Raw genomic sequence first — 122,735 nt, forward strand, 5'->3', positions numbered from 1 at the left:
TCTTTTGATACTAATAAATTTGGGTAAGAAACTATTGCGTAACTTGTGAGCTTAAGAACTATAAGCGTGCGGGCTTATTTAAAACAAAATTTTAGCAAATATGCACTTTATCGAATAGAACTTTTACAATTTTTGTGTTTCCACAAAATGTGATAAAATACCGGACATGTTCGGAGATACCACAAGGAGGAGGAACTTCACTGTCCTTAAGTTTGAATTAAATTTGGGATTTTAAAGGATACTTGGGTAAACGGAGTTTTTTTCCCCCCCAAAGAACCGAACTCTGTTTTACATTCTTTTCACATCGACAGGAAATTGATGATAAATGTGTTGTTACTTAGTTTCGCAGTCAAGGGGCCTACAATAATCCTCCTTGGTTTAACGCCCTAAGCGAGTGGCTAATAATTAACTTTTTCGCCTGCCTCTGACATGAGTTTTTCAAGCTCCATTCCTATCAGCTGAGCATCCTCAGACAAAGTTTGTATCAAACTTTGTATAATTACCCGGATTGTTAAGTTCAACCTCATTCCAAGCAATTCTTCCAGAAAGAACTTTAGGCTTCACCAACTCCTTGTAATGATTACCTCTCTAGTTATACTTTCTTTAAAAGCATAAATAAAACAATTTATTTTAATGATAACCATTAAATATATATATATAAAAAAAACAAAACATAATTTTATCAAATATATTTCGAACAGATTTTTATTACAATTTTTGTGTGTTTCCACAAAATAAAATAATTATAATAATAATAAAGGAAACCACTAAAGAGAGACAAAATTTGTAATAAAAATAAAAATATATAAGATTTTTTTTAACAATAATTAAAAAATTTGGACTTTTTTTTAGGAGGGGAGAGGTGATTTATTTTTTTTAAGGTAAAACTAAAAAAAAGTAAAAAATTTGAATAATGATTCAAGAGACAAAAAGAATACAATATTTTCAAAAGAATTTTTTCGTTTTAATTTTAAAAATAAAAATTAATTTAATTATCACTTTGAAAAAATTAATCATTAAAAATTAAATTTTTTATCAATTCTTTTATCCAAAATTTTTTTTTTTTTTTTGCTTTTCGAACAATACACTGTATAATTTACTTTTTATTTATTACGATTTTTTCTCTCCTTTTTTGCATTTTTCATTTAAATATTTTAATAATTTTATTTTACATAGACACATTTGAATAGAATAAATGTGTACATTAAATAACAAAAATTAAAACAAAAAAAAATCACAACTTTCACAAGGACTTTTTTGCTGCACACGAACATATCACCAACAATTTTCACTCAAGCGACCACAAACACTCACGCATACCGTATGCCAAACAAACACTCAAACAAGAAAATCTTAATTTTTAACATTCATTCTATTAGGTTATTTATTTATTTTGAAACGAAATATAAACAAAATTACAATTATTATGTATTGCTTCCTCGCAAGAAAATGAGGAAAATGAAGGAAAAAAAAACACTTAAAAATAGAAACCATATCATGGGTAGAGAGAAAACGAAAACTTATTAAAAATAAAAAATATATGTGACCTATTGATTTTATCCCTCAAAGCCTTGGCATCTAAGTCTTCAATATTTTTTTCTACCTTATCCTTTTTCTTCCATTTTTCGGTGATTTGGTAAAAAGTAAATGGCCCAAAAAAAGTTGGAGGAGTGGAAAAGGTCAAAGGAGCGAAGGATGAAAACATACCCGGGTACCAGTACTTAATAGTTAAATGGTGGATTTGCTCTGGTGATTTGGAGGAAAAAGGAAGGGGAATGAGAATGCTACAAGACGATGTAACAGAAACATGAAATAAGAAACAATTTGTTACGCACATATGTATGCAATTGGGATTGGGCTTCGTGTTTTTTAGAATGTCACTTCTCATGGAAGGTTTTTTTTTTTTTTTTTGACCTGGAACTACTCTTTAACTTTAGACAAAAACTAAGAGTCCATTTGATTTGACTGTCTGCCGGTTTAACGTAAGAAGTGGAATACTAGTTGCTTCTGGGATCTTAGTAGCTCCGAGAAGATATTTCAGTCTAACATCATAGACCATTCAATATTGGAATCTCCAACACTAACAGTACTTAAAGGCCTCGTCAATGGTAATTAATTAGTGCAACTATTTCAGTTTCGGGTAAACATAGGCAAACTCCAGCTAATCTTTGCACACACCACAGACAAAAAAGAGAGATAAAATAGATCTTTTATGTCGCAGTAGATTTTAGGGTTTTGTCTACTCACTTTGCAGTTTACAATCTACAGATTACAGTGTTCGCCATGATCGTCTGCCTCACACTCCACTATTTTCATTTTTCTTTACTTACCTAACCTTTTCAGCAACCCATTTAAGCCGCGCATATATATGAACAGAAGCTTTTATAGGGGTGAGGCAAGACAAATTCTACATACAAACTTAACAAAACCGAGGGGGTCAATTGAAATTAAATACACCAGGCTTTCAGACAGATAAAAATCAACCAATATAATCCACATTAAAAGAGATCTATTCATGTTTAACACAAATCTTGTAAAAAAAAAAAAATGTAGTGCCCGAAATTCTTCACATTTTTTTCTTGCAAAAAATATTAATATCCATTCAAATTAAAATAATTACAAACATTCTTTATCCCACTTTTTTTTTTAGTTACTTTATAATTTTTTTTAATATTTGTTTTTAATATTAATTAAATTATTTTATTAAATATTGTTAACAATTTTATAGTGTTACAATTAAAGAGCACTATAAATTTGTTTTTTGAATAAACATATATTTATTTTCATTATGTATATTATTGTTATTTCTTTTTAGTATTATTATTATTTTATTAATTATTTATTATTACAATTGTCCAGTCTAATCCATCCATATTTAATGGGTTGGCTTTATTTTATTAATTTTTTATATATATTTCTTCTGAACAAATATATATATATATATATATATATATGTACACACAAAAACAAAAAATTGGAAAAAGCGTATAATCCATATTTACAAAATGAATTTTGGAGGGCGAAATTTTTTTTTAGAAATTAAACAAAAAGAAAAATACGTATGTACAGCACTTATCAAAATTGTATTTTCTTTTTTTTATTTTTTTAGCCGTACACAATATTTTTTAAATATAATATATATATAATATTTTACTTATATGTAATATTTCGTAACTGTTTTTAATTCTATTTTTTTTTTTTTTTTTTGCTTTTTATGTATTTTTTATTTTTGTATTTGAATATATTAACAAGGGAAAAAAGTAATGAGACCTAGCTACAAAAAGGACTAAAGCTAATTTATATTCGCATTATTTACAAAATCAGAGAGAAAAAAAAAAATTATTACAATTTACACTCACTATACGATTTCCGAGGGGCCGGGCGAGGAGGGACGTTCAAGGGGAAAACGAAAAAATAAAAAAATATTTACAAACTAGTAGATAATAATCTGCATATTTACAAAGAAACGAAAAAAGAAACTGTTTCGTTGTTTCTTTTTCTTTTTTTTTAATTCTATAAAAACATTTTTTGCTTAAGTTAAAAAAAACAATTTAGAGGGAGTGCTATTAATTTAAAAAACAAAATATTGAAAAATTTAAGTACCTAAGAGGCAAAACAATTAAATTTAAATAATTTGATAGCATAAGAGGGTGCATAAAATGAAACGAAGAAAGTAACAATAACTTCTTAAATAAATATTGTCACATATGATCTTTGCTTAATGTTTAAAACAAAATCCTTTAGAATCGCAAGTAAATTTCGTTTATTATAAGAAACATTCATAAAAGATGAAAAATAAGCCTCATCATTATTTGAGATTCACAGCATTATCTCTAATGAATGGAAGCACACTCTTGCAAATTATTAATTCAAAAGTAAACAATCATAACCGGTGTAAGTCTGTAAATCTCGATCTACATTACACTTATAGAATTTTACTTGCGCAAGACACCAAAGGGTCACAATACGTAGTTTTTAACTTGATTACTCTTTGGGTAACCTAAAGAGTAACCCAAATTTTCTTGGAGGATTTAAGGCTTCCAAAAGAAACTTTGCTAGTTTAAGGTCGTTAATTTCAGACATTCGAGTCGGAACAGATAATAGTGTAACTTTTGTTTTTCAGAACTGTTTGAAATTGAGAGATTTGACAAGAAAGCTTTCACTTGATTATGGCTATGAAAGATGAGGACAAGCACAGAAGCTTGTGAATAACTTCTCGAAGCACAGGAAGAAATAAAAACCAGTCTAAGGAAATGGGCACTGTAGAATTGAGAAGGGAGAACTTATTAAGTAGTTTCAGCTTTTTAACCAACAGGATGTATGTTTTGAAAAAGAAAATGCTTCTGAAGCGAGCCGTAACAAACCTTTAACCCGACAAATCTTCTAACTCATGGAGGTGTAGAGAAGTTTTGAATCAAAATTCAAGAATGAAGAAGTAGAATAGCAAAAGAGGCTGGAGGGGTCCAGGTCCCTGGGTAAAGCTCGACGATGTAATCGTTGGGTACATTTTTTGAGAACACGTTGTTTACAAGAAAAATAATTACATCTAGTTTGTCAATCAGCAATTACTACAAATGTTAATTCACTTTTTATCATTAACAAACCCAAGGCACTTCAAAAAACCAGCCACACAAGGCAACCGGTTTTCTATCAAGGAGGTACTGGTTAGTTACTAACCCCGCTAAAGCAGATTGCAAAAAAAAAAGATTGGATTCCTAGCTGCAACCTGAGGTCTTAAGAAGGTTTAAGGAAGTAAAGGAACCTTTGAATTAGCTAAGGCGCACTTGCTTTCAAACTAAAAAAAAAAATAACCTTTCAGAACAATAGGCCAATTTCATGTTCTTTAGAACAAGCATGAATTTAATGCAGATAAAGCAGAAAACAGATCACAAAAGGCACAGACATGGTGTGGATTGAGGACATTTAGTCTTGGAACTTGGAATGTAACGAGGCTTCAGTTTTATTGTTGTGTTGTTCTCAGTTTGTACATGCATTCGCAGAGTGAAAAAATATATAAAAAATACAGAAACTATTTAAATAATATCCTAAATCGACCAACAGTAGGAGAAACAATTACATTGTGGATTGAAAAGTCTAGTTTAATAAACCAAAACTAACTAATATTAAGAGTTTGCTACACAAAAATCCATTTATCCACTTGTTGCAAAAAAAGTATTCGCATCTTAGACCCAGAAGCTGGGAAGTTGTTTCTCTTATTTAAAAAAAAAAACACAAAAACAAAATAAGGAAACGTTGTCCTTTTCATTGTTTTCCCGTTCATATGTGATTTGAAGAGAAATGGTACGCAGGATGTGTGGAGGAACGGGCTTTTGACTTCGCACATCATTCTATTTCAGATACGAGAAGTTCATTTGCAACAATTAGGTACATGCTTATCAAATAGCTTTAGGTTTTTTTTGACAATTAAAAATTGAAAATTTTCATTTAGTTTTAAACATTGAAAAAAGATTGCATTTTAAAAAGATAATTTATTGATGTCAGCCTTCTAGGTACTTTATCTTTCAACTAAGAAAGGGGGATTACATTAAATGAAACGGAAATCACGGATTTTTCTTTGTTTTTTTTTTTTTTTTTTTTTTGGCACAACTCCTCTTATATTTTAGGGGCTATTTACAAACAAAATAAAAAAAATAATAATAATTTTCATATTATTTTATAATCTTATTAATTTTATTAATAACACATTGAATTAAAGTAAAAGTAAAGTAGGATTACAAAGCAAGGCCTCTTTATATTTAATTATTTATTATTATTAAATACTATTAGTGTTTTCATAGTATTTTTTTTAATATATTTATTTTTCAATTTAGTTCTGTACACTGTACATTTAAATTTTTCATTTAAGTGCACTTGGATTATAACGTATAACTCCCACTTCAATCACTATCTTATATTTGTAACCTCTCTCATCATCTTTTGAATTTCCTCGGCAATTTTATTTTTTACTTACAAAAATTTCTTTTCTTTGCCAAAATTTAATGCATTTGATTATTTAAATTTTCGCTTAGATCTTTGACTACACCTAAATGAGGAAGCTTCTTCAGAAAGAGGACTGTGCAAAAACACTCTAAAAAATAAAACATTGCAAGTGGATAAAGGGTTAGAATAATACGGGAAAAAAACCTTTGTATGAATAGTTTGGGGTTTGGGGGAAAACATTTAGGATTCCTTGTTTTCATAACCGGTGCACTCTATGCTGGATTTTTTTTCTTTTCCTTTATAAAATTCTATAAATTTCTTTTCTTTTATCTTTCACTATTACATTTATTTTTTGAAATTTACTTTTTAAGTACAAACCGCCCAGCAGTATAACCGTTAAAAAAAATTTAAAAAAATAAAAGTATCCATTTTTCTTAGAGAAAAAAATTTTGTTTAGGAGCCCTTGGCTGCGCTGAAGAGTTACCTCGAATGATGTTGATTATTGGCAGAAGTTAATTGAGCTGCCATTGACTGTTGGGAATTCGGATGGTGTTGCTGCTGTTGCTGTTGAACACCTTGTTGTCCTATTGTATCCTGACGACGATAATATAATAGATATGGTACACGGGGAAATGGTGGATTCAATACTTGTGACTCGGGTACACTTCGCACTACAGCATCGTCGTATCTAATCCAGCCGCTAGTTCCTACGTGGAATACGTCGGATAGATAGTGACCTTTTGTGGCTTCTTTTCCATCATGGTAAACCACTGGAAAAAGGAAACAACACGAAAGCAATTTATAAAATTGAATTTAAAAAAATCATTTATTTTTAAATCAGCATCATACATCACTTGAAAAACTCTGGTCTGAACACTCACACGATTCGAACAAGCATTTATTCAAGACTGGCACAAAGTTCACTAAGGAATAAATGTTCCATTTACTTTGCCCACCACTTGACAGAACCACTGCCTAATTAATTCATCACTGTATCGGAAGGCCTTGGCCAAGTTAGTGCTACTCAAATTACTAGGTAACCTGGTTAAGTATTCCGATTTACTGTACCCCTAAAAGGCACTGGCGCTCATTTCCTTAGTCTGAGAGCAGTTGGCTATATTAGGGGATTAGTTGATACATGTATATGTGCAGAACGAGGCGCTATATTAAAGTTTGTTATACCTAAATGTTACTCTTAATTATTATACAGATCTTCCCTTGCCTCAGTGAAATTTTAAAAAACATGTACTTGCTAATGTGTTATCACTAAAAAAGGCTGAAGGCAATAATGGGATAATCTGTAGGTATTCCGGATGAACTAATATGATTGGTTGTAGCAATCTTGAAGTAATGTAACAACACATAAAAATTGTAGAGATAAAAATTATAGAAATTTCATCTTATAAAATCAAAAAAATTAATGAACACATTGTATCAACTGTGGTAGTTGTTGGCTGCATTATTATAAAAAAAAAAAAGGCACGTTTGCTACCTAAAGTGGTTTGGGTAAAAATATGTACGCATGTGCAAACCTCAATCATTAAGGGTACTGAAATAATTGAGGTTTACCCTATTTAAAATACTACGGTTAAACCTACCGGTTAACATTTCAAGTAGGTAAAAATAAGTGTCTAATAATTTTTTCTTAATTTGATATTTTTAATTATTGCTTGCTTCAATTTAAAAACCAAAGATACAGATTTTTTTAAAAAAAAAAATCGTTATACAATTGCAATTTTTAATAAAGGTGATTAGTTGCTAATTTTTATTAGAAGTAAAGGAGTAATTTTTTAGGTGGTCTTTACGTCTACTACCGATCAGATGAGGCGGATGGCGAACTTTCTTTGAAACTTTTTTTTTTCTTAACAATAAATAAATCTAAGCTCAGATTGGTTAATAATCCAGCACCACAATATATCGTAGCTTTATAGTCTATGGGTAATTTTCATTAATTGCTTTATATCATCACATTACATTATCTCTACTATATCCTGTTTCTTTCTTTAAAATGTCCCAACAAGGGCGGTACGCACTTTCCTTCTAATTACACTTCATATAAAATGTGTACGCGTACACAACATGTAACGGAAGGTAGTTTTCTAGGCTGTTATAAATACCCTCAGATCCCTTTACGGTTTTTTGTTTATTTAAAGGCGACTAGATCTTAAGACTAAATCATTTACGAACGTAATTTAAAGTAAATTAATTAAAAATAAAAAAAACCAACCTGCAAACAACTTGTATTGTCGTGATTTAAGTCCAGACTTATTTTTGTTCGATAGTAACTCTGAAATTACAGTTATTCGTAATTAAATAAATAAATAAAACACACAAAAGACGACTAATTTTACATTTATTTGTTTAAAGAATTTATTAACTTTAAGCTATACTATACTTTTTACACTTACTTGGATCGAGCCTGAGATCGATAGGATACTGAAGTGCCTTGACAATTTTGGAACACGTTTGTTGTTTATAATGGAAACACTTTAAATGTAATATGAGAACACACGGAAGCAGATCCAAGGTGTGAGTCTGCCAGGTGTTCACCTCGCTACGACTTGTACCCTCTACCACATCTTTACCAACCAATTTCTCCAAAGCTTCGGGCACTGAGTCCGAGGACTAAATATATACATATATAAAAACAAAACAAAAAATAATTAGAATCAATAATATATGAAATTGGCAATAATCTTCCTTCCTTTTAAAATTAATAAGTTTGCATTAAAAAATACAATAGAATTTTTTTTTGGGGGGGGGTCTAGGATTACTTCATCAGGAATGAAATTAAGTTTTCAAAATCAAGTTGACTCCCAGAAAGGTTTTTTACAATTAAAGAAGGTAAAGACAACTCTGATTACAGCCTAAAGAAATAAGGATGACCACTTTTACAGACGGTCTTATTGTTTTATCTGACTAGAAAGTCTTCACTTATAATTCTAATATTAAGACATTGAATAAAATTTAGATAAAAACCGGAAATTCAAGATTTTCGGTCCTTGTTACTAACCGCTCGGCTATCTAGGCGCCTTCAAAGAACTATTTATTTAGATGAATACATTAAAAAATGCATTTATATAGATTAATCGTGAGGGAGAATGAAGATCAACTTATCTCCTAAGTTCACTTGAGTGCATATACAGATGTATCAACATTATACTCAACAATCAATTGCGATGAAAAATTCGGAGTTTTAAAAATTGCTTTCCCGAAGAGAATTTCTGTTTGTGAGAGAAAACTTGTTGATAAAATTCGGAGATGGAAGACAAATATGGTCAGGAACAGGAGAATATTTGCAAGAGATTATGAGAGTTTTAAATTTTGTTAAATTTTTCAGAGCTAATAATATTGTATCTATATTATTAGCTATTATCTTAAAAATAGAATTTAAAAAAAGTTGTTTAAAAATTTTAATTACCTCAATATCGAGTTGAAGGGTGAAGAAAGGTTGTATATTGTCAGAAACTTCTTCATTCTCTCTACAAAGACTGGATCGAAGTTGACCCCTAAAAATATCCGAAAGCGGGGTGCGTTCCAATTCAGCTCTGCGGGTAATTCTCATACCTCTATTTGTCACCTCCTGCGTTGGTGTTTTGAAAAATAAAATATTTTTGATGACTAAAAATAAGTACTAACAATAAAGTAATAAACATTGTAATCACTAAAATTATTTCTAAACTAAATTGCAGTTTTGTTCTAAGAGATCTTATCATTAACACTATTTGGCAATAAATAAAGGAGTGTAAACAAAAAATGACTGTTTTTCATAACAATCAATTCTTTTTTTTATATTTAATGGATTTGAATATTATTAATGTTCAAAGTATAGCCCTTGTGAAAGAATAATGTAAGGCATCTTTCTGCGGTCTGTTGGATTCTTCATTGCCACTACATGTTCCTTATCCTTTACTGCCTCCCAAACGTTAAAAAACAAAAAACACTGACTTGCTTAAGCGTGGCTTCTCATTCCACGGGAATGTGCATATATCGATACAGATATTTCAGAGGATCATCTAGTTTCCCTTAAATAGTAGCCTTTCCCAACAATTATAAAAAGGCACTAGTAAAATTGTTCCCTACATGGAGATGTTAAGCCAATGAATATTGAACCATCTGATTAAGTGGAAAAAAACTTTGCCTTTTTCAGCGAAAAGTTCCGAGACTTATAAGAGCACAGGTAAATTGTAATGGGCTAATTAGAAGGACTAGTAGAAATAACGATATTGTGAATAGTATTAAAACTGTCACGTAGGTCAGTAGTCAATGTTGATCAACAAAAACTGCACGAAAAGAGAATTTTAAAAAACATCTAACTTAGACAATTTTGTTCTTTAAAATATACAACCCCCAATTTAAAAAATAATTATAAATAAATAAAAAATAGAAAAAGCAGATCATATAGATTCAATAAAACTAAAAAAAAAGGCATTTTCTGAAATTGCACTTGTTCTTCCTTCAACTTGTTGTTACCTTCTTGTTGTTGTGTTTGCCTTCTTTATCATGCCTCAACGCGTGAACTGATTTTCATGAATGAAATGTCATTTGATTTGAAATTTTATTAGATGTGCCTATCAGGTTCCGACATTGTACTTATTTTCGGAACAGTACCTGCCCCAATTAAGAAAGGCCCAATTATAAAACGATTGCTAACTCCGTAAATTTTAAATTTATAGCAACTGATATTGTTATAAAATTTCCTAAAGCACAAGTAATTTTAGTTTTTAATATTTTCTGGAGAAAGTCCCAGTATTATTAAGATAAAACACTTCAGATAAATGGGGAAACACTCAGAAACAAATTTAAATAAAATATCGTACATTAGCTTTCAACCTACGAACGTTTCAACCTAGCCGAAATTAGGAGCTGAAGTATGAATTGAATGTTGGATATTTGCTGGTTTAATGTTGCATTAACATAACATAAAAAGAATGTAATCCCCATTAATATAACTAAACTAGGGAACTAATCAATACAATTTAAGCTTTACAGAATATAGCAAAACGTATAACATAGAGGATTAAACTCACAAAAGATCTGTTATAATAGAATGTTCGTTGCCATTCCCACCTTTTAAAGGCATAGGGAGACAACGCTACTGCTATTATTGATCCTTTTCTAAACCTTGCCTACACCAATTTATAAATTCTACGAATTAATTTTGTTTTTCCCTACACATGCTATTACGAATGAAATAATAGATATTGGTCCAGCATTGTTTTATATTGCAGAATTAAATATTACACTCACCTTCCAGTCAGAATTATCTTCTGGATGGGTATCCCCATTAGAGGTAACATCGCCATTAACCACAGGTGTTGGCTCTTCAATTAATTTGAGCAACTGTAAATAAAATCAGAAAATAAAAAAAATTAAATACAGAAATTTCTTGGCTAAATCCATGATACCCAAATTAATAACTATTACACGAGTATATAAGTCTAGCTAGTAAACGTTTATAAAAAAAAAAAGAGTATAGATTACAATTTAATACAAATTAATTATTGTTGCTGAAACTTGTAATTAATCGACACATTTGATCCTGTTAAACATTATAGATGCCAAAACTGTTCAACTGTACGAGCAAAAAATAATTTTTTAACATAAATTAATGAACAATTATTCACGGTACTTCTTCGGAAAGAGATTTTGTTAAGAACTGTAAAGTAATTAACATCAACAAGCAGCCGACTTGTTTCATAAACTGAATGATTGACTGTAAATGGTATGTGTCTATTTAAGATGTAACATCTGAGATCACTGGCACACAGAGCCTTTTTCAATGCACTGCCAGTCCCCGAACAGGCGACAGTATTACTCTCACTAAAGACAAACACTGTTCGGAGAAAGCGCAATAATTCAGTAAAAAAAAGAACGAGTTAAGGGTATAATTTTTTCACCCAATGCATAAATTGCCATTTGTACGTCTCCTTACTATGATAAACGATAATGGAAATATCGAATCAACTCTCTGAGACATATCTTCCTTCATATGGAAGAATAATTTACCACCTGTTCGTAAAAATATGAAACTGAAACCATTAAAACCTGATGGTAAACAGCTTTTCAAAGTGGACTAGAACTTTTATATAATCAATTCTTATATCTTTCTCTGTAGATTATAGAAGCTATAAAAACGATTAAATGAAAAATATGGTTAGAGTAACAAAAATGTATAGAATTTAGAACTTAAGTGATATTAAATTAATTAAGAAAACAGCAGAGTTACAGAATTATGTCATTTCAATCAATAAGATAAGTTAGGAAAAAGAGAAGTTAATTACTTGAACCTTTTTGGACAATAGGGATTTTTAATTCTTTTTGATGTAAAAAAAGTTTATTTTGCGGTAGAATTCATTGTATGTCTCGTTACTATGATGTACGATAATGAAAGAATCGCATCAACTCTCTGAGACAGTACCTTTCTATGAAGATTAATTTATCACCTGGAGTAAAAAAATAAAACTGATACCATTAAATCTTATGATAACAGGCTGTACTAGGTGAACTTTCATTTAATTCTGTTTGATACAGAAAAAGTTTATTTTGCGGTAGAATTCATTGTATGTCTCGTTACTATGATGTACGATAATGAAAGAATCGCATCAACTCTCTGAGACAGTACCTTTCTATGAAGATTAATTTATCACCTGGAGTAAAAAAATAAAACTGATACCATTAAATCTTATGATAACAGCTGTACTAGGTGAACTTTCATTTAATTCTGTTTGATACAGAAAAAGTTTATTTTGCTTTTACAATTAAAAGTTCATTGTATGTCTCGTTACTATGATGTACGATAATGAAAGAATCGCATCAACTCTCTGAGACAGTACCTTTCTATGAAGATTAATTTATCACCTGGAGTAAAAAAATAAAACTGATACCATTAAATCTTATGATAACAGCTGTACTAGGTGAACTTTCATTTAATTCTGTTTGATACAGAAAAAGTTTATTTTGCTTTTACAATTAAAAGTTCATTGTATGTCTCGTTACTATGATGTACGATAATGAAAGAATCGCATCAACTCTCTGAGACAGTACCTTTCTATGAAGATTAATTTATCACCTGGAGTAAAAAAATAAAACTGATACCATTAAATCTTATGATAACAGCTGTACTAGGTGAACTTTCATTTAATTCTGTTTGATACAGAAAAAGTTTATTTTGCTTTTACAATTAAAAGTTCATTGTATGTCTCGTTACTATGATGTACGATAATGAAAGAATCGCATCAACTCTCTGAGACAGTACCTTTCTATGAAGATTAATTTATCACCTGGAGTAAAAAAATAAAACTGATACCATTAAATCTTATGATAACAGCTGTACTAGGTGAACTTTCTTGTAATTATTATCTATTTTTACTTAATACTTAGTGATCGACTAATTAAAAGTTTTTTTTTTCTTTCTATAATCAATAACCACAATCACTATAAAATAGTTACAATTCATTTTTATCAGGATTCTTCAATATCGCTCTATTTATTTAACACTTTATTTTACACTTTTCTTTTGCATAATCCACCAATGACTATTTCTTATTTCCGTAGAGGCAAAACTGGGTCACGCCAAATTTATCAAAATGGGTGTTTACATCGGAGGTACATGATTCTTTTTCGGAAAAGACAAGTTCCCGAGAGGATAAGCCAACAGAGGCCCGTGGAGCGATGAGAGTAGACCACAAAGCGAGGATTATTGTTAGTGCTGGGTTCGAAAACCCGGTCTTAGGCTTTAATTTTATATAATGTGTAAATTTCAGAAATTCAGTCATTTTGAAAGACTTTTCAAATTTAAAAGAACTCATGTGACTCTTTGAATAATATTTTGAAGAATAGCTAAAAATAAAGAAATAACAAACCTCTAACATCTCATCATTGAGCCCATTCAACAACAACGATAGGAATTCTTCTGCATCTTCTTGTCTACCTTCTTCAGTAAATGAAGAATCTTCAGAACGTAGTGCGTGCAACATTTTGTATACATAATTTGGTTCAAATGGAACCCCAGTATGCATATCTAACGAATTTTCATCCTTATCACGGCGAGCTTGCGCTTTTTCACGTCTCATCATACGGGACGGTTGCGCTGGGCTAAATTCTTTTATAAACTGCACCCTTTTCCAAAAAAACAAAATATATAAATATTCATTTTTATAATGTACATAATTTAATACACAAATAACTAAAATATTAATTTTTTAATCTGGATTTTGCTTACTTAACATTAAACCCTTGATAAATAGATAGCACTTTTATGGAGATTTTTGACAGAAAATTCTTTTAATTTTTCCAAGGTTAGATCGAAATTCTAGTAAACTTTTTGAAGAAATAGAGAAGTTTCAGTCAGAAATCTACATAAGGCTATTAATATGTATGTACTAAACACTAATATATGTGATATAAACACTTACATGCTGTCAATAACAGGAGTCTTGAGCTTTGTATTCTGGTTATTGGAAGGTGTGTGTTGCTTAACATTGGAGATAGTACTTATCAAATTGTAGAAGGCTGGACAGGCCAATAGTGCTTGAAGCGTGGCATTTATGTAACAATAATTACTAGGATTCGTTAGTCCTCTAGGTGTAAGCACTATCGCTCGATGCTCCAACTGGTATGTAGAAAGAACATCTAAAAAAAAAAAATTAATAAAATAAAGCATCATTAACTTCTTATAAAAAAAGTAAATAACTTTTTTTCCCCATTTCTCTTTACGCATTCTGCAGTTGACATTGTTGAAAACTTTTTTTAAATCTTATTTTGAATACTAAATAGTTCAAACTAAATGATTTGTAGAAAAGAAGAAGAAAAAAAAATCAACTCTTTTACATTTTATTGAATAAGAAAAAGTATTGCGATCTTACTAAATTTTCGATATGTATTTTTTACCAATAATTGTTTACATTTGTAACCGTAATAGTGGTTTTTAGAAAATGTTTGGTTGTTGTGAACACTCGACGCAGAAAGCTCAAACTTTATATTTCATTTGCATATCTCAGTTGGACTCGAAAAGGTTTTATCCAAAACTTTTTTGGACAAATTTAGTTGGAACCTTCAGTGAAAAAGGCTGCCTTTTCTTAAGGTCTTTCAGTGAATTCATCAAATTTATTATCTACAAGTGTTAATTATGATTAAATGCTCTGTGAAGATTTTGGGGTTGTGAGAGAAATAGCTTGCAGGATTTTCCATAAGGGTTTTTCCAGTTTCCCGTGATTTTTTCGTACGCTAATTTCTTTAAAATTGATAAACCAATGACTTTTTTTTTCTTTCTTTTTTATAGTGTGCACTTATACAACTTTATTAGATTATTTGTTATATTAATTATTTTAGTATTAATAATATTATGAGAATGCAGAAAATTAGTGGGAACTATAATTTATCGATTAAAATTATAATACGAAAAGTAAGATAAAATCATGCCTATTTTGTTTTGTTTTTAAATAAATTAAGGTCTTATTGGAATAAAATCGAAGCAGTTAAAATTTTATTTTAAATACTTTCGTTAGAGGTTACTTCACTATTGACCAATAACTGAAGGAAAGAAAACTTTTTAAGCTAACTATATTTAATATAGTATTCAACTATATAAGAATTAAATTTTAGCACTATTTAATAGTTGAATCAACCATCCACAAATCGTTCTCTTCAGTTTAAATTTATTTCACATAATTTTTTTCTATTCGTTAGTTTTAAAAATAGAAAACGATGTCTCTCTCACCCTCTGCTTTGTATCCCACACGAAGACTTTAAATAGTACGAAATGTTGGCGTAGTTTGCTTTCTTTCTTTGTTCCATTAACCTCTACTAAAAGTATGAATTAAAATATTTTAATAACTTTTCTACCACTTAAATTTCCTTCGATAGAAGTAATCCCACAATATTCATTAAATTACCAACTGAAGAAGCTAAAAGATGTACTTTGGATAAGTATTAGAATTTCTTGCAAATATTTCTTAATTATATTTATTCAGTTGGACAGTTATTATTACTACAATTATTGGATGACATACCTTTAAAAGTTCTATTTCCGTAGGGAAGGAACGAAATTTCTTTTCAACAAATGAAAAATTATTTAAAAAATAAGTTACTTTTAAAATTAAATTTATTATTAAAGTACATTATTAATCGATGGGCATTTTGAATTTAATCAAATGAAAGGTATGTCATATAATAAAAATGCAGTAATAAAATTGAAATTTGTATTTATAGTAAATACGTAATCAAGAATTTGTTAGAAACTTTTTATTACTCATATTTTAGAATAATACAACAATCTGGAAACATATGGTCCTCGAAATTTTTAATCATATGTTTCCTTTAAAACTAAATACGACAATATATTTTTATATTTCAATCCCTACATTTCTCCCCGCTTTACTTAGCTATCTACCTCTCCATCTTCAGCTCATCTCTTCCTTCTCTTCCTTTTCTGGTGCAGTAGCACCTATCCTTGCCCTTAATTGGTCCGCATGCTTTCTCTTAAGTTCACCTTCTGACATGACTAGATATGATAACTCTCCAGTCCTGCAGTTAATCATACCCGGTTTCCATCCTTTCCCTAATTCATTCTTTATCCAAACCTCTTGCCCCTCTATAAATTCCCTTTTTTGGATACTTAGATCGTGGTATCTTTTTTGTTTCCAGATCTCCTTTTCCATTTCTTCCTTAGGATCTGGCTTCAACCTATCCAACACAGTAGGGAGTCTTCTTTTCAAAAATAACTCAGCCGGTGATTTATGAGTAGTTCTGTGAGGTGTGTTCCGATAGCTCAGCAACAACCTTGCTACCTTTTCTTGAGGGCTGCCTCCTTCGTCCTTCCCCGCCAGATATCGTTGTTTAAAGGTTCTAATGAATCGCTCCACTAATCCATTAGATTTTGGGTGATATGGAGTGGTTCTGATGTGTTTTATCGCGTTTCTATCACAAAAATTCTTGAACTCTCCGGACCTAAATTGAGGTCCATTATCAGTCACTAATTTTTTTGGTACCCCGTACCTGGAGAACCATTCTCGGAGTCTATTTATTGTCGCTTCCGTGGTTATCTTTCCCATTATGGCTATTTCTGGCCACTTGGAGTAAGCATCCACTCCCACCATCCAGTAGTTACCTTGGAACGGCCCAGCGAAATCCAGGTGAATCCTCTCCCATGGATAGTCTGGTATGTTCCATGAGTAAAGTGGTACTTCAGGCACGTTTGACCTGTTCTCTTGGCAACCTTGACATTTGGCCACATACTGCTCTATATCTTTTTCCATCGCAGGCCACCAAACATAATAACGCGCTATCGACTTCATCGCTATCACACCTGGGTGCCCTTCATGGAGAGTCGCTAGCGTTTTCCCTCTGAGTGTCTGGGGAACTATTATTCTCCCGTTCCACATAAGTATGCCCCCTTCTAAAATTATTTCATTCTTTTTGTCGAAATAGTATTTTATTCCTACCTCTTTGAGTTTCGGCGGCCAGCTGGTGATGACGAAAGTACTCACCTTGCTTAAGATTTGATCCCTCTTAGTCTGAATTTGTAATTCTTCTTTTGTTAATTCCAAATCTTCCAACTTTTTTATTGAAATAAAGCTATCTGCGACATCGATATTATTATCATTATCTTCTGTTTTCAGTGGAAGTCTTGATAATGCATCCGCTACAGAATTATCTGACCCTTTTCGGTATTCTACATCGAAGTTGTAATTATTGAGAACAACCGCCCAGCGGGTTAGTCTGTTGTTAGTCACTTTGGGAAGATCTCTTTTGGGACCAAACAATCTCTCTAAGGGTTTATGATCCGTAACTAGAGTGAATTTGTTCCCATAGAGATATTGGTGGAATTTTCTCACTCCAAATACACATGCTAGTGCTTCTCTGTCAATGGACGCATAATGTTTTTCGGCCGCCGCTAATGTCCTTGAGGCGTATGTCACCGGCCGTTCGGTTCCGTCAGGGAAGTTATGCAACAAAACCGCCCCCAACCCTGATTCAGACGCGTCACACATAAGGGTCATAGGCATTCTTGGGTCATATGGTACAATGCACTCCTTACCCATAAGTAACTGTTTTGTCGCTTGAAACACCTTTTCTTCTTCTTCAGTCCAATTCCATCTCACCTTCGAACTTGTCAAGCGATGTAAACAGGCGCAGAGGCTGTGCAGATGGGGAATAAATTTTTCATAGTAGTTAATTGCCCCTAGAAATGCTCTTAGCTCCCTTTTTGTAGAGGGAGACTTGGCACCACGAATAGCTTCCACCTTTTCCATTGTTGGATGGATACCGTACTGATCAATGCGATGCCCCAGATATGTTACCTCTGGTTGAAGAAACCTACATTTTTCTTTTTTTGCTCTTAATCCTACGGCTCTCATTCTCGCCAGAACTTTTTTCACTGTTGCCAAATGTTGTTCGCGAGTTGGTCCTGTTATTATGATGTCGTCCAGATTAACACCCACATTCGGAATGTCCGCTATTAAATTTTCCATCCAGCGTTGGAATATCGCGGGAGCGGATGATAATCCAAACGGTAATCTGCAATAGCGAAAAAATCCTACGTGAGTGGCAATGACCAACAAATCTCTGAACTGTTCTGCCACCTCCATCTGTAGATAGGCATCCCGGAGATCTATGATTGAAAATTCCACTCCCCCAACTAACTTTGCTGTGAGATCTGCAAAGGTTGGCATTGGATGGATATCTGGGATAATGTACTGGTTTAGAGTGACCCGGAAATCGCCACAAATCCTTACCTTCCCATTGCCTTTGTCTACGTTTACGGTAGGCGTGGCCCAGAGTATTGGCGTCTTTGTAGGGTCCACTTTTTCAATCACTCCAGCTTGGAGCAACCTCTCTAATTCTCGTTCTACTGGTCGTCTCAATGGGAATGGAACCCTTCGAGCCCTGAATGCTATTGGGTTTGCATAAGGTTTTAAATGGACGGCCGCTTGCGTGCCCTTGATGGTGCCTAGGGAATCCTGAAACAATTCTTTGAATTCGTTTATTATGTTTCCTACCTTTACGTTTACATCACTGTGTTTTCCCTGATTTTTCACTTTTTTTATGGACACTTCTTTTGGTAAGTGCAGCCTGAAAGCCTGTATCCAAGGCAGGCCAAACAAGGGAATATCTTCTTCCTTCATTACCGCTACTTTCAGCTTTTTCCGCTCTCCATTCAATTCAACTTCCACTAGAGCCTGCCCCAAAACCTCTAATAAATGTTTCCCATAACCTTGGAGGTTACCAAGAGGCTGTAATGGAGGTTGACCTAATCTTGTCCACCAGGACCGGCTAATTGTAGACACTCGGGCGCCTGAATCGAACTCCATTTCGCAGGAAACTCCATTTAGTACAACCTTGATTTCCGCTCTCCCTACTTTATGCACCCTTGATTTGATGGCTTTTAAGGAGTCGTCCTCACTAAAATCAGTATCGTCGTATTCCTGTTGGTCTTCTTCAATTCTTTTTATCGAACTTTTGCACATACGAGCGAAGTGTCCTTCTTTATCACACCTAAAACATTTTGCTTTCCTCGCAGGGCATTCTTCCCGCTCATGGTTCCTTCTTCCACAATTTTCACATTTCGCTCTATTACCCTTATTTTCTTCACGCATCTCCCTTTCTTTCCTTCGTGCCCTCAAATCTTGCTGTTTAGATTTAAACTTATTCGATTGTCCAACCTTATATATTTCTTCCTGTTTTAATTCCTCAGTTACTCTTTCCATAGCTCTAGCCAACTGGTATACCTGCTCTAATTTTACTGGTTCTCCTGAAGAGTCTTGTCCATCTGGCCACCTCATGCGAGCTTCTTTCTCTAGCTTACTTAGCCTGACACCCCCTAATAATCTGTCTCGTAACCTCTCGTCTAAGCTAGATCCATATTTACAATCTGCACTCAGTGATTTTAACCTGCTTAAGAATGCAGTAAGTGACTCTTCCTCACTTCTAACTGCCTGTTCAAAATCAATCCTAGCTGTAAAAATAGTTTTTTCTGGCTTATACAAAGCTTGCAGTGCACCTAGGATATCTGAATAGTCACAACTATCCAGCTGCCTGGGTATAAGTAAATTTTTTACTGCTCCTAGGCTCTCTGCACCCACATAGGCCAGTAATAATTGTTTTCTTATTTCTCTGCGGGTCATACACGTACCTCCAAGGCCCTTCACCTCGCATCTCCTTTCAAACTGGTCTAAATATTGTTCTAGACTCACCTTCGTCCGGTCAAATGGGTCAAAAGAAAATCTCTCCATTTTCTTCTGCAACTCCCCCATCCCGTCCAATTCCTCCTGCTCCATCAGGTCTCGGCTTTTTCTTGATTTAGGCATTTTGATCCTCGTCGCCAATATAGTAAATACGTAATCAAGAATTTGTTAGAAACTTTTTATTACTCATATTTTAGAATAATACAACAATCTGGAAACATATGGTCCTCGAAATTTTTAATCATATGTTTCCTTTAAAACTAAATACGACAATATATTTTTATATTTCAATCCCTACAGTATTTTTCAAAAATAAAAAGAAATGTTTACAAAAAAAAAATAATAAAATAAATAAATACAAAAAGAACAGAGAAAACAATTTTTATAAAACCACTAAAAAGAAAGAAATAATCAGAATGATTAATAAAAATTTCAAAACCTCAACAATAAAATTAGGCCAGGACAGTTTTCTACAACTTTTAAAAAGTTTCCTAGATCTAAATATGGTTTAATAATATATATATGTTATATATATAAAAAGATGTTATATATTCTATTATTTAGTTTCTTTCACACATAACATCCAGTTAATAATGAACATAGTAGATTATTTTCTTAAAAGATTAATAAGTATGCTGAACGGGATTAGATTTAAAAAAAAAGAAATCTTTCTAGACAGTATGGAGAGTTTAAGTGAACTTTATTAGACCAAAATCCACTAGGGAACTGGTCAGGAACGAGCTTAGTACTTGTTTAAAATATGCTAGACATTATTTTAATACACTTTTATCGATGTCAAAAAATGTCTACTAAATATTTGATTGGTTCCTTATTGCATTTTTCACATATGTAAACTTGGAAAACGGCTGTGAGGTTCCATATTATCAGAATCTCCTACAAAAGGTGCAAGAAGGCTCAACCATAAATAAACACGTCATCAAATTTATTTCAGGGGACCACCAATAGCAAACTGTATCTGGAACATGATGGCAAACTATTGAACAATCCCGAAATAAATAATTTCCTCAAAACTTCAGTTGCCTACTTTCGTCTCGTCACTGGAAACGATTATTTATAGGAAGATGTCTATAAGACTGGAGGTGAAATAGATATGTGTCCTTTGTTCTCTACCTGTAACATGGACGCTGGGCACCTTGAGACCTGCAGGGCACTGAGTGTAGTCACCCAGGTAAATAACAAATATACAGAAAGGGCTCGTCTCTATTGGCCTCGCGGCCCAAAATGGTATTAATTATCTGTACATGGATGAAGAATAAAGTTCAATTTCATAAATATTCATTAACGAAAATTTACCTAGAACATAACTTTCCCAGGTGTTTATAAGCTAATTTAACATGACTCTAGATTATTACTTCTCAGTTATTTAAAAAATAAAAATAAGGCCGGGAAAATCAAATTTATAAAAAAATAGAGATTTGAGCATTATATTGTATAACACGGTTGGGTTTGGTTAGTTTTATTGGTAAACCCAATACATGAGGGCACGGAAAGAGGTGGGAGCGCTGCCCCTGGAATAGCTAGAAATGTGGTGACTAGAGAGGACGTGGGAAAAATCTCTCTCAATATGTACAATTTGGAAAAGAGTTGAAAATCTAGTGTTAAATAAGCTGATAAAAAACCGAATTTTCAAAACGAAATAGTGAAAAAGAACATCAAATTACAGTACATTAAAATATAAGATGGACACCAATAAAAGTGGCTTACAACAATGACTATTATATTTAGGGAGATTCTGTTTATCTAAGCATTCGAAAAATAATAAATAAATAATAATTAGCTCAGTGGCCAGCATGTACTGGATTCCAACGAGGAGATCTCTGGTTTGAATCCAGCTGCTGGCCCTTAGATTTTCTCTTCCTAGGAGATTCCTACAGTTCACTGACCGGTGATGGACAGTGTTATCTGTAACGAGAGAACACTGTCCGCAGGCTGGTAGTGCAATGAAAAAAGCTCCGGGCGCCAATAATCTGATGTTGGCTTTAAATTAGAAAAAAAATCATGAATTAGCCATTTCTTCAAAGAATTAGTCTCTGTCCTAATTACTCAGAGCATTCTGTTCACTTGGATGGGGAAAAAAAGATTAGAAATCTAGAACGTGACCAACAAGATAACCAAAAGTCCTGGGTTCAAATCCATTTTTTTTTTTCTGTAATCTTTATAACCCATTTCAGAAATGAGGAAACGATAATGTACGGAAGAAGATAATATACTAAAAATGCTTCCGGAATCAATGACTTCAGATATTGGCGGCCGTAATTTAACAATATAATGGAGGTATCTCAGCGCGAAAACCGCGCACCATGGTAACTTGAGATAAGGAAAAACCAACACAGTTGATACCTCATTACCATCCGGTGAACAGATAACAAAAACCAACTGAAAATTTGTCGATATAATGAATGATACTACTCGTTTTGAAAGATAGGATACTTTTTTTAAAAAAAGAAATTGTTGAATAAAAATTAGAACAAAAATACTTTGCTTTAAATGTTATGTTCAGAAAAATAACTACTTTGAGAAATCTATGCTCTTTTTTAAACCAAAAATACTGTGTTATGAAAAGTAAATTTAACTTAATATTCTACGAGTATAAAATAATTACTTTGATTCACGCAATATTTGTAATTCAACACTCAAACAGAATTTTACAAAATTGTTGCAACAACCTATACAAAATTTTAAATACTTTTTTAGAGTTAACTCTGATTTCTTAATACATACTTTTTTCTTTCTATAAAACCGGATTGGATAAATCTAAAACCTATGAGATATATATATAATTCACTTCCCAGGCCAGCTGGATCTCGAATAAATTTTTTCTATTATTACTAATTTGGAGGAGAGACGATTACCAAAAATCACAAGATAGTTTTTGTAAAAAATGTATACGTAATCTAATTAAAAGATTCCTTTTATTTTATAACATTAGGTACTATATGAATATAATAAGGAACAAAACAGGTACAAGTGAATAGTTAACAATAATTCGGCTTGGTTTCTTTCTTTTAATTAAAATAATAATTCTTAATCCTTGCCGTCTCCCCAAGAAAATTTTTATACTAATGCTTCATTAATAACTTAAATGATTTAGAAAAGAAAAAAAATTTTTTTTATAAATTTAAAAAAATACGTATATACTTTAAAAAAATTATACTTTTAAATTTTAAATAATTTTTCTAGATCAAGTTAATAATAAATACGCAAAAAATTAAACAAATATATACCGCAATAAATGTTATCCTCAAAATAAAATTATTTAAAAATTATCTTTTTAATAATCACAGCCATCAAAAAGCGAGAGCGCATTATTTTTATACGCACTTTGATTTTTTTTTAACAAAAGAATGATGTTGAAAATGCTAATGTTATCAATTAAAAGTTAATAATTAAATCAAAAGAGCCTCCAAAAATAGTTGCAATAATTTTGTTGTCCTCCTCTGTGTGGTTAAATAAAACAGGATGGAAAATAAAAAATATTGTGATACAATATTAAGAAATCAGAAAATTATTCATATTTAAAGAATATTGGTTAACATTTTAATATTAATTTCTACAATAAACTTTCTTCCCTTAAACAATAAATTAATTTACTTTCCCATTTAACAAAGTTTATTGAATTATCCGATCAGAAAATCAACCACAACGGAGGGGGGGGATCCTGTCATTAACGGTGACTATTAATCAAGAAAACATTCATACACCATCAGTAAAAGTTAATGAATGCCGTTGGACTGACCTCCTAGTTTCTTGAGTTGGGGGTCATGTTGGGCTGGTTTAGTTGTGACTGAAGGCTGAGGCAATGTAGTCTTCATGTGTGGTGGTGCTGTGACCACCACAGCATTGATAGGTGGCGCCCTCTGAGCAGGGCCGGTAGAAGTAACTGTGGATGCTGGAGAAGATGATAATGGAGGCTGCTGGTTAGGTGAAGGAGTTGCTGCTACGACGACGGGCGTTGCTGGTGTGGTCGCCATACCCGCCACATTCTGTGCTTGTAATGGAGATGCTGTAGAAGGTGTGCTAGGTTCTTCACCTTTGAACAAAGCCGCCCAAGATTTACCTGGCTGTGGTTGTGGTGCCATAGGTGGTGGTGGTTCCTCGCCAAGTTGTGGACGACGTTTAGCTGCCAACGAAGGCGGTGCGGTAGTTTTTATAGCGTTAATTGGTAGCGACTTTACCGGTGGTTTTTCTAAAGGTATTTGGGCGATCTGAGGCGGAGACGTGGGCGGTAATGGTTGAATTGGTTGAGGTACGATGTTGGGCGGCGGTGGAAGAGGTGGCGATGGCATTGCCGCTGGTTGAGGTTGCATAGGAGGTGGAGGTTGTGGTTGTGGCTGCGGTTGCTGAAGTTGTGGCGGAGGTGCCTGGAGAAGAGGTTGTTGTGGAGGAGTATGAGAGGGAGGTTGTTGAGGAGGTTCCTCTGGCATTTCTTCCTCTAAATATTCCTGTTTCTCAACAGGGTATACTTGTGGAGGAGGTTGATGTTGAGGTGGAGGTTCTTTCATTTCATCATGAGGTTGAGGTTGCTGCATATGTGGTGAAAAAACCGGAGTGTAACTACCGTACAAGGTTGGATACATAGGAATAGATGGAGGAGGCGGCGCTAAATATAGTGGAGGACCTGTCGCGTGCTGGGCAGAAGAGATATATTGATAAGGTTGAAGATGTAATGGAGGATACTGAGGTGGGTATTGGTGAGGTGGCGGAGGATACGCCTCACGAGGGCCTCGCTTAGGACTGGGCTTCGATGAGCGCGGCCTCCGTCCCCTATCATCATAAGGAAGCCCTTGTTGAGGCGGAGGTGGGGGTGGTGCGTGAAATGCCGCCGGCGGTGGTATACCGAAACCCATGTTCTGCTGATGGACGTACGCTAAATTAGGCATTTGGGGCACCACAGCAGCTGGATGATACATTTGATGAATGGTGGTGGTGGCTGAGGGCACCTGCTGCATTGTGACGGCTACTTGTTGTGGTACCTGCTGAGGAATCTGTTGTGCTTGCTGCGTCGGGTCCTCATATACTTCCGTAACAACTACCGTGCCTCCCCCTCCACCACTTCCTCCATTATCTTCTCCACCGCCTACTACATTTAGTTCACTGCCATTTCCATCTGAAAAATAAAAAGATAAATTAGGATCAATGACCTAGATAATTCACAATTAAACTGCATTCATTTTATTTGAGAGCGAAAAGAAAATTACTCAATTTGTAACTCTAACAAAACAGAGATCTAAAACAAACGCACCGAAATTACACTTATTAAATTATACTATAAAACATTTCCATTTCCATAAGGTTCTTATTCCAACAATCTCCGAATCTAAACCTACCTTTTTGAAGGTATTCCACTAGCAAGCACTAAAAACGGCTATAACTTGTGCTTGTTTATTCTCCGTATAAAACTAAGTACATGTCTGGGTAGTTTTTACAATCACTTAATCCTATAAATAAAAGTTCGTCTGTTTGTGCAGTCCTGTCTTTGATACTTGGGTACATCTGTCTTTTTTCAACTGTTATGGGCAACGAATTTAATGCAGTTGATGCTCTAAATTATTTGTTAACATTTTTTGGGAGGTCTATTGTGTAAGATATAGATAGGGTTACACTGCCACTTGTTAATACCAGTTGCCACAGTGTGATGATGGTTACGAGATTTTTACATAAGAATAATGAATTTTTATCAGAATTCGTTGTGTATGTTTTACTGCTGTATCAGTGAAAAGTTCGTGAAAAACCGCTTTATGACAAATTTTATGAGGTTTTGTGCTGTGTTGTATTTAAAAACAACGGGTAATGTGAACTGTATTTATAGGTTGCTGTTAATAGTTTAGTGTCATGTCGTTTTTGCTGTTGTTACATTTCCTTTAATGATAAGAAAATTTAGAAATTGTAGCCGATTATTGTCCACCGTTGTACTTAAACGGTATAAGTTCGTTATAGTTATAGTAAATTTATATATTATTTCCAGAACAATTATTTTCAACAAAAAAGTTTGACATTCAACAAACTAGAGTTTAAAAAAACAAGAATAAAAATTAAAGAACACAGTACACATCATTCAGTATTTAATTTTAATCTGATTTATATTAATTTATATAAATTAAGGTGCAAGAATTATGTAATCATAATTAATTCCAGCTAATACTTGCTACATTAAATTTAAATTTTTAAACTGTGCTTACAATATCACAAGAAAATGATAAGAAAACTGCGGATATATCTGTACAGCAGGACGATAAGAATATTATTATCAACGTGATTCGATATTTTAATGTTTATAGTCGTCATTCTTGATTTTTTTTTTTTTTTTTTTTTTTTTTTATGATTTAAGGCGCGTCAACATCTTTGGTTATTGGCGCCCGGAGCTTTTTCCAGTGCACTGCCGGCCTCCGGACAGTGTTCTCTCTTTACAGACAACACTGTCCATCACCGGACAGTGAGCTGTAAGAAGCTCCTAGGAAGAAAAAATCTAAGGGTCAGCTGCTGGATTCGAACCCGGGACCTCCGCGTGGGAGTCCAGTATGCTAACCTCATAGCTAATCCCTTCCCTATTTTTTATTACTATTACAATTATTATTATTATTGAAAAATAAAAGTTTCTATACAATTTGAACTATGTGCAAAAACTAACTCGAAATTCTATTACTATAATTTTCAAGGTTTTGTTCAAATGTGATTTACTAAATGTTAGTTTACTTCAATATGGTGCACTGTTATGAAACCTGATGTCCCAGAAACCCGACTCGAAATCCATAATCACGAAAAAGAATTTTAAACTAAAAAGACACGTCTTCATCCTTGTAGGAGATTGAAGAAACCTCAGAAGAAATCGTTCAAGTGGATCATTTCTTTAAATTAGAAATTTTATCAACACAAACCTTTAATTAATTTTAAGTGAAATATACTTAGTATAAAGTATATACGTCATTTCAAAGAAAAGCTTACCTGATGTGTCCTTATTCAAATTTTCAAAGAAGAATATTTAAAACATTAGTTATCTAAATGTATACAAATAATATTCAATATTCAAATCGGAGCCGTTTTCGAGAGAACCGTAAGATTAAAATAAACTGATCAAAAGGCAATAGATTTTTATTTTAATCTACACACAACTAAACACTTCTCTTGGTACATAATCGTGTTGAAAAAAATTTAACTTTAAGTCTGATTCACAAACAGTAAATTTGTAAAAATCATTTTTTCGTTTTCAAGGAGCCTTCAGTAGTGAATTTTCGGTGAAATAGAAAACTCCATAATCTGTCCAATTGTCAAACGTCCTCTTTACACAAGGGAGTAAACAAAAAAATAAATAAATAAAAATATCTGTTAATTGGTATTCTACTAAATCTGAAAAATACTGTTATTTATTTAATACAAAATGAAGTAATTTGCAAGTGTAAGAAATATTGTATTACATATACCCAACTAACTCAGATATAAAAAGTTATTGCCTTTGTAAATAGCTCAGTTTAAAATGAAAAGAACTCCATTTTAAAATTAGAAAAATCTTACTGAAGCTATAATAAATTGATTTAGCAAAGTTCTCTAAATGTAAAGCTATTTTGAAGCATTACATTCTATCAGCTTTGCGTAATTATAGCAAATAAGGAAAACTATGTCTGGGATTTGGCATTCCAGCCAACGATTCTCTTAGCTTAACACATCAATTCACTGGTGACTCGAAGAAAAAGAAAAGGTCTGCTTAGGTAGATGATATATGCACCTTAGGGTTAACATTTTCACGCAAATTCCAGCTCAACGTTAGACATTCTCTCACAACCACATTACATCCTCGATTACTGTGTACAAATACCCATGTAAGGAATAAGTAATTCCTACATTATATCGATTATTACACCTACAAGAACTATAGATAACGAAGATTCTTGATAGGCACTTCTCTCTTGCAAATCTAATTACCCATTTACAAAGAAGTGGACGCCTCGTACTTGTACCCAAATTATGCTTTTCCAACTCAGATACACAAAGAAAAGTGTAATGAGGTTTTTTGTAGCCCTAATCCAGTGGTCCTCAAATCTCGGCTCGCGAGCCTCAAGCGGCTCCTTGAGTGTGGCTCTTCCAAAAAAAAAAACCAAGTGTGGGCGCACACATACAGTGCGATTGATACTTCGTAGTCCATGCGCTGAAATTGGTTTTCGGTCTGGGCGATTATATTTTGAAGAAGTGACATTAGATGGGGTGCAGATGAAATCGCCCACTCTCTCTCGCCTAATTAAGTTAATAACAATGTGCCTACCAATAAAGTTTGGGTTTAAAAAATTTTGCTCTCAAAAAAATTTTCAATCGTTACACCGTTGATATTTGGCTCTGCTGACTAAATAAGTTGGCTGACCTGCACAAATGTCACTGGCAAAATGAGAGTCCACTCATGGAGTATTTTACGAAGGTTTAGAGAAAGTAAAAAGCTAAAATATGCTGTATAAAGAATTTTAGTGTGGACCGTTGTTAATTTTATATTTCAGAAACAAAGCACGTTACTTTAGATTTAATAGTAACACGAGTATTACTTTCATTGTTTGATATATAGGTTTAACAAGGTTTCCTTTGTTTTTAATTTTCTTTAATAACCACTCTAATTAGAATTAGTAACATTATTTCGTAAACCTGTTATTCAGTTTTAGTTTTACTGATAGGATTTGAGAACAAATGTACAACAATAAACTCATAAAAAGTTGAATTCATTCCCAGTAAGTGTACTGTGAAGACATGAAATACACGTGACATAAACATTATTTGTAATGTTCTTTGGAATATTATGAAGTTGCAATCAAGAATAATCTGTAAGAACTGTAAAGATATAAACAAGCGAGGGAAACAAATAACTAAGAGATTATAATAATCAAATTAAAAAATTTTTCATAGTAGTTCTTTCCTTAAGACAAGCTTTCAAAACGACAAAAAAAAAAATCAATTTCTTAGCGAGATTCAGTATTCAATATTTCATTCAGATAAGTAAATAGACCATCAAAGAAGGTTGAGCGACGCTTTTTTAAGCTATCCAGTTAGTTGGTCTGGTGACGCAAGTCTGGCTAGACCAGACAGAGAGCACCCTCATTTTCATTTAGCACCTTCAAGAGCACTAAATGAGTTTACTCGATGACATCTCATTTGGGTGGACTCATTTCAATGAAGATGTATCCTATTCTCTCATGAGTTTCCATTCAGTTACTCAGAGGTAAAACGACAGAATTTGGAGTGGGCTGAGATTTTGTAAGGTGCTGGGAGTAGAAAGGACTACTATACCGAGCTATTGCGGTTTATTGATATCACTAAACCACACTTGTACTAAATAAAATTGACAAACAGTACCAAGTATATAAAATGTCAATTTTTTACTTTAGTAAGTTCATAATTGAACCGTCTTAATGTACGAATTACTTTATTGGTTGCTTGGAATGGGTTGTTATTTTGCAATGATAAATTCCAAAAAGAAAATGGCAGTAACAATAGGAAAAACACGCAACACTTGAAAAAATATTAATATATATCACCGAGAACATTTCATTTCCACAGTTATTTTAAATTAAAATTTCCCAACATTAGAAATAAATAATATTAAATCCAGTGTAATGGTAATATATTAAATCTTTCCACAGATTTTTAGACAACTTTTTTCCACCTATTAACACAAAAATATCTAATGCGATAAAATTTGCGATGCAATTAACGGTTATGTATAATGTTCTTTAAACACTAGTTAAAACACAGCAGGACCTCTTTCTTTATATAGACTTCTCACGCACCGAAGGGATCCGACAATAACTTGCGAGATACAAAAACTAACTGCAAGTAACATTTTAATGAGTAACTGATTTAGAGCTTACCTCTGAAGCAAGCTTTATTATTTGGGAAAGGACGTTTTCGCTCTGAGGGCTACTGAGAGTGAAGGCAATGCATAGAAGCTAACAATAGAGTTCATTATAATGAGTGTTTTATCAGCTCCCACTAAAATACATATTCACATATAAAGATGTTATAAGTCAAACAAAAATAATTTTTTTAAAAAAGTTTGAACATAAGTGATTTTTACTTTTAGACATTTCTGTTTACGAATAATTTTACCGCATTAATTTGCAAGGAGACAGCTGTGGGCGTGTTTCTGGATATTGAGGGTGCCTTCAGTAACACTACCTACAGTTCAATTGCCTTGGCGATGGATAGACATGGCGTAGAGTCCACTGTTTCAAGATGGATCTGTAACATGCTATCGTCAAGGAGAATCACAGCGACCCTTTTTGGGGAATCGCTGGAGTTAACGACAGTTAGGGGGTGCCCTCAGGGGGGGGTTCTATCCCCGCTCCTTTGGTGTATGGTCGTAGATGAGTTACTTGAGGTGCTAGACCTTCGTGGGTTCTCGGTCCTTGGCTATGCAGATGATATTTCTGTAGTGGTCAGGGGTAGACATGAGACAATCGTGGCTGAACTCATGCAGGAAGCTCTCAAGGTTATAGAAAATTGGTGTAGAAGGGTAGAGCTTTCAGTGAACCCTTCTAAAACTACTCTGGTTCCCTTTACAAGGAGAAGGGACAAGGAGAGTTACAAAAACCTTCGATTTTTTGGTAAAACTCTGGATGTGTCGGGTGAGGTCAAGTATTTGGGCATTGTCCTGGATACCAGACTCACTTGGAAGGCGCAGATTGAGAGAGTTACATTAAGGGCTAAACAGGCCCTTTGTGGAATAACTAGAACCTGTGGGAAGACATGGGGTCTTAGCCCAAAGATGACCCACTGGCTCTATACACGTACAGTCATACCTATCATCACCTACGGTTCAGTGGTGTGGTGGAGGAAGACTGAACAACAGACGGCAATTAAGGCTCTAGCAAGGGTGCAGAGACTGGCCTGTCTGATGATCACGGGGGCCTTTAGTAGCACCCCTACTGCGGCGCTGGAGGTACTTCTGGGGTTGGCTCCGCTTCAATATGTTATTCAGGCGGAGGCAAGGGCCAGTGCGTACAGAATGGCGAGCAATGGGCAATGGAGGCGTATAAGTTCCTGCATTGGCCATATGATTATTTCAGATAAGGTCGACCCTGGGCCGGTTATTGACATGGCAGGGGACAGTATCTGTCCTAAATACAGTTTCGAGACTCCTTTTCAGGTGTGTATTAAACCGAGGACTGAATGGAGGGTAAACTGGACAGATCAGTACCGGAAGGGAGGCATTTGGTTTACCGATGGCTCCAAGATGGACTGTGGGACTGGGTCTGGAGTGTGTGGGGTTAAACCCGAGGTACTCATTGAGAGATCTCTTGGGAGATACGCCACAGTCTTCCAGGCCGAGGCTTTTGCTATTAAAATATGCGCTGAGGAAAACCTGCGGATGGAACCTAGAAATAGGGAGATTCGCATCTTTTCGGACAGCCAGGCTGCACTGAAGGCTCTCGTATCCTTCAGAATCACCTCTTCCCTGGTCTGGGAATGCAGGAAGGCCCTAGAACTACTGGCGCGGCACAACAAAGTTCGGTTGGAATGGGTGCCGGGTCATGTGGGTATTGAAGGGAATGAAAAAGCTGATTATCTGGCCAGGAATGGGGCTAACACTCCTTTCATCGGTCCAGAGCCTGTCCTGGGGATCACCAGGGGTTCGGTTCGCGCGGCTCTCAGAGATTGGATCTGGAGGGAGCACGAAAAGAACTGGGTGATGTGTCCTGGGGTTAAACACAGCAAGACTTTGATGCCTTGGCTGTGTAAGCAAAGATCCAAAGAGACCCTGTGTTTGGGCAGAAATCAGATTACTCTGATTACAGGCCTATTCACGGGGCACGGTAGGTTCAAGAAGCATCTGCGCAAGGTGGGGCTTATCAGCTCGGAGCCGTTGTGCAGATTATGTCAGGAAGAGGAGGAAACGGCCTCTCACCTGTTGTTCGATTGCGTTGCAATCGAAAGTTTGCGCTATGAAACCTTTGGAACGTTGAGGCCGAAGGAGATAGTAGCGCAAAAACAACTAGTAGGGAAAGTCCTTGACCTCTTTAGGAGGGGAGGGTTCGCCTACTAGAACTAAGAAGGGACTGGCACAATAAGTCTTCTGTGGCTGCGGTGCCTTGGGGTATAGGTCCCGTCCCATCTACCATCTATCTATCTACCGCATTAAACTTACTAAATCATTAGTGACCACTCAGTGCAACAAAATATGATACAATCGCATTACTTCCTTACTAGCACTAGTAAAACTTCACAATAAATCATGCGGAAAACATAAGCCTTGAGCAAGCACATTTTTTTCTTTTTAAGGCGCGTCAACATCTGAAATCGTTGGCATCCAGAGCTTTTTTCAGTTTACTTATGGCTTCCGGTCAGAGTTCTCTAGTTACTGACAGTACTGTCCATCATCGAACAGTAAGAAGTAAGAAGCTTCTAAGTAGAGAAAAACTAAGAGCTAGCAGGTGAATTCGAACCCGAGATCTCCCATGGGAATCCAGTATACGCTAACCACAGAGCTAATCTCAGTAAACATATTATTTTTTTTCTTTTTAAAAAATCTTAATTGATTGGTCAGAAGTTTTTTGTTTTCATCCTATTTTCAAATGATGTAATAGTTTACGTTTTTTGGACCTAAATAACAAACCGAAACATAATCTAATACATTTCTTTAAGGGCAAACAGTTAAAATATTAACAGGAACAAATATTAAATATCTATTTAGTTGATATATTATATTTCTAAAAAAGAAGTCAAACAGTCAAATTAAACTGTTAATTTTTAAGTTTCCTTAAAGAATTTTTCACTACGACTTTAGCAAATATAATTTAGTATCATAAAAGAATGTTTAATAATTTTAATCTACAATAAATACTTAAAAATGATGGCTAAACAAGCTCATGAATTATGATAATTTATTTCAAAACATTTACATCCGCAATGACAAACACAAGTAGACATTATGGCAAAGAGCCAGAAAGGTTCAAAACCTTGAATAGTTCAATTAAATAGAGGGATTCTTACAACTTAACCAATTTTCCTAAACAATTAACTCAAATAAAACTTCTCTTTTATTTTTATTAGCCGACTACTTCTACTTTTCATGCTCTACAGCCCTTGGTGAACTTTGGGCTCCATAACAATTAATTTCCTGACATCTCTTGTCTAAAGCCTTTTTTCTCCAGTTTTCTACTCCCATTTTTTACCAGGTCCTCTTCCAGCTTTTACGAGGACGTCTTCTTTTTTCTCTTCTTTCCAGGAAAGGTCTCCTGGAAAGCTTTTTTGGTCATTCTTATGTCTAGCACATTATTAGATCCAAAGGGGTCACAGTGGCGCAGGCCTTGAGGCCGCCCCTAGTCTAATCTATCTATCTATGTCTAGCATCCTTTCTAGACGTCCTACCAGCTGATTCTTCTGGACCTAATAAACCTAACAATATCTTCATGCGTATAAGTCATATAATTCTTGGTTGGTCCTGATGCGCCAAGCTCCTTGAGCGTACACGGGGCCGAAGATACGTAAGGTAAAGTAAAGTAATTGCCTATTTTTTCAGGCGGTGCTTAACGTCCAACTAACAATTAGGAGGGCCGAAGATACGTCTCAATATCTTTCTTTCAATGATCCTTAGGGCTTGCTACTCTAAGTGACCACGTCTCTGCGCCATAGCACACGACGGGTCTGATAAGAGATCTGTACAGCTTGAGTTTGGTTCCTTTGGATAGCAGGGTTGACTTTATCATCTTCGTGAGGCCATAGTAAGCTCTGTTGCCACTCATTCTTCTTCTAACTACGTCACTCATTATAATTTTCTGAGTTTATTTCCGTGCCGAGTTACACGAAACGGTGAACAGTTTGAAAAGTGAGATTGTCAAGAGACAAGTTATGCGGCTTTCTTCTTTTATTATTAGCCTAATCATTTAAATTGTTATTTATTTTTGTTCTTGTGCTCAAACAATTGGTTAAAACTGGAGTGTGAACAAGCACGGAAAATCGGCAGAAGTTCAAATTTCCTATTACTTTTTATGAGCAAGAGGGAATAAATAGGCTCAACTAGATTTTGGTTTTATTGATCAATTTGAAAGTGTTTCTATAATGAGTAGAATTTGCAGTTTTATGCAATTTCACTTTAACCTTAGTACTAGCACTGTGTACATGTAATGGCAGAAAGTCGTTCCATATCTAGATACTTCCCTTCACTTCAGTAAATGTGGTAGTTCGTGAAAAGTTATCTACAAGTTATTACACTTAGATTTCTTGTCCAGAGTGCCTTCTACCTAAATTTGGGCCATTCGGGGGGGGGGGGGGCAGAACATTTCATTCAGGGCAACCTCTTTATCTCTGCCTTGGGCAGAGGAGGTAGTCCCTAGAGGCAGCTTGCGACATACAAGTCCATAGTACTAGCATCTGCTGATCTAGGCAATTGGCATAAATCCTACCAGCTGGTAACTGACCCAGGATTCTTCCCTATTCTGTTTAATTTTTTTAAGTCACAAACGATCGAAAAACATCTCTACAATAGGTGGGAGAATATGTTAATTCGTCAAGTCACTTCATAGGTTATCAGAAGGAAAGGGCACGACCTCTTAATAATTGTTAGTATGCTAATGTTAGTTTGCAATATAAATCCTCTGGCGTTAAAAAAAAACCAGAAGAGAGCAACCTCGTCACAGGGAAGGAAACCTTGCTACCTTCTGAAAAAAAAGAAGATGTTTCTCCTATTAGTCGTACAAAAAGGTTAGCAAATGTGCTTCTTTCGATTGCATTTTCTAAAAGATAAGATCAGCACCAACTTCTAATCTAATCTTCATGTAATACCTGAACTTTTATTTGGTACCAACAGAAGGGATTTTGATCAGAAAAAGCTTTTTCAAAACCTTCTCTTTTCATTCCAGGTTGCGCAGTTATAACACCCACTGATTCCCAATTATTATCTGGATTAATGATACCAATGGCACCCAAAAAGTAGAGCTTTAATTAAACAGTTTTTTAAAATGGCTCTGTCTAGTAACTGTCAGAAAAAACGTCAATCAAAGACAGTAAAGTAATGACTTCTTTTTATTGCAGCCTTTACGGCCAACTACCGATAAGGTAAGACGGAATTATATACACCGCTATGAATTCAAAACAAGTTTTGCCAAAAATCCTTATTTTGAACCATCAGTTGACCGAAAGGTGACATTTAGTACTTATTAATCTAGTTGTTTTATAATATAAAAAAATCCTCGGGTTCCTTCGAAATTGATAACGGTAACTTCACTTCAAGCAAATCAATTCATGTCTGAAACTTCGTCTTAAGAACGTTGACTTTAGAGAGAACTGGGAAGTTAAACATTAGTCAAGGTTTTATTTTAGAGACTTTAGTGTAATATTGAAGCTTAGTTTTGGTAAACAAGTTAAACCAAGTTGGCAAGAGGGAAGTTTTGTATTTGTGAGAAACATAAGTTTTCATCTAACAAATCGCTTTTAAGAACATCAGATTTGCAACCTACAACAATTACATGTTTCCTTTAATTATATTTTTCTAATTCAAAAACTTATTTAAACAGCTATTTAATGAGAATAGAAGATTATTCGCTTAAACTGTATATCATAAAATGTTTTATCATCACAAAGTCTACTAAGAAATGAGGCAGATGTAATTTTAGGCATCAGTAAGAGCAGAATCTGTCTACTAAATTTAGAATTTAAATAAGACAAACAAGCTTAGTCAGCTCTACCTCTCCAGGATACAATACTATTCCAAAATATCCATTAGCCTGGAATATTTACAGCCGATTTATTTCTTTACAGTTATAGATTAAAACATCATTGGCAACCACCATAAATGCATTGTTTAGATAATAGCCAACGATATCGTTTCACGAAGCGAGAAGCAATTTATTTAAAAAATAATTGTAAATAAAACAATAGATTAAAATTAACATTTGCAATTATTAGTATCTTTAGCAATAATTTGTTTTAGAAACCGAACAATTAAAAAGTAAAATGTTGTTGAAAACTTAAAATTTTGATTTATTATAATTTAAAGATTCTTAATTAATTTACATCATCCGGAATTTATGAAAACGAAGAGCGAACAAAAAGAAATATTTATAGCGGAAAAAGTCTATATATTATACATAAAAGATAAAATAATGCACGAAAAACAATTTACATTCAAGTAAGAATTCCGAAAACTTGAGAAACCATCATCAATATGTTTCAACAATATCGGAATATAATTTTTAATGTCTTTAAATATATTTTAAGTAATTACATAACTGCAGAGGCAATAAAGTATTTAGAAGTTCATCTAGCATAATAAAAACGGTTGGATTATAATTAAAAATATAACTACAGACGCTGAAAAGATAATTGCAAAAGGTTAGGGAAACAGCTGATCAACCTATCTTTAACAAATCTTATTAATTAGCAAATAACGGGCTAATAAAAATAATTCTATGCAGAATCAAAGAAATATGAGGGGCATGATATTAAAAATGTGTAATCCGGTCAAGTAGAAATATTCTGAAGTACTTTTTTTTTTTTAAATACTTTCAGAAAAATAAACTACAATTAACAACAATCTACCTAAAAGTACTGAACATCATTCAATATAATTCAATTTCACTCAATTAAGATCATATTTATAGCTCATTTGATGAAAACACATAGTACTGAACGTCACGAAACTTTCAGTTTCTACCGAAATTAGAAGTCTAATCTAAAACCTTTAAACAATGAAGCTTTATTTTATTTAAAATCATCACGAGAGAACAGTTTAGGAAAAAATATTATTGCTAGTTTAGGTTAGGCAAATAAGAGCAAATTAATTTTAAGTTTATTCCGCACAATTTCAATAACTACGCGTCAATCTTCAGAAAATAATCAAACGCAAATTTAGTTAACTTGTACTCACCATAATGATGCTGGTCCCATTGTATTTCTTCAACATCATCTACCCAAGGTAGCTCAAGATGTGTTGACCTTAGAGAGTAGAGTACTGATTGTAAATACTCTATTTCTTGAGAATCTACGTCATCTAAGTCCAGGAACTGTATTTGCTGAAATAAATTCATTGAAAACAGTTTTAGCAAACAGAATAATAAAATGACGAATACTTTAAAAAAGAAAGAAAATGTATCGTTCTAACACTAACACCACCCCAGATAGTAGAAAAAAAAAAACTTAAAAAATGACCACGAACGCTGGTTGTTATGCTTTACCTCTGTTCCCCACATTTAAAATAACAAAAACTGTCTTAACTTTACACAATATTTCTACAACTTTGTGAGAAACCCCACGTGTACCGCTTAAGCAAAGTTTACCTCACCGACATTTTAACCCGATATGACTGGTCACTGGCCTATTTGCACTTCCATTTCTCCTTTCAACTTAGTAAAAAAAAGCTTTAACAAGGACAACTATACGTTTTAGTTCAATTTTTTAACACTTTTGACGCAATTTTGAAAAACGAGAATACTTTATTAGAATACCTGAATAGAGTGTTCCATGGCCACACTTTTGATTAAGCCATAACTAGAGTTTAAGAAGACATGTTGCCTTTATGGAGACCCCTCGGTGAAACACTTCCTTCCTCCCTCAATCAGCCTCACCCATTATACTTTCTTGAATTTTAGAATTAAATTTATGTTAATAACCATTCACAATTTACAATTAAAATTCAAAATATATTTTTTGGTAATTAAATATTTTTAAATGCATTAGTAAATGAGAAAAAAATGATAAAACGATTTAATAACCACAAAAGAAACCTTCAGGTTTTTGAAAACAACCTTTTCCAAATGTTTATTTTTACTGGCGTCATTTAAGTAGAAAATGAAAATAGCTGTTGAAGGGTGCGCGCATGGAGAACTTGAAAAGATATATGAATCAATTGAATTTTTAGAAAAAAAAGGAGGTTTTAAAGTTGATTTGTTAATTTGTTGTGGTGATTTTCAGGCAACTAGAAATGTAGAAGATTTGAAATCTTTGGCTGCACCGCCAAAGTATAGAGAGTTATGCACATTTTACAAGTAAGAAATTCTTTTTGGGAGGTAAATCTTATTGCGTAAATATTTAAGAATACGAATTATGAAACTGTAATCACCTACTTAGTTGATATTTGCGCAGTATTGTTACTCCCTGGGTAAAGTAAAATTATGTATTCCAAAATAAATGTGTGCACTTAGGAATCAGCTTGGTTTGTAATTATGATTAATTTTACCCCTTCAATTAACTTTTAGGTATTATTCTGGAGAGAAAACAGCTCCAGTCTTGACCATATTCATTGGTGGCAATCATGAAGCGTCCAACTACCTACAAGAATTACCTTACGGTGGTTGGGTAGCACCTAACATTTATTACCTTGGTAATGCTGGAATTATCAATGTAGCCGGCATAAGAATTGGAGGAATTTCAGGTATTTTTAAAGAGAGAGATTATCATAAAGGAAGATTTGAAAAACCACCATACACCGAGCAATCTAAAAGAAGTGTTTACCATATTAGAAATCTAGATGTTTTTCGGTTCAAACAGGTAATCATAAAGTATTTCATTTATGATTAATGTCTAAAAAACTGACAATTGACAAATCTTTAATTATCTTTTAATTCCAGGTGAATAGTTCAATTGATATATTTATTTCTCACGATTGGCCTCGAGGAATACATAAATACGGCAATTACCACCAGTTACTAAAGTTAAAGCCATTTTTCTCGTAAGTTTTGTTTTTCTTTAAGAATCTTTTATTGAAAATATTTATGCTAATAATAAATTTCTTCGAAAAGTAGTCTATCTAGTTTTGTTTTGTGTTTTCTTCACGGATCTTTTACAGAGAAGATATAAACGAGAACAAATTAGGTAGTCCCCCTTGTGAAGATCTTCTCTACTTACTCAAACCAACATATTGGTTTGCTGCTCATATGCATTGCAAGTTTGTAGGCATTGTACCCCATAAAGATGTGAGTGATTTTTTGTTTTCTTTTTCTTTTTTTTACCGCATTTAATTATATGAATTAAGCATTGTTTGCACGGTGCCTTTCTTCTTGCATCTTTTGGCAATTTCTATTTCAATGTGCTCATTGGAGGTTTACACGAACCTAATCGCGAGTGGTCGCATATTTCTTGGTGTCTTCTGCTTTCCCAAATATCTCAAAAGGCAAACAACAGTACCAATCGGTCATTAAGCATGTCAACAAACAAAAGTTTAAATTTCGGCAGCGGTAGTGTAACTGCGCTAAAAAAGTGTATAATGCATACTTCATGAAATTAAGGTATACAATGACAATCTTTTAAAAACTCAGAAGAATTTCGGCATTGGATTTCGAGATACTACTTTAAATAACTGGACCAGTCATAAAAAAAAAAAATTCAGAAATGTATATGAAAAATAATAAATCAAGCTATTCCAGAAGCATGCGCATAGCTATGTCAATAGGTACCTTACGGATTTCTCACTGATATACACTTTTAAAATATTAGTTCCATCGAGTTCGTTTATTGTTCCTGAAGTATGGAAAGCAATCGTGTAAGCTTTAGCAGGGCATAGTTTGGAATATATCTCAAAGTTAGCTTATTCAAATCTCAATAATGTGTTTTATTAGTTCATTTGATAACCACCACAAAATGATTATACTCTATGAAATTTGAAGATTTTTCTACTGTCAACTCCGTAATTTGTTAAGTAAAAGAGAGAATGTCTATTTAATTTTTGAGACAAAAATAAATGCTTTTGTTTTCATCAATAGTGAAATAAAGAGAAGATTTCTTTTATTTATATAATTTATTACTCCTTGTGATAATGCAAGCAAGTAAAGGAAACAAAATAAACTTAATTAGAGGGAATGTCTGTTAGCTTCATTCGACGCTGCAATAGAAAACATCTATTGTGAATATCTGCCAGCGTCATATTTTGTGCATAAAAGTACGAATTTGTAAAGTTTTAAATGTGTGTTTGTTTATGACCATGAAGAAAAAATTGCTGTGATGTCGCTAGACCCAAATAGTTGCTCCTGTACATACTATTTTTTGAAGGACCTATGTACGTTTGGTTGGGGGTATGGACCGTCAGTTAACATATTTTGGTCCTGATTCTGGTACTCCAAGATCCATTTGTTTAATCCTCTTCCCTTCTCGGGGAAGGATGAAAATGAGTGGAAACAGACATACTAACACAAAGGGGGTGCTGTTTCTGTTTCTTCCACTTAGTAAATGCAATGCCCGTTCGCGCTCTTTGCCTTTAGACTCAGAATGGCAAGTCGCAAGAAAAAAGACACGATGTAAACGAGGCTAGAGTAGATTGCCACTTTATAGTTTTTAGAACATTAAAATAAATCCCGTACTGGTAGAATATCACTAGAAGGCCGATATATTTGTCTAAGAGGAATCATTTGTTCTTTATATTTTGCGAAAATGTGGTCATTTCTATTATACAGTAACCTATTCTTTCCAGTATTACATATATTATTTTTGTTCAGAAGGCTTTAGTGTCGTTTTTGTTGGATAAAAACTGGCAGGGTCGCTAGATGAATTAGTGGAAGGATTGCAATTAATCTTGAAAGGTCTTCTAAATAGACTTTCATCTGTGATAAGTAATGAGCGGCAATCTTTCTTACTTCAAAATAACCTGCTATTTCTGAATATTAAACAATAACAAAATTTACTACAAAAAAAAATCCAAATTAAGGATTTTTTCTTGACTAAATTTTGGCATTAAATTCTTCTGAAAGTTTAGCTGCCCTTAAAAAAAACAATGCGAGTCTTGGACAGTCATAAATTACGCTTTCTAGAATTAAGTGAATGAGACTGATAATGAACTCTCTCCCACAAGCTTCGCCAAAACAAAGTCAGGAAGTATGGTTTCAATTTTAGACTGACATCTATCTTCAAAAACCCATAAACTTATTTTTTCTCAAAAAATGTTTCACATAAAAGAGATCATATATCATATAATCGCAAATCCTATTAATAGATTTCATTTCACTTCGGTATTATATTAATCTTTTAATTTCGCTTGATAGTATGTAAGTAGTGAATCGGAATATTATGCTTAAATGACTGTGCTTAAATTTGCAGTCCCATGAGCACTTCAAAAATTCATTTTATTGGAAGAAGTATAATTCAAAAGATATAGATATAGGGAAGTATTAACAGAAATTAATGAAAATCGAAAAAACTTCAGTTGACGGATTTCACCCAAAACCTAAGCGGCAACAATGCGAAAATTCAATACCAAGTTTGATCTTTTTTGAAATTTTCTTTTTTAAGATTCTGTTTATACAGAAACATATGTGTCAAAGAAATGGAAAATTTTTTTCTTCATAGTGTGTAATGTTGGTCAAGCAGAAAAATTGATCGTTGAGTGAATGTGAATGATGCCTATGGTTCTCTAAACCATAGGTACTACCCAGATCCTTCCTAGGCTTTCTGGCATACCCCTGTAAAATCTACCTTCGCAGCAAGGGATGTCCGAGTATATTTTAAACTTTTAGAGGAGTCAGTTGAAATAACATTGCAATGCTAATTAATACCTACAGGAACGCCAAGGATAGTTTACTTTTTTTGGGGGTACTACAAATAATTAAAATTTAGTATAAATTCTAAATTTGAACAAATCTGATAATTTGAACCAAGAGTCTGATGGGTCACATAAAATAATAAGCAAAATTTTGCTTTTCCCACAGGATCAAAGAGTAACCAAATTTCTGGCTCTAGATAAATGTTTGCCAAAAAGGAAATTTCTTCAAGTAAATATGGCAGATTTTGTGTTTCATATAATAATTATTATGATCCCTTAAAAATGTTACATTAATACATTTATTATATTATAGATTATAAGTGTAGATCACGACACAGAAAAACCAATAGAAATAAAATACGACTTAGAATGGCTTTGCATATTGCACTACACGAATCATCTAATATCCATAGAATCTTCAATGGTATACATGCCTGGACCGGGATGTGATGAAAGGTTTTATGTTATTGAAAAAATAAAAATTACTGGGATTATTTCAAAATTCTTAACAAAATAAACTAAAAAGAAAAACTTCTGATTATAGATGGATTTTTACACCTACAGAAGATGAACAAGAATTTATTTTAGAAAAAATGGGTGGAGATCTGAGGGTACCATTAAATTTTGCACCGACAGCACCAACACAAGATGAATTGCATTCTACACCAAAAAAGAGCAGATCTACAGCGCCGATACTAAATTCACAAACTGTGGAATTTTGTGAAAAATTAGGTGAGATTGTTTTAAGTGAATAAATGAGTTGTATATTTAGTTATATAGATTGTTATGTCCTTCAAGAGAAGTTATTGATGAGTGGGTGACGAAACTGGTAGCAATTTTAGCGTTGAGAGCTTTTGGAAATGAACTTAATGTGGAAAATGGGCTGACCGAGTATCTTGCCGTTTTCAGTAAATGGAAGTATCCTGTTTTCCACAAAGCAAAATCGAAATTCATTTTATAATTTAGGGAAGGTGATTTAATGAGAGAAAATCCCTTATTAATATTTCGGTATTATAAGTGTACCGTTAAGTTTTGAACGTTTCAAGGGTACTGTCGTAAAATATCCTAAACCATGACTAGCAGCGGTATGTGGTGTTTTCTCCTATTAATTCCAGGGACCTTATTCTGTGGGAGCGAATTGACGTAAAGTATCTAAAGAATTGCCAAGGTTGGAACCTCGCAGAAATCTTAAATGATTCCCAATCCACCATTTAATGGTCAGAAAAGTACTGTGTTAAGGAAACCAAAAAAGCAGGCAATTGCAAACTGACTGAGTCAAGATAATATTAAAGTATAATTATAAAATTAATTGTATTCCTTTGCGTTTCAGGTATAGATGATCCATTAGCGTTGTTACTTGAAAAAACTAACAGCCTCAATTACGCCACCCAAACGCTCAACAACAGTAGCCCTGCCCAGAATACTTCAGAAAATTCTATATCTGCTTCTTTTGTTGACAGTGAAGTTTCTGGCATCTTATCAGGATCTGATGATTTAGAGGCTTCTGCAGGGTACGTTATATAGCTTCGTAGAATATTTGTCTACTTATTTAATATGGTCTCAAGTTAGTTTGAAATGTCGCTGATTTTATCCGTCGTATTTAATCAGTTTGGTGAGAGAATTCGACTTCAACATCTCACACTGCATTTGCTGACTTTGATTAATAACCTCTGGTGGTGGATGAAAGTCTGAAACTGATCAGGAATACAATGAATACACAACGGATAAAATCAGCGATATTATCTAGCACTGCGCTTCTAACTGAATTGAAATGGACATGGTATCCCATGACAGCCTTTCCATGTGACTCGGCCATCATTGAATTAACACTAGTACACAGGAAAAAATACATACTAAAGTAATGATTTGTTTCATACAGTGTTGGAGATTCGGACAAAGAAACAGCAGTACCTAGCCCTGTACCTAAAAGTCGATTAAGCATGACATTGCCTCCGCCAAAATTCTCTCCAAGTTCCAGAGAAGATTCGTCTTTTGAAATAACCAATTCTGATCCACCATCTGGAGAAGACAGTCCCCTTTTCATCATTGGTAAGTTATCAGTTTATAGAATTTTAAAGAAAAATTAAACCTGGTGGAATTTTAAGCGGCACAAGATGAGGAGCTAGATTCCTTAGTAGTTCACACAATTATAAGCATCTGGAGATTTAGATTTCCCAAATTAATACGACGTCCGTCGTAGCACGCATTTTTATTGTATACCTACTTTCATCTATCATCAAAGGTAGATTAATCAGTTTGGTTTAGAGATTTCGATTTCACTTGCTTTACCGTCTCACACTACACTTGGTGATTGAAGGAGGTTAAAATATCCAGCTCTACGGACTTAACAATAACGAACAATTGTATTGAAGTCTCGTAGTACAAAGTCTAGTACAGTAGAGAAGTAAACCGGCAAAGGCATGAACATAAGAATTTCGTGGATTTTATGATAAGCATGCCTAGAGTTTATATGTAAACATTTATATCCATCTTCAGAGATTTTTTTTAAATAGAGTTAGTGTGTGAGAGAGAAGGAATTAGATAGTAACTTAAAATATTTCTGTCATTATTCATGTCGTTAATCAACTATACTCGTTTCGAAATTGTGAAAAATTTAAGTTGTTAACTTATATAACTATACGCGATATATCCTGAACTATCATTTAGCAATAGTACTAAATTTTAAAAGATAATGTTGATTTTATATTTAGGATTGAAATAGAAAGGATTCGATCAAAATAAAAAACAACTCCGTCTTTACGCCAAAATATCGACAAATTTATAATCTCCCTCAGAGCGTGGTTATGTTAGTTGGTTGAAGTACATCAAACTTTCAAGATATTTTAGAGCCTTGAAAAATAGATCATCGAAATAGTTGCAAAAATCACTGTTTATTCTCACGGCCAAACCTCGCTAGTGTAAGAGAAACATATTTTATCCTTATACGAGTATTTCTCGTATTTCCCTTTAATAGATTTTGTAAAAACCAATCAACTTAATATTTGCAATAAATGTGCAGAAAAGTTAAAAAGATTTAATTAATTTTCAATCATTTTCACATAATCATGTTACCACAGTATCTAGTTATATAATAATAATAATAACAATATCTAAATAATAATAAAAATAACAATATCTATCTAAAAATATCTCACTGTCCGGTGATGGACAGTGTTGTCCGTAACGAGAGAACACTGTCTGGAGGCCGGCAGTGCACTGAAAAAAGCTCCGAGCGCCAATAACCTGAGATGTTGACGCGCCTTAAATCATTAAAATATATATATATATATATATCTATATAATAATAATAAAACTGACTCCACGTTCTGAACATATTTGCAAGCATATTCCTAAGACAAAACTGACTGTTTTAAACCTATTTGCCACTTTTTTTTTTTAGACTGGTTCGAAACCAAACCTAATGTGCTTAGTATAAAAGGAAATGAGTTTTAATCAGGGCTCATGTATTACACCTTTCTTGTTGTCAACGGGATTGGATTTACAAGTTTTTTCTGTCCCATCTAGGAAAATCTTGACCCAGTTGAGAATGTATTTTGCCGTTTCTCAAAATTTGTTTAAAATAAAGAATATATAAATCAAAAAATTGCACCATTCAGCACGAATAATTACTTGCTTGAAACTTACATAGCTTATCTATATAAACTAACTAATCTTTAAATTAATTAGTAGGAGAGAGAGAGAGGTTGACAGCAATTTAAGTATTAAGGAAGTTATGCTAAGAGAGCTATGAGATAATAAACAACGTTGGGGAGATTCAGTTCATTGAAATAATCAGTCTGTGACTGATTTTGTGAGAATTGACGAAAATCGTTAAAAGAGAGCATTAATCGCAGTTGTCCGACTTTGAAAGAGGAAGAATTGTCGGTGTTCATGAAGCCAATTGTCTGCTGCAAAGAAATTGCGCGTCAATTGGACCGAAAGAATAATGTTCTTCAACTGTAGAGGTCATGGCCTTAAGAAAGCTGCTCGAGATAACTGGTCGTTTCAACAGGTTGTTGTCTTTTCATTTCAGCAAGACAGTGTTAGATACCATTAAAGTAATGCTCACCTTATTCGTAACAGCCTGTCGCATTAGAAAACTTGATGTTTACAGGAGTGAAGTAACGCATTATTAAACGTCCTCTTCCTTATTTTTTCCCCATTGAAAATATTCACCATTTACAGGTATCTTAATGTAAGTAAACTGTGAAAGTTTCAAGCCTGTAACTTCACTAATTCTTAGTGATACATTTTTTCCCCTCTGTGCCAGATTTGGTTAAAAAAAAAACAAAAAACTAACATTTAGAAAAACCTTGTGTTTACTTTTTCAATTTAGATGAAGGTCCAAAACGATCCGTTAGCAATGATGAAGAATTACAGGAAGATCATCCGGAAAAAGAAACAACAATTCAGGGTATAAAAAAATTCAAAAGAAGGAATGAAATTATATATAAACAAACTGCGGATGATTAACGCAACTTTTTATTACTTTTTTATAATTTTATAAAGATACTCATTTATATTTATAATTTAATTTTTGGCTGAATCTTTCAATGTGGGATTAAAGGATTAAAAAATAATGTTTTATCATTTTTAAAATGGTTGAGGAGAATATATATGTTATTTAAGAGAAAATTTTGTTTAAAACAAAAAAATAAATAAAATTTGAGTAGAATTTTTATGAAAAGAAAATTAGAAAAAGAAAAACCCTTTAAATACAATTTATTTTGACATAATAATACGCACAATTTTTTTCAATTTCACAAAAACTCTATTTAAAAAACCATTAAATGTTGCAATTTTTGTGTTGAAGATTGGTTTTTAAATAAATAAAAAAAGTAATTAACATTCAAGTTTTTATTTTACAACTTATGAAATTTTTTGGATTTTTCCTGTTAAGTGAGATTAAATTTTATCATTCAGAACAAGATAAAAAGAAACTGTTTTTTTATCATCTAAGAATTTTATGAAGTACAAAGATTTAATTTAATATATTTTTATTTATTTTAACATTAAAAAAAAAAAAATTGTATTTAATCATAAATTTTTTTAACGCCAATTTCCTTGAACGTACCTGTTTGACTCCCTGTTCAGTTATTCAAATCTAAATTTTTGTTTTTGTTAGAAAATAAAAAATGTCAAATACTTTACTGAGTAGTAGTTTTTATTTTCAAATTGTCTTCCCATATTTCATTTCCCTCCGAATAATAATACATAAACTGCAGGGTTTTATATCTTGCCGCATTTAGGAAGTATTACAATTAAATTTACTTGAAAGGGAAAAAATAGAAGGAACAAGCGGTTGTTTGAGATTGCCATTTCCGACTTCCTGGACTGCCAAACTGTATGTGGGCTGCCTTGGGAAGTGGCTCTAGGAGAAATATCCGGTATGGACGCTCGCACGACATTCTCTTACCGCAAATTACACCCATAATGATATAATTTATCATATTCTTGAAACAGAATGTGAATTGGAAAAAAGTACGATTCGATACAGAACAGCTTTAGGAAAAGTAACAACACAGCTCCAACATAACTGTAATAATATCAAAATTCCCTAAAAGTACTCCCACACTTCTAAAGTGAAAGTAAATTAGAAATAACATAGTTATCAGACGGGACATACCAAATTATAACTCCAACTACCAAATTAGTATAATTAGGGAGAGGAAGTTTATACTTGACTATTAATATTTTACCTATAAATAAAAGAGTAGCCACTAGCTGGGCTCGAATTGAGGATCTCCACTTACTAGTCCGAACTCAAAACACTACACCGAACCTGCTCGTACTGGTGGACTGTAAACTTTCCGATTCAGAATATTATTTAGATAGAAATTTATTTATCTATTTCATACAATTGCTAGAACAGTACAATGTAATGCATCGTAATTTTTGAGGAAAGCTTAATTTTCTCTCTCCCTTAGAAACTTAAGATACCTGAAAAAGTTTTTCATGTAAAAATAATAGACTTACTTGTCCAGTAGTGTTAATAAAGATTGAAAAAATCGTGGAAATTATTTTAGGAGAAATAACCAGAACTTATCAATTTAGTCATTAAAGTAACATCTCAGCTCCCCCACTATCCCATTAAAACCAAAATTCCCTGAAAAAAAAGTTGAATTGTATCTTAGAAAGTAGGTTTACAAAGCTTTATCTAAAGCTGTTTGAAGAAAATCTGTTCCAATACTTTTCTGTAAAAATACTACCCTTTAAGTTATAAAACATCAGTTTGGTTTAAGACATTTGCTTAGAAAAATAAATTTATTGATGTCTGGAAATCCTGAGTAAGGATTATATTTGGTTACAAATGTAAGCTTGGGAAGGACAATACCTGAAACGTGAATCTTCTGATAACTGAACATATATTTATTAATATATACTTTCTGTTTGGGAGTTAACGGCCCCTTGTCAGATCTCTGTACCCAATGCTTACTACTCGATTTAGGAAATCTCTTCCATATGCTTTATATTACAAATCAGACAACCAACCCTTAATATTATATTCATAGTCTAGGAATCACTTAGGTCGATGGTTTTCTTGTATTCTTTTAACGTATCCATTTCACCTCATTTCCACAGTGCTTTTTTCTTTTCCCATCTCACACAAGACTTCATTTCTAATATGGGCAAGGTAAAAAACTTTGTAATTCCTAAGTAAGAAATACAGCTATACAGCCAGCTTAGTTCATCTTAGTTCTTTAGATGATGCCCGCGCTTCGCCTTAAAACTTAGAATGTGAATTCTACGATTCGATACTGCACTGCTTTAGGGAAAGTAACGACACAGCTCCCTCACAAAAAATAAAAAAAGAAACGATAATAAATAAATAAATAATATATAAATTGAAATATAAAGGACAAAAAAGGCCTAACATGTGTTATTCCAGTTTCAAGTGAATCTCTCTGGCGCGAGTTTCCTTCATCCTTAGAGGACCAAACTTTTAACCAGGGAAAGATACTCCTTGACAAATCCTTGGCCAAAATTGTAAGACAGTTTCATCCTGGATGTTTTGAATAGATTTGTTGCGTAAAAAAAAGTAGAATAAAACTAAACTCAAAGTTAAACATTTATTCCTTTTTTAGACAACTTAGCGGATCCTTCAAAAAGTTACCAAAAACTGTTGGAAACGCCAATTAAATCGATTTGAGTGATTCTCGAATATTGGAAAATAACAATACTAAGATTACTTCTAATCTTTATTTAAAATCCTGTTTTTGAGAATTATTGAAAAATGTTAGTTATGTAACGCCAACGTTAAAATCCGGTTTTCTAAGATATCTGTAGATATATAGATTCTCCCCAGAGGAAACAAGATGTAAGTTTAGAATATAAGGCTTTCATAGATTCTAACTGTAGATATATACATTCTCCCCAGAGGAAACAAGCTGTAAGTTTAGAATATAAGGCTTTCATAAAGTTCGAGACTTTGTATTGGAAAGAACAAACTAGACTATGTCTTCATATCGTAAACCTCACCCAACTTGGTGCATTCAAGCATCTATCTCTGCAGGCAGGCCCATGATTGAAACGTAAATGTTGCAAAAATGAAGGGTAGATGAGTTACGCTTGGATTCTGGTAGGCTTAAAAAAACAGCCTGATCCTTTCTCCTTTACTTCTCTAAAAACAAAACATTGAAAGAAAATTTACAATTAACATATTACCCTTCATTAAAGAGAGGATGGCCAAATATTTGGTGAACGATGAATCAGATGTCTTCTCTATGCTTAGAACATTTGATTTATTCCAAATTATTGTAAATGAAAGAAGCGTAAAGCCTATTAGATGCGTTATATTTCTAGTTCGAAATCAAAATAAGTACCTTAATATCTTTACGCCTTGCGTTCCACGCCTTCAACTGCATGGGTACCATGAAATCTTGTCAAACCTTGTGATCGTAGTATTTTATTTTCACGACCACAGTAGTTCACACAATTATAGTGTTTTTATTATGAGTTCGAAAAAAAAACATTGCGTCTTTTTTCAAATGAATCTTTTAATTTAAATACAAAGAGCACCTAGACTTCAAGAGAATATCTCATTGCTTAATTAATTCTCTAACTATATTAGCGAAAAATGTTTTTAAGCATTAAATTTAAAAGACAAAAGATAAGCTTGTATTTCTTTAAAAAAAAAAAAAAAAAAAAAATCACACTGTACTAACGCACTTTTAATGTCTGCTTCTTTGCTACAAATTCATTGAAGCATTTTGAAACTATAAACAATTAAAATTAAAACAAATTGCAATTATATTTGGTAAAAACTTACAATTACTTTTACAATATTTTTCCGATAAATTGCTATAGATTTAAATAAATTTACCATGGTCTTGTTTTACTCTGACTGGCATGTGTTAATATCCACGTATATTTTGGTTTTTTTACCATTGACATCTGTTTATGTCTAGGATGAGTTGGACAGATTAAATATTTTCTACTATCCCTAACTACAATATAACAATCTTTACAACGTTTTTGCAACTTCAGTTTGACTTTAAAACCACATATTTGTTCAACTAAAGGTGACTTTAAGCTTAAGAAAAGAGATTGAAAGGGTGATGGTCTTGCTTCAAATAAACTGTATGTCCTGCATGTTATTCCTTTAATTGATGTTTTTTGAATGAATGAGTTAGCTTTCAAAATAGTTTGACACAGAATATTCATTTCCTGAAAATATATATATTTAAGCACTTAAATATTTCTTTTATCGTTAACTAAGTACTTGTTGCTATCTACTTACGAATAATTTTTTAACAGTTAACTGTCTTCATAACACTTGCGACCAGTGTTAAGCTTATATTAAGAACTAAATCTTATGGAGGTTTTGTTGCTGGTTATGTTGTGAGAAATTTGTAACCTCTAATAAGAAGGTTATGTTTTTGAACCTGTTCTTGTCATGTGTGAAACGAATAATTTTTTTTCTCTCAGATGAATTCTCTTGACACTATCGTGATTAATTAAAAATGCAGTCAAAGAGTGGTGAACTTAATTCTTCTGAAATTAAATCTGCCTTAAGAAAATCAGAATTGAGATTTAGTGCAAGAGATGCTCTTTTAAAAGCTGGTAAAAATAAAATTATTTTTGTTTTCTCATTTTTTCGTTTAAAAATATTGTTGCATATTAATAATTTATGTTTTACAGAAGAATTGATTTGCTCCTATAATAATAATCTAAACCGGCAGCAAGCATTAAAACAAACAGAATTAACTCTTGAAATAATTGCAGAATTCGTATTTAACGAGGTGGATAGAAGAGGTATGAGAAAGAAGGTTTGTGAGCGTCTTATCTCCATACTTTACTGTATAAAATATGATGGAAATTCATCTTTGTGTATTAGAAATATCGTTAAGATATGTTCTTTCATAGTTCATAATTAATAACATTTAGTTAACGAGTACTGAAGAAGTTGAAGTGATTCTGGCAGTTATTGATCATCTTGTGCTTGCAAAGACCGAAGTTCGAAGGAATGCAGTATTTTTGTCTTTGTTTCCATTGCATCATACAATTGATAGAACATGGTTTCTGGTCACTTTGATCTCGCTTGCAATTTCTACGATATCTGTACCAGTTCTTTCAGCTGCAGCCGCTCATCTCCAGCAGGTAAATATAAAGATCCCTATCTTTATTTTGTATTAAAATTGTCCGGCAGGACAGTTGTATAAGGTTTGATAACAAAAAAAAAGTTTAATAATAATATAAGGGTTGATCGTCAAAAACTGCACGAAAAAGGTTTAAGTACAACGGTTTTTGTAAGAATAAGAGGACCGTCTATATTGTTCATTTGCTTACCCACCAATCTCGTTTCAACGTTTTTCTAGCTTACCTTCCAGAAGCTCTTTTTTAGAGACGTTAAAAGTTGCTGCATTTAAGCGAAAAGAATCAAATAAACATACAAATCATGCATAAAACTAGTTTCGTTAATGGTTTGACATGCTTATATCATGGTTCGGGGCTCACAAACAGCGAGCGCAATGTCAGGATTCAAAAAAGAAGCAGAAACAGAATTTCGGATTCTTAATTGTATCTGTGCAAAGTTGAACCCCCCCCCCCCCCCAGTGAGATCTTTCTGAGCCTGTCAGTAATATTAGATTTTTCAGTTTACTACTGAGTGAGAAGAGTTGAAATAAAACGTTTTGGGCGTGTAATTGGGCCCTGCAGAAATCAACCTCAGTGCGCGGGATATTCTATTTTTACCTACCTATTTTCAAAATTCTACACACCATCTTTAAACAATGGATTTTGAGCACTACTGAAAATTGTAAAACTTTTATTCGACCACGAGGTTGAAGTCCGCATCATTTCTTTCGAAAGTGCTTGTTCTAATCTTGAGTCAGTTTATGTGTCATAAAATTACTCTTAGTCAGTTAAAGTGTCATGAAATTACTCTTAGTCAATTTATGTGTCATACTAGAGTAGAGGTGTTACAGTTAGATCCATTTTCTCACTAGTTAAAATTATATTCAAACAATTACTCTTAAAAGCGATAGTTTTGAAAAATGAAATAAGACCCTGTCAAATTCATTGGATTTCATGGTTTACATTCATTGGAACATCATGGTTTACAGGTCGGTTGTACTTCAACATATGCTAGCCAGTTTGCTCGTAAACTTGTTCAGGAGTATTTCATGCTAGTACCGATAGATACCCAAGCAGTTATTGACTTACCTAAAGATGCACCACTTTTTGTAGCCAATTTCCTTACAGCTGTCGCCGAAGGTTACAGTTTTGTAGGTAAGTCACATTAGACATAAATTAAAAATTTTAATTATTTCTTATTTTCAACCTTCAATATATATTTGTAAGATTATTTTTATACAATTTTTTGTTCTTCAGAAGGCAAGCAGAAATTTACACTACCTCCTAGGCATATGTTGGAAATTGTTGTCAGATGGATTAAAGATTATCCAAGACTTTGCCTTACACCTTTATTACCTGCACTTAATCCGGCACTTCCTCAAGGAGCAATTGTGATGCCAGCAGTTACACCATACACAGGGCTATTCAAGTAGCTTGAATTTTTAGATTATTAATTTAAAATAAGCTTTTGTATTATTTTTTAACAGGAGGTGTTCTAACCCGATAAATTAATTAGAATTCAGTCATGATCTATCTCCATTGTCACTTGTAGATCATAGAGATTGCTTTAGATACAGTTTTCCTTACACATTATATTTATAACTCAGAGTAGCCTCTTGATTTAGTCATGAAAGATACTTTAATTACTCTTCTTTTAAGCTCATTCATAATTATGTAATCAGTAATCAGATTAATATTATAAGTCTCTTTTCAGATGGTGCATAATGTCAGTGATAGACACTTCCGAAAGTTCAGTACAGCTTTACAGTTTACTGGAATCTTTATTGCTGTCATCGCTAGAGCGAGCAGCTACTGAAGGTTTGGCAGACAATGAGCGCAATGTAGTTTTGGCGCAAGATCTGGCCAGTTCTGTGCCGGCATTACTTGGTCTGTGCTGTGACAGATCGATTGTGTTAAATCAGGCAGTAGATCGCCTGGCTAGAATTATACAAGTAACAATGGTGACAAAGACTCTGTATGGCTCTAAACGTTAGTAATTTTTTTCTTATTATTGTTATTTAATTTTTATTTTATTTAAAAAGTAGCAGCGATGAAATAAAAGTTACTAGAATTTCAGGAAAAAAAGAATTAGCTCCTCCTTTTTTAGAAATTGTCAGTAAACGTACAAATAATTAGAAGGTCCTACATGTTTCCCCTTATGTGTTTCAATACGTCCTTAAATGGACGAAAGTATGAGAAATAAGTGCCTAATGACGAACAAATATTTAATTAATTAGGCAGTACTGACGCCAAAAACAAATCTTATTAAAATGTCTGAGGTTGTACCCCTACTTCTGCTACTTTTTTTTTATTTGACTGTTTTACGTAAATTCATCCCCTCTTTCATAATTTCATTTAAAATCCAAAACTTAAGAAAGAATCAGAAGGTCCTAAGTTCTGGATCCAGGAAATTGGGGAAACGAGTTTTGTGTTGCCACTCACTGATACTGCTTTTAGTTTGTTGTAATAGTTACACTCATTAAAGTATGCGTTTGGATTTGAAGTTGAAGGAATTTTACACTTTTAAAGCACGCCCAGGGGTACTATCTGAGCTCACGCTATACTTAGCGAGTTGCGTTAGGTTGAATATAGGAATCACAGAAGTAATGAGTGACTATTTGGTAAATCCTAGGGAAAAGCAATTCTATCAGAACAATGATCACTCAAAGTTATACACTGCATATTTTTCAAAAGATTAAGTATTCTAAGAAAAAAATCATAATTCGCATGGGATGCATCTTAGCTGGGCTAGTCACATCTACATAAGAAAGTCATAATTGATGTCTTTAGTACCTAGTCAGTTATGGATTTTGCTTTGTCCACAATCGCCACACCCATCCATGTTTCAATAATTATTCAAATTAATCATTATCTCTAGAGTTTGACTCTTTCTTGCAGTATCCTTACATTTAATTAAAGCATATTATTCTAATTTCAGAAGAATTATGGAGGCAATTGGATTCACTTCCACCTAATAAACTTATGCAGCATGTTAAAGAAAATATTTTCAAAACATAAACAAAAGAAATTAAGGATTAAATTAATTGTTTCCAAGTGCTTAAACTGAGCTTCTTGTTTGTAAGTAAAGCATTAATCTATTTAAAAAAAGTAAGCTGAGTGGATAAATCATGATTTAAAGAAAATTTTCTTTTATTTCAGTATAGTCTTAAAAGTTCAGGGGAAATGTTGAATTGCTGAAAATTCAAAACAAGTGAGGAAATAATCGGAAGATGGATTTTATAAAATAACTTTCTGAAAGAGTTTAACAGAAAAAGAATTGAAGTTTTCATGCTACTACTCTGAACAAAGCGAATGAAGCCGATTAAGAACATCCTATAATAAAAGGCCGTTTTTATTTTTTCAATTTAACATTTTATTTGTATAAATAAATGAATTTATAAACAGTTTAAATCTACCCTTTATTAATTAAATCTGAATGGATACGTTATGCCACAAACCAAACTTGCATTAATTAAGATGAAAGCGTACTCTGTTGAATCCAAAATAATGTTGGTTCAAAATGTTATTTGTGGAAAAACTTTTCATGGCTATCCGACATACAAAATTTCATTGGTTCATTAGTCGGTATAACATTTTTCTTTATTTTATAACTTAAAATGTTCACAAACATTATTTGCGGTCAACTATGAGTAAGCTACTAAGTAAGAATTTTCGCTTAATTTAGAGGCCTTCCGCAAAGCAAGTTAAATTACGGTTATGATTTATCAAAAGTTTAAAGAATTCATAGTTTCTAACGTTACTGTATATTGTTACACTAGCGATAGCAAACTTAGCCCAGTTGGCAGCATTTTTAAAGGCTAAGCCTAATTTACAAATCCTCCCCTGAACATAATTAAATGAAGCAATCTTACCAGTAGTAAGATAAAAAATAAAAATTCATAAAGGATGAGTTAGATATCAGCTAAACTAAAGTCCGATCAAATGGTACAGTACGTAGTGGTCTTTAATAAAAATTATTTATGTAAATCTGGGCAGTTTCTTTAACATAAATAGAAGTAGTAAATGTCTGAAGCAGCAAGGGTAAAAGTAAAATTAACTTTTTAAACATATAAACTACTTTATTTTTTTTTAAATACGTTTTTTCTTATTATACATACAAAAATATACTTAAATTACAAAATAAACAACATCAAGCCTTAATTAATACAATTAATTAATACAATTTATTTATTTTTTTTAGAATATAAAGATTTTTTAACAATACATATTACAACTGTCACAGATAACACACTGATTAACAACAATTATCTACAAACTAGGAACACTAGGTCTTGGGCATTATTGTTTTTTAACTATGTCCACATAAAATTAAAAAACCTCTTCTCTTACAAGAGTCAACACATGTTGCAATAAGCTGTTCAATTTGACGTATAAACTAGTCGCCTTTTTTCAGACGAGGCTGAACGTCTCTGCCAACCAACGTTGGTTCAAATGTTGAAAGAAAATATTAATGTAATAAAATACTTGCCAAGAGAAAGTTTGAATGTACAGTATTAAATCGTAAATTCAATACAACTGTTGGCCATAGGTGAGTAAAAAATAATATGAAGTAATAAAAATGAAATACCGTTTAGATTAAACGAGTGCAATCAAGGCACATTTTAGAGGATTTGCAGAAACAGTACAGAAATTTAAAGTGACTTGTTAAAGACTATTTCGCAAGAGTAAAAGAAAGAAAAGTCCCTCTCTCTTTAAAATTGACGGGCTCTTAGCAACTATTTTCTGCATTAACCAACTGCAAAACACCCTAGGAAGAAAAATAAGTAAAAGACCGGATGTTGGGAAAATAATACTATTTCAGACGAGATCAGATTCTAGAAAATGGGCAGAAAATAACTCAGCGATACCAAAAACGAGGAAGATTTTTAGAAGGCTGGCATACATTTTCTATTATACAAGAACTAAATATCTTTTATACCTGCACGTAAACAGACTACTTTCATAAACAAGAAATTATTTAACAAATAACAGAAAGGAAGGGAGTAGCTGAATGGTTAGCGAATCTAGCTGCTGGCCCTTTCCCTCTTCCTTGGAGAATCTAACAGCTTACTGTCCGGCGATGGACAGTGCTGTCTGTAACGAGAGAACATGGTCCGGAGACCAACAGTGCACTGAAAAGAAGCTCCTAGCTAATAACCTCAGATGTTAACGACCTAAAATACAAAAAAGGGGAAAAGAACATATTTCTTAACAAAATCCTACACAGGATTCCGAGTAGGAGTGAAAGGCATTTTGCTGCAGTACCCGAAGTATAAGAAAATAGCTGGAGCCATTTTAGAGAAAATCGCGAAAAATTAAAAAACTGTTTCAGTAAAGTTGCACTGCTTCGATAAAGTAGTACATACGATATAACGGATCCTTGTTCGCCTGAACCTTTAATAACAGAAGATATTACTTTCAACAACCAGTAATTTGAAGTATTACTGTAACTAACATTTCTCTCCTCTCGAAAAGAACCTCTTATGAAACTTGCATCAAATATATTTTAACAGGACAAAATATATTAATTATGTACTTTAATATAACAGAAATATAAAAATTAAACTAATGTATTCAATATAACATAGCATAGGACTGATTTTAAAAATGTATTAACAAATTAAATGCTATCAAAATTCTGAAATCTGTAATGAATTAACTGGTAACATAGTAATGGTAAATATTATATTATAAACATTTAATATATAATATTTAATTCATAAAACTATAATATATGCCCAGACCTTTACGTTTTTAACATAAAATTAATTAGGGCCGTGCTTTTACATTTATATTACAAAAATACAATACATTAAAAGGTACATATTATTTTAAAAATCTAATGATATCACTGAAATTCTTTTACTTTAGGCATTGTTCCTTTTTTATTTTGCACAATAGACAAAATCAAATTAAAATGAATATGTAACAACAAAAACTAATGTTTGAAAAGATTAGGAGAAGTTAGTTTTTTTTTTAATAAGTTCGAAGGGTACAAAAACTGAGTATACATCTTAGATCAATAACAAAGACTAATCTGTTACTAATTCTTATTAGGATCTGGAATATTTGTATGACAATTCATTTTTCTTACTCCGGCAATACTGAAATCAAGTCAAATTTTCGAGATTGACATTTCATGAGAATTTTTTGATGCCTCCTGAAAACAGGTTCTTTTTTTTCAACCAGTCAAAATCACGTAATCGAGAGTCTATGAAGGTTAAATCAACGATATTATCCAACGCATTTCCAAACTCATTCGTAATTAGTAAAACGGTAATTTTTTTTCGAGGCAAATCATAGCCTAGTTCTTGTACAAACAATTACTATCATTTTCAAAAACGCCAATCAATATTTGGTTCATTAAAATAAAAATGTATGTCTTAAAAAATTAAATAATTCATGGATCTTTTCGCAGAAAATTACCCAAAAGTGGTAAGTCAATGTGTTCAGCTGACCATCAAATTATAATGGAAAAAAGACTTGTACAAAATAGAACATTGCTGATCCATTATGTTATAGTTTTCCGGCAAAAATAAATTCGCACTTTTCCCAAACCTTTTCAAACAATTTTACTTGTATTCATTTATTATGGTAATTAATTTAATTTAAGAAAATAGATAACAATTTGTAAATTTCCCCTAAGTACATCAAAACATTTAACATTACGTTTACCATGTATTTTCACATCTCATTAATTTTTTTATAGCTGATAATTATGAGCAGCTGTCAATTAGTTAATACTACTATATTTCGCAGATATAAAATAAATAAATAAAATAAATGACATTTGGGGATTGATGTTAATATGAATTTTTTTAAAAAAAAATCTTGACCTGATAGTTAAGATGATCCCATTAGCTGTTTATAACTGTAAGAGGATGTAGATAGGTGGTAGGGGACAAACGGAGCTTGTGGAAATAAGGAATTTAACGATATCGAATAGTACAATCAATGAAGTAAGTTTTAAAGAAAGTGGTTTGACGGCGTTAGATGAGTGGAGGCACACAAAAAATCCATAAAATTGTTGCTTATCGCAATTATTAAGATTTTAATTTACAAATTCTCTTAAAATTTAACATAAAAGTGCCACAAAAATATAGGTAGACCTTGCTACTTAATAGTTATGATGGTTTATTGCACGTATCTTCCATCGCGAACTCCTCCGCTTACGCATGAGGAAGAAAAAGTATTTATAGATTAAAATGGGGTTAAAAAATTAAGTATGTAAATATTTTAGGGTTTTTTTTCAGTAAACATTCAGGAGAATTTTTCATAAATATAATATAATAGGCATCACGTACTCACGTATTATTAAAATTAATCTATTATCATAATATTTCAAACTCAGTTTTTAATAATATAATGATTTGAAATTGTTTCTACTATCCTTGAGAAAAAACAGAGGGGTAATTCGGACCTGCAATAATTGAGAAACTTCTCGTGTCAACCTAATTTACTTTTTTCTTCAGTTTAATTCTTGCTTTAATTAAAATTTATACCATCCATAAACCGGTAAAAAAAAGGAGAAAATGTAGAGCACTGCGATTTTGCGTTTCAACCTTGCGGAAAAGCCATATCTACCCTGAACAAAAATATTTAAACAAAAAATTAAAATGAATTAAAAGGGATAGATAGAACTTAAGGCGGGTACTTTTTGGTGAAAGAAGTTCAAATAAAATCAAATAGAGCAAATTACACTTTTACACACCAACATCCGTAATTTCTTAGGTTGTTTATGGTTTATAAAGTAAATACACTACTAAATAAATACATCTATTAACTATTCTTTTCACTTATAATGCATTTTTTTCTGGGGATATGTTTACAGAATAATTTAGGCAACATGATCTCTTTAATTCACATAAAGTAATCGTTTACAATTGACAGTCCCTAAATAATAAATAATTTATTTAAACAAATGATGTTTGCGGTCTAGGAAGTCTACTAACAGAAAGAAGCTACTCCGTATAATGGCGGTGTGCATTTGTATGAATTTTTTCATGACTCTCTAACAATGAAAACAACAACTCACTTTACTTAATGTCAGTTGTTTTTAACTGACTAAATGGAGAAACCACCCATGAATTTCATCAGTTAGTTAGTGGACTAGAATGATAATATCGTTACATGCGGAGACTCCATCTACCAGGAAAGTATAGTTTCAATTTTAAGAGTTCTCCTCTTTGTCCAACTGAACGACCCTTGAATTCAAATACTAAAAATAAAATTTATTTTTCGATATCATTCGAAGATTACTCAACTTTATGGGAACTTTTTTTATTTAATTTTCTTAACAAACGATCGATTTAACAGGATCGCAAGAATTCTAGCGTTAAAATAAGGTAAACAAACTGAATCTGAGGAATGAAAGACTGTTTAAAAAATCTAAATGAGGTTCTCAAAAATAAACCAAATTTCTACCATATTTTCCAAGTGGATAAAAGCATCCATCATTTTTTTTAAAACACATATCACAACTATTATTATTTAAATTTATAATTTTTCCATTAACAACCTTCAATTTATTACAATACTTTTTGTTAAACCCAAAAAATATATTTGTGAGATTTAATTTAATAACTATAACTGATTTCTTTTTTTTATTTATTTATTTTGTGCGATTTGAAAGTCTTTTGATTTATATTTATAAAATAAAATATATAAATATTTTTATTGAAGTATCACACATACTTACGCTTTCCAAGATGGCTATTTTTGTTTTTTGTTAAATTGTTTTTTTTTTTAAACAAAGTCTTTCTAATTAAAATAATTACTGAAGTGTTCTGAATTTCATGTAGTTAGTATTCAAGTATTTTTATTGTTTGACTTTGTTCATTACGTATAACACAGAATATGTTTTGGAAGTCTTTGTGATATGATATTGCTAAAAAATGTCAAAACAACTACTCCTGATTTCTATGTTATTTCACTTTCAGAGGAAACAAAATCTCAAATATTTGTAATTGTTGGCAGTTTTATGTATTAGTTTCAAGTTTAGCCCCGAAGATTTGATATACCATTATGTTTAAATTTAATACAAGCCACGACAAGGGCACATTCTAAAAAGAGAGTAAAACAGCACTGCTGAAATTATTGTACTACTTCACTTCACCTCCGCAATTGCAGTAGGGACAATGTTATTTGCTGTGATTGTAAGATAAACAATCAACAGAATGAAGTGGGTTAAATAAAAATCTACAAGCATCTAGCTATAAATTTGACTTAATGTCGTAAATATTCTTTAAGCTTGTATTAAACAATAACTTCTTTGAGCTCTAGAATATTCGAATAACAATTATTTACATCAGATATCTTTCTCGTTTTATCGTTCTCATTTGTATAAAACTGTCAACTAATACAAATATTTTAGTTATAAATATACAGATATCCTTCTAAACTAGTCATTTTCTTATTACTATTCTTTTAAATTAATTAAGGAATAGGCGCTCTACATATTACATTACGGGATCCATCTCAGTGTAATGCCGACTACTGACAGTTTTGCTAGTTGCAGTGCATCACCGGGCAATGAGATGAAAAGGTTCCCAGAAAGAGAAACTATAAGGTTAGCACATCTTTACACGAAACTGATTCTTCCTTGCACGGGAATTCATAGGAATAGTTTGAATTGATCCCTTCCCTTACTTTTTTTTATTATAATTCACATTTACGGAATTTTTTTCCTATTCATATTTGAATATCGAACAAATGCTAGGACAAACATTGAGCAAAATTACAAACAGGAAAATAAGTTGGACTACATACATGGGGTTTCTTTTTTTAGACATAAACTTTTTTTTAAACATTTAATAACAGTGAAGCGTATATCATAATAACGATTACTATTTAAGGTATATATTTGCGTCAATCACCTTAATAATCATTTAGGGGATACTAAAAACTGTTATAGTTATAATTTATCTAAACTGAATAGATCTAAAGCTGTGACCGTATTTTGCGACCAAAACTTCATAAAAAGTTTAAATTTTATTTAAAACAAAAATTAATTAGTTTTGCCTTGATTTGTCATATTGCAATCAGGATTGTATTATCCTTCTTCAGCATGCCTTAATTCCTTCAACCACTAAAAGTTCAAATCTAATTTTGTTTTTATTTCTCAATAAAACTTAAAACCTTGTATAAACTCACACACTTTCTCTTAATTTTTTTTAAATTTTAGAAAACGAACCGTCTAGTTCCCAATCTCTCTTCTTCACACGCAAGAATTTAAGGTGTATTCCTTTAATTTGAAATTTCTACATTACAAATAGTCACCACTATATTTCATAGGTAGTAGAAATTCGCTAAATTGAGAAAAATCACTGCTGATGTCATGGTGTAACTTAGAATGAGAAGAAATACAGTACAGACGCTTTTATAACTTTTATTTGCTGAAAATTACTTCTACCTTGTTTCATTGTGTAATTTATGATATTAACATTACTAATGATTAAAAATAATTCTTACCAAAAAAAATAACCCAAACTATTAAGACGTTATGATAAAAGAGGTCACAGCTCTAGAAAATCTTCGATTAGAAGAATTTGAGAGCATCTTGAGAAAAATTGTATTAATACTTAATACTGCTTCAAATAAATACATCCTGAAAAGATCTCATATTTTTCTCAAGTAGCTTTTTTTTTTTTTTACTTTCTTATGTATTTATTTATTTTTTGCGATTTAAAACTCACAACGTTTTGTTAAAAGATTACCCTAAAAGCATCCGGTTCATGATCTCTTTCTTGAAAAGTTTTCAAGAAGTTTGAATTTATTAAACATTTAGCAATTTTGCTTCATCGTTATTTTTTTTTTTAATTTTATTTTTAATAAAATATTTTGTCTTTACACCAACAATCTTTAAATATCAACTCAAGTAATGCACTACGTTTATTTTTTTTATTTTATGTCTTCTCTCCTTATAGATGAGGTAATTCGGACGAAAACTTTATTTTCTAATTTTGTTTTCTTTTCCCTTTTAATTTCTTTCTTTTAACTACTTGTGCGTTATATTTATAAATTTGTAAATATATATATATATATATTTTGGCAACAATATATAAATCCATACTTTTTATTTTGCTAGGTGCGCTCCGAAACAATGTTGAAAATATGGAATGTGTAAAAAAACAGAAAGCCTGCATCATATAGAAACCCTTCAGCCTATTTTCTTTCTTACGGTATAATTTTTTAGAGAAAATAGGAATCACTAATGGCAAAACAAAATTTTCTTCATATATCGTCATACCTGGGGATGGACAGAATGGCCTCCTGGTTATAGAATGAGTCCTTAGGTGTTTTTTGTGGTGGTAACGCATTCATTTTCTTTAACAGCTATTATCATCTTTTCTTCTTTGGGCCTGGAAAATGTGTAAATTATTAAAAAATGTTAATATTTAGCGTAAATACAGTTATATGACAACGAACATACTATAATTTATCTATCAAAATCGAAAAAATGTTATTTAAGGTAATTTTAATTTTTAAATTTAAAGTTAATTTCTAAGTAGGTAATGTGATCAAACATGAATGAAAACATTCTGTGATATTCAGCATTCCCTGGGTCTAACTGTGTGGTCACTCAAATACTCTCAGGTACGAACAAAAGGATCGTAAGGGTTTATATATATATACCAAAGTAAATGGACATTTGGGAAAAAAGAAGAGCTTCCCATTTATCTCTCAAAACTCCTTAAAAGAATAGTATCAAATTTAAAGTTTTCGAAATAGTAATATTTAACATAGGTAGTGACAAATGGAATAAAAAATAATTTTGAGTATTTTATTAAACACAACTCTTAAATTAGGTATAATTTTGGAAAATAGCTAGAAAACCAACTTAGAAAACCAATATATATATATATATATATATTAATAAGGCCTACCTTTTGAAATGCTGACTACTTAAACATAGGAATCTTGCTCCGCTCAGACCCAACTTTTGACCTAAAGACCCGACGAGCGATTCTCAGACTGGTGGTGGACTGTATAAAGGAACCCGAATGGTTGTCAACGCTACACAAGTCTTTTTTAACAAACTCAGCGTTGGCCAAACAGCTGATTTATTTGTAGCACAATTATAAACCTAATGAAGGAAAATATAATTTAGTTTAAAGAATTCTTGTAATTTATCTAACTGATAACAATTTAAAATTGATAAATAAAAATACCTGTAAAGATTCACGTCTACTCCTGGAGAGAACCAGATTTTTATTTAGTTTAGCAGCATACACTGAATTTCTGGTGCATTCAACTGGATGAGGACAAGGCTCATCGGGGTCTTGTTTAGCCGTGTGACTGGAGCACATAGTTTCCCAAACGTTTTTCTGTGTATCATATCTATAAAGATGGTATTTGTGATGAAACAGGTACTTTTTGCGGCTTAATCGTTTACTGCACGACAGTTATTCCATCCTATTGCCAAACCCAATCACACCTACATAAATCCGACTTAGCAGTCTGGTGGAGACTTGGAATGCGTATATATCTTGTACACGTGCCTCTTTATTACCACAAGGGTAGTCTCTGTTTCCGAATAAAGATGCATTCGCCTTAGAAAGGCTACTGACACCTCCTTGCCCATCTACAAGGATCGTAGGAATTGATCATGAAGAGATTTCACTCATCAGTTGGTGCCCGGATCAGTTTCACCTTCTTGGAAAATGCTTTAGATTCTAAGGGATGAATCCCATAGATATCACTGGTTGAGCCAATGCAGAAGCTTCTTGAAGAGGAATTGTTAATAATTTAAAATCCCCAACTGTGAGATTGGTATTGTGACATTGTTTGCCACTATTATTATTATTCCCAGTGTTTTTGTGGCACTGCAGTCATAAAAACATATGGTAATATTGGCTTGAAAGTTCTAGCAAACCGCCAAAAATATCAATAGCTACGCTTTCAAACAGGGAGGACATTTCCTCCTTGACCTGACACTGTTTGCACAGAGGCTACGCTATAACTTAGAAGATGATTTTTGCTTAATTATAATATTAATAAGCTGAGGCTCTTTCCATTGTGAATGTACCGTATTTCCTCCAAAAATAACAAAAAAAAAGAAAAAGAAAAAGAAATTACTTTTGAAAATGAATACCTCTGGACGGCGCAATGAGTGAGCAGATAAATATGAGGTCCAAGTGGTACACAACCATGGTAAGCTCTTGGTTCAGTCATTGAGGGTAAATTAACCCACACATCTAATGAAGGATCATATTTTTCAAAAGTTGCCGTTGCAACTCTTCCTCCACCTTAAACATAGTAAGGTAAAAATTAATTTAAAAAAAATAACTAGCCTTAAACAATATAAAATGATATTTTAATTACCAAAGCCGCCTAAAACAAATAGAGCACCGTTTAAGGAAACCATTGTGTGATGGGTACGTGCATCTTTCATATTGGCCAATGGACGCCAGTGTTTGGAGCCCTCATATAGTACCTGTTAAAGTGGTATAATACGTACTATTAATAAATATAGCCTCATTTTTACCCATCTTATTGAGCAAGAAATTTTCAGCATATCCTTTCTTAGCTTCCATAGTACATTCTGAGAAGATCTTGGAAATGAAAACTTCTCAAAATTACCTTTTCAATTCACTGTTTTTTTCATCATACAACTTTGTACAGTTTAGTTCAGAGAATTCATCTTAGTCACACAGAAAGCCAGCAGTACCTTCGACTTAATAGATATCCTAATCTTCTAGCTTTGAAGTGTTAAAAGAGAAATTTATATCGTACAGAGAATTTCAAAATCTAATCAAGAGTTCGGTTTTGCCTTCAAAATTCAAATAGAATAGATATAACATATTATGATTAGAAAAAAAAAAAATTAAGTAATAATATTTTTAAGAAACAGCTAGTAGTATTACGGCAAAGAACTCTGCCTGAAAGTTATGTTAAAATTATAAATTAAAAAATGCAGTCATCTATTCTTATGTATGATAATTTCAAAATAAGCCGGATTACGAATTTGAAAGCCGAACTCTAAATTTAAAAATCCTCAAATACATTTAATGCAGTAACAAATTTTGATTTTGAGCTTCCACCAGGAATATCCGTGTTGAGATTCAGTGCGTACGAAAAAGCAGGTTTTAAAAATTGGTGTATGTGAATGAGTGTGAATGAGGATACCACAATAAGGATCAAAATTGATCACAGAATGAATAGATTTTTTTCATTAATTCATTATTTAATGAATAGAGCTTTATGTATTAATTTATTCTTTCTTACGCATGGACAACTATTAACTTCTAAAGCCTTACTATTATTTATTATTATTCTGAGTGGCTTCTACTTTATTACATAAAATTAATTAATTTAACTAATCAAAGTTATTCAGCGATTGATTTTTATCGTTAACAAGGTATTAAAAATTAAAGGATTTCACTTATCTTTTCTTGAATTAACAGTAAACGTAGATTTTATTTATAAACTCCAGTGATATCCAGTTTAGTCTAATAACAGTATACAATTATTATTGATCACCGATAGTAATGTTTCCCTCGTCTACAATTTTTGTTTTTTATTCAATTCTGAAAACTCTTTTTTGGGCCCGGAAATGAATTAAAGTTACATATTATTTAAATAAAATACTAACCCACATATGTGACGAGGGGATGACCCAAGATTTCTGCAATCCTCCACTAGCATATAAATGTCCATCTATAAGCGCCATAGCTGGCGGTATGTCCATACCAAGTGGGAACGACGGTAAGACAAACCACTTATTTTCTTTCAATTTATATACTTCTAACTCACAACCATTTGGCGTGCCACCTACGCAGAAGAGAACATTTTTCAAATGATGGTCAACTAATTTTCCAAGAAAAAAAATTTTTAAATAAATAAACTTTACTAACCAAGTACATAGATAGTATCACCAGTAGAGGCTACTGAAGGATGCCGTCTTGGAGTGTGCATGACTGGAAATACAATGCTATCTTGATCGGGCCGGTTGTTCGCTCTGCCGCCTCGCCAGCGAGATAATATTGGTTTCCACGGTTCTCCAAGTGCTGTAAGACATTCTATTGTACCGACAGATGTTTTTCCTTTATCTTGAATACCGCCGATGGCTAACAAGACCTAGAACAGAAATCCAATCAGGTATTCAAGATTACAAGAACAGAAGTCGTTTAGAAATGGTTGATGCAGATGTTAATACGCCTAGGATTTCTGAGATTCAAATAGGGATATGATCAGCTTCTTTCATCAACAACATACGGTACTGTCAAATACTCTTTATAATTGTGAAATGCCATCCTTTAGGGTGAAAGAAACTACAAAAGTGGAAGTTGCTCAAGGAAGAAAATGTCGAAATCTGTTAGATTTAAAATGAAATATGATTTTAACATAAGTCATTCCAACTTCTAGGTAATAAGTTCTACTTGTTCATTATTATCAATGTGGGAAGAAGTGGAAAATTAAACACCGTTTGACGAAGAGCAAAACTAATTTTGGGAAAGCCACAACCTCAGTAACTCAGTATCAAATAAAAACAAATCAGTGTTTTTATCCTGGTTTAACCTCCTTAAGTGAAATATCGCATTACGCATAATTTCAGTGGAAATTTGGGACCCGCACGCCTAAAGGGATTTTTAGAATTTTCAAAGTTGCATAAGTTTCTGAATGTCAAGAAGTGCGATTAACCTAACACATTTAACGTACAATACATTCATGTAAACTATGGTTTCAATTTATATTTTGTAAAACAGACATACTTTTACTCCCATTTAATTGAAATATAATCTTAATATCTAATATCTTTTTGGTAATGATCATACAATCTGCCGTAACTCAAGTTGGCCTTAACTCAAAGCCTACGCAGTCATAACAACTGATGCAACTGCTACTGGACTCAAACAGCGACATTAACCAGAATGAAGGTGGTGGATGCCCCTCTATGACCAGATTCCTCCTTAATCATGTTTCTTTCCCTCATATTAACGTAACGACCACTTAAACAAAAAGAAGTTCTGCAATTTTATTTTTGCTCTTTGTTAAGCGTACGTTGCTCCAGAAAACCTTTCTTTGCCTGAAACATTTTAAAGACATACTATGACATATTGGACAGCCTTCTGTCCAATTGAAATATGATTTCACTGCAAAAATAGGAATCGAATGTGCTAGTTTCTTTAAAGACTCCAGATCGAAGGGGACCAGAAGTATATGTACATAGAATCCGATATTTTTTGTAGATTTTGTGGTGAAAGGAGAATGTACCAATACAAACTAAAAGGGCTTTGACGTTAAGATTTCTAGAAAAATTAAAAAAAAACAAAAAAACAAACAAGAATGTAACAAAATAAACTAACATCGCTGGCGTATTGTTTATATCTGTCTACAGCTCGAGTCTCACCACTGAATCGTCTTAACTGGGCATTCGCCAGCCATGTTGCCACGCTGAGACGATGCACTTCATCTGGAAATAAGTCCATCACAGTTCTAGCTGTTGCTTTCCAATCTTCAATTCGACTTACTTCTACTTTGGCTAGAACACTGTCTAGTAACGGAAGGCGTTCTTCAGGATGATGTGATACCCAAGTTGTTAACGCCTGTTATTTAATTAATATATTTTTTCAATTATTTCAATAATTAGTAACACAAAAGAATTAATAATCAACCATGATCTATTAAACAATATTTACAATAAGCAGTCGATCCTCCGTGGGTACAGCCAGATGATCCGATACAAGACATTCTTTCAGTTGTTCATAAGTTACCTCTAGGAAATCTTTCTCTTCAATCATTAAACCAAAATTTTCTTTAATAAAATTAAAAGCATTTTTCGCAACATCTTTATAACGACGAAATTCAGCCTCTCTTTTTATTGTCCACGCGTTATTTATATCTATAGTTGTATTTAAAAATTCTGATATTAAAAATTTAAGTGGGCCAATTTGAAAGAAATCTTGTAATTCCATCATCAAACAAACATTGTCAACTGTAAACTGCAAAATAAAAAGAAAGGATTAAAAATAATCTAAAACGTAAGTCTGTCAAAAACGAAAAATAAATCATTTTTAGATTACTATACAATTTGCAATAGAAGCTGCAATACAAGTCTAATAAATATTCTTGTTATGAACTTTGTGTAATACGTCTCTGGAATCGAGCAAGTGTTTCTTTAGTGTGAAAAAAAATCGCTACACTTTTGAAAGATTTAAGAGAAAACTAGTCAGTAATAATACGGGACTTGCAAGCAGGCAACTATTTATAGAAGACACGTTTTCAAGAGATCAGAGAGAAACAGATGAAAAGATCTAAGGAAAGCCGACAACTTTGTTTAATGGAGTAGACTTTTTTTCCACTTGTTTAAAATGTTATTATTTGTAGAATTAAACGAATTAAATAAACCGTTGCTAACAAAGGTCTTCTTACGTTGAGATTCCATTGCTTAATTTTTATTGAGCACCTTTTATTTTGCTTTCGAAGTGCGGGAGTTCTTAAATCTTTTACGGGAATTGGATTGACCAAAAGGTAGTGAATGCAGTCTCTGCTTTCACCCAACCTGACCATACCCACCAAACTGTTTATTAAGAGTTTCATTTTTCTAGAGTCTAGAGTGCATCAGGTGGAAATAAACAAGGAAAGTTGAACTTAAAGGGGTGCAGAAGAGATTACAACAGAGCGTTCGAACAACAGAGGATTCCTGGGACTCGTGCATACAGTTGCTAGGCCATCACCATTGGAATACTGAATTGTTACTGATCTATGTTATCAACCAATGAATTTACATATATTATTGATATTATATATTCATAATGTATATTTAGGTCATACATTATTCAACGAAAACTTGAAGTGATTTTATGGGCATCATAATTTAACATATTTACCCAATAATTAATTACCTCTATGAATTTGATAAAGTATCTTCAGTTGATATAAATAATAACTCTTATCTCAAGAAACATTAAACTTTTAACTACAAATCAGGTATAGTGTGGCTCAGTATAAAAGAAAGAATGATTATAATCTATTTCAATCATAATTTTTTATTTACTTTTTGCCAAACATAAGCTGAGAAACATATGCTTTTACAGAAACAGAATGCAATCTACGTCGGTCAAATTGATGTAGTCTGTTTCTGTAATAATCTTTAAATTTATAATAATAATTTAAATTTTTAATCATATTTCTTCTTTTTTGATTAGTGAATCAATAAAAAAGAAAAGAAAAGATGAACAATAGCTCAATCTACGAATCTATACAATCGGTTTAATCGCTACATTTTATATAAAACGCAGAGTAGATAGATTTCAACAGCTCAGCAATCAGCGAGTCTGGTACCTGTACCACACTAAACTTTTACGGTTACCTCACCGCAAATGATCCTGACAGGACATTTTCTCTAAAATAGAATTCACTTCCATTGTGCACAGCTTACTCCGTACCATTGTTTTCAAGGAAACCACCATTTATTTGAACAGAACAATTGTATCATTAATTTTCCTCTTTCAATGGAAAACAGCACATTTCTTAAAATACATACTATATGTTCATACCAAAGTACATCATATAATGTTAAGAACTTTCAAGAGAGCTTAGAATAAGTAATTCCGCTAAGCGTTCCGTCTTTCTTGTATCTCTCTACCCGAACCCTTCCTGATAACACACTTTTTAAAGAAAACTGCCTCATAATCTCTCTATTGAAGAGAAAGATTGAGTTATGCAACGCAGTTTTTGAGTTGTACAACATGGTGTAACTTCTCTCGTTTTTTTTTCTCTTTTTGTCTACCACATTAATGCATCATTATTAGCCTCTGCGTTAATTGAACATAAATAGAGTGGAAGGAAACAGAACCAATACGCCAAGTTTATTTTCAAACAATCAGTTGTTGAAGTTCTGAAATTTAATAGTCTGATAGCTGTTTATTTTATTTAATGTCCTAGCTGATAACGTCAAATAAACATTTAAAAAAAGTTTTATAACGCCATGAAGAGAGGGCAAACGTTTTTATCAGTAGACATTTGATGACGTCATTTCTCGAATAATACTAATGGGGCTGAAATATCATGTATATATTACTAAAATAAGCCAAGTTAATTTTTTTATGCACAGCTTCTTTTAATATTATTATTATTATTCAACAATTTCGACTTTATATTCAGGCATTTAGTTAAGGTATAATACTTAAGTATCGGGGAACTCTCAGTAATACTTTAAAGATCGGACTAATGATTTTTTTAGACCGAAGTTTATGATATTCTTTGTTGGGTTTCGGATGAGTGGACTCTTCCCGGGTGATTAGAATAGCTATCTTGAATTAAAAATATTCTTCTACATAGACTGGTCAAATGGGAGGCCTACTTCCCTTCGTTGGCCCGGGCGCAGATGTTGACTCATATTTTGCTTAGAGCACGGGCCAAGAGGTATTTTATATGAGGTATTTCTCCTCAAGAAAGATCCAATAATGTTATAGTTCATTTGATTTCCAATTGTTTTCGTAATATTTATTTCCACATTATCCTTCTTCAGAGATTGACTTATCCGTTAGTGTAGAGAATTTGGATCTTACACATGCATGGAACTATCACACTCCAGTCTAACTAATTCAGCGTCAGCGAGCAAACGTAATATGTGACTTAGTTGCAAATGACTTGAAATGTTCACGAGTCCTCAAAATCATAACAATAATTACTTGATCAGTCGATGTGAAAAAAAAGTTTAATTTAAATAAGCCTAGCTTTTCACTCTTTTCAAATCCACTAATTCTAATCTTTCAATTTCTCTTTTTGTTTGTAGGTCATATTTTCGAAATGGAGTTTCGTCTTCCGTACAAAATTCATAATACATCCACTTAGACAATGGAAGTACTCTGGAGAGAAAGAGAGAGAGAAACTACGGCCAACCCAGAACATAAAGGCATAGAAGTAGTTCTTCTATTTTAGGAAAATATCTTCAAACCACTTCTGAAAATATTTTCTGAAATATCTAAAAACTGTTCGTCCTCTGAAATCCTACGTCATCTCCCACATGTTGTAAAAATAAAGAAATTTTATATAAAAATAAATCGAAGTGTTTAATTTCATTGAGCGAACATTAATTACCCAACCACGTGTTGCGAAAACCTCGTAGGACTCTCTATTGAAGTTATTAATAGAATAGTGAATAGATAATTTTATTTAAAACGTTTTCTTCGAATAAATTAGATGGAAATCTTATTGCCTCATAAGTGCAAATGTCCTAATCCACATCAAATCACTTTAAGAAGCGAAGATACACCAAGCTAAAAATGTAAAGAACATTATACCATCATCTCATGGCTCAACAATCTGATGTACCAAATCCAGGGTACTTTCAAAGTTACTTAGAACCCAAGAGAGGTTTCTATTTGGGACAAACAGATCTAAGAGTGGAGGCTGAGTAATTTGGTTTCTGTGGTGACTTTTTTGCCTCTTATAAGAGAAAATTCAAGGGCAGTCTGGACTCGAACGTGGAATTTCCATGTAAATATCCGATGCCCCTGACCTCTTAAAAATTTATTACACCAAGGGAAATCAGCCCTAGTGAGTGACTCCAAATTATAAGCTGATAGAAAAAGGGCTACTTTTGAGTATTTGTTTCAATTTGATTGCAGAGTTGTTTTTGTAAATTATGGTGTTGTGCAGCAAAATAAATCAATGTCATTAAAAGTCTGGCGGGTTTTATTAAAATCTTTTATCATTTACTCATGAAACAATGGCAGTCTCTAGTTAGATCAATCAGAAAGACAAGCGTTTACAATGGGATAAAACAAAGTTGTATAAAATATGTCATAAAAAAAAAGTAATGAACACGCAAACCCCATTACTTTTGCAAATAAATTTCTGAAAATATCTTAGACTACGAAGTCTAATGAATTCCTACGTCATCTCCTAAGCTGAAAACAAGTGGTTTAAAAATAAAACCGAATGATATAAAATAAAGTGACGCATTTTCCTTGACCGATTACTACATCATCACCCTTTACAGCAAAGTAGCCAGTTAAGGACTATACTGCAAACAATGAAATACATAATGGACAATTTTTACACTAGATTTACCACGAAACAGGCATTTACCTAACTGTTAGGACAGCAGTCGCCACAATATCGCCCCAGTTTAACTATAGACAGAAAACAGTGACCTTAACTAAGGAGGAATATTTTAGATTTTTTTAGATAGCCGTGTTCTCTAGCCGCCCCAACTATCAGTGGCCTATCCGCAAAGTAATGAATGAAAATAACTCTGGCACTCTTCAATCAACCACTTCGCCCCTTGCCACCAGCAGTGCTTTATTTACAACAGAAATACCGTGGTGTAAACAATGTGGCCGTCTAAATCTCTCACAATTGATTTACCCCTTGTTTACTGTTTAGTCTTACATATCGTGTTTTATTAATTCAATATTTATGTTAAAGACAATTTATAGATTTAGAAAAAAAAGAAGAAAGAAAGCAATTTCCGGTTTAATCTATTTCTTTAAAAAAAATCACACGAGATCTATCTTCTATCTAATGAGGACTTGTTCGGGATTGAGGTATTCATCAATCTCAAATCTGGAAAGTAGTATTAACCACGTGAAGGAAGCTGAAAGGCTTAGAACTAGGATGTTCAGGGCGGATTTCAATGCAGCGAAGTCTACGTAATACACAGTACTAGCAATAGGAATAACGAATTGATTTGGCGCACATGTGTACAGCATGTTTTAACGAAAGTGCACAAAGCTTCTGGCAGTGCAGAGGATATCTAATAGTAAACGGGGTACTGGATCTATGTGAGATGATAGTAAAAACAATGCGTCTTGGAGTGATTTTGTGGGGTACGGAGAGACAAGCGATGAAACCAACTCCGGCTTTAGCTTGGAATCTCCTTCAGACAAAGCAGAGGAGATGCACAAAAAAAGATTCAGAGGTTCCTAAGCCAAGAAAACGTTGATAACGTTTTTGTTCTTCAGATGGAACTTGATCAATTGTCGGCACCGCAACTCTTGCAGATACTTCCAAATTGTGACTTTGTGAAAAGAATATACTAAGAATAAGAAATACATATCAGTACCCCGGAGGTGCACAACACTAAGTCCATTTTTTCAAAATTTATTTTTTTAATGTTTCTAATACAATATTTATTTTTTTATTACCCAACCATCACCATTATGGTGCATCTATGTTACTTATTATCGACCAAAGATTTAAACAAAATAACTCCCGAGGGCTTATAAGTAAGGAAATACCACGAAAAAACTCTTTCATTTGCTCTCCTGTAAAAAATTTAAAATGTGACTGACATTTAGTGTTGTGTACCTCCGGGGTACTGATATTAATTTTGGGCAAAATTAAAATATTATTGTACGTCACTTGGATTGAATAACTTGTAATTATGGTGTATTCACTCCAAGCGAAGACCATAAATTACACTATTGTGGCTCTTTAGAAAGAGTCCTCCACTTGTTAATGGTAAATTTCCACCATACTTCCTCTAAGGCCCTGAGTACTGTTGATTGCTGGCTCTCTCGCTAAATTCATTAGGATATTATACGAACTCATTTGTGAAAATCCCACTTCTTTCACTAGTCTAATAATTAGCTCTGGGCGTCAATAACCACAGATGTTAACACGAATTAAATTAAAAATAAAAAGTCTGACATTTTTTATTAAATAAATAATTGCACCATTTGAAAGTCGTGTGGGTGCTTTTTCAACTTTTCTTTAACCAGTCAGCGAATAAATTTAAATAAATATTAAATATTCATCCGTCTCCCGGAAAATATTAAAAAATATTGTTTGCTTACGTACTTTGTTTAAAAATAACAAAAAAAAAAAAAAATCAAAGGACGCAATCAACTACGATAATCTAACCTAATTAGGTAAAAAAATTAAAATGGAGTGGATAATTTATTTTTTGCCTTTGGTCTGCGTGAAGTAGAGGAGTCAAAACCGCCATATATATATGACGTTAGCAAAACATTATGACGTCAGTAGCTGTGTAAACAGAGATAAGGGATAATGGATATATACATTAAAAAAATTAATGATGGTGAAGAGGATAAAAGATAGGTAGGTTGACGATACTAAGAAGTTGACACCCATTGTTGAACAAATCCATTAAGCTCACGAGTCTCAGTGAGTTCTATCCGCCAACCCAAGTTGTCGCCGTAACTATTGTGACCTTGTACAATATCAGATAACTAAAGATAGGACCCAGTTATTGCAGCGCTGAGGGCTTTATGGGTATACCCCCTATACTCTTTGCCTGCTGGTGACAAACTTTATGAAACACTCTGACGGAGTGGCGAGGTTCCTTTAGTGCTAAGTTTATGCTGGTAGAGAGCAGAATCTTCCATCCTATCTCTTCCACTCGTCTTGCCAGCCAAGATAAGCTGGTTTATAACATGCTAACTCCTTTACTGGTCTACAACTTCCGACTTTCTACATTGCTTGAGACATCTTTAATTCAGTTTACAAAAATTTAGTTACCACAAATCCAATTCAGCACAAAAATAAAAATAAAAAATATTACAGTTAAGCAAGATGTTTTATATCTGCAGAATTAGTTTACAAGAGAAAAAAAAAAACTTGACAGTTTACAAAATAACGACGAAGGCATTTCACTTTGTCACAAAATTACCAAAAAAATATCAATAAATTTGTACTAGGGAAGGGATTAGCTGTGAGGTTAGCATACTGGACTCCCACGCGGAGGTCCCGGGTTCGAATCCAGCAGCTGACCCTTAGATTTTCTCTTCCTAGGAGCTTCTTACAGCTTACTGTCCGGTGATGGACAGTGTTGTCTGTAACGAGAGAACACTGTCCGGAGGCCGGCAGTGCACTGGAAAAAGCTCCGGGCGCTAATAACCTCAGCTGTTAATGCGCCAAAAAAAAAAAATAAAATAAATTTGTACTTCTGGTAAAAATGATTTTCTGAATATTTAGTATTTATCATTACTATAACGTTACAGTAGTTTTAAGGGATTTGATCATAAATAGCGTATCTTGGTTATATTATCTGGGTTGGTTGCATCAGGGCAACTCGGGCAATTTTTATGAAGTAAAACTTCTCCTGACGGTCTTCGATGGACAACGAACAATTTTATTTATGATGACAATTAATAACTATAAAGGAACACAAAATATTAGTCTGATATACAATATGGTTCACTCCGGCTGACGGAATTTATTCCAAGCCGTACATACTTGGTATTCAAGAATTTTTGTTCATTTTCTTTTCTATTTCAATAAAAGTATATTATTATTATTATTATATGGTTCATGTTCGGAAATGAACTCTCAAAAATTTCAATTTAGCGGAAAAATCTTAATATTATTTTTTCAATTTCTTGAAAAGGGAAACCATTTTAAGAATTGAGGAAAAACAATGTGGCTCGAGGAAATTCTATGATAGGACACCCGAAATTGGTAAGTTGCTTGATGAAGTAGCTCTAGTAACTTCGAGATAGTATCTTTAAATGTTTGGGTGCAGAGACATGGAAGACGAACCTCTGGAGATTGAGATACGATACTATAAAATAGTTGGGGCTCAAGTAAGATCAAGTATGTAGTCATGGAGACTCTAGTTAAGATCAAACAGGATAAAATAATGCGTAATTGTAAAAGTTGAACTATAAATAGTACACGAGATGATAAATACAACAGTTTACTTCTGGAAAGAAAAAAAAAATTCTCTCCAACTGATTTATTTATTATGGCTGCTGTTCAACTGTCACTAACTGGTCAATAAAGAGATAAACCGGAATTAATCCATCACCAGCAAAAAACCTACTTTAAAACTATTTCAATTTGATTCTAGTTTCGTAACAACGTTTTTATTTAATAAATAAAGCAGAGATATTATTTATTATTAAAATTACCACTCTCAAATATAACCTTCTTTGAAGTGTGCACTGCTTTCCAAACAAAAAAAACAACAAAAAAATGTGAAAGAGGGCTCCAATTTATTTTTGAAAGATAATGATCAAACAATTTCTTTTTTAGCAGATCTGGAACTTGGCCATGAAATTAAATGCGATCTGTGTGAGATCCGTGGCATTGAAATTAGATGTTATGAAAAAAAAAACAGATAAAAAAGTTTTTGAAAAAACTGGACACGTATAAAAAAAACAAGCTCAAAATGGAACTCTAATGCGGTGTCAAGGTCAATGGTTTTTCATCGATTTTCAGTTTCTTTAACCGCTGAAAAAAGTTATTGGTGTCACTTGTGCTGAAAGGATTCTTTTATCACCAGGGTGAAGTAAGGAAATATTGCTAAACGGCCCGATACATAGATAGCGAAATAATTCAGAATTAGTAGAAAATTGTAATCAATATTAAATTAAATTTTAATGAGATTAAATTAGTATTGTAATAATTTGAGTAAGGGCAAGCCGTGTGAATTATCATATCGGAGTTTTCTAAATTTGGATGGAACCAATAGACAAATTAGGGAGGAAATATCTGACTCTGGAGACCTTCAAAAAATGGCGAAAGCAAGCAGTAGCCTCTTACTATTAGTAATAGGGGTATTGCCACAGAAGGAAATTGATTAACCACTGCTTCAGAGATCTCTAGTCTAACAAGAGCAAAACTTGCGATCTACCACCTCTAGAGTTGTCTTTATTTATTTCTCTACCTTCACAATCATTTCATATTGAACAAGAACAGGTTTTCTCTTCAACAGTTTCAAAGTTAGTAGAGTCAGGTCTGTGCCATGAATACTTGAAAAGCAATTCGTTTCAATTTTAATGATCTTCCAGTATTGGTGCTATTTTCTGTACAGATTCTAATCTCTCTTCCCAGAACTTAATACATTTTGCATCTGGCATTTCAAATTTGTTCGAACATTCAGATTGAATTTACTTTGTTCTAATAAGAGATTGAATTGGAATGGAGTCGAATTTACAAAATAGAATAAGATCAGAAGTGACAATACCAAAACGAATACTAAGTTTTGCGATTCTTCTTTTTAAGATAATCTGCCAAAATATCCACACACATACTAACACTTCTCGAACAATTGCTCTTACATTTCCTCCTGATCACCCCAAAACTTGCATTTCTAGTAAAATCTAATCTACGCTGGAACTTTAGCCTCCATAATGTAGCCACGAATATTACCAACATCCGAAAAAACATCTTACATGAGCCCCTATTCAAGAAGCCAGAACAGAAGCAAGTAACGGCTTTGATTGCCGATTCAGCTCCAGGTTTCAGACACCAAAAGTTGGATATTTGCAAAATGTAGTGCACAATCCCTGCGTTACGGTTCCACAATTAGTCCTTAGATGTTTACAATCTAGGTATACGATCTTCCTTAGTATGCCTTTCGTTCCGACTAGAAGCTAGATTGTGCGAGACTAGTCTTGAGAAAAAATCTCATCCCCACCATACTTCTCCAATTTAGAGGATCTTTCGAGTAAGCACGTTTTCATTGGTCCCACAGGCCGTTTTCTAATTGATGTCAGAAAATGATGCCGGGCCGAAGCTTATCCAATCAGTCCTCTCTTTGGCTAGCCAACCGACTTCCTCGTTACCTTTCTTTTAGAACCCTACCTAGCCTTACGTTATTGTGGTGCGCCAGGAGCTCCAAGACTTTGCAGCATTCGTTTAAGAATCATTAATCCGGTGAAGTACGCTTCTGAAGCTTTTATATTGGCAAAACTTAAAATAGTGATCACAGACTAACGGAGAGCTTGCTAAAGAAATGGCATAGCCGTTAGTAGACCACTCTTCTTGTTAGTCGTGACGTCATTGGTCTTATCTATGTAGACCATAGTCTCTTTGATACAAGAGGTCAGGTCGGCGTAATTAAAATCCACATCAGGAATTTTCTCAACATCCGGTGAAAACTCAATTTCACATATCGCAATACTTCCTGTTACAAGAAGTAAGAGGAAGTAAAAAAATATCACTCATACACACACCCAAGCAGTGTGACTATACCACAGTGAATTTTCTTTAGCAATTTCTAGTTTCACACATTAAACAAGTCTGTAAACATAATAAATTTAATTTAGTGTGCCGGAAAAACAAATCACCCTTTAAATAGCTGCAGTAACTCATACAGGACCCAGAACCTAGCCAAACGCCATATGTTTATGTGTGAAGTTATACATTATGCAGGCTTTGGAGATCACAGGTGGGCGGGAATGTTAGGATAACAAATTTCTGACTTTCGTAAATAATGAGGCCTTGTGCCCTCCGTAAACACACCAACAATGATTCACTAACCTATATTTCACTGCGGGGCTCCAGTTTGGGTTTTTCTTTGTTTGTTTTATTGTTTTGTCTATATAACTTTGATATGCATGCAGCAGAAGACATCATAAATTCGGATGCATAAATCAACAGTTAAAAAGACTGTTGGGATGAAAAAATAATCGCCTGTTCAAACTGTGAATCATACTCAAGACATTCTACCGCGGCAATAATTTTAATCTACTCCACTGTAAGAAAAAGTATTTCAGTCGTACCAAATTTTCAAAGAAAATATACGATCTAAAGAATATGTGAACCCACACCCAAAACGTTAGCACCGAAAGCGAATCGAACTTCAGTAAAATTTGAAATACCATCATAAGTAAGGATCTATGCCACATATTGAGGTCAGCCATATGTTGGTTAGGATTCACATAGGGTCAAAACCAAGCCCAACCAATGTTAAGCAATATTATAAATAAATAATAATAATTAAATTATTATAATAATGAAGAAATAATAGGCGCCACGGTAGCCGAGCGGTTAGAGGCGAGACCTGCAAAGCTACTATGCATTGTGGTACTTGGTTCAATTCCCGGTCTTGGCTTTGGATTTTATTTAATGGTTAAATGAGAAACAGTAAAGTACGTTTGCTAGTCGCCTCCGTCCACGACACCTAGTAAATGGTAATTGGACGTTAAGCTCCGCCTGAAAAAATAGGCGATTACTTTACTTTTACTTAATGGAGAAATAAGTATGTTTGCCAGATTTTGTGACTTTTCTTTCTAGAGTTTCTTCGATAAAATCTCATATCGTACCAGATTTTCTAAATTCGAATTTTTATTAGAAATAATGCTGAGTAAAAGAAAAGGCCAATTATTTATGGAATAACACGATTATGCAAGAAGTTTCTACTTTTTTTCACCAGAAATAATTTTCTGTACACACACACACAAACCAACTTATTTACTCGGAAAACCTCAAAACAAGAAATTGCTGCGAGAAAATTAAAAATTGAAAATCAGCATGATGATCAGTAAGCAATAACGTGCTCTTTTCTAGGAGGGTTCCAGAAATTTGGATTGGCAGAAACACGTTTATAGCAAATGGTAAAAGCCTGATCAATGGTAGAAGGAACCACTGCTTGTTACTATGGTGACGGTTCTGCACAAGGTAAACGACCTTGGCAGATAGTCCGTGGGTGGCTGAGCTAAACTGAATGTAATCAGGCCTCTCTGGTGCTGACTTGTTGCAACACCCCAAAATAACCTCAAAAAGAAAAAAAAAAGCAACAACCTTAGGAACTGACCTGGTTAAAGTTGTAGATCAATAACACTAGCAAATATTCTAGTTTAGACAATTAGAAAAATCCGAAAATTGCTGAATAAAAATATTTCACACAAATAAAAAAATAGATATAGTTTATTTGAACCGTCAAGCACGCATTTCTTTGTTTCTGGCCGGTTTAGAATTTTGATTTATCATCAAGAGGTTGATTCATCCATTTGGTGTAATGGAATTTTATTTCTACTATATTTTATTCGCAACACTTTCTGAGTCACGAGCGAAAAGATGGCTGAAATATCTGCTTCCTAGCAGAAAGTTACCTTTCGTGACAAGCAAGGCAATTGACTCCCTTAGAAAAGGGTAGTTGTTCCGATTTCGTTTAAACTTTGAACAACCAACATGAACATCAATTACTTTTAATTGAAACCTCTTTTTAACAAACTTCAATAAAGTGGGGTTAACGGGATTAAGCTCTCGCCTCACGGAATGTTGCAAACTGGGTAGAATGGTTCAAACTCCATTAAACAAAAAAAAATAAATAAATGATAGTTTTGGTTTTCGACCATTGGTTATTGATGATTTTGGGAATATTGAGGTGCGGTCAATCAATAAATTCAAACACAAATTTTGTTTCTTCATACCAACGTTTCGGTAAAATCTGTTACCTTCTTCAGTGGTAGTGTAAAATTTATGGAGCTTAACGTTAAACTCCACAAATTTTAAACTACCCTGAAGAACATAATAGATTTACCGAAACGTTAGTATGAAGAAATAAAATTTGTGTTTGAAAAAAATTAAAGTCAAAGTGATTAGTTAGACCTAACTTCTTTATATGCAAGTCCAAATGTAACTCTTGGCTACTAGCTAGGAAAATTACTCTTCCAACTCGAAATGTATGAGACATTTCATATCTACAAATATTATCAAAACAGAATCCAGATAGAATATACTGAAACTATACTTATCAATTTCATCTTTACTTTAGAAAACTACTTTTAAAAACATTCCTTTAAAAATGTAATTGAATAAAAAATTATTTAATCCCGTTGAGTCACTTAAATCACATGGAAAACTCGAATTTTCCGCGATTTTCATTTTTTTAAGTTATTCTGACCAATCATATTCTACTTTGTTAAAATTAAGGTAAGTAGGGGGAAGACGCCAGTCGGGGGAAGACGCAAGTACCGTCAGATTTTGCATATCTACAACTGGATGACAGCAATTCCTACGTTAGAGGGTGTAGTCATCAACTGTGAATACCGTGCTTGTGAATATTTCTATTTATATCTAGTTTAATCGTCGTTAAACTGAAAATTCAACTCTTTGAACTTAGCGAATACACATATTATAATATTTCGTTGTCTATTCTTAAGGTTTGGTGACGATTGACTAGATTAAACTGAATAATTCCGTGATATTTGTGTCGTGTGCATCTTGGTGAGTTCGTGTTAGCTTGAAACAACATGGCTGAAGCCATAGTACAAAAATAAATCTATGTGGCGTCTTCCGCCAGTGCTTGGGGTAAGATGCCACCTATTGATCTGTTTCAATTTCATATTTATTCTCATTCATTATTACATTTTGAGAATTTGAATGACAACCAAGAAGTCAACGCACCTCTGGCAATAGCTTCAAGAAGCAGCAGCGGTTCCAACATGGCAAGTGCTTCAACAAGCAGCAGCGGTTCCAACATGGCAAGTGCTTCAACAAGCAGCAGCGGTGCCAACACTTCTTTTGAAGAAATTAGTCCTATCCCCAGATTTCAGAAACCCAAGCAAACTCGAAGAGAGAAACAAACTGCTGAAGTCCTTACGACGGTGGAGAAACGGGAAGCATTGAGAAGAAAGGTTACTCTGCCGACAAAAAAAAGGGGGAAAAGTACAGCAGAAAAAGAAAAGGAAGGACAGTTCATCTACAGCATCCTCCGCTCCCGATAATTTGGTAATGACCAGTGGTGAGAGTGACATTGAAGAGTAAAGGATATTGTATTGAGTGTAAAGGATATTTTTATGATAGGAAGGGCCCAAAATGCGACTGGCTTCAATGCATAACATGCAAGAAATGGCTACATGAAATTTGCAGCAAAGACAATTTGCATTGCAAAAAATGTTAAAAATGAAACAAAAAATGTCTTTTGTTCGGTGTTTCTTCCCCTCAGAGTTTAATATGAATATTTTGCAGTTTACCTAATATTAAATTTGTAATTTTTTCTTTCGCAATTTATATCTTAAGATATTGTTGCATCTTCCTTCGCATCAACTGGCATCTTCCCCACATGATGGGGGAAGATGCCAGTTTTGACAAATTTCATTCAAATGCATTTTTAATGGTTTTGCAATTAATCTAATATACTTAAATATATATGTAATTAAAAAATAAAACACAAGCTGGACGTTGATACATTTGGTGTTGTTTTTCGATAAACCCAGTTTCCTACAGAACGGAAATAAGTGTTAAGTGAGGCATCTTCCCCCCACTTACCTTATACTTTTATTATTCAGATCATAAAATTGTGTATTTCCGGAGAAATACTTAAAATCTAATTGCTAAATCAAAAAAGAAATATTTTATTAATTATATTTATTAAAGTTTATTGTCTAGACTTAAAATTTTTAGATTGGGTAAAAGGTTGTTCAATCGATATATTTATATGGGAAGAGCCACTTACAAAAATTGAACTCATACATAAATTATATAGCACTCAAACAGGTGGTCACTGGAAGTGAAGGATATATTATGTATTCTCAAATAAAAACATGTTTTTTTGCGAGATGCCCTCCTATACTCCGGGGTTAATTTACCAGTTAATGAAATTATTTATAAATGGTTTTTAAAAGCAATGTTTATTTGTTCTTGTTTTCTATTTCCTTCAAATTTTTATTATTATTATTTATTCCATAAGAAGTTCTGGGTGATACGAAAACAAAGGGTAACACAACATATAATAAATACACACCATTTTCAATTTTCTTTTTTTACTCAGGATAATTCTAATCGTGAATTTCTAATGAAAATTCTCAATCGAAAAGCTGCCAAGAAAGCAATAGATCCCCTTACAATCAGGAAAGAGAAAGTAATATTTGGAAAATATGAAAACATTAGACTGAAGTCATTATCGTAAATGATTTTGTGTAAGTTCGTAAATACGAGTGAAAATCATTAGTGATGTGTACGTGAATATCTGGTAGTTAAAGAGAACTCTGTGAATTTGTGTTTCTGGTGCACTCGGGCGAGGGCAATACGTAGTTCTTTATTCTGGAAGGTTTGTACTATTCTTGTCAGAATGCTGCTAGCTGTTATCAATATTGAGTAAGCGAATGTCAAAAGAGATCTGAGGAGCGTCTTGTACAGCAGTACGGTACAGGAGTGTTTGAACTGTGTATTTCAGTTGATAAGTGAGCTTTTTTGAATGTACGCGTGTTGCAGCTGCTACTGATGTGTTGACTAGGTGAGCCTTTGTCTAGATTTACGATGAGATAGCTCACTTCTTGGTCTTCCTTCTGTCAAAGAAATTCTTGGTCGTTTATTTAAACAAAGGAAATTCTTTGTTCCTGATCTTCCGAATAGAAAAAAATTATTCTTCCGTTTTGGTCGGGTTAACCTTCAATTTTTTGCTTTTGAAACTAATTTGTTATTTGGTCAGTTGGTGTTTTAGTCAGTTACGCTTTTGCTGATGACTGTGTTGGATGTAGCTACCAAAGTATCGTCCGTGTGAATGGCTAACATCGCATCAGAGGTGGAGGGAGATATGTCAGAGTAGTCAAGGATGAAGTATTTAGGACTCATTTTTGCCCTTGAGGCAAGATTTTTTATTGGAAGCTGAAAGTGTTATTGATACTTATTTGAAATGTTCTGCTTTGTATAACGGAGTAAAATTGATAACTGATTGTATAATTTAAGTGATGTAAGAAGGTGTGTATGACTTCCTAAATTAGTAAAGTAGTCAATAGTGTTAAACTGTGTCAAATGCCACAGCTACATCAAGAAATTTAGCTGCCGAGTTTTTATTAATTTTACTGCAATTAATTATTTATAAATGGTAAAAATGACGACCGAGACTTTGATTGTACATCGAATTTTGTTATATTTCATTCGAGAAAAATTGCAAACAAAAACCTTTCAAGTTTGTATGGTACCGATTTGTTGGCAATTCCTTTCATTAATTAAACGCAAAGTAAACTTTATTTAAGTAAAAAAGAAAACAAAAGACAATAGAAATTAAAATAAATTAAGTTAACAATCATCAAAGTGGTCAAGACAAGAGAACAACCCGGTATTTCTGTTGCTGTGTAATAATTGTAAGAAACAATTGCGAAATTCAGGAATCACTGTTTAAATCTAAATTGTAAGAAGAAATCTGGAAGTGGGTAATTAATAATAGAATGCAAAAGTTTGTTTTCATAATCTAATCAGTTTCATAAAAAAAATAAAAGAAGCATTAAATAAGCATTAAATAAGCAAGGAACATCTGCTAGTTTTGGGGTTATGACAAGTTACAATGGGATGTTCAACTTGTGACAACAACTGATATGATCATGGCAAAATAAAAACTAAAAAAACAACTTATGCATCATTGTTAATTAATTCACTCAATGAAATTAAATGCAAAGAAAAAAAAGAAAAGATTTATACAAATAATAACTCTCGATTGTTCATAGGAATCATTTTGTATCTTACACTTAAAAGAAATAATTTCTTTGTCTTACCTCAAGTTTGCCAGTGTAAATATAATTTATTAAATCTTTTATAACTTCTCCGTCGTATGGGATTTTGACTATGTTTTTTGTGGCACATTTTGGGTCTCTTATCAAATGGGAAAACTGCGCCCTGCAAAGGTAGGATAATGGAATGTGTTCGTGCAAACATAAAGAACTAATAGAAGTAAAAATCCACTACTGACAGAACCAAATGTCAGTAAAAAAAAAAAAAGAAAGAAAAAAAATAAGGCCAAAAAAGATTATGTACATTCCAAAAAGCTTACCTAAAATATGGTGATACAGCCGCCAGAATTAGACTATGAGCTTTTATTACGAAAGTATTCGTGTAAATGTGCACATCGCAAAATGCTTCAGTCTTATAAAATCTATTTAAAACTGCTGAAATAAAACTTTGCATTGTAGAATCAATCATACAGCCAACATTTGATTCAGCCAGTTCATCATCAATAGATGAGCTGTCATCAGGATCCATACTACGAAATACGCAGAGTTTTGACAGATAGTCCAACGATCGTGATAGCCCGTAGGTCTGCTTAATCAGTCCGTCACTCATAACAGCATTACTCCTCGGGCTTCACAACTACAACCAGTTTTATAGCACTGCAGGTTTAACATTTTCCAGTTTACCTCCTTCCAACAGGGTAGCCAACCAGTTCAGCTGTTCAAAAAATTAACGTAAGAGTAAATAAAAATGAGAGTTACTTTAAATAAAAGTAAAAATAAACTTTTAAGTTATTTCTAATTTACAGCTTAGGTTACCTTCTTTTTCTTGAATTATCCGTTAACATTATTTTTTGAGTGGGAGTAATGAAAAACTTTCTTCCGAGAAATCATTTTATTAAAACCTCTCTATTTTTGTATAAATAATGAACATTTGAGAACTGAATGCATTACCATTAAATTTATAAAGCACTGTGAATCTTTAAAAACGAGACTAATCGAATTGGAATTTGAGCGTCACTAACAAGTTATTGATCTGAGTGCGCCCCCAGCAAATTTTAATGTTTAGCCTCAGATTTTGCTAGGTATTGTTCGTTGTCCGGCATACATCAAACCCTCTATAAGACATTTTTTGTTGAGTTATGTAATCTATCTCTTTACAAGAGATATCTCTTACAAGATAGTAATTTCCAACATTTAACGTTTGTTTTTGAAGTTTTAGTCGCAAGTATGGTTGTGTTATTTGAGTCGAAATGGGGTTGGTGTGATCGAAATGTTTAAAGGAAAGCAGAAATCGTAATTAGGTTTTTTCGTTTCACAGCCGTGTTCGGTATAACTCCTTATTTAAATGATAAGAGGTATGTAAGTCGCATTTCAATTTTTGCTAAGTCTTACGTTCACTATTTTAGAGAGTGATATTTGGTGTTTCGTCTATTAATTTAGAGTAATGTGGGTGCAAGGGGTTTGTCACGAACAAATAAATGAGAAACAAAAAATGTCTTTACATTTTTAACTAAATAATAGAAAAGACACCCAACAAAATAAAATAAGTGAAATATTTAAATAAAACGTGCAATACATTACTAAATTCTACTTCCCGTGATATACAGGGTGTTCAGCATAAGACTACGGTAACATCGGGAGGCGATTCTAGGCATCATTTGCAACAAAAAATTCCATATAAACTATGGCTCGATTCGGCTCCGTTTTATAGATATTTTTAATTTTATGTTTTTTCAAGATGTTACTACTTTTTAGCAAAAAGCTGTCTATATTTCTCAAACTATTAAAGCTACAGCTATTTTAACAAGCTCATTAGAAAGAAGATTAAATTTCCTTTTAAATAAGCTAATTTGTATTCCAAAATAATAATATTAAGTATTTTACTTTGTGGCCCAAACATAAGAAATAGCAAGTTTCTAATTTTTTCCAAAACTTTGACTTCATTTTTCTCAAAAACATTTTATATGAAAAAACCGTGCACTATTCAGGAAAAACATCTACATACAATCATCTTTCGAACGGTACAATAATTGGGGTTATGTTAAAAATTGATGCAGAAATCTGTGATTAATTGCAAAAAAGTGGGCCTCAAAACAGTGTCGGCATTATGAAAGGAACTTACTTATCGCTCTAATCGCCAAGTTAAAAACTGATATGTTTTATCCTAATACGGCTTATAAAAACAAATAAATACAAGAAGAAGAAAAGATAGTTTAAAGTCTACATTTTCATTAGATATTTAGTTGTCATTTTGCTATCATTATGCCAGTGTATTCGAATATTGAATATCGCGATATGTTATACATCTACGGTTTCGTAGATCGGAATAGTGGAGAAGCTAGGCGGGAGTGTTCTAGATGTTTTCCTGATAGGGTGTTCCGAACGCTAAGACGATCGTGGAGGTGTACTGGCGGTTCGGTGAAGTATTCCATCCACTATTATTTAATTTGGGGATCAGAGCGAGTAATAAGTTCTTGGCTTATTCATTAGTTCTCCACAATCTCCTGTGTTCGGCTTATTCATTAGCACTTCACAACCTGTTAATTCCAAAAGTTTATTGAGTAGTTCAAAATGATGATTTATTCACATTATTTAGTATATTTCTTTAATTAACTAAAGAATAACACACAGATCTAAACTCGTTAAACGGAAATCCTTTCTTTCGAAATTGGTACCTAACACTCATTTATCATATTCATTTTTCTTCTTTTTATTTTATTTTATTATTTGTAATGTAAATTTTATATTTTTGAATATAGTTCTTAAATTAATTAATTATTAAATTACACGTTTGCAAAAAATCGTACTGGATTTGATGATTCTGTTCAGTTATATTCTTATGGTAGGTGAATTGCTTTTATAATGCCGACGCTGTTTTGAGGCCTACTTTTTTGCAATTAATCACAGATTTCTGCATCAAATTTTAACATAACCCCAATTATTGTATACCGTTCGAAAGGTGATCGTATGTAGATGTTTTTCCTGAATAGTGCATGGTTTTTTCATATAAAATGTTTTTGAGAAAAATGAAGTCAACGTTTTTGGAAAAAATTAGAAACTTGCTATTTCTTATGTTTGGGCCACAAAGTAAAATACTTAATATTATTATTTTGGAATACAAATTAGCTTATTTAAAAGGAAATTTTATCTTCTTTCTAATGAGCTTATTAAAATAGCTGTAGCTTTAATAGTTTGAGAAATATAAACAACTTTTTGCTAAAAAGTAGTAACACCTTGAAAAAACATAAAATTAAAAATATCTATAAAACGGAGCCGAATCGAGCCATAGTTTATATGGAATTTTTTGTTGCAAATGATGCCCAGAATCGCCTCCCGAAGTTACCGTAGTCTTATGCTGAACACCCTGTATATTGTATAAAGAACTTCCAAATTATTTACTTTGTGTTGAGACATCACATCTTTTCAACCAGTTTTACAACTAAAAAATTAACGAGGAAAGTTATGTAGATTCCAAATTAACAGTTACTATGTTAAAAAGTAAAACGAGAGAATAAACTTGCAAGGAAAATTGACTTTTAGTTCTCTTTACACAACTCTTCTCAGATTCTGCCACCCATGTCTTCCTTTATTTCCTGTAGTTGTTGTCTCGGAGGCCTTCCTTTGCAATTTGTTCCATCGCTTAAGGCCATCATTACAAAGGCATCTGCCGAACATGACCACCTCAGCTTATTAACCCTTCTTTCTTTATGAGGGACTCCTTTACATTCTTTTTCTAACTAATATGTTATTCATTATCTTCTTCTTAGTTATCAGCACCTACAATACATTCCTAGGCCCCTAATTATTAGCCAGAAAGCTTAGTGATAATCTAAGGTTCAGATCCCTTTGAACCTTATTTCGCAGGATTTCATATACCATAATAAAATAATTAGTTTTTTATTCTAAGAAAAATTCGTTTTGTATCAACGGGCTTAATGTTTAGCTTTAAGATACTAAGTGTTTAAAACTCACTAAGAGAGCTGAATTTAAGTAATATTCTACAAAGGAGTGAACACCAAAAAATATAATTTCTAAGATTATATAATTTATTCTTCGTAGTATTTTTAAGTTTCAGACGTGACAGATTTTTTTATTTGAATACATTTTGTTAATTTGTAGTTTTCTTTACTTTTTATTACTTAACTTTTTTTCCTCACTCTCTCCAAATGTTACAAATGTTTATTTCTCAAAACAAAAGTTTTTGTTATTTTTTAAAAAAGATGGATAACTCTAAAAAGAGTAAAAAAATAAAAAGAGAAACAATTTTTTTAATTTTGTGTGATGAAAGATGATATTGTAATTATTATGTACATGTATACATGAATTAACAAAAAAAAATAAAATAAATAATTTAAGAGAAATCAAAAAACCTTTTTTTTTAAACAAACAAATAAGTATGACCACACTCATTCCAAAGCTCTTCGTTACAAAAATTACAACTAAATGAATTTTTTTATATATAATTTGTTTATAAGCAAATAACAGTCTGTTTAGAAGGCAATGGGATGTTATATAAAAAGATTATAAATAAAAAAAAATGTAAGTAAATGACGAAAAATTAAAAAAAAAAATCGTTCTTAGAAAAGTTAAATAAAGAAAGACCAGAAAATTACTTTGGTATTTCCAAATCCTAGAAAGAAAAAGAATTAATAAAAAGAAGAAGAACTTCCTTCTTTAAATTGCTCAATTTAAAAACTGTATAATAAAATCCTACTATGAAACCTATATATTTTTTTTGTTGTAATTCTTTATTTTATTTAAATGTATTATAATTCTATATATAATATACAATTAAACTATATACATAAAAACATATAATTATTTTATGAACTTATATAAACATTCTTCCAAAAGTGTAGATTTTATTTAAAGTTACAAGAAATTAGTACGCATATCACATTGTAAAAGGGATTTACTAAGGAAGAATCATAGAAGGGAGAGTGGGCTTAAATTTAAAAATAAAGAAACTAGAGCACGTTCATTTTTTTTTAAATAAAAAAGATTATGATACAAAAGAAAACAATTGATAAAGGATTCTTTCTTTCTCTGATTTTTGTTTTTGTTTTTAAACTATGTACAAACAAAACAAAAAATTATATTTTATGACGGACTTTTTTTTTCCTTGGAGGAATTATTATTTGGAGGAGGGACACAATTTGTAAATTTACAGAAAAATAATTAAACAAAACAATACATATAATAAGAAATAGATTACATATAATAAATATTTAAGATCAGGGAAAGGTTTTTCAATAACTGTTGGGTATTCTGCATTGTTTTTTGTAATTTTTATATATAAGATTATTTTTAACTTTTTTTAATGATTATTATATTTGTTTCTTCTAACCTGAAAAAAGAAGAAATTAAAAATATAAATATTATTTATTTACAAAAATTATCCTATGAATGTAGATCGATATTTTTTACGTTTATTTAGAATCTGATCGAGGGAGAATTTGAAGAGAGGGAGTATATTGGATGGATGAATGGATTGAGAGGGGGAGAGAGAGAACTGTGAAATTTATTGTAATTAGAGTTCTTTCTGGCCTTGAAGAATGGAATCTATATGTCACTGTGGATTCCAATAATGACATAACAAGACGCATCAATATTAGACCTGGAGCATTTAGATTTAAATGGAGATCAGAAGAAGCAGACAGATGTAAAGTCGTAATTTGTTTTTATCTACAGTTTGGGGCGTTTCTGGCAAGAAACTTGAATCATTTGTTAAAATGGTTCGTTTGTATGACGTGCATTTCATGCCTGACGCTTGTCTACATCAAATCCGAGATAACAAATAATTTGTAATGCTGAAATAATAATAAATCTTAGGAGATTTAAGCTCGACTGAATTTTTGTGTTGAGATTCGACCTGTGTTGTTCTTATTGTTCTTCTTTAGAGTTGTTTGTTTTTCTCAAGCCAAGAGGGGCTTGAGATGGGCTGATTCATGTTGCCATTTATTTTACAATATAGCGCCAAATTTCTTCAAGGTTCAACCAGAAAATGATTATTTTTTCCACTTTAATGATAAAACATAAGGGCAGGCATCAAGTTACATTTGGGTGTAAGCGTGTACTGGTAATAAGTATTGAAGTAAATATACAAATCAGAACTTTGAGAGGATAATTAGAGAAAGTCACATATTCTTCACACTATTTTTAAAATCTTTATTTTCGTTCCCCGTGGAAGACGATTAAAAGTCAAATAAATGAATCTCCCTCCTACTTAGGTCAAACACATCAGCTTCCTCAACTTCTCTGGTGCAATAGTAAACCAGGATCCATTGTATACTAATCCAATACTTTCTTGAAAGATCATAATGGTTACAAGAACAATTAATGCGAATAAACCATCTAGCCTAACAAGTAAATATAGAATACTTTGTAAACAATTGAGCTATGTCAGCTAGTTGTGGGTTAGGACGCTAGCTGTGATAAGAAAAGAAGATGAAAAAAAAAAAAAAAAAAACAAATCTGTCACAATAGGTTTTTTAAAAAAAGTGTTTTTAAAAAAAATTTAAAAGGTAAAAACACTTACTCAGCTTAATTAACTACGACAAGCACCCCGCCAGAAAATTTCAAAGTAGTAATAAATTAAAAATATAATATTTTAATAGCTCTCTTCACTTCCTGGCGCACCTTCCCAAGCTTCTTCCGTGCCCATCGTATCTTGTGATGGTGTACGTTGTAACAGATCTTCAGTTGTAGAATCATCACCTGAAATTTAGTATTAAAAACATTAAAATAAAAAAAATTATACCTGTAAATACTGTAGTTTGGTAAATTAGAACTAAACATTCAAAGCAGCTAGAAAAAAATAAATAAATAACAATGGGACTAAACTCCATTCAACTTTTTGATACTTCCACAATGTGAAAGGACTTCTAAAGTATCCCAGCGTAAGAAGACAAAACCACCTATAAAGGAAGGTTCCCACTTAGAAAGCGTGTTTGGAAATATAGAAATATTTTGTTAGGAACTCTTTATAAACAGTACATCGACAGCTGCGCGAACAATGTTTCTAACTTTTGAAATGTTTAGAAAAAGTTGCTATATTTATTCCCATCATAATTGAGAATCAGGAAGAACTGCTGTGAAACATTCCATGCCGTGGACTCGGATACTTTTAGGGAATCTTTTATACTAGACCATAACATTTTTTTCTAGGATTCTTAGGTTTTCTTTAATTAATAGAAAAAGTATCCAACGTTTCGAATTATAAGTAGGTATTCATAAGGGCAACAAAAGAAAGAGTAAGAGAATTGGATTTTCACGTATAAAAATAAGAACATAAAACGCTGAGCGTAAGACAACAAATAAAAGGAATTAGTTTAGTTGATAGCGCCGTGAAAGTGAGACAGATGTCTCAGGTCCAGGCGCGCTACCCTAAGATTTTCTCGAACTAAGGTCTCTACTACTCATTGTCCGTTGATGGATGGATGGTGTGGTACGTTGTGAGGAAACGCTGCAAAATTATTCACGAATATCTAAATTTAAAAGAAAAAATTTGTTAAGTTAGTAATGTGTGATGGCTTTTAATGGCTGTGTTTTGTGTATTTGTTTTTTTTTTTTTTTTTGACTTGAATACCTTTCTAGTATTCATTCCATAATTTATAACTTAAGTCTAATTTCATGTGAACTATGACGGACAAATGCCAGTTTTAGATACTTCCTGTAAAGCTGATGAATTAATCATTTGCTTTTAGTGATAAGTCGACTGATATATTATAATATATAAATTATTTAGTTCATCATCCAGCTGCACTTGACCTAGACTTCGACATGTGAGCCTAGTGCATGAACTATTTAGCTACAATAACTTCCCGTAATACAATTAAAATATGATTCCTTCTTGAATAATTCATACTAATTTATTCAATTATAAATTTTACATAATCTGTAATACCTCCACGACTTTCTGTATTTAAACCAAACTCTGAACTTTAGCGTTCATAATGGATCTGTCCGTAGAGTTTCAGATATTAAAGAGAAGTGCATTCATTTTCACCCACAGAATACTCCATAAAAAAACATCAAGCAGATAAGTCGCAGTCCCGTTCATTAAACCACATTTTTCCTTAAAATACACTTAATTGAAGTTTCCTGGAGAAATTTTACAACATGATCGCGTTGTGGATCTACGCGCAAAAAGATTTCGTTGGAGTGGTTTTGAGATAATCACAAAAACTGAATATCTTTTCAACAAAGTGGTAATTTCCGTTGAAGGATATTAATTGCTAAGTAACTTCCGATCCCATGGTCTAAGCTTCTTCCGATTGCTCGGTTTTAGCTACAGTTGGTTAACATAATATTTAGATGTACGCAAATTATTTTTGAAATACCACTTTTTGGTCTCAGGGGCTCAATACGATGTAAATTTATTTATTGTACAATCAACTATTTGGAAGATTGCAATATATCTTTACTAGAAGTACAAGAAAATAGTATAGAGCATCAACAAAAAAATTAATTTGGAAATATAATTGTATTTTTTCGACATGATTGTACGTTTTAGATCAATATAATTGGTTAAAGATAAAAGAAAAGCAGTACTGGAGGGGATGAAATCCCAAAACTCTAGAAGTAACGAAATATGTAAGAATCGTTTGGAGAGTCAGATCTCGAAGCATTTCGAACCCCAATAATAGTAATAATAAATGCTTGGGATTATATATGTATGTATTATATAACTACATGTCAATAAAAAATAGAATATTGCCATGTTAAGCAATAAAAGAAATAACTTAATGTACATCAATATGCCAATACCAAATTACTTGCCTAGATCGTCGCTATGTGAATGTGATAAACCTGGATCTATAACCTCCTTAAATTGAGTTGTTGCCCCTTTAGGATCAAGATCTGTAGCCCAGCTAAAATGCATCAAGGCTAAATGAGTATTGCCTAATTTCTTGTGCACCTGTAGATTAAAATTATGATTACATTCGTAATTAATCAGTTAAAACAATAAAATGAATAGTATAATTTCATAAATATCAAAAAGATAATGCACTTTGATCGATCATATTTATTTTTTAACTGCACTCAGAATGCTCAGAAAAACAGCTTTTGTAAAAAGTAAGGAAATTTTCTGCAGTGAAAAAAAGAAGTTCACGACATTCTCTTGCCCCAGGTTATACTATTAAAGTTTCATTAAAGTGAACAAAAATTGATGTTTTCATGTTTGTCTCCGAAGAGCATGAAGGCAAGAGCAACGAATCGACAGAGATTCTAGAATTATTGTCTTTAGTAAATAAGGAAGCAGAATCTATAAAGGATGAGAGAAACCAAGAATGATTAAGAAGTGGGAAAGTACACGAATTGAATACATTACGGTTGAAGGAGAAAAAAAACTAAGGAGAGATTGAAGAAGTAGAGACTGTGAGCATCAAAAGAAGTTCCCATTCAATAAGCCAGCACAGCTCGGAAGCCACTCAGTGCAAATAACACTCGGTGTTGCATATAATGTCGATTAATGACGCTTATTGTAGTACAACCATACAAGTGTGCAATGATTGAAAATCGCATATATTCATCCTAATTGAAGCCCTATTTCTTGGGATTTAAGAACAATGGAATAGTTCACTCCTGAAGCAGAGTGTATAACAATAAATGAAGATGCTAAGAACGCAATGTATCAGAAAAAATGTTTTAAATGAGTTAAAAATTTAAAAAAAACTTTTTATTATAACTACAATTAAGCAAAAAGACATCGATAAATCTAAACAAAAACCAGCAGCGAGAATGGTAGCTTATGTGCTGAAGAGAGCAGAGATGAGAGAGAAGAGATATGAGAGAAGATAGAAGAGAGATTCCTAAGCTATTAATAAGTCTGGTCCAAGAGACATGAGTTTAACAACAAACATAAAAAAAATTCAAACGTTTCACTGTTTAGAAAATCTGGTTGAATGCAATCCTTCTTCTTAGAAATCTTTAAGAAAGTATGCATTAGTATTTAATGCAAAAATAGAAATAACAGTACCTTTCCCGTCAAATAGTAGACTAGTGATTCTTTGGGGACTAATTCTTTTAATTTCTCCAATTCTGTTAACGCTTCTTGATGTCTATTACACGATGCTAAAATTGATGCTCGATGAAATTTACATAACGGATTGTTTGGTTCCAATTGAATAGCTTTATTCAATGTTTCCAGGGCCTCTTCTTTACGTTGCAATGCCATTTGAACCTGTATTATATAAAATAAATGTAAAAAAAAAAAACACGAAAAATGTCAAATAAAATAAAATAATATTAATAATAATTTTATTACTCACCACCCCGATATGGCACATTAATACACAACTATTTGGATTGATGGCTAATGCCCGCCGATAATGCAGTTCAGCTAATTGGAATTTTTCTTGCTTCGAATATATTGTACCTATACCATACCTAACAAAAAACAAAAAAGTTATTGAAAACAATAAATAAAAATAATTGCAATCCCTTTCAGGTAGTAAACTAAATTGAAAAAAGGAAACTTATTTTCAAGATTTGCCCAATAAGATAATCATCTAATCTTGACTTAAAAAGTAACACAAAAATCAAGGATTTGTTGTTAGGATTAGTGAAGTTAAATTGCATGTAGGGTTATCTAGTTGTTTTATAAATAAATATAAATCAGTAGGAATTTTTTCTCACTTTTACGTTTACAATTTCTATACAGAGTTTCCCCCCAAAAGTTCCCTGAATCAGAAAAAGGCTCTTTGTGAGCGCGAGCCTGAAAAAAAAAAATTAAAAACATAAAGTCGCCGAAAACTAGAACTTGATAGTACGATTTGGCCGCTTCAGCAGAATCAAAAACCTCTCAACTGGAAATACCACTTTACAGATTTTTCACGAAAATATTTCCAGTGATTTTCTTCCCACTTTATAGTTCCAAAATCCTTTTTTTACGGACAATGTTTTTACCTCAGAATGTTTGATTTGAGCTCAGATAAATTTTCAAATTTTATTTTTTGTTTTAAACAAAAGAATCAATTCTTTTGACAGGTTGGAACAAAGTGGAAAATTCACAGTTCATCAAACAAAAAAAAAAGTAGTTTTAGTTATTAGAGGGCCAAAAAACGATAATTCTGGGAATATTTTTATCCGGCAACCGTATTCGATTATCTTTCACGATATAACAAAAACAGAATTTAAAAAAATACACACTTTATAATATAAACAATAATTAAAATTTCATACCAAGCATTATAATGCCTTGCGTCCAATCTTACAGCATTTCTATAACAACTCATACCTTTGTCTAGTTCCTCTGTTAATACATATTCATGTCCAAGAAGAGTATAAGCGTATACGAAATTTGGATCAACCTGGAAAAATTAAGAATGATTTTCTTAAACGTTAACTTAATGGCCTACATATCACCTACAAATTTATTAAAAAATTACAAATAAGTTTGCAATGTAAACTTAACCAACCTGTACGGCTCTTTGAAAGAATTTAATGGCAACGTCATGTTCTTTTTGCAAAGAATAACAATTGCCAGCTGCACACCATGCTTCTGGTGAATGCCTGTCTAATAGTACTAAATCCTGCGCTAAAGCGGATAACGCTGATTCTCTTTGCAAATGCCATAATGCTGTTGAATAGATTTCCATCATTGCACAGCGCTCTGGTTCACATTTACGAACTTCGCTGAACATTCTACAAATTGAAGAAATTATTATTTTGAAGTTGTATCAAACTATGGATATATATATATAAAGGAAGTTACACAGCCTTACTTCATTTTGTAACCGTAGTCCAAACTTATTTCAACGACTACTAGAATTAGTTGGGATCGTAAGACTTTTTTGAGGATACTAGAGTAGGATCCAACAGTTACAGAAAAGGTGTTTCACTATTACAAAGAGCTTCATTTTGATTACAAACGAATACTTGATAAAATGATGCGCACACACATATGTATATAATATATATAGTCTGCGTGTGGGTGTATGTATAGAAAACGACCATTCTTTAACAAACCTTTAAATAAATATGGCACGTTAAATAGTCAAGAGCACTTACCTACAAGCTTTTTTATAATCATTTAATTCGAAGTATGCTTTTCCTAATAAAGATAATACCCAGCCAGTATCGTGATGATGTGGTGGTAAATTTGACAAACATTCAATCGCTTTTTTACATTCAAATTGTGAAAGGTAGAGATAAGCTTGTCCTAATTCTCTTAGTAGCATCATCAGTCCTTCTAAAGAATGACGTTGCAAAGTAAGCGCTTGATCGGCAGCACTTTTGGCAGTACCACCGGCACCACCACAGCCAGGCATCAACACCGAAGACGCGGGAGATTCTACAATGGTGGATGGTGAATCCATACCACCGGCTGTTCTATTCTTCTCATTCAGTTCAGCAAAATGTGCTGCCTTCGTCAACTGTTTAGCCAATCTAGATTTAGTTTTTCTGGAGGGTGATTTTGGTGTGGCGAATTTGTGGTTTGGTGATTTTGAGTTTTCCTAAAACATGAAAAAACACCAAAAACTTAAAAAATTAAATTATAATTTTCCAATTTTCTTCAACTTAAACGGAAACAGTATACTTCTAAATGTAGGTAAGTACATAATGTAAGTTACTAGTTGCAAACTGATATTATGATTAGATACTTATAAGAATCCTTGAACATTGAAGGGAGTGGCATATAACAAGCCAAATCCTCTACCTACTGAGGCTACCTTTAGTGTTAGCGGCTAAAAAGAAGACTAAAATGGATAGGGGTGTGTTTTTGGGTTATGAATTAGTTTGATTAATTTGCTTAAAACCTAATAATATAGTATGCACTATAGCAGTGATTCTCAACCACTGTGCCGCCAAATTTTAGATATGCATAAATTAAATGTAGAAGACGATATAAGAGTAGCATTATCATTTATACGACCAAATAATATAAAATAATATTATACCTAGTATATATTACTTTATTTTATATTGAAAATAAACAAACTATTTTGCACAGTGTATTTAAAGATAAGTAAAATGCTTTTAAACTTATTGTTAGTTAAACTTATTTTGAAATTGTTAAAAGTGTGCCGCGACAAGAAAAAAAAAGTTGAGAATCACTGCTCTATAGCATGCTACCCATTAATTACTTTTTCTCATTACTGGTAAGAAAAGTTGATTGTGATTATATCAAGTTTTCCGCAATGGTATGACGAGCAAATAATAATAAAATACTCACTTTTACATTATAGCTGTTAGTAAAAAGCCTAGATGAACGTCTAACGTTTTGTTGCTGCTGCTGTGCGTTCTGTACTTGTGCGGGCGCACCGGTTGGTGTGTTATTATTGTCCGACTGGTGGAAAATTGCAGGTTTCGTAGACTGCCTCAAAGGAGAATCTTTGCGCAATAATTGCTGAAGAAAACAACAAAAAAGACTACTTGTAACGGAAAATATGGTTATTTTAACTGTACATAGAGAAAATAAAATTGTAGACTAAAGCTAAAGCTCCTAAGCAATTAATTCAATAATTTTTTCTTTTTAGATCTAAATTACCATTACGTTAATAATATTACATTCGTAGTAAAATTGCAAATTATTCTGAAATGGCAAATATTAATTTAGAAATTAATGGAGCTAATGTATGACTTCAAACTGATTTAACACTTTACAGACGCCATTAGCGATACTTTGGGGTGCGCTATAGATCTTTTAGTCCAAAGTGGGTTTGGCTTTCAGCACTTCCCTGAATAATTTACCCTCTAACAGAGCTAAATAGTTGTTTTGCTGTTCATTAAATTTATAAAAGCTTATTTTATTCTGTGCCGCAAAACAACTATTTTGATGTTTAATTGTTAAACTGTCTCCGTTTCGTTATAGGATAATTTTTTTATCTTAGTTTTCTGTCAATCGGTCGTTCCTCTTACTCTCTCGATGAATGGCATCCTTATTACAAATAAAATGACTTTCTCAATAACCTCCAATGCCACTAAAATAAGTATACTTCTAAAAAAAAAAAATTATATTTTTGTTTAATAATTGACACAATACTCACTCTTTTAACCAAAACTTTTTGATCGTTTGCTTCCGTTAAAGTGTTCATTGGCGATGGAAAACTTTCACTACCCGTTGATGAAAAGTCTAATGGTATAACTCCAAAACTAAAAACGAAATATTGCTTGCGTTAGACAATGTAAAAGTTGAACATAGTTTTTACAAATATAATCAACTATCACTGTTTATATAAATAAATAAAAATTTATTTTGTTTAAGCAAGTAACTTAAGTAAAACTTTTCGACTAAACTTGGAATGGTTGAATTAATTAATTTAATTAAATTTAATGGAAAAAGTAATTTTCTAAACAATTATTTTATTTCAAATAGAGTTTCTTGAAGTTGTCACCATTATTTGTTGAATAAAAAAAAAAAAATATATACGAAAAAAATAGATATCTGAAGGTAACCTTCTCCGGTATGGAAATTCCTTTTGCTACTATTTCAATACCCTGACTGCAAGCTTCCACATGATAAAAGATATTCATCATTCAAAATAATATATTTAATTAGAACCAAAAAGTAATAAAATTTAACTTAAAAGCAATATAAAACTGGCAAAAAGTCACCTTGGAGTCAAAGGACTAAGGGTACCAGCAAAAAGTCCTCTATATCTGATGGCTCTCTTTGGTCTAGCTACTACTGGCAAGGGTAGAGGTGAAACTTCTGGAGTGAAAGCCCTTACTCCAGACATACAAGTATTCGCCATATTTACTACTTGTACTGGAGTGCTGAAAGTGAATAAGAATACTTTTTGAGAATATAAATAATAAAATGGTCTTATTTAAAAATTAAAGTAATTTTTAATTATTCTAAAAGAATATTTAAATCTGGCTTTATAAATTAATATAGATGGATGGATTTCAATAAGACAAGCTTGATCTGAAAGCGTAATTATAATACGATTCTCTTCTTATCAGGAATTTTATATTTTTTAAATTGATTTATTCCAAAAGTCTACAAGCAGCAGTATGCCCAAGAAGTCCTAAAATACCAGTATGGTAAATATTGCTCATTCGTTGCTTAAATATTTTTAAAGAACTCTTTCTACTTTGTTAATTCGAAAAAAAGTTTTATATTCTATCAGTTCTAAAGAAAAAAATTATAGTTTTTGCAGTTCTTCTATTTCTAAGGTAGCTGCTACATAGAATGAAACATAAATGAACATAATTTCAATAATCTCAGACAATAAATTCCTTTAACGAACATTACCTGTTTGAAACGGTTTTATTATTTGCAGGAGAAGTTGTGGTTGGCGGCGTAACTGAAGATCCACCGTTGGTGGAATTATAAGCACTAGATACCATCTGGGAGTTGACATAATTTATTACAGGATTATCACCAGTTATATTTGTCATTTTGTCAAACGGCGACAGATTAAAGGTTTTAGCTGGATCTGGCAGATCACCTCGTCTACACAGTTGTTCAAATACAGTCCACAAAAATGGATTTAATTTTAATGCCTGAAACAAATATTTACAGACTCGATTCAAATACATAAAGTTTAAGCTGGCTTTTTAATTTATTTTAAATGGCCCATTTTTGCCAACTCTAAAAATGTAAAGTAATTGCTTATACTGATACCCTTAGCGTCATTGCCCTACTAGATCGTCCTGGAGTAATTCTTGTGATTTTAAGTCCCTGACTAGAGACTGTCCTAAACTTGGCTTACTGTTATTTAGTTGTCTTCAATCGTAGCTATTACATTTTTTTATAATCTATGTATATAAAGAGGAATCTCAGATTTCCTCTTACAAACAGGAATCTCCCACTAACAAATCCCCACTTCATAATCAATACAACACAATGCCCCTAGAGTATAAGAATGTAATAGCAAACGTTTGTGAAAAAAGAAGTTAATTTATAAATCGACCAAGAGATTGAACAACAGAAGAGAATGGAGCTACAAATCCTCTCTTAAGAACAAGTTGGCAATAATCAGAATACAACGTAACATACGACCATTGGTATAAAACATGAACTCCTCACAAAAACGTAGATTAGTTTCTCACTAACTCCATTAACATTAACCAGTTCATATAATAACTAACCAACCTTTCTAGAAGCTTCGACACCACGTTGATGCCTCTCTGTTGAAAAACAGATAGTTGCAATTAACATCAATGTAAAACCAGCAATGTCACCAAATTCTTTAATAACATCTTCTAAATTTCTACTTCTTCCTAATTCTCCTCCTGTCAGGACACTCTCTGCTTCTGAAGTTCTGGAAAAATGAGATATTCTTTTATTCATATAAATTTCTTCTGTTTTTTATTTTAATTCCAAATTACTTATTAATATTATGTTAAGTAAATATTTCGAAATAAATTGTAGCAAAATTTGTATTTAATACAAATAATTTAATTTTGATTTCATGCGTCGTAATAAGCGTTTTTTAGAAACAGCAAAAACGTTGAAAAGACATTTAATAAAAATAGAAATAGGATAACATTCATGTTTTTTCAAACTTTTCATTTTTGTCTTTATATTCCCAAAACACTGTGCAGATTGTAACTAAGTAAACATCACCCGGTATACTTACTTCTGTAAATCCAAACAGCACTTTGCCAACAGAAATTTACATTGTGGCGAACTAGAATTTTTGAGTATTGAATATGCTTGAGCTGGTTTACCGCTTCTATAGTAACAGGTTGCGAGAAGCCAAATTGTTTCTTCAGATTCAACTGTAAAAAATGATAAAACTAATTTATATTGAATAAAAATTTATCGTTTTGGCAGAGAATAGGAAATTCAAATTAGAAAACTAAACATTTTGAAAATTAATAATACATTTCTTTTAATGGATCGCTAAATCGCAATTAAACATTTTTTTTTTTTGTGATTTCTGGCTTTCAGGTTGAGTTTGTAGTTGATAACTCAAGTAAAATTTAGTTGTTACAGAGGAAAGCCTTTAATTTAGAGCACATACTGCACATTGTTAGCGACAAAACCTAATTTATTTAATTCAGATCGTCAATTTTAATAACCAAATTAATCGGGCCACCGTTTTTCGCTTGATATGAGGTGCCTTATGAAGCATAAACTTCACACCATCCCTCCTTATTCTCTCATTATAATGAGCCCTAGTGAGGCACAATGTGCCAGATAACTCGAATTAGCAGTCGCCAAAACTGAACGCATCTTCAGGCAGCGATATCTGAAGATGTTTCTCTGTGACTTACAGTCCGCCCTAACCAGAGCGCATACTATCGAATAATTAAACTGGAAATAAAAAGATATCCCTATTGGGGATGTAATGAAAGATTTAATTTTAACATCTGTTGCACGCAAAAAAAGAAATATTAAGAACAGTATTTAACCATGAACAGTTCTAGAATTTTCCTAATTTAATGTATACGTATTTGTAGACCACACAAATGCAAAAAAACGTGAACACAAAAAGTATTTTCCTTCTTAAAATTTAAACATTTTAAGAAAAGTTAATTAAAAAAAATTAGTTGTTTTAAAATAAAAACTTTATTTAAGTCGAATGATCGTAAATAGCATAAGGGTTAATTGGAAGATTATATATATAATATCTTACCTTCAGCCCGAAGTCGTTCGGCAAGGAAGATGGCATCATTGTACGCATAATGATTTAGGCAATGCCAAATTGCTGCCTGAAATATTTACAATTACGATTAGTATTTTTAATATTTACTGTTTAATTTTTAATGTAGAATATTTCATTGAGAATAAAGTAATATAAGCTTTGCCATGAGAGAATTAAAATAATATATAATCCACATATAAGGAAAGCTCCAAGCAGATCCAACGAAGTGGTTTATTCCAAACTGACTTTCCAACACGGTTTATTAAAATGGTGATGGTTAATAATTAAACCCTATTCAGTCAAAGCACGTATACTGAAGATCTATCAAATTTGATAGACAAGAATTTAATTAAATACTTGAAATAACACCGATGGCACTTTAAAGCAAAAATCTTGATCCTTAACGTTCATTTCTGGTAGAAAATGAATTTTATTTCTTACTGAATTACAGTATTATTGAGCACGACAGAGGTTATGTTTTATCCCAGAAGAAAATCCAAGATATTTTAATAGAATTTTCGTCTTTCATCACTCCTTAAATTAAGAGGTAAAAATCTGGCGTAAACAATCAAAAGACCATCAATGGCTCTTGTAATCGGAAGGCCAAGTGTAGAGAAATTTTGGCAACGGTCTTACATTGAGGAAGGATCTAGTCACGGATATGATTAAATATTACAGTAAGAACCGTGATCTGGTCAGAGATTGTTAACATAGAGATGCAACTTAGTTTTTATTTTTTCCTGGGGTTGATTTAAGCCATGAGACTCAGGGTCCCTCGCATTTTGCGATACCATAATAATAATATAATAAGGTAGTATCACGCATTCCTATCGAATTGTGAGAAACGTCCTCAAATAAAGTGGAGTAGCTCCGGTTACGATCTTGCTCCCCTCAAAATAAAGATATAATAATATAATATATATTTGCTCGAGTAAAAAGAAATAATAATATAGAAAGGGATTAGATTGGTTAGCGTTCTGGCCAGCCCTTAGATCTTTTTCTTCCTATAAGCTTCTTAATGATGTTCATTCTAGCATGTAAAGAAAGAACAGTATCCGGAGGCCAGAAGCACACTGAAAAAAGCTCCGAACGCCAACATCTCAGATGTTGACGCGCCTTAAAATAAAAATAATAAATATTGAAGGGTAGTGATTGTGGGTGAGTGTATTTAACAATGGTTGCATTTATTAGTGAGAAACAATCTAAAAAATTAGATAAAGTATATTAACTGTCCTGTAGGTTTAAAGTGGCAAAATATCTTTATTATCATGCATGTTTTTTTATCGCCATTTAAAATCAGCGATGTTATCCATCACTTTAACCTAACCAATTACGGTATTTTAACTAACTAACTACATTTTCAGCAGTTACAAAAGCTACAACAAATTATTACATAAATTGTTATCCGTTAAATGCATCAATAATAATAAAAAACAAATATTGCCAATAAAATCTGCGCCAAGTTGCACCTTATAATTGTTCTTTTATCCAGTGAATAAAAAAGAGAAGAGTAATACCTACTTTCAGGAAGGAAACTTATTAGTTGTCTGGACGAAGGCGGATAGTTAATATATTTTACTCAGATTTTTCTATGATCACATTAAATAAAATTTAAGGCCAAGACCGCGAATCGAACAAAGTACCATAGAACTTCTTAGCTTTGCGGGTCCCGTTTCTAACCGCCCCGATACAGAGCTTTTAAATGCGGGCAGTTTTGTTCTATAAAACACAATATTTTGAACAATATATTTTCCAATAGATAGAATTATTATTTTACGCAAGCAATACCATAAAAAGTTACTTCGTAGTAATTTCTTTCCTTTTTTTACTAAGTAGGATTTTTATCGCATTGGACTCGTGTGAAAAGTCACTTAACCCACTTTAGTTTATATTAATTCACTTACTTCGATAATACTAAACGCTTTCAAAGATAGTACTTCATTACTATCTGTGATAGTTTCATACGATTCAACAAGCATTATGCCGAACAGTTTAAATGTTATAATATAATTAAAACAATGGCGTAGTATTTTTATTTGTGAATGTAAATAATGATACTTCTATGTACTATTATTGATTGGTTGGTTGCGAAATGTAAATAAAATACTTGGCAACTTAACATATGATTATTATTGCTTAATTATTTGTTAGAAAATAAGAGATCTCATTTACTAACACCTTTAATTGATTAAATATTCTTTGAGTGCGATGTAAAATGAAGTATGTTACTGAATTCACTTCAATTCAGTCTGATTATCCTAAGGAATGGCCACATAGTGAAGAAGGCTTTCCTCCAAGTTTTAATTGATCCTAAGAAAAAAACCTTCAGAATTCGCTCCTTATTTTTGCTCATACAGACCATCATTTTGGTTTCCTATATCTATCCGAGTTTCTCTTCGACATAATTGCTTTCCCATTAAGATTTCTGATCCCTTAGATAACCCATTCCTTCCAGACTGTCTAGTCGGTCATCTTATCGTTATAAAGTTATTTTGAAATTTACATATATAGAAAATTTAGTCTTCTTCCAAGACAACATTATGCGTCAGTCTTTTGACCCCAGACTTGTACAGGTCACTACCCTCAGTTAAAAGAGGTGACAAGAACTTAAAAATTTGACTTCCGACTGGCTATCAAACAAAATTTTCGTATATCCAGTCTAAATAGCTTTCATTAGCAAAGAAAGATAAGAATATGCACAATCATTGTTCCAAGTAGAGAAAGCAGCTGCAGCTTAAACAAAAAAAGGACAGTATGATGCCAGTACCAAGGAAAGCGATGAACAGAAAAATGCCGGACCGGACGATGTTGACGTAGTAAATGACCGCTGCGCTTCCGTAACGCCAGTTGCGGGAGGGGATAGATGTAGCGCAGCAAAAATTATTAGTGTAATAGATTTTGAAAAAACCTTATGCAATTTATTCAATGTTTATTTAATTATTAAACCTGTTATTAGCGTCATTATCACCAAAGATGTAAAGTTTACATCTTTTAAAGATTTATTTACGGTTCAGTTCATCAGTTCGGGCAGACTTAGTAAAGAAATTTGGTTAAAATATTGCACAGTCTTCATACTGAGCTAGACATAACTTAGTTACACGCTGCAACTGGAGGTAGTTTGACAATCAATTAAAATTTCGCGGATGACCTTTGGGATAAAACTCCTACAGTCTCCTCATCCATAGTTTTCAGAATAGTAGTCAGATCATTTGTAACAATATCATGTTAACCATCATTTTCATCTAATAAATCTACACAACTACTGCAATACCTAAGTCAAACAAATTTCTGAAACCTTCAACCTTAGTAATAAGTAAACTCTATTAAGAATATTCATTCTTTAATAGGTAGACAGTACGGTTCTATCCATCTCTTAATGAACAGGTGACTTTGAAAACTTAACGCCTGAGATAACCAATCAAAAGTGAAAAAAAAAGTCTAAAAGTCTAATAGATCATAAATGTTAATCGCATAAAATCAAAATAGTTTTTATAATATGAGATCTGGAGGGGTAGTGAATTGTGATTTTTTTCGTCGGCTGGGAAGGCCATGGCCACAACAGAATAATGAAAATCGTGGATATTTTATAAACTAAAACAGAAATAAAAAATGATATTTTTCAAATTGATTGTCTACTAGATAGATAAGTCTTTATTTATTAATAATTTCCACAATATTACAAAACTACATAAACAAATGTATAAGACGGACTCAATGGCCTAGGCCGTCTGAGGAGTCTTATCAATTTACCTTAACAAACCAAAACATATCTTAAAACATAAATGCAATATAATAATAATAATAGAAATAAGATTAAAAAAAAGACAAAAAGAAAACAAACAAAAACCAAAAATATTTTATGCCTCTTTGATGTAGATAATTAATAAGTAATATAATTGAAAAGTAATATTTGATAAATTAATGATAGAATATAAGTAAATAATTGATAAGTAATATTACTGTTATATATTTAATAAATTATTTCTAAGGTCGTAAGCCATTTTACAATAGTTTACTAATAAAGACCAGTTTTTTCCATTTAAAAATGCCAACATATTTTCTTTACTTATTCTAGAGGTTTCAAATATTTTGATCCTAATATCATAATATCTAGGGCACCCAAGGAGGAAATGATAAAGATCTTCTCTTTCTTTCAAATTACAAACAGGACAGACAAAAATGACTTCTTCAGATTCATTGTAAATAAAAGGTTTATAACTTAAATGTAAAAGTTCACTCCTAAGCTTAAATATTAATCTTTTACTAGAGAGAGGCAGAGCATTATATAAATAATTATTTTGTGCCAAATTATAACATAATTCCCTACCCAACATATAATTATTTGAATTCTTGATTTCATCCATAAATGTATTATTATAATGTTCACTAAGTTTTTCTCTAATTGACAATAACTTTTTGTCCCACAGGTGAATATTATGAATATTTATTGGGGGTTCCAAACTAAATTTCAAAATGTAATCATTAATTTCACGAAACCAGAACATGTTTCTTTTAATAATTTCTAATGCTAATACTTTTGGCAACCTTGAGTCGGGCATATTTAACACTTTGATAATATACTCATGGTGCAGTTTCATTGTATATAGTTGTGTCGGCCCGATACCGGTCTCAATATGAATGAATGAAGTTCGAGCATAATTGGGCAGCCTAAATAGTCTTTTAACAAAATATCTAAACAACTTTTCCACATCCTCATACCATCCGCCTCCCCAAACCTGCGCTCCATAGCACAAAATTGAACGACTTACACTATTGAACACTCTCAACTTCGCACCAAATGACACCGTGTTACTTTCCAGTAGTCGACACCATACTGAGTTTAGACCACATTTTGATTTTTTAAGTTTTTCTTTATGATTTTCTGCAAAGGATAGTTTTGGAGTTAAAAGTATACCCAAATACTTATATTTATTAACAATTTCTATTTGCTCATTTTTATAAAACCATTTTTCTTTCTTTGATCTCTTTCCTCCATTAGTGAATATAACAATTTTTGATTTCTGTAGGTTAATTGTCAGGTTCCAGGTATCAACATATTTCCGCAAAGAATCAATCATACGTTGCAAAGTATACGGTTCTGAGGCCAATAACACAATGTCATCCGCATATGTTAATATTTTCACTCTCCTATTACAAATATGTACACCCCCACCATCCATATAATCATCAATATCATTCATAAATAATGAGAACAATAGCGGACTCAGCAAGCAGCCCTGCTTAATGCCCATTCCCGTGCTAAAATAACCCGTTAAACCTTCTTTGCACCAAACTGCCCCACTAGTTCCACTAAAAAGGCCTTTTATTGAATTTAACATTTTTGTGGAGATTCCAAGCTGCGTTAGTTTATAAATTAAAGAATACCTATCTATGGTATCGAACGCGGATGAGAGATCAACAAAAAAGGCGTACACCTTGCTTCTTTTAGAACTCAGTTTGATTTTAACTATATTCACTAAATTAAATATATTATCCATTGTAGAGAAATGCTTTCTGAAACCACTTTGATATTCCTTTAGAACACTCTCCGACCATTCAGTCAACCGTTCCAACAACAAACCACAATATATTTTTCCTATAGAGTTATTAAACGAAATTGGTCTGTAATTGCTAATTATATTTTTATTGCCTTTTTTATGGAGGGGAAAGATTATGGATTCCTTAAACGATTGAGGTATTTGTGCTGTATTAAAAACGTTATTAAAAATATTTAGAAGTAAATCAAAAAAAGATTGCGACGCATTTTTGAAAAATTCGGACGTAATCCTATCATTTCCAGGAGCCTTACCATTTTTTGCTTTGGCCAACACTAATAATAGCTCATCCATCTGAAAGGGTTTATCCAAAATGTCGTTTTCTACGTATGGTTCAGCATAGTGCATCCTACCAGCTGTTAATGGGGAGTTAAAAATGCTCTTAAAGTACTCTCTCCATTCATCAGGTTCTATTTCTGATGAACACAGAAAACTTTTTCTTTTAAACGAATTTACCGCATCCCAAAATTCTTTACTATTTTTTGTATTATTAATTTGATTTATTATGTAGTTATTATATTCTGTTTTTTTCTTTTCACACAAATCTTTAAAGTTCTTATTACATTTTAAATATATTAATTTATCTTCTTCTTTATTCCATTTCCTGAACCGATTAAAATATAAAAACCTTTCTGCACGTGCCTCATAGCATTCCCGATCAAACCACTTTTGTTTGTACTTTGAATTATTTTTTGGATTAGGATTATAGCCAGCGGCAGTTTTAATAACCCCACAAATTAAATCTACATCAGGATTTTCAGATTTTATGTTGTTAATTAAAATATTTAACTTTTCCTGATAACATTTTTTATCTTTTATAATACTCCAATTCAATTTTGGGTACAAAGGCAATAAATCTATATTTTTTATTTTTTTAATATACACACTAGTTACGATTGGCAAATGATCAGAAAAACTCTTTGGATCGACTTTAAAGTCTTTAATGAAGTTAACCGCATCCCGGCTGACACAACTATAATCAATAATAGAGCTGGCGTTAGTTCTTAAATATGTAAATTCCCCCATAATATCACCTTTAGTACAACCGTTTAGAACAATCAGATCAAAATCGTTTAAAAATTCTAAAAATTGTTTACCTTCTACATTTAAATACATGTCTTTAGAGTTTCTGTTAAAATTTTGAATTGACTGACAGACTGGGTAATTTTTTGTTAAGATATTCTGCAAATTACTGATTCTACAGTTAAAGTCACCAACTATGATGAATTTAAGATTATGGTGCTCCAATACAAAATTGCACAGATCGTTAAAATCTTTATCCCAAAAGTTACAATTAATATAAACCGGTACAACATATATAGGATCTTCAAATTTAAATTTTATCTTAAACACATACCTGTGAAAAATGTTACAAAATTCAATTAAATCATTTTTACCATGTCTGACACCGAATATACTTCCTCCTGATGCTCTCCCCTTCGTTTTCTTCCTTGTAGCCGGGATACACACTAAGCTGAAGTCCTTGAATAAAGTTAAAGGTAAACCCATTTCATGTTCCTCAATAAACGTCTCCAATAAAATGATAATATCGAATTGATTTAGGTATTTAATAAATTCCGAATCGTGTTGTTTTCCTTTAAGACCAGCTATATTGTATGCCAAGATGTCCAGGGAATCATAGATTGGGCTTGATTGCTATGTACCAAGGGCTGTTGCCCCTTTTGTAGACACGCGCTCGAGGTCTCGAGAACCAGCGGATGTAATAAGAGGCTGAATTGTGTCTTGCCCCACTATTGGTTTTAATGATAGATTTTCACTAATTTTATTTTTCTTTATCATGGACTCATCCACCCGAGATGCATCACATTGCACCGGTGGCGAGTTTGATAACTGGCGTTTTTTGTTGTAAGGTTGAACGTCATCTCTTACAATAAGTTTATCATATTTGAGAGTAGCAAATTTACCCTCTTGCCTGGCTCGAGTGAGTTGTGGTTGCAAATTCTTCCGAATTGCTATCACATCTTTTGAGAAATCTTGTGCGATGAAGATTTGACTACCCTTTAATTTGCTCGCATTCTGTATTACCATCAGTTTCGAACGAAAACTAATGAATCCGACGAGAATAGGGCGACTTCTGTTCTCTATGTTTTTACCTATACGCCTAACAAAATCTATATCCTTCACATCAATATTTACAGTCAATTTTTCTAATAGGAAGTCACAGACAAATTTCTCCAGCTCCCAGTAGTCTGAAAATTCTTCCGAGATCCCAAAAATTACTACATTTCTTTTTCTCACCTCACGGTCCAGATGACTGATTTTTGTTTCAATTGTTTTCACTTTGTTATCTATACAGTCGATATATTCTTTTATTTCACTGACAGTTTTAGATCGACTATCTTCAATATCGTTTTTTATTTCACAATATAATTTGTTTAAATGGTCAATCACTTCAGAACCCATATTTTTATCTTTAATTAAAAGTAATTTTATTATAATAAATGATTGTAAGAAATATTCTACGAGTATGATGTAGTAAACACAGTAGCACTATAGCACGCGACCTTTAGAATGTTGTGCACTACACTAATGTTTAATCAACTCTTACTCTCATTTAATTGAATTTTATTTCTTAACTAATTGTATTAATTCTAGTCGATAGATTTTTCTTAAACTTCACATACACAGTCATTAATACTTGAGAAATATTTATGCAAATTTTCAACACGAAAGGTGAGTTACAAACCACTTTTTAACAAGTTTTTTATAAGACACGATGTACACTGTATCACAGCTCAAACTAGACTCCTGATTGTCTACTATTTATATACCGAAACATTCGGGATATTAGTAAAAATCTTCAATTTTTAACTGCCAATCTGCAGTATAACTTTTACAATTAAGACAGGATTATTCATAAGTAAAAAAAGGTAAGATCTTTTATTCTGTAAAATTTAATTAGCAGATAAATCTTTAAAAGAGTTAATTAAAAAAGGTGAAATAATTAAAAAGCACCTTTATAATACATGAATGAAATCGAAAAAAAATGATAAAAGTACTTTTATTACCAAGATTAAAGTCCAATTACTGTCCTTATAGTATTTAGCAAAGGTTTACTTCATACTGAATATTAGTTTTAAGGTTGCTCGTAATTAGAATTGAAGAAAAAATATGGTTATCGATAAGATTGATAAGAAAATAATGCAATTATTCAAGTAATCCAAAAAAGTAATCTTCCATTTATAACTTAAAGAAGTAGTATTCACAAAGAAAACAAGATATTCTGACAGCTGTTATGGAACACAAAATCAATATTCCTTTCCGTAATTTTAATTGAAAAAAGACCCCTTATTCCGCTTATGAAAGTAGGAAAGTTTTACTATCTTAGTTTATAATATTTAAAAAATTGAGAGGAAAAAATATCTTAAGAATAGAGAAAAAATACTTACAAAAATAACATAACACACCCAGGATTAGGTAAATCTTAAAAAAAAGGTAACATTTTAAACAATGAAAAATTACCTGTACGGGTTCCTGTACCAGCATATTATACACGACAGTTTTCAGTCAAATTCTTAGATTTTCTAGCACTTACGATTAAAAACAAAAACACAAACCACAATCACAAATTCCTGTTACAAAGTAAGGAAACCTCTAATGGAATGTAGAAACTGGATAGAACGCCATATTGTATTTCTTATCGTAGCTGCCACCTACAGTCAAACTAATAAAATTTGTAATATTGTGTATATTATTTTTCTCACTTTAATAAATAAATTCCTTTGAAAAATGTTTGAAAAATACTAATTGTGAGGGATAAATGATTTATTTTTTATACATTGCCAAAAAACAAACTCCAGAACTACTAATAAAATATTATTTTATATTAGTTTTGGTATTGTACAAGAGATAGCGCAGTATGTACTATTTTCTTGCAATTAAAAGGTGGTCAATTTATTTTTAAAATTGAATTCCGAAGTTCTTCACTTTAGAAAAGTACTGGACATTACTAAATTCTTCTTTTTCTGTCTCAGAAAGTTAATATTTTGGCCAATGGTAGATTGTTCATCATTGGTCGATCTATTTTAAAAAAGAAGAAGTAAAAAAGCACTGGAAATGCAGAATTAGTCACCTAGTTTGAATGGAATTCTTATTTTTCTGTCATTGAAAGTTAATAATAAGGACAATGCAAGTTTGTTCATCTTAGGTCAATCTATTTTGAAAAAGAAGAAGTGAAAATGCACTGGAAAATGCAGAAATAGTCCCCTAGTTTGAATGGAATTCTTGTTTTTGTGCTTTTGAATGTTAATATGTTAGCCAATGCTAGATTGTTCATCTTTGGTCGATCTATTTTGAAGAAGAAGTAAAAAAACACTGTAAAATACTGAAATAGACACCTAGTTTGAATGGAATTCTTCTTTTTCTGTCTTTGAAAGTTAATAATAAGGAAAATACTAGATTTTTCATCTTTGGTCGATCTATTTCGATGAAGAAGAAGTAGAAAAGCAAAAATAGACAACTAATTTGAATGGAATTCTTCTCTTTTGGTCTCTGAAAGTTAATGAAAAGGCCAACGGTAGATTTTTAATCTTTGGTCAATCTATTTTGATGAGGAAGAAGTAAAAAAGCACTGGAAAAGCAGAAATAGACAACTAATTTGAATGGAATTCTTATTTTTCTGTCTTTGAAAGTTAATAATAAGGATAATGCAAGTTTGTTCATCTTAGTTCGATCTATTTCGAAAAAGAAGAAGTGAAAATGCACTGGAAAATACAGAAATAGTCCCCTAGTTTGAATGGAATTCTTCTTTTTGTGCTTTTGAATGTTAATATCTTAGCCAACCTAGATTGTTCATCTTAGTTCGATCTATTTCGAAAAAGAAGAAGTGAAAAAGCACTGGAAAATGCAGAAATAGTCCCCTAGTTTGAATGGAATTCTTCTTTTTGTGCTTTTGAATGTTAATATCTTAGCCAACCTAGATTGTTCATCTTAGGTCGATCTATTTCGAAAAAGAAGAAGTGAAAAAGCACTGGAAAATGCAGAAATAGTCCCCTAGTTTGAATGGAAATCTTCTTTTTGTGCTTTTGAATGTTAATATCTTAGCCAACCTAGATTGTTCATCTTAGGTCGATCTATTTTGAAAAAGAAGAAGTGAAAAAGCACTGGAAAATGCAGAAATAGTCCCCTAGTTTGAATGGAATTCTTCTTTTTGTGCTTTTGAATGTTAATATCTTAGCCAACCTAGATTGTTCATCTTAGTTCGATCTATTTCGAAAAAGAAGAAGTGAAAAAACACTGGAAAATGCAGAAATAGTCCCCTAGTTTGAATGGAATTCTTCTTTTTGTGCTTTTGAATGTTAATATCTTAGCCAACCTAGATTGTTCATCTTAGGTCGATCTATTTTGAAAAAGAAGAAGTGAAAAAGCACTGGAAAATGCAGAAATAGTCCCCTAGTTTGAATGGAATTCTTCTTTTTGTGCTTTTGAATGTTAATATCTTAGCCAACCTAGATTGTTCATCTTAGTTCGATCTATTTCGAAAAAGAAGAAGTGAAAATGCACTGGAAAATGCAGAAATAGTCCCCTAGTTTGAATAGAATTCTTCTTTTTGTGCTTTTGAATGTTAATATCTTAGCCAACCTAGATTGTTCATCTTAGTTCGATCTATTTCGAAAAAGAAGAAGTGAAAATGCACTGGAAAATGCAGAAATAGTCCCCTAGTTTGAATGGAATTCTTCTTTTTGTGCTTTTGAATGTTAATATCTTAGCCAACCTAGATTGTTCATCTTAGTTCGATCTATTTTGAAAAAGAAGAAGTGAAAATGCACTGGAAAATGCAGAAATAGTCCCCTAGTTTGAATGGAATTCTTCTTTTTGTGCTTTTGAATGTTAATATCTTAGCCAACCTAGATTGTTCATCTTAGTTCGATCTATTTCGAAAAAGAAGAAGTGAAAATGCACTGGAAAATGCAGAAATAGTCCCCTAGTTTGAATGGAATTCTTCTTTTTGTGCTTTTGAATGTTAATATCTTAGCCAACCTAGATTGTTCATCTTAGTTCGATCTATTTCGAAAAAGAAGAAGTGAAAATGCACTGGAAAATGCAGAAATAGTCCCCTAGTTTGAATGGAATTCTTCTTTTTGTGCTTTTGAATGTTAATATCTTAGCCAACCTAGATTGTTCATCTTAGTTCGATCTATTTCGAAAAAGAAGAAGTGAAAATGCACTGGAAAATGCAGAAATAGTCCCCTAGTTTGAATGGAATTCTTCTTTTTGTGCTTTTGAATGTTAATATCTTAGCCAACCTAGATTGTTCATCTTAGTTCGATCTATTTCGAAAAAGAAGAAGTGAAAATGCACTGGAAAATGCAGAAATAGTCCCCTAGTTTGAATGGAATTCTTCTTTTTGTGCTTTTGAATGTTAATATCTTAGCCAACCTAGATTGTTCATCTTAGTTCGATCTATTTCGAAAAAGAAGAAGTGAAAATGCACTGGAAAATGCAGAAATAGTCCCCTAGTTTGAATGGAATTCTTCTTTTTGTGCTTTTGAATGTTAATATCTTAGCCAACCTAGATTGTTCATCTTAGTTCGATCTATTTCGAAAAAGAAGAAGTGAAAATGCACTGGAAAATGCAGAAATAGTCCCCTAGTTTGAATGGAATTCTTGTTTTTGTGCTTTTGAATGTTAATAATTAGGCCAACGCAAGTTTGTTCATCTTAGTTCGATCTAATTTGATAAAGAAGAAGTAAAAAAAGCACTGGAAAATGCAGAAATAGTCCCCTAGATTGAATGGAATTCTTCTTTTTGTGCTTTAGAATGTTAATATCTTAGCCAACCTAGATTGTTCATCTTAGTTCGATCTATTTCGAAAAAGAAGAAGTGAAAAAGCACTGGAAAATGCAGAAATAGTCCCCTAGTTTGAATGGAATTCTTCTTTTTGTGCTTTTGAATGTTAATATCTTAGCCAACCTAGATTGTTCATCTTAGTTCGATCTATTTCGAAAAAGAAGAAGTGAAAAAACACTGGAAAATGCAGAAATAGTCCCCTAGTTTGAATGGAATTCTTCTTTTTGTGCTTTTGAATGTTAATATCTTAGCCAACCTAGATTGTTCATCTTAGGTCGATCTATTTTGAAAAAGAAGAAGTGAAAAAGCACTGGAAAATGCAGAAATAGTCCCCTAGTTTGAATGGAATTCTTCTTTTTGTGCTTTTGAATGTTAATATTTTAGCCAACCTAGATTGTTCATCTTAGTTCGATCTATTTCGAAAAAGAAGAAGTGAAAATGCACTGGAAAATGCAGAAATAGTCCCCTAGTTTGAATAGAATTCTTGTTTTTGTGCTTTTGAATGTTAATATCTTAGCCAACCTAGATTGTTCATCTTAGTTCGATCTATTTCGAAAAAGAAGAAGTGAAAATGCACTGGAAAATGCAGAAATAGTCCCCTAGTTTGAATGGAATTCTTCTTTTTGTGCTTTTGAATGTTAATATCTTAGCCAACCTAGATTGTTCATCTTAGTTCGATCTATTTTGAAAAAGAAGAAGTGAAAATGCACTGGAAAATGCAGAAATAGTCCCCTAGTTTGAATGGAATTCTTCTTTTTGTGCTTTTGAATGTTAATATCTTAGCTAACCTAGATTGTTCATCTTAGTTCGATCTATTTTGAAAAAGAAGAAGTGAAAATGCACTGGAAAATGCAGAAATAGTCCCCTAGTTTGAATGGAATTCTTCTTTTTGTGCTTTTGAATGTTAATATCTTAGCCAACCTAGATTGTTCATCTTAGTTCGATCTATTTTGAAAAAGAAGAAGTGAAAATGCACTGGAAAATGCAGAAATAGTCCCCTAGTTTGAATGGAATTCTTCTTTTTGTGCTTTTGAATGTTAATATCTTAGCCAACCTAGATTGTTCATCTTAGTTCGATCTATTTTGAAAAAGAAGAAGTGAAAATGCACTGGAAAATGCAGAAATAGTCCCCTAGTTTGAATGGAATTCTTCTTTTTGTGCTTTTGAATGTTAATATCTTAGCCAACCTAGATTGTTCATCTTAGTTCGATCTATTTCGAAAAAGAAGAAGTGAAAATGCACTGGAAAATGCAGAAATAGTCCCCTAGTTTGAATGGAATTCTTCTTTTTGTGCTTTTGAATGTTAATATCTTAGCCAACCTAGATTGTTCATCTTAGTTCGATCTATTTCGAAAAAGAAGAAGTGAAAATGCACTGGAAAATGCAGAAATAGTCCCCTAGTTTGAATGGAATTCTTCTTTTTGTGCTTTTGAATGTTAATATCTTAGCCAACCTAGATTGTTCATCTTAGTTCGATCTATTTCGAAAAAGAAGAAGTGAAAATGCACTGGAAAATGCAGAAATAGTCCCCTAGTTTGAATGGAATTCTTCTTTTTGTGCTTTTGAATGTTAATATCTTAGCCAACCTAGATTGTTCATCTTAGTTCGATCTATTTCGAAAAAGAAGAAGTGAAAATGCACTGGAAAATGCAGAAATAGTCCCCTAGTTTGAATGGAATTCTTGTTTTTGTGCTTTTGAATGTTAATAATTAGGCCAACGCAAGTTTGTTCATCTTAGTTCGATCTAATTTGATAAAGAAGAAGTAAAAAAAGCACTGGAAAATGCAGAAATAGTCCCCTAGATTGAATGGAATTCTTCTTTTTGTGCTTTTGAATGTTAATATCTTAGCCAACCTAGATTGTTCATCTTAGTTCGATCTATTTCGAAAAAGAAGAAGTGAAAAAGCACTGGAAAATGCAGAAATAGTCCCCTAGTTTGAATGGAATTCTTCTTTTTGTGCTTTTGAATGTTAATATCTTAGCCAACCTAGATTGTTCATCTTAGTTCGATCTATTTCGAAAAAGAAGAAGTGAAAAAACACTGGAAAATGCAGAAATAGTCCCCTAGTTTGAATGGAATTCTTCTTTTTGTGCTTTTGAATGTTAATATCTTAGCCAACCTAGATTGTTCATCTTAGGTCGATCTATTTTGAAAAAGAAGAAGTGAAAAAGCACTGGAAAATGAAGAAATAGTCCCCTAGTTTGAATGGAATTCTTCTTTTTGTGCTTTTGAATGTTAATATCTTAGCCAACCTAGATTGTTCATCTTAGTTCGATCTATTTCGAAAAAAAAGAAGTGAAAATGCACTGGAAAATGCAGAAATAGTCCCCTAGTTTGAATAGAATTCTTGTTTTTGTGCTTTTGAATGTTAATATCTTAGCCAACCTAGATTGTTCATCTTAGTTCGATCTATTTCGAAAAAGAAGAAGTGAAAATGCACTGGAAAAGGCAGAAATAGTCCCCTAGTTTGAATGGAATTCTTCTTTTTGTGCTTTTGAATGTTAATATCTTAGCCAACCTAGATTGTTCATGTTAGTTCGATCTATTTTGAAAAAGAAGAAGTGAAAATGCACTGGAAAATGCAGAAATAGTCCCCTAGTTTGAATGGAATTCTTCTTTTTGTGCTTTTGAATGTTAATATCTTAGCCAACCTAGATTGTTCATCTTAGTTCGATCTATTTCGAAAAAGAAGAAGTGAAAATGCACTGGAAAATGCAGAAATAGTCCCCTAGTTTGAATGGAATTCTTCTTTTTGTGCTTTTGAATGTTAATATCTTAGCCAACCTAGATTGTTCATCTTAGTTCGATCTATTTCGAAAAAGAAGAAGTGAAAATGCACTGGAAAATGCAGAAATAGTCCCCTAGTTTGAATGGAATTCTTCTTTTTGTGCTTTTGAATGTTAATATCTTAGCCAACCTAGATTGTTCATCTTAGTTCGATCTATTTCGAAAAAGAAGAAGTGAAAATGCACTGGAAAATGCAGAAATAGTCCCCTAGTTTGAATGGAATTCTTCTTTTTGTGCTTTTGAATGTTAATATCTTAGCCAACCTAGATTGTTCATCTTAGTTCGATCTATTTCGAAAAAGAAGAAGTGAAAATGCACTGGAAAATGCAGAAATAGTCCCCTAGTTTGAATGGAATTCTTGTTTTTGTGCTTTTGAATGTTAATATCTTAGCCAACCTAGATTGTTCATCTTAGTTCGATCTATTTCGAAAAAGAAGAAGTGAAAATGCACTGGAAAATGCAGAAATAGTCCCCTAGTTTGAATGGAATTCTTCTTTTTGTGCTTTTGAATGTTAATATCTTAGCCAACCTAGATTGTTCATCTTAGTTCGATCTATTTCGAAAAAGAAGAAGTGAAAATGCACTGGAAAATGCAGAAATAGTCCCCTAGTTTGAATGGAATTCTTCTTTTTGTGCTTTTGAATGTTAATATCTTAGCCAACCTAGATTGTTCATCTTAGTTCGATCTATTTCGAAAAAGAAGAAGTGAAAATGCACTGGAAAATGCAGAAATAGTCCCCTAGTTTGAATGGAATTCTTCTTTTTGTGCTTTTGAATGTTAATATCTTAGCCAACCTAGATTGTTCATCTTAGTTCGATCTATTTCGAAAAAGAAGAAGTGAAAAAGCACTGGAAAATGCAGAAATAGTCCCCTAGTTTGAATGGAATTCTTCTTTTTGTGCTTTTGAATGTTAATATCTTAGCCAACCTAGATTGTTCATCTTAGTTCGATCTATTTCGAAAAAGAAGAATTGAAAATGCACTGGAAAATGCAGAAATAGTCCCCTAGTTTGAATGGAATTCTTCTTTTTGTGCTTTTGAATGTTAATATCTTAGCCAACCTAGATTGTTCATCTTAGTTCGATCTATTTCGAAAAAGAAGAAGTGAAAATGCACTGGAAAATGCAGAAATAGTCCCCTAGTTTGAATGGAATTCTTGTTTTTGTGCTTTTGAATGTTAATATCTTAGCCAACCTAGATTGTTCATCTTAGTTCGATCTATTTCGAAAAAGAAGAAGTGAAAATGCACTGGAAAATGCAGAAATAGTCCCCTAGTTTGAATGGAATTCTTCTTTTTGTGCTTTTGAATGTTAATATCTTAGCCAACCTAGATTGTTCATCTTAGTTCGATCTATTTCGAAAAAGAAGAAGTGAAAATGCACTGGAAAATGCAGAAATAGTCCCCTAGTTTGAATGGAATTCTTCTTTTTGTGCTTTTGAATGTTAATATCTTAGCCAACCTAGATTGTTCATCTTAGTTCGATCTATTTCGAAAAAGAAGAAGTGAAAATGCACTGGAAAATGCAGAAATAGTCCCCCAGTTTGAATGGAATTCTTCTTTTTGTGCTTTTGAATGTTAATATCTTAGCCAACCTAGATTGTTCATCTTAGTTCGATCTATTTCGAAAAAGAAGAAGTGAAAATGCACTGGAAAATGCAGAAATAGTCCCCTAGTTTGAATGGAATTCTTCTTTTTGTGCTTTTGAATGTTAATATCTTAGCCAACCTAGATTGTTCATCTTAGTTCGATCTATTTCGAAAAAGAAGAAGTGAAAATGCACTGGAAAATGCAGAAATAGTCCCCTAGTTTGAATGGAATTCTTCTTTTTGTGCTTTTGAATGTTAATATCTTAGCCAACCTAGATTGTTCATCTTAGTTCGATCTATTTCGAAAAAGAAGAAGTGAAAATGCACTGGAAAATGCAGAAATAGTCCCCTAGTTTGAATGGAATTCTTCTTTTTGTGCTTTTGAATGTTAATATCTTAGCCAACCTAGATTGTTCATCTTAGTTCGATCTATTTCGAAAAAGAAGAAGTGAAAATGCACTGGAAAATGCAGAAATAGTCCCCTAGTTTGAATGGAATTCTTGTTTTTGTGCTTTTGAATGTTAATATCTTAGCCAACCTAGATTGTTCATCTTAGTTCGATCTATTTCGAAAAAGAAGAAGTGAAAATGCACTGGAAAATGCAGAAATAGTCCCCTAGTTTGAATGGAATTCTTCTTTTTGTGCTTTTGAATGTTAATATCTTAGCCAACCTAGATTGTTCATCTTAGGTCGATCTATTTTGAAAAAGAAGAAGTGAAAAAGCACTGGAAAATGCAGAAATATTCCCCTAGTTTGAATGGAATTCTTCTTTTTGTGCTTTTGAATGTTAATATCTTAGCCAACCTAGATTGTTCATCTTAGTTCGATCTATTTCCAAAAAGAAGAAGTGAAAATGCACTGGAAAATGCAGAAATAGTCCCCTAGTTTGAATGGAATTCTTGTTTTTGTGCTTTTGAATGTTAATATCTTAGCCAACCTAGATTGTTCATCTTAGTTCGATCTATTTCGAAAAAGAAGAAGTGAAAATGCACTGGAAAATGCAGAAATAGTCCCCTAGTTTGAATGGAATTTTTCTTTTTGTGCTTTTGAATGTTAATATCTTAGCCAACCTAGATTGTTCATCTTAGTTCGATCTATTTCGAAAAAGAAGAAGTGAAAATGCACTGGAAAATGCAGAAATAGTCCCCTAGTTTGAATGGAATTCTTCTTTTTGTGCTTTTGAATGTTAATAATTAGGCCAACGCAAGTTTGTTCATCTTAGTTCGATCTAATTTGATAAAGAAGAAGTAAAAAAAGCACTGGAAAATGCAGAAATAGTCCCCTAGTTTGAATGGAATTCTTCTTTTTGTGCTTTTGAATGTTAATATCTTAGCCAACCTAGATTGTTCATCTTAGTTCGATCTATTTCGAAAAAGAAGAAGTGAAAATTCACTGGAAAATGCAGAAATAGTCCCCTAGTTTGAATGGAATTCTTCTTTTTGTGCTTTTGAATGTTAATATCTTAGCCAACCTAGATTGTTCATCTTAGTTCGATCTATTTCGAAAAAGAAGAAGTGAAAATGCACTGGAAAATGCAGAAATAGTCCCCTAGTTTGAATGGAATTCTTGTTTTTGTGCTTTTGAATGTTAATAATTAGGCCAACGCAAGTTTGTTCATCTTAGTTCGATCTAATTTGATAAAGAAGAAGTAAAAAAAGCACTGGAAAATGCAGAAATAGTCCCCTAGTTTGAATGGAATTCTTCTTTTTGTGCTTTTGAATGTTAATATCTTAGCCAACCTAGATTGTTCATCTTAGTTCGATCTATTTCGAAAAAGAAGAAGTGAAAATGCACTGGAAAATGCAGAAATAGTCCCCTAGTTTGAATGGAATTCTTCTTTTTGTGCTTTTGAATGTTAATATCTTAGCCAACCTAGATTGTTCATCTTAGTTCGATCTATTTCGAAAAAGAAGAAGTGAAAATGCACTGGAAAATGCAGAAATAGTCCCCTAGTTTGAATGGAATTCTTCTTTTTGTGCTTTTGAATGTTAATATCTTAGCCAACCTAGATTGTTCATCTTAGTTCGATCTATTTCGAAAAAGAAGAAGTGAAAATGCACTGGAAAATGCAGAAATAGTCCCCTAGTTTGAATGGAATTCTTGTTTTTGTGCTTTTGAATGTTAATATCTTAGCCAACCTAGATTGTTCATCTTAGTTCGATCTATTTCGAAAAAGAAGAAGTGAAAATTCACTGGAAAATGCAGAAATAGTCCCCTAGTTTGAATGGAATTCTTCTTTTTGTGCTTTTGAATGTTAATATCTTAGCCAACCTAGATTGTTCATCTTAGTTCGATCTATTTCGAAAAAGAAGAAGTGAAAATGCACTGGAAAATGCAGAAATAGTCCCCTAGTTTGAATGGAATTCTTGTTTTTGTGCTTTTGAATGTTAATAATTAGGCCAACGCAAGTTTGTTCATCTTAGTTCGATCTAATTTGATAAAGAAGAAGTAAAAAAAGCACTGGAAAATGCAGAAATAGTCCCCTAGTTTGAATGGAATTCTTCTTTTTGTGCTTTTGAATGTTAATATCTTAGCCAACCTAGATTGTTCATCTTAGGTCGATCTATTTTGAAAAAGAAGAAGTGAAAAAGCACTGGAAAATGCAGAAATAGTCCCCTAGTTTGAATGGAATTCTTCTTTTTGTGCTTTTGAATGTTAATATCTTAGCCAACCTAGATTGTTCATCTTAGTTCGATCTATTTCGAAAAAGAAGAAGTGAAAATGCACTGGAAAATGCAGAAATAGTCTCCTAGTTTGAATGGAATTCTTGTTTTTGTGCTTTTGAATGTTAATATCTTAGCCAACCTAGATTGTTCATCTTAGTTCGATCTATTTCGAAAAAGAAGAAGTGAAAATGCAGAAATAGTCCCCTAGTTTGAATGGAATTCTTCTTTTTGTGCTTTTGAATGTTAATATCTTAGCCAACCTAGATTGTTCATCTTAGGTCGATCTATTTTGAAAAAGAAGAAGTGAAAAAGCACTGGAAAATGCAGAAATAGTCCCCTAGTTTGAATGGAATTCTTCTTTTTGTGCTTTTGAATGTTAATATCTTAGCCAACCTAGATTGTTCATCTTAGTTCGATCTATTTCGAAAAAGAAGAAGTGAAAATGCACTGGAAAATGCAGAAATAGTCTCCTAGTTTGAATGGAATTCTTGTTTTTGTGCTTTTGAATGTTAATATCTTAGCCAACCTAGATTGTTCATCTTAGTTCGATCTATTTCGAAAAAGAAGAAGTGAAAATGCACTGGAAAATGCAGAAATAGTCCCCTAGTTTGAATGGAATTCTTGTTTTTGTGCTTTTGAATGTTAATATCTTAGCCAACCTAGATTGTTCATCTTAGTTCGATCTATTTCGAAAAAGAAGAAGTGAAAATGCACTGGAAAATGCAGAAATAGTCCCCTAGTTTGAATGGAATTCTTCTTTTTGTGCTTTTGAATGTTAATATCTTAGCCAACCTAGATTGTTCATCTTAGTTCGATCTATTTCGAAAAAGAAGAAGTGAAAATGCACTGGAAAATGCAGAAATAGTCCCCTAGTTTGAATGGAATTCTTCTTTTTGTGCTTTTGAATGTTAATATCTTAGCCAACCTAGATTGTTCATCTTAGTTCGATCTATTTCGAAAAAGAAGAAGTGAAAATGCACTGGAAAATGCAGAAATAGTCCCCTAGTTTGAATGGAATTCTTCTTTTTGTGCTTTTGAATGTTAATATCTTAGCCAACCTAGATTGTTCATCTTAGTTCGATCTAATTCGAAAAAGAAGAAGTGAAAAAGCACTGGAAAATGCAGAAATAGTCCCCTAGTTTGAATGGAATTCTTCTTTTTGTGCTTTTGAATGTTAATATCTTAGCCAACCTAGATTGTTCATCTTAGGTCGATCTATTTTGAAAAAGAAGAAGTGAAAAAGCACTGGAAAATGCAGAAATAGTCCCCTAGTTTGAATGGAATTCTTGTTTTTGTGCTTTTGAATGTTAATATCTTAGCCAACCTAGATTGTTCATCTTAGTTCGATCTATTTCGAAAAAGAAGAAGTGAAAATGCCCTGGAAAATGCAGAAATAGTCCCCTAGTTTGAATGGAATTCTTGTTTTTGTGCTTTTGAATGTTAATATCTTAGCCAACCTAGATTGTTCATCTTAGTTCGATCTATTTCGAAAAAGAAGAAGTGAAAATGCACTGGAAAATGCAGAAATA

General features: G+C 32.4%; 6 protein-coding genes and 1 long non-coding RNA gene across 13 annotated transcripts; 3 read left to right on the forward strand and 4 right to left on the reverse strand.

Moving 5' to 3' along the window:
• Positions 1–5,921: 5,921 nt before the first annotated feature.
• LOC141462325 (uncharacterized) lies at positions 5,922–37,712 on the reverse strand. 3 transcript variants are annotated; one of them, XM_074144090.1, is made up of 10 exons: positions 37,562–37,712; positions 36,985–37,129; positions 23,884–25,254; positions 14,358–14,574; positions 13,806–14,061; positions 11,191–11,283; positions 9,362–9,523; positions 8,349–8,565; positions 8,168–8,227; positions 5,922–6,710 (listed from the first exon to the last, which is right to left on the reverse strand). In XM_074144090.1, the coding sequence occupies exons 1-10, from the start codon at positions 37,577–37,579 to the stop codon at positions 6,421–6,423; spliced, it is 2,829 nt and encodes a 942-aa protein (XP_074000191.1). In that variant the 5' UTR covers positions 37,580–37,712; the 3' UTR covers positions 5,922–6,420. The 3 variants fall into 3 exon arrangements, with proteins under 3 accessions (XP_074000191.1, XP_074000200.1, XP_074000208.1); XM_074144099.1 differs by lacking the exon at positions 37,562–37,712 and adding an exon at positions 37,292–37,433; XM_074144107.1 differs by lacking the exon at positions 37,562–37,712 and adding an exon at positions 37,399–37,419.
• On the forward strand, positions 15,728–21,139 carry LOC141462360 (uncharacterized). Its single transcript, XR_012463195.1, has 2 exons — positions 15,728–15,857; positions 21,079–21,139. It is a non-coding gene; the product is annotated as an uncharacterized lncRNA (long non-coding RNA).
• Positions 37,713–37,845: 133 nt separating the features above from the next.
• On the forward strand, positions 37,846–46,163 carry ldbr (lariat debranching enzyme). The gene is made up of 10 exons (XM_074144151.1): positions 37,846–38,101; positions 38,312–38,603; positions 38,684–38,784; positions 38,902–39,028; positions 41,750–41,812; positions 41,897–42,039; positions 42,128–42,315; positions 42,914–43,094; positions 43,463–43,632; positions 45,920–46,163. Exons 1-10 carry the CDS (start codon positions 37,905–37,907, stop codon positions 46,054–46,056), a joined length of 1,599 nt encoding a protein of 532 aa, XP_074000252.1. The 5' UTR covers positions 37,846–37,904; the 3' UTR covers positions 46,057–46,163.
• A 3,551-nt stretch (positions 46,164–49,714) lies between these two features.
• On the reverse strand, positions 49,715–50,450 carry mRpL36 (mitochondrial ribosomal protein L36). Its single transcript, XM_074144153.1, has 2 exons — positions 50,324–50,450; positions 49,715–50,250 (listed from the first exon to the last, which is right to left on the reverse strand). The coding sequence occupies exon 2, from the start codon at positions 50,245–50,247 to the stop codon at positions 49,903–49,905; it is 345 nt and encodes a 114-aa protein (XP_074000254.1). The 5' UTR covers positions 50,248–50,250; positions 50,324–50,450; the 3' UTR covers positions 49,715–49,902.
• Positions 50,440–54,570, forward strand: LOC141462358 (integrator complex subunit 15). The gene is made up of 8 exons (XM_074144152.1): positions 50,440–50,646; positions 50,725–50,852; positions 50,971–51,183; positions 52,149–52,314; positions 52,417–52,588; positions 52,874–53,148; positions 54,098–54,237; positions 54,319–54,570. Exons 1-7 carry the CDS (start codon positions 50,547–50,549, stop codon positions 54,175–54,177), a joined length of 1,134 nt encoding a protein of 377 aa, XP_074000253.1. The 5' UTR covers positions 50,440–50,546; the 3' UTR covers positions 54,178–54,237; positions 54,319–54,570.
• Positions 54,571–58,606: 4,036 nt separating this feature from the next.
• Positions 58,607–85,211, reverse strand: LOC141462356 (kelch-like protein 23). Of its 3 annotated transcripts, XM_074144148.1 has the most exons (13): positions 85,071–85,211; positions 84,575–84,969; positions 84,300–84,420; positions 67,800–68,102; positions 67,467–67,706; positions 66,015–66,237; positions 65,753–65,931; positions 64,483–64,594; positions 64,253–64,406; positions 63,330–63,498; positions 63,045–63,244; positions 62,408–62,519; positions 58,607–58,744 (listed from the first exon to the last, which is right to left on the reverse strand). In XM_074144148.1, the coding sequence occupies exons 2-11, from the start codon at positions 84,862–84,864 to the stop codon at positions 63,128–63,130; spliced, it is 1,908 nt and encodes a 635-aa protein (XP_074000249.1). In that variant the 5' UTR covers positions 84,865–84,969; positions 85,071–85,211; the 3' UTR covers positions 58,607–58,744; positions 62,408–62,519; positions 63,045–63,127. The 3 variants fall into 3 exon arrangements, with proteins under 3 accessions (XP_074000249.1, XP_074000248.1, XP_074000250.1); XM_074144147.1 differs by lacking the exon at positions 58,607–58,744 and having other exon boundaries at positions 62,381–62,519; XM_074144149.1 differs by lacking the exons at positions 58,607–58,744; positions 84,300–84,420; positions 85,071–85,211 and having other exon boundaries at positions 62,381–62,519; positions 84,575–84,705.
• A 4,198-nt stretch (positions 85,212–89,409) lies between these two features.
• Positions 89,410–111,010, reverse strand: Cdc27 (cell division cycle protein 27). Of its 3 annotated transcripts, none has more exons than XR_012463193.1 (16): positions 110,839–111,010; positions 101,792–101,867; positions 100,790–100,931; positions 100,303–100,471; positions 99,460–99,710; positions 98,817–98,978; positions 98,249–98,354; positions 97,435–97,608; positions 96,270–96,715; positions 95,678–95,903; positions 95,442–95,569; positions 94,529–94,646; positions 94,237–94,440; positions 93,036–93,174; positions 90,793–90,971; positions 89,410–89,601 (listed from the first exon to the last, which is right to left on the reverse strand). XR_012463193.1 is itself a non-coding variant. In XM_074144127.1 (15 exons), exons 1-15 carry the CDS (start codon positions 103,777–103,779, stop codon positions 90,865–90,867), a joined length of 2,523 nt encoding a protein of 840 aa, XP_074000228.1. In that variant the 5' UTR covers positions 103,780–103,853; the 3' UTR covers positions 90,788–90,864. The 3 variants fall into 3 exon arrangements, 1 of the variants encoding a protein (XP_074000228.1); XR_012463191.1 differs by lacking the exon at positions 110,839–111,010 and adding an exon at positions 103,705–103,852; XM_074144127.1 differs by lacking the exons at positions 89,410–89,601; positions 110,839–111,010 and adding an exon at positions 103,705–103,853 and having other exon boundaries at positions 90,788–90,971.
• Positions 111,011–122,735: the final 11,725 nt, after the last annotated feature.

The sequence above is a fragment of the Rhodnius prolixus genome, unplaced genomic scaffold, assembly GCF_049639745.1.
Source record: "Rhodnius prolixus isolate KJV_2025 unplaced genomic scaffold, Rpr scaffold_1, whole genome shotgun sequence".
In the NCBI taxonomy this organism is placed as follows: Eukaryota; Metazoa; Arthropoda; class Insecta; order Hemiptera; family Reduviidae; genus Rhodnius; species Rhodnius prolixus.

Excerpts from the sequence above, each read along its gene's own strand:
- LOC141462325 (XM_074144090.1), bottom strand. Across the intron at positions 9,524-11,190 it reads AAGATAATTCTGACTGGAAG|GAGGTGACAAATAGAGGTAT; the intron begins GTGAGTGTAATA and ends ACACCAACGCAG. Across the intron at positions 6,711-8,167 it reads ACAATACAAGTTGTTTGCAG|TGGTTTACCATGATGGAAAA; the intron begins GTTGGTTTTTTT and ends TCCTTTTTCCAG.
- ldbr (XM_074144151.1), top strand. The coding sequence starts at position 37,905 with ATGAAAATAGCTGTTGAAGGGTGCGCGCATGGAGAACTTGAAAAGATA. Across the intron at positions 38,604-38,683 it reads ATGTTTTTCGGTTCAAACAG|GTGAATAGTTCAATTGATAT; the intron begins GTAATCATAAAG and ends TTTTAATTCCAG. Across the intron at positions 42,040-42,127 it reads GGACCGGGATGTGATGAAAG|ATGGATTTTTACACCTACAG; the intron begins GTTTTATGTTAT and ends TTCTGATTATAG.
- mRpL36 (XM_074144153.1), bottom strand. The coding sequence starts at position 50,247 with ATGAATATTCTGTGTCAAACTATTTTGAAAGCTAACTCATTCATTCAA.
- LOC141462358 (XM_074144152.1), top strand. The coding sequence starts at position 50,547 with ATGCAGTCAAAGAGTGGTGAACTTAATTCTTCTGAAATTAAATCTGCC. Across the intron at positions 50,853-50,970 it reads GAAGAGGTATGAGAAAGAAG|TTAACGAGTACTGAAGAAGT; the intron begins GTTTGTGAGCGT and ends AATAACATTTAG. Across the intron at positions 52,315-52,416 it reads CGAAGGTTACAGTTTTGTAG|AAGGCAAGCAGAAATTTACA; the intron begins GTAAGTCACATT and ends TTTGTTCTTCAG.
- LOC141462356 (XM_074144148.1), bottom strand. The coding sequence starts at position 84,864 with ATGAGTGACGGACTGATTAAGCAGACCTACGGGCTATCACGATCGTTG. Across the intron at positions 66,238-67,466 it reads ATAAACAATACGCCAGCGAT|GTCTTGTTAGCCATCGGCGG; the intron begins GTTAGTTTATTT and ends TTTCTGTTCTAG. Across the intron at positions 65,932-66,014 it reads TGATACTATCTATGTACTTG|GTGGCACGCCAAATGGTTGT; the intron begins GTTAGTAAAGTT and ends TCTTCTGCGTAG.
- Cdc27 (XM_074144127.1), bottom strand. The coding sequence starts at position 103,779 with ATGCTTGTTGAATCGTATGAAACTATCACAGATAGTAATGAAGTACTA. Across the intron at positions 95,904-96,269 it reads GATTATAAAAAAGCTTGTAG|AATGTTCAGCGAAGTTCGTA; the intron begins GTAAGTGCTCTT and ends TTCAATTTGTAG. Across the intron at positions 94,441-94,528 it reads TAATGTGCCATATCGGGGTG|GTTCAAATGGCATTGCAACG; the intron begins GTGAGTAATAAA and ends TATATAATACAG.